We start from the raw sequence: 144,179 nt of genomic DNA on the forward strand, positions 1-144,179 counted from the left end.
TCGAATAGTCCTAATGGCGGCCTGGGACGTCAGAAGATGCAGGCACTGCCTGATGTTTTTATCGGCAGGAAGAAATACAACGATATAATTGCCACCAGCTAGCGGTGTGGTCTGCTCATTTTCAGATGACTAACACGCGGATGTATCACGAGAGACACAATGTCACAAAAGCAAAAAAAAAAAAGACCCCGCCCCCTCTGACCCCCATATTATACTACTACTATAAGTCCTCATAGCCCGAAGTGTCACCCCAGAAAAATACAGCTGAAAATGTTTCAGATAATATAGGCACAACATATACGCATAATATGCCCCAAAAAGATAAAAATGAGTACAATTTTAAACATATATGCATTGCGCATGCATAGACTGTCATTTTCATCCGGCAAAAATTCCCACGCAGTTGTTATTCTTGTATATACCCAGTAAAGCAGTACCATCTAAAGACACTTTAAAAGCTTCAAGTTTCTTGAGACTGCTCTTAAGAAAAATCGCAACCTCCCATCCTTTGGGGGAAAGTAGATCGCGTCACTTTCTCATCTTCAGCTTTGTACAGCTCACTGGAATTAATCATGGACGACTCTTTGTATGTGCGCGTATGTATGTGTGCGCTCTTTTTTTAAGCGAAAGCTTTACTGGCCGCGAACTTGCGATTTCGCCGTGGCCGTGCTCCGAGGAGGCACATGACGTCACACCGCGTTCCTCGTCACATCGCGTTCCTCGCCGTTGCGTTCGCCTCCGCTCGCTTCGCCAGCTGCGTCGCATTTCTGATAACATGTCCGAGGATTAAAAAAAAAAAAGAAAGAGCTCGCGTGCGCCGCAACCACAGTTGAGGTGGCAGTATGGACGGCGACAATTCTGACAAGCAGGAGGAGGCCTGGCATCGACATCGGAACGAGATGAAAAGGAAACGAATCACCCAAGAAACAGACAAACAGCGCGCCGAACGACGGGCTAAACGACGCACCATAGCTAGACAACTAGACTAACCTGGACTTGCAATTAAGATTAACCAAGGCCGACCATGCTATGCCTTAGCTTTCGCTACGTATATCCTGGCATAGCCGAGCTAAGCCACTGCCAATTTTTTCTCTCACTTCCTTTATGTTTGTGTGCTTCACTTTTCCGCTACCTCTCCAACGTTCTGTCTCCTCTTACCCTTTACCCATCGTAAGATAGCAAACCGGACGTTTGTCTTCCAGTGAACCGCCCTGCCTTTCGCATCTTATTTGTAATCTCTCTTGTAATCGCGCAGTTAAAGCAACTTGGTGCTCAAATTATGCTCTGTTACTAAGAACCCACCACCTGTATATGTAGTTTCGTTGTAGTATTTGCCATCGAATAGTACCCCTAAATGTGTTGACGCTAGACGAGCCGGGACCTCTGCGGGAAAATGCTGCCTGGTGCACCTACGTGTCCCACAGCTTCTGTACGGACAGGGAACTCACTCCGTGAGGAGGCGCACGTGCGTAATGAAAGCTTTAACCAATACGTCCACGTTAATGGAACCAAAGCTTTAATTAGGCGCTCCCTTTCATGTTGCAGTGAGCCGTATTTCTAAGCACAACACGTGCTGTCGTGGTATGTGGTGATTACTAAACGCTTCCGTGAATGCACGGCCCTGTCATCACCGGGACGTCCACGCGGAAGCCTTTGATCATGTATATGGGGTTTGTAATCACGAATGTTTGCTAATCACAGATGCGCTACCCGGAATAAATTAGAACGCATGTGTTTGTGTAAGACAAGCGAGATTTATCGCTGCACTTAGTTTTCGTCCGCTTTGACCGAGTTTTCTCGAAAGGGTGAAAGGAACGCATTTGGGTCCTGCTCACCTGCGTGGTAGTTCAGGGCAGTTCATTAGTAACCACGGTCAGCTAAGATCGATCCAACCATTCTGGTTTCCCTATTAGACGGTGCTCAAGCTGCAGCCATGCGCTGTGCCTGCATGCCGATTCCTATAGTCAGCTTCTGACAAAAACGTGCACTATACTTCGGAAGCCAAGAGTTTCGCGACGGCCGCCGCAGCGTGGAAGCAGATTGCGTCACTTTTTAAAAGACTCGCACTGTACAGAACTTGGGAATAATTACCTCACTCATCTTTAGCTTGAGAGTAGCACCACTACGTCTGATTAGACAAATCAATTATATTCTTTATCATTATGTGCTACCTGCTGTTTTTGATTTGAATGGCCGATAGCACCGCGTGCAATGCATGCGAGGTCGAGGAAACTATAGAGCATCTACTGTGCTACTGCCCATCTTTTGAAAATGAAAGACATGACCTCTGCACAGCTCTCAATCAGCTAGATAGAACACTGTTCACCTTGAACAAGATCTTGCGACCCCGGCCTCGCATATCGAAGCTACAAAAAGCCACAAAAGCGTTGCTACGATTTTTGAAACCTACCGGATTTAATCACCATCTGCGATCCAGACTGAGCGACCGAATGATATCTCCAGTAGACTTTCCCTTCTTCTTTTAATCTTTCCATCCTCCTTTTCCCTTTTCCAGTGTAGGGTAGCCAACCGGGCTCAGTCCTGGTTAACCTCCCTACCTTTCATTTATCATTTGCTCTCTCTCTCTCTCTGGAATCCTTTGGGAACTCTATCCAGTTGGTTGGTCGATCAGCCGGCAGTTGGTTGGTCTGTAACTTCTTTCGCTGCAACTGGAACCACTCTTTCCTCCACGGCGCAATAAGTAGAGAATCGGGCTGTAGCGCTGAGGGAGCGGGGTACGATACCAACCGTCGGACCAACTCGAGCAACTGGTATGTCCCACTGGTTACGGGTCGCTCTTTAATGAATTTCTTTAAAATTTATCCGGTGCAGTGCCCGTGCCACACGTATCCAGACGGTTTTGCAGGAACTAATACGCACACACGCCCGACGATCTAGCACCGCCCGACGTTGCGGCGGTGCTAGATCGCACAGCGTGTCCAGAGGGAACCGCGAGAGATGAGTCCGGCTGCAGTAAACGCCTCATACGTCATGTACTCTCCAGTCGTACGCATACTCGCACGACATTTGATACACCTCCTTATACCGTGCAATTTGGTCATCCGGCATGCGATACTCCCAACCTTCAGCCGCTTCCTATATCATACCCTTGACCAGTGGAAAGGAGCACTGCAAAACAAGCAGATAGATCTGCTGGCTGAGCAGGCCTTGCAGGCGCCGACTGCTGCTGCACCTCTGGAATGAGGAGTCAATATACTCGCCGACGGGTGGAGAAGCAAGGCTACCTTTCTCCGACCGATCCCTTATACTCCTTAAGGTGGCAATAAAGAGCCATGCAATAAAGAGCCAGCAATAAAGAGCCAGCAATACGATGCATCGCTACATTGCTTCATTGATAATCGCATTAACGTCGACACTCATCCTGAGATCACTGTTGCCGGGAATTTTTTTTTTAGTTCCAAATATTCTTTAAATCACGCCTGTAAGGCAGCGCTTTGCCGCCTTTTCAAGAGGCTTGCTGAAAGAAACGCAAATTACCTGCATGCGAAATCGCAACCATGCACTCAATTAAAAAGTTCAACAAATAACGTTACAAGTACGCACATTATGTAGCATAGTTCCTAATACTTGGACTACTTGAATGAGAGGCTCTACTGTGTAAGCGCTAATATGCTGACTTTTCTTACTTTATTCTCTTTTTGCTTACGTATAATGCAATTGGCGCTTTCTTGCAACAGCGAAATAATGTGAAATAGGCGGCTGGCAAAGCTGACATTTTGAATGCCGTCGAATTGTTCAATAGAGAGCTTATATCCCGGCTTACCGGATTACCGGAGGCGTAAACGTGAGTGGCCAGAGTGGCCCGTTGGGCGGCGCAACCTGGGGGCACAGAGCTCCACCAGAGAAACACAGAGCTATTGTTGCAGCAACCAAGTGCGCAACCACTTCGCTGCTGGCGTAAATTTTCAGCAGCGGGGTAATTATGAACACGTTGCCTTTTTAAATGCTTTTTTTTAGAATAACAATTATTGAGCATGAAAACATGTTTACAGTTAATTTTAGTAAGACGAAGCGTCCCAAGATGTCGGAACCAGCGTCCGATAACCCACTATTATACAAACGCCATTTGCATATAGCGAATCCCGGACGCACTAAAACTATCTAATGAGTCATAATGAACTGGTCTCAGAAATTTGACAGATATATCATCGCAGCCATGACAAGGAAAACAAGATAATCTTTCAATGACTTCGAAGACATTGCTACATCAACGGGAATGACTATGCAGTCGAAGCCGCCTGATCTACACACGAAAATGGTAAAGTTGTCTTGGTACCGCTTTCGGGAACAGACGCTGTGGCTGGGCTGCGATTGATGTCCCGTGAATGTACTTTGCCCCTTGTGTTCTTGATGCCAAACTATTAATTTGTAAACTTCATGCTTCTATTTTTTTCGAACTATCGAATTTTTGAAATTTTTTTTCACAAAATCCAGGCCTTAAATCGAAATTCCGGTTTCAACCGTCACTAGAATTTAACTTTCTCTTTGAAATGCAACAAGTTTCATTAAAATTGGTCCAGGGGTTTTCTCAAAAAAACGTTTTTGCGTTTTACATGTCTTTGAATAGGCCGCGTCGGAGTTGGGCCCGAGTTAAAGCCTCCTTTTAAGGCAATACTGTAGGGGATGGGCTGGGCAACGATGTAACTACGTTCAATAGACATACAAATAATGCAAAGACAAAAACTCTTCACTATTCTGCTTTGCTACAACGTAAAAAAAAGAACAAGAAAAAAGAGAAAGAAATAACAAAAAGTCTAGAAAATGTGAAAGAACCACGCGCTACAAATGCACTGGAAGGGTGGTCTAATGCAAGGAGCTCTGCGGAAGGTCATAAGTAAAAACAAGGGAAAGGCGCGAAAACCACATTTTTAGCAGGTTATTTCAGTCATGCATTGTGCGCGGAAATATGCAGGGTTAGAACCCTTGACTCTAGACACATATTGGAGCACTTTTAGGAGGTTGCGGGGTGACACCTAACTCGGTCTTTTAATGCACCTTTCTCTGGGAATTTCAGTTTTCTGAACGACAGACCCTGTAAAATGAAGAAAAGCATAAACATTTTTGTCTCATACCTAGGGGAGAATAGCCCAGGCTTCCTAATATTATTCTTACTGCCCGTCATCTCCGCGCTGGCAGCTTCTCGACGCTAGCGCAAAATATATCTCCGGTGATTTCTGTGGGTAGCCCTACGATTGTGACATCCTGATCGTGGGTGAAATGGCATGGCTCTTGCGACAGCAGGACCAGCGAAGGACGCGTGAAGCAGCAACAAAAACAGCAGCAGCAACAGCAGCAGCAACAGCAGCGAAAAACGCACAACCATCTCGTAAAACCAGCAACGCTCCCGCTATGCTCACGCAGTTCGCGCATGCGCCGAGAGAAGCGTTCAATTTGCGCTCGACCGCGTCCGCGTCCCGTAACGCTATTGCGCATCCTGTGCGGCTTCTCGCAAGCGGACCGCCCGCCACGCTGCATCGGCAAGGGGCGTCCCTAAACACCCGCCTCTAAAACAGAGCAGTGTTGCGAAAGCATCAGGTCAGGCTCCACGGCTCGGGGTAGTGCAACGGACGAGAACGCGAGAAAGAAAAACCAGACCACAAGCTGACTCGCCACGGTGGCTTAATAGCTATGGTGTTGAGATGCTGAGACCAAGGTCGAGGATGTGATTCCCGACAGCACCGACCACCCTTCAGTGACGTCGGAAGGCAAAAAAAAAAAGAAGAGAAAAGCACTCGTGTACCCTACTTCGTGCGCACGTCTAGGAGGAAGCTTTAACTCGAGGCCAACTCCAATTTCTCTATTAAAATACGCGAAAAAAATGCAGATATACTATCACGAGACAACCGCCAGAGCGGTTTTACAGAAATTTATTGCATCTGTAAACGAAGGCTAAGTCATAGGAAGCAGAGCTCTAACTTTCAGCCTAACGTTTTCTCAGATATTTCCCGAAAATTCTTAAGTTTACAAAACATTTCAAGTGCGAAGTTTACAAATCCGTTACTCTTCACCGAAAAAAAAATACTGCGGTTCTGTAAACAGTATTTCTTACAGCATCTAAAACAGACAAACTTGATATATGAATTGAAAGCTTGCATTAAATCGTTGCAATGTTTACCAGGTTATTGTGAAAGTCGTACTCCCAAATTAGGAGTATATTTCCGAGTGGTGTACAATTAAATTTGTCCGCTTTAGACGTTTTATTAGGTGTAGTGTACAGGATTGCGTTATCGTTCTTTTTCTTTATTGCAGATTTACATAGCTCGCTGTCCTCAGAAGCAGACGACGTCGTAGACAATGCGACATTTATATACGCAGACGTCGATGTCCTAACTTTCCAGACGACAATTCTCGCTCCTACAGCACTGCGCGTTTTTGCTGCGGCAGCGTGCGTCCATTCTTACCGTCTTGCGACGTCTCCGGAAGGTGTTTCGTACCGTGCCGTTCCACTCGGACGTCGCGGCACTTACCTACCTCGCCTTCTGCGTCTGCCTTCTGCTATCGCGCAACTCTCGCATCGCGAAGCAGTTATTCGCATACTTGCACACCCGCGCAGCGAGCGACGTCTCTTCTTGCTTTTCTCGCTCTATAGTCGGGAGTGCCCGCTCGGCGAATTGCGTCTTGATGTATGCGACTGCGTTGCTCGCTGCATTCATTTCGCAATGACCGCGTCGCGACGCTGCCGGGCCGAGTGGTACCCGGAACGCTCTTTCGAGCGCCCGCGCATAACTCGAGCCGGACAGAAGTGGCCCTGCCCTGTCAGGCACCAGCGCTCGCTTGTTTCTCTCCGGCGGACACTTTGGGAGTGTCTCTGCCGGACGTTTTCAGTAGCGACGTGCACGGCTCCGGCTGGTGTTCTTCATAACGTGCGAGAAGTTAGGGTCAAACGCGCAAAGGATAACGAGGTACCGGCTGCGTAACATAATCGCTCCACTCTGAGCAACAAAGAAAAGGTCGGAGAGTCGATGAAAGAATTTAAAGAAGAAAAGAAAACGGAGTAAATGAGAAAGAGAAAAAGTGAACGTGCGTGCTTTTCTTGGCCAGCCCCTCACTGGCTTCACCAGCTGACCTTAACTACGCGCTTGCTCACTGGAGTACAAGCCCCTCAAACGAAACTATTCAAACATGTTCATACAAAAATTAAGGAATACGACAAGTTCGCTTAGTGTTCATCCTTCACCGATACATATGATAATTGTTGTATATACACTTTATGTCTCGAATTCATGCGTCCTCTTCCTTTCGGAATATGCATAGCTATCATCATTGCCGCATGCACGACATCATCAAACCCTCTTAATATTCGTATTACGTGTTTACTTGTGTTAGTCTCACCAGAAGCTTTTGGTTGTTCACCATAAAAAATGTTTGGAAAGAAAATTAGACGGCACAATTAAATCTGGCAGGACATGAACCAGGTTAACCTGAAACAAGCTTCGCAATATTGAATGACCCGCCGCGGTTGCTCAGTGGCTATGGTGTTAGGCTGCTGAGCACGAGGTCGCGGGATCGAATCCCGGCCACGGCGGCCGCATTTCGATGGGGGCGAAATGCGAAAACACCCGTGTACTTAGATTTAGGTGCACGTTAAAGAACCCCAGGTGGTCTAAATTTCCGGAGTCCTCCACTACGGCGTGCCTCATAATCAGAAAGTGGTTTTGGCACGTAAAACCCCATAAAAAAATATTGAATGAAAAGTATTAAAAAAAAGTCACTTCGCTTTCTGCAGTACCCTCTCAAATCTCGTCCACGTCAGTTATCCTATGAAACAAGGGAGTCCTGCCTCCAATCGTCTTCGCCATATGAACTTACCGCTCCTTTTTGGATATTTCGAGCAGCAGCACCGTTTGTGGTTTACCAAGTCCTGAGATGTGAGGCGAATCAATTAGTATATATTTTGACGATTCTAGATTATTTTGCCTTAAAAAGCCCCAGTTTCTATACCTCTCTTTCTAATATAGAGAAATATGGTATTCCTATCTGGTACTCAAATAAATACCTACGCCTAAGGTCTGGATCGTGGGTCATTACAAACATTGCCATCCTTTCTTTGCCTCGGCATCCCATCTTCCGCTTCTGCGTCCGGTGTCTTCGGGACACAACACTGGTTGTCCTGATAGACAGACAGGTCTTTTAGAGCTATGTCATAGACTGCAGGAGATGCTATGGCTCAAATTTCTATATTAATTTTCTACTTTTTCCACATATAATATTCTCTTGTGTACTGTCTTTTATATGTGTGTGGGTTTAGGTATGCTTTTGCAATAGCGAGCTCTTAGGTAGCCAAACTTTTCATATTGCCGCAGTTATTACACATTAGAAAGGACCAAAGTCACAAATGAGTTTCTTCATAACAGCCATTCACCATTGACAGGTGGTCTTTACTAACGGCATGTGTAACACCGAGATCGACTGCGACACCTCTTCCTATCGAAGAGTAGCACAGGAACAATTTTTTTCCACCTGCAGGCGGTATCCCAATGGCTATGGCTTTTCGCAGCGGCGCTAAAGGTTGCGGGTTCAATCGCGGGGTGACCACATTGTGAAAGTGGCTAAATGTAAAAACGGTCATGTACTTAGAAAATTGGCTAGAGGTCTCTCGAAGGTCGCCCGCAACGGGAGCTAAAAGCATATGATGCTTAATACTACCGCGGGAGAAGGAGACTTGAGCTACGCCCACGCCAACTGCATTGCAATCCAGTTCTTCCAGAACAATGTGTATTTCCGTCCACACGCATTACACAGGTACACATTAAAGAATCCCGAGTGGTTAAAATTATTCCCGAGAGGATAAGTTATTTCCCCCATACTACAAACAAATTAAAAAAAAACTCTGCCCCCTCACTAGCTGATGCAGTACCTGGATAGTGCAAAGGCAAATCAAAGAAGAGCTTTAGCGAGTATTAAAACCTGAGAGTGCTTCTCTTTGGGGACTGCTACAGACGCAATCGACTTTCGACGTTCCTTCTCCGTTTGCATACAGGTTCCAAATTCCTTTTGCAACGCCGAGCACGCGGAAAATTCTCCGCGTTGAGCGTCGCAAAAACGGTTCACAGTTAATCTTATTTTCTAATACGAACCCATCTTTTTATGGCGTCCAAGCTCGCTGTAGAGAACCGTCATCAATAGTGTCAATCTGCATCGTTCAAATCGTCTTTGATCTCTCAGAACGCTTTCATACTCGCGGAAACATGCAGGATTACGTCGTAAAGTTTCGTATTCAATAAAGGCAACAAAACACATTTGTATTTGATTCTTGTACACGCGCTTCAAGCCTGATATATGCATTACCAACACGTCAAGAACAAAAGCTCACCAGGAGGGCAAAAACGCGATCATTCCAAGAAAATGTTCATAAACATATATTCGTAAGTATTCAACACTTCTTTAAATTTAGCGTTAACATCACTGTTGCTTTAATTAAATGTTGTTGTGCCTGAATGTTTATTTTTCTTGCTGCTTTATAGATAGATTACATATTTCTTTTTGAGGAAAGTTGTGAACATACTTGAATTTGGATTATTAGCACCGGCAATTGTTCCTGCGAGTTTATTATTTTTTTTAGAATTGCATTACGTAAACATAAGTCATTAAACGTTTCCTTCGTAGCGCCTATGTTTCTTTACATCTTCTCAGGCTATTAAAAAATTGCAGAGCAATATTAGTGCTCACAATCGGAAAGTGATGTTATTCACTGGCGCCGCTCCTTGTGGGTAGCGCAGTGGTACATGAGATGCCAGTATGTGGGCTGTGCACACTGTGTTACAGCGTTTAAAGGTGTGGCAGAACTGTTTAAGGTGTGCCAGAAAGGATAGATAACCGGTGGACCATTAGGGTGACAGAATGGGCGCCAAGAGAAGGGGAGCGCAGTCGAGGACGGCAGAAAACTAGGTGGGGTGATGCAATTAAGAAATTCGCGTGAGCTAGTTGGAGTCGTTTGGCGCAGGGCAGGAGTAATGGGAGATCGCCGGGAGAGGCCTTCGTCCTTCAGTGGACATAAAGTAGGCTGATGATGATGATAATGATGATGGTGGTGGTGATGATGATGAATCTACCCATATGTAATACAGTAAAAGCTCGTTAATCCAAACTGCAAGGGGAAACCGCTTCAATTCGAAATAACGAAAGTTCGAACTAACGAAAGGGAAGGAGAGCAACAGTACACTGCGATTTGGAAGCAGTAGGGCATGTCAGAAATTTGGCGTGTCACGGCACACGCCATCTTCAAGTCAAGGCTCTGGGTCCGACTGTGCCACATCAGCGATGTCCACCGAAACGAACGTTAGCCGAGGCTTAACAACATCACCATGAATCGCGACGGCCAATACCCCCTAAGCTGAAAACAGACGTGCACAACCGATGAAGACTGCCGAGACAAAGACGTTGAACATGTGAAGGTGGCGAAGGCCCCGATTCGTTGGTTCTTGATTGCAAGCGCAGCTGCAACGCACTTGATTCGATGTGTTTTGGTGCTTGCCGCGCCATCTCCGCACAACTTAGCAGCTGCACAAGATTTGCAAAGCCTCCGAGATTCGCAACAGACAAGAAGTTTCAGAGGTTACGTAGAGCGGAAAGGTGGCAGCCGCCGCTGCCTTCTGGCTGACCCCACGCCGGTTAAGATTTTTTCCGATTTTGCCTTCTCTCGCCGTTGTCTCCATTCCGGAGGCGATGTAGCCTTGTGTGTAGGCAGTAGGCGCGTTTCTCTGGCCGTGTGCCAGGCGAGCGTAGTTCGAATTATCCGTGAGGGAACCTTCTCGCGTTCGAATTAACGGACTTTTTTATACATAGACTTCTGTAGAGCTTGACCGGACCAAATCGTACAGCTCGAATTATCGATAAATTCGAATTATTGAAGTTCAAATTAACGAGCTTTCACTGTACGAGATAGGACATTTCCCATGGCATACTTGTCGCGTCGCACTCAACTGCGACTTGCTTTGCCGGATGGTAACGCGTAAGCCTGCGTTCCGTTCATATTCCAGGCTCAAACGGCGAGGACCCGAATTCCCCAATCCGAAGGCTCTTCGGTGCGCCCACGCATGCGCTCTGCACAGCCGTGAAGCTCGTAGAGTCGCAACGTGCGAGCGGCCAGCTCGGAAAATAATAAAGGAGCAGGTGCGTTCGTGTACCTGTCGCCGGAAACATATGCGAACACAGCACTATAGTCTTGGCGGCAATATGATGGATATTGGATCTGGGATGGAGGCTTCTACCGTACATAAGCAGATATGTAACAAATATGAGTACATATGTGCTTTATTTTCACATGAATGCGTAAGAGAACGCATTTCGGCGAAATCTGAAGTCTGTTTCTGGCGCGAAATTACGGTTACAAAAGCACCCTGTTTGCATCAAAGAAAAAAAAACAATAATAAATAGGACCCGAACCAAAAGAACTATAAGGCTGCAGGTAGGAAATTGGTCTTTGGAAAAATCGGTTCTAAATGGACGCTGAGAAATAAAAATGTCAACGGAGGTCTTTGTTGGGCACGCTTGAATAAGATTCGAGCTCGGTTTCATAACCTACCGTTATTAAAACGTGATCGGCGCAAAGGCAAGTGGTTGAACTGTTAAGGGGCTTTAATCCTCCGTAGGCCTTCACTGTGGTTTGTATGCCTCCATTTGACAAGACCGCAAAACACAGCTTTCGAAGTAGTCTTCAGTTTGGTTTCGTAACGCTTGAATGCGCGCGAAGACATCGTATATTCTACACTACCAAGCCATTTACGTAATTCAAATATGTATGTTAATTTTCCCCGTTCTATCTTTAAACGGTAGTTGATAAATCAAAGCAATACGCGTTAATGTACGAAAGTAAACAACGATGTTCAATTTCATCTCGTGGCCGGGTTCGCGGCTTTCACAAGATTGGCGTTGACTACGCCGTATGCTCCACTTTCACACTGCGCCGCTGGGTGAATCGGACGGGCATTCTTCATGCTATTGCAGCGCGTTTATTTAGGCTAAACCATACATATCGACGTAAAATAAGGGAAAGGTCACATTGTGATGCAAGAATGAAACCGTGTATTGGCCCAGAAAGGCTATTGAAGATCTAGATCAATAAAAAGCGCGGAAAAAAGCAGTGTGGCTGAGATAGTCGGAAAGGAGGTGCGTATGTATTAAGACGCAGAGCTCGAATTCACACAAAAAAATATAGTTTATGCTGGAAATGTTGGAGAGAGAGACTTTCGGCCACTCCCGATGTTGGACATATCATTAGCAAAGCCGGTCAGCCAATGGTAAAGAATACTTACGAATGCGAAGGTTTCGGAATTCGGCGTCAAGATCATGCATACCAAAGTCGTGCATAGCAAAGTCATGCATTTAGTCGCGTGTAGTATTTATTTATTTATTTATTTATTTATTTATTTATTTATTTATTTATTTATTTATTTATTTATTTATTTATTTATTTATTTATTTATTTATTTATTTATTTATTTATTTATTTATTTATTTCAAGGGGGCTACCTTACAGTATACAAGGTTGGCGTCCCACCTGTGGACGCCAATGAGCCTCTTACCGCGTAATCCCTATTTCCTTAAACAACATTTTAAAGGCACCAAATTCTAGGCCTGCCACATCTGCCCTCTTTCACGCATTTCCCACCACTTAAGAGAGAAAAGAGAGAAAGCAAGGGTAGGAAAGGCAGGGAGGTCAACCAGAACAGCATCCGGTTTGCTACCCTACACTGGGGGTGGGGGAAAGGGGGAATAGAAAGCGGAAAACTTTCACCATGAGTCAAGGCGAAGCCCAAAGTGCCCATAGTGGGAGCACTCATATGGCAGCATTTGAAACTTTCATCTGCATGGTGTAGTCGTGCACAAAACACACCGGCGAGATAAACAAAGGACGAAACGAATACTGTGTTTGACGTACGCTTTAAATATTATGCTTTGTTGCACGCCTGCGTAAGGAAATGTTGGGAAGTCTTTACCACCGAGAACGAGGACGTGAAACGAAAAAAGGATGAGCGCGCATGCTTTTGCGCGTGTTCTCTTCCATGTCCATACGCATGCGCGAGTGCACGAACTTGACGCATTCTTCCACGTCTCGTCTTGTGTTTTCGGCACTAAAGAAGTGAATGACTGCAACCTACGATTCGGTACGACACCACACGTTGTTACAGAACGGTCTGTCTTTGTAACATGTAGTGTATCATCCTATGCGGAGTTTCCCTCTCTCTCTCTCTCTCTGTTCCTTGCCTCCTCCATCTTTGGTGTTCTTTTTCTTCTTTAGAACGTTGCCTCCTCCTGTCGTTTTTCTGGTTTTCCTATACTTCTGTACAACGCTTCTTTCAGAAACGTGCTCCACTTACTTTTCTTTTTTCTTTCAATTCGCTTCCGCTCTTTCCATCGCCCTCCTTCGCCGCTTTCGTCCTTTCTTTCTCTCCTCTTCTCGCAGTCGACGCCGCTTTCGGCGCCGTGCGCCACCTCTTCGTTCACTACGAGGCACGGCAACTTTACTGCTGTTCCCTCGTTGACCCGCGAATATGCGTAACGAGCTCCCCGAGAACGCGATGGTCGCAGCAGCGGCTGCCCTCCTCCCCCTTGCCCTTCCTTTCCAATCCATCCCTTCACACTACGTGCTTCCCCGCCATCACCCCTTTCATGCCTCATTTGTTCGGCGGCTGCGTCTCGGCGGCAGACACGCATATGAGCTCGGAAGCAGTTGCGAGTCACGCAAAGCATCGCCTTCGTGGCCACCACTGCGCATGGAAGCACCGTAGCATTTACAGCTAAAGGTCACGACCTCGGATGGTGTCGGGCTGTGCGCATTAGGCGGCCACAAGGAGAGCATCCAAAATTGCTCCACTCTGGCGGAACAAAACTGGAGGTCGAGTGACCGAGAGAATGAAGTTACTGAATTCAAAGGCCGTAAGCCCTACATTTTGCCGAAGTAATTTGGTGCATTGGAGCGAGAGCTACTTGGCTGCCTAGAGCGATAGAAGGATCAGCGTACCGGCAAGTATTTATGATTCTAAAAGGAAAAAAAAGCAGGGAGATCCCATGCCCTGTGGGAATCAATACCAAGTTAACGAAACGACCGTGAAAGCACCAAGACGTAAGCGGCTGTTTCATGACGTAGATGACACGTATGTCATGACATTCATGCCATAATCTATCAAAAATGTTCATCATAGATTATTCTCTTAATATGCCAATTTTGCTGCAATACCAAGATGTAGGCGCTTGTTTCATGACCTACATGACACGCATCTCATGACGTTGACTTCATGACCTATCATTTATGTTGGTCACACATACTAATCAAACTATGCCGATTGCTGAACATAAGTTAACGAAGCAACCATTAGATCACTAAGACGTAGGTGGCTGTGTCACGACCTACATGACACTCATGTAATGATACTAATGTCATCACCTATCATTTATGTTCGTCATACACTCTAGTCATACTATGCCAATTTCGGTACATACCATGTTAACGAAACGACCATGACAGCACCAATACATAGGCGGCTAGATAGATAGATATGGTCAAAGTGGCAAATGTGCGCCAAGAAATGCTTCTCATTTAAAAAGACAGAAATCGCTGACTCATATTTATTTATTTATTTATTTATTTGATACTGTCAACCCCGTTGTTGGGGTCATTACAGGGAGGGTGATGTGTCAAGAATACATGATACATAATTTTTCTTTCTATGTAACATACAAATGCACTGGCGCTCTTGGAAGTTAACAAAAGCAAATAACAGTAGTTATACAAAGAAAAGTCAACGAAAGTGCTCGCAGCAACAATTTAGTATACATTCTCGTAAAAGAAAGTATCCAACGCATTTTCAAATTCGGCAGAGCCCTCGTTGCTCACAACTGCATCAGGCAATCTGTTCCACATTTCAATTGTGTCAGGAAAAAAGGAGAAACGAAAAGCATCAGTACGTGTTAAATAAGGTTGAATAGCTCTGCTATTGTTTAGACGATCGCATCTCCGTCCTGGGGGTTGTAGATATAGATCCTTGTTTATTTTCGTTCGCCCACTCATGATTTTAAAAAGAAACTTTAGCCTATGCTTACTTCTGCGTTCCTCCAGAGGCTCTAGTTCACACGATTTTAACAAGGCTGTAACAGACTCCATGCGTCGGTATTTACCGCATATGAAACGGACTGCCAATCTTTGTATTCTTTCTATTTTTGCTTTCAGGACTTTCTGATGAGGGGACCACACAACACAAGCGTACTCCAAGACTGGTCGTACAAAAGTTTTGTAGGCTGTTAATTTCACGTCCCGTGTAGCGCATTCCAGTTTTTTCTTTAAAAAGTATAGTTTTTGGTTTGCCTTAGAACATATATTATCAACGTGTGAGTGCCATTGCAATGTGTGCATAATACTGACTCCTAAGTATTTGAAAGAAGCTGCATTATTCAGAGGATGGTTTCCGATGTGGTATATGAAGGAAAATTTGCTCCTGCTTGAGCGAATATGCGTAAATGTTGTTTTGCTATAGTTTATTTCCATGTCCCATGTTAAACACCACTCGTCTAATGCCTGTAAGCATCTATTTAGATTAATTTGGTCATCTTCGCAACCTATTGGCGAATAAATCAAACAATCATCAGCAAAAAGTTTCATTTTAACAGGCGGTTCGACTAGTGCACCGATATCATTAACAAACAACAAAAAAAGTATTGGTCCCAAAACGGAACCTTGGGGAACCCCAGAGTACACACGCAATGGATTTGAAATGCAATCCTCAATCCTTACGGACTGTTGACGCATAGATAAATAGGCCTCTATCCATTGTATTACTTCTTTACCTATTCCTATTTTATCGAGCTTATCTCACGGTAACCGCCTCAGTGGCTGAGTGGCTACTGTGTCGAGCAACTAAACACGTGGTCATGGGTGGTCGCATTCCGATCTAGGCGGAATGAAAAAACGTCCGCGTCCCGTAATTTGATGCACATTACAAACCCCGAATGCTGAAAATTTATCTAGAGCCTTGATATCGCGGTCAGTGATTCGCTCTTCAGAATAAACGACGAACCTCTTTTTTAAAAACACTGGCGAACTTTTATAGGAAACTGATGTAGGCTTTCTGGAAATAAAGCTGCGGAGCAGACCGAAATGGTTTGGTCTGGGGAGGAAATGGGTTATCACAACCACCGGGTGGATCTCAGGCGGAGCCAATGGCTAATAACGTCAAAGATTGCCTTGTGCGTTCTTTGGTTTCGTCCTCATCAAAAATTCTAGTTGTGCTTTAATTCACAGGTGGTTCCACTCCGCAACAGCAGGAATTCGTTTTCCAACTGCGAAGCTTTCTTTCAGAGAAACTCGTGTATATGCTTTCAGTGTAGCTTTGTGCCGCTTTCAAATGAAGCACGGTCATCTCTGCCATAAAACCTACTCCTCCTTGCAGATTTCAACGAAACTCATTTACTTGTTGGTTTTTCTCTTGCGCCAACAGGTCGAGCATGCCCACTCACCGGTCATCAACAGTCCAGAATGCTAGCTGAGCTCTGCGCCGAAAAGCCAGCCTAGCGTCCCCTGTGTATTCAACGCGAGGTGCGTGTTTTTCTTGCCTATCGTATTTTAGCTTAGCCTTCACTTTCATACTATGTCGTTCTTAGTATATATATCCCTTCTTTATGAACACCCTTAACATTCTTGGTCAAGTACCACGTAGGCTCCTATAGCATTAGTTCCTGACAATCTATGGGAACACTGTAACCATACTACTGCCAATTATCACCAAGCTCAGTGCTTCCCTGGAAATAGAAGTGGGTCAAATGCTTCTTTCTGTTCCTTCCAGACATAGAACAGCTGTGTCCCAAGACCGGTACCCATTTGCTAACATTTAACGCCACAAACGCAATTTCGTTCTTGACCGTACATTGTAGAGCGGTTCGCCTGTGTCCTTAAGCTACTTGGTAATGTGTACCTGTGTTCGTATGTAAAAAGCTATTCGCAGTTTGGTACCTGCACACTCGCTAGGCGCTACGTTAGGAGACGTGAAAACGGCCGTATGTCTTAGAGAGAAAGGGTAAAGTGGAGTGGGGGGATGTTGAGTTGCGTTGAGTTTATTTTCACCACATAGATACACGCGAGAACGTACATGAGCCAAGTGATAGTGGGATAAAAGCTGCGTTCTGGTGGCTTGACTAGCCGTGCTAACCCATAAAAACAAAACAGTAGAGGGCGGCGCTACAGCAATGTTAACGTAGTACCTCCCACGACATAGGCAATATGCCCAAAGTTACACTTCAATATGCACAAAAAATAACGAAATGAAAAAAAAACCCTACAGAAAAAGAAACAGTAGACTCAACAATTAACACGGCATTTTCAATATGCTATTTTCTGACAATACACGTGTATTTTTGTCGGTTAGTTTACAAATTGTATGTTACGTTTGAAAGAGAAGAACGATGACATTGAAAACCCTCGTTCTGAGGCCTCTGGTTGCGCGAAATTTTCACGGTGAGCCATACTTACCTTTTTTTACCTTAAGCCATTTCCTCAAATAGGCCTAGAGCCATCATTTAAATATATTATTACCTCGTTCTGTATGGTTGACCTCCCTAATTTTTGCTATTCTTGAACGCCCCCTCTCTCTCTCTCTCTCTCTCTCTCTTTCTCTCTCTCTCTCTCCCCTTCACGGTACTGCGATCGGGAGATTGGAAGAATGCTTAACGTCGTAGCTTATGAGCCAAAAATAAATGGATGAACTCTCTCGTCGCACACGCCAGACGGTTCGACAGAACTGAATCGAAATCCGGGGGAAAAGCGTTGCGACATGAAAGTTACTGCCCGACATCGACTGAGTGACCAGGAGTTGCATAGTGACCAGTAAAGGCAGAAAGCGTCACTCAGATATTTGCCGTCTTATCGTGTAGATTTATGTCCCAGGCGGTAGTAGTTTCACAACTTCGGGAACTGTCACTTCGCTCTTGCAGAGATATATATGTGTGCCGGTGTTGCGAAACTTGCGAAACATTCTGCGTAAGGATAGACTGGGGGATTCAGGTAGGGAGAACGGAGTGCCAAGGGGAATCGCTTTGAATGGTACAGGTGCGCAAGCTAGGTCGATTTCGTCCGGCGCAGTGCTTTTGCTCTGCTTTGCTTTCTTTTGGCGCTGCTCTTTTCATCCTTCTGTTTTTCCTTATGCGTCTCCCAGTGCAGGGTAACCAAATGTATGCTTATCATCTGGTTAACCTCTGTACCTCTTCCATGTCATTTGCCACCATTATACATTGGGTAAATAAGCAACCAAAAGCGTGAGTAAGAATTCTTACTTGGTCACAAGAAAAAAAAATTTGTCAATAAATAAGGCAAAAACATAAAAAAAAGCTCTTGCTTGATTCGGTAAAGCGTGCTTTACGGCAGTCGAACTCTATGTGCTGCAAACATACATTTTTGGTACTGGCTTCCTTCAAGGTTGTTTCGTAAACGCCCAGCTCATCCCAAACATTTCGATGTTGAATGATATTGGAATGTTCGCCGGCTTGCAATAGCAAGGCTACAAGGTAGTAATGAACGTTGTCACATTTTGTTTTTATTAGAGTAACACTTCTAGCGTGAGCGCTAGCTTTTAGGCAGGAATGGTTGATACAGAGCACTAACAGCAGACGATCAAGATCGTCCGTACCATTCACATTGCAGAAATTTCCACCATAGAAATGTCTTTAGAATGGGACGAAACTATTCCTGCCATTTCGTCGTTAACGCTGAACCAGCCACACGACTTGCAAGTAGCAACGTATTGCGCTGTTGGTGCTACAACCTTCCTTTGTGAATGCAGCTCCAAAGAAAGGCGGGCAGTTTCAGTGCCGTGAAGGACGAATTTTTGGCGATCTCTGCATATCATTCTGTTTGCTTGCAGTCCCCCAGTAAGCAACTACGCAGTAAATATAAGGTCCCGGGTGGAACTTTCTATTTGCGCGGTGTCTAGTCTTCATATATATACACGCTTTTGCGAGAACAGCCGAAAAGCAAGAAGAGGAGGCTAGAGAGGGGTGGCGCTAGCCGCCATGGGACCCAGCCTACCTAATAACTGCCGGTAACAGCAATGCTCGAGCGCAACTTTTGCACTGCACCAGATGCCGGCCACTTCGCTATATATAAAAGCCGTACGAGCGGTAGTGAGCTAATCCGTTTTACTGCTCTTCCCGAAACGTTCGGGCAAAGCCGACGAAAATGAGCGCAATTAGCTCAGCGCTAGCGCATAGTTTAGTAGTGCGCCCCATCCAGCACTCACTCTCGTCACTAGAGTCCACATGGGTCATCATTACTTCTATAACTCAGGGCTGCGTGAGAACCTGAGGAGTCTGTTAGGCCCACCAACGCCACTGTGCGCGGACGCTAAAGGTCGGTGCCCTCGGTGAGTTCTTTAGGCTTGTAGCGCAGCTCAGAAGAGAACAAAAGAGATAGGTGGAAGGGGTAATGGAAAGTAACGGAGAACAGAGTGAGCGCTAACTTCCAAGTGACGGTTTATTTTGTGGCACAGAAGGCTAGTTATACACTCAGCGAACCACGTAACATGAAGAGATTACACAAAACCAAGCAACAAATACAAAAGTAACTATGTGAAAGCATATTCAGACAGCCTGTGCCGGCAGTCTGAGATACGCCATTTCGTATTGGCGTACCTTTCCCTTTCACTTTATATATGCGTGCATATATATAATGAACGACAAGAAAGGGGGTTTATTGATTCACTTTCATTTCCATTAATTTATCATTTATTTAATTCAATTAGAAAGTACAAGCATTTTTTCCTGTGCTGTCCTTAGTTTCCTTGCTCGTTGGCTTCTTATGCTATGTTTAATATAGGGCCCCTCGCTTAACACCCTTTCTTCTCGTTTATTACATAACGAGGGTCTAGAATCCGGCAACACTGACGCCTTCAGGTAGCACGTGAGGGTTTACTTACCAGTTGCCTTCACCCAAAAAGATCGCGTACTCGTGACGCCTGCGGCAGAAAGGGTGCTCCACATGAGCCGCCGAGGTTTGTGAGTGTTGGCGCCGCTGACTAACACTCCCAGGGTTGGTTATAGTAGCAACGCATCAATGCCCTGGAAAGTGGATGGGAGAACGGCGCCGCGGTAGCTCAATTGGTAGAAGCATCGCACGCGTAATGCGAATACGTGAGATCGTTCCCCACCCGGAGCAAGTTGTTCTTTAATCCACTTTCATTTCCATTAATTTATCATTTCTTTAATTCAATTAGTATGTACAAGTAATTTACCATGTGCTGCACTTGGTGTCAGTGCTCGTTGGCTTCTTATGATATATATATATATATATATATATATATATATATATATATATATATATATATATATATATATATATATATATATATATATATATATAAATATATATATATATATGTATATATATATATGTATATATGTATATATATATATATATATATATGTATATATATATATATATATATATATATATATATATATATATATATATATATATATATATATATATATATATATATATATATATATATATATATATATATATATATATATAAATATATATATATATATGTATATATATATATGTATATATGTATATATATATATATATATATATATATATATATATATATATATATATATATATATATATATATATATATATATATATATATATATATATATATAACTGGCTTTCTTAACAGGTGACTTATGTCTCCCTCTATGCGTATACTTATATTTAACCAGCCCGCATGAGCAACATTTTAACCGGAAAGGCTTACCAAAATAAAGCGGTCATCAAAGTCAGAAACGCTAGGAATAACACACTAATGTTTCGGTTCCACCTCGTTATTGTTTCCGCACGCGGAACAAAAAAAAAAGAAGAAGAGCCCGATGTACGAGCACCCAGATTAAATGCGGCTGTATATACATTCTCCTGGGCATTCGAAGTCGTGTAATTACGCCTCGGGACACCCAGAATGTTCCGCGGATTAAGCGGCTGCACGTACGGCGTTCTTCTATGCCGGTGTGGCATAAGTTCCTTCCTTACGACCGAGCAATCACCTTGCACAGCCATCGCTTGTTTCCTTGCATTCCCCAACAGCGCAGCAAACGTTCGCGTAATTACCGCGACCGACCGGCTATGAGACCTTGACAAGCACTACGAGGCGCTGATGACGCGCAACAAACGAGCTAAGTCTTTTTCCTTCCGTTAAGGGAGCCCAGCGGTATCGCATCACAGTTGTCATAGAGAGCATAGAGAAGCGGCGGATCTAAGTCTTCATTAATAACTCCGACCCCCCGGCAGCATCCCTTCTTAGCCTCTCCGAGCTCCCAGAGCTCTTCGGTAACGCCCCCTCCAGCGCTCGTTGTAATCGTGTGTCGGAGGGTTGCGTTCTGACCAGCTACACCCCAGTCGCTAAGTAACAAGTGACACGTCGTCTGCAGACTGAGAGCACAAGACAACATGAGTTCCGGAGGAATCAATCGTTTATGGTAGTCTGCCCCTGGCAACCAATGCGGTCCGTGAGTTCCCCACTAAGCTCTTTTCTGGGCTGTGTTTTCTGTCTAGTCAATGTATAGGCGATCATCTGCTTCCTGATGAGCTCTTCGCCGCTGCTTTTTGATCATTTCCCCTGCTTAATCTGCTAGGGTACGTGGATTACTGAGGCACGCAATAAAAAAAACGACCTTATACCTCTCCCAGTCAGTTTCACAAGATGTAGACACTTAATTATTTGTTCATTCGCGGTTGTTCTCGCATACATTTATGTCCAATCGATAGTCTTCTGGTGAGCAAGTCATTGCGTTCTGGTCGTCTGTGTCATCCGCCAAAGGTCAATGGGCTTGTGGATCTCGACAAAAGAACAGGCAGCATTTCACCCCACCTCACGAATGTAGCAGTGTTGGCCATCCCTCTAACGACATGTGGATGTCTTCGTAGCGCACTTAATCCATGACGCCTTCCATCGAGTCTTCGCACAATGACACTAGCCTTCCAGGGGATCCCGCTTAATGACGTCTGATTGGGTGAGGAGGAATGAAAAGGAGAGGGGCTGCATGCTGGGGAGGCTCTGGTTGTCAGCGCAAGCTGCTGTTGATGGCACGAGCTCTTTAGACACCCCAGCACGTGCGCCTGTCTCGTGATGCGCACGCACTGCTGTCGGAGCTCTTTGCGTCCTTGTTTATCGTGCGTGGAGCTGGCATTGTTTGGCCGATCGATCGAGGGGATGGTGTAGAGCTTAATTGTGCGCTCGTTAACGGTTTCGTAACAAACAAGCGTTATCACCCCTCCTAGTCCATGCTATGCACAGGCGATTTGCCGCTATGTATATCGCAGTGCGGCACCCATCTCGTAGCGTTCTTCCTTTTTTTTTGTGGTAGCTTCTGTTTCGAGGCATTGCATTCATTTTCCACGTTAATTAATCATTCAGCCTTGTTTGCTCCTCTCGCTGCTATCGGTCCTCTTTCATCCCATCAGACGTCATTTTCGCTGGGTGGTGCCTACATTGAAAGCGCCTCAAAGGAACTGGGCACGTGGCATGTATGTGAACACGTGCATAGCTTTAGCGCTGTATATTTTTTTCGCCTCAGGGATTGTCAGCCTTGCGTAACTGTTTTGTTCCTCCATGTTTCTGCTCGCGCACTTTCTCAAGTGTTGGTACACTTGGAACAAACCTCGTCAAGTTTGGTGCCACTGCACCAAATTTGGCGAGGTTCGTTGCATTTTAAAAAAAAAAGCCTAAAGTGCAGTGACTGTTGGTTTCAAATTTTTGATATAGGTCATCAATTTTTTTATTAAAAATTGGCAAAAATCAAAACTTTTCAAAAAACGATACTATGAAGTTTGCACCTCCGGATCTCGGCAATGAAAAATGGTATCACAGGTATGCGAATTGCATCTCATAGCACATTTAAAGCGGACAAAGTAGATATCTTACATATGAATCTCAAAAAAATTTAGTGATGTATAAATATACCTTTTGCGAAACCCTTGTACACAAGGCTAACAAATTCACGTAATATATAAATTGGCAGATAGAATTTGTCCGCTTTAAATTATCTAATGGATGCCGTTTACAGAATAGCTATATCTACTCTTGACTGCGAGCTATTAATTTGTAAATTTCGTGCTTCTATCTTTGTCGAACTTTCGAGTTTTCGAAAATTCTTTCAATAAAATTAGGCCCCCTAAATCGAAATTCCGCTTCCAATTGTCACTAGAATTTAACCTTCTCTTTCATATGGAGCAAATTTCATTAAAGTTGGTCCAGGAGTTATTTCAGAAAAGCGTTCTTGCGTTTTGCATGTATCTGAATAGCCGCGTCGGAGTTTGGCTCGAGCTAAAGCTTCCTCTTAAGCCGTAAACGATGCGTTCAGTCGTAAGCCGCAAGCGATGCGATGCACATGAGTGCACGCGCGTGCGTCGTGTGTGCGTGTAAGCGTATGTGTTCGCTTGCGCGCGTGCTTCAATATAAAAATATACGCTGTCGCTACTCGTTGCTATCTTAAGTTCATGGCTAACTATACCTTCTCCGTGCATCTCGTTTCTATTCAACCCACACATCGCGCTGTTTTATAACACCAAAATGCAGTTAAAGAACTCGAAAGCGCTCAGTCAATTTTTAGATCGACTTGAGTGTGGGCCACATTCCAACGCTTACGAAGCAAGTCTGCTGTGCATTCGGAAACTCAGCACAATAGCGCGTGCGCGAAGCTGCAACTGACTCTGCATATGCAGAGGGCCGAGGGCGCCTCGGAGTTTGCGCTTCGCAATTTCTCGAGTTCCTGGAGGAATGTCGGGAGGACCTACTCTCGTCTTGACTCCATCGCAGTTTAATTTATATAGGGCTCGAATACAATGCGATAGGGAGTTTGAGGCACAGGAAAGTTTTGTTTGTGGTGGTCTGACGAAGAACAATGAAGTACGCGCTGGCACCAGTATTGACGCGGCGAAACATTAAGGAACTGCTTAGAACCGAGCTAAATATTTGCTGTGGCGAAAGTTCCATTAAACGCAATTTACATGCAATATATATTCTGGTCCTATCGTCACGACGACTGTTTCAAATTCCTCGCTCTTCTTGGTCACCTTATCAACGATATAAGAATTTTGGCTATCTGCAATACGAACAGCACTGTTTTGACAACTGTTTCTTTATTTTCTCTGTCTTCCTTTCTTCGTTAGGCGAGAACAGTTTTGCCACGCAAATACCTCTATAGTGCCATATGGTTCAACACGGCACTGCAGGTGTCGCCACCATCGTTGCTTCACCCGTTTAACTATCCCTAGCATTGCGTTATCTGGACGACTGTTACGAGCTCACGTTCGGACCGTGGCACGAAAGGCTTCTACATTGACGCCGTTGATCGAGAAGAACGAATTTAACTAGTTGTTCTTTATAGTCAACTATTTCCCCACACCAGCGCTCTCTTTATTTATTCTCATGATGATGAAAACCACGCTGCTTAACAATGACGCAAGAGACCTGTTTTCGACGTTCAGTTGTCCCGAATTGCGAGGCTGTAAGATGATTCTCGTTACTTCATAACCTGAAAACCGCGAATGGCATCGGCATTCTGACTGAAACACCTCTTACGCAAAGGCACTTGCGATTCTAACAAGGCGTAAATTTGACCGAGCTCCGAGCCATAACAACTGAGAGCTTCTTTCTCTTCATCGTTTTCGTTTACTTTCTTGTCTCGTAAACGCACACGAGGTCATAAAACATGCACTTAGTTTTGGTCTAACAGCATTTCAAGTAAGAAACCGAGTGTAGTAGTGTTCTTCCCAGACGAGCCGCGCTCTTCTGAAAGTTCGCGAAATTGCTCTTAGAAACAGTTTCGTGCAAGAAATTGCTGAAAAGATGAAGAAACTCAAACGCACTCTTTTGTTATTTGCTGCAGCCCGGGTACATTAGCCTCAGCATGTGACGGGACTGTTGTTGTCGCTGTCCTAATAACGTCTGGCACGATGAGATGGGAAAACTGGAGCTGACGTGACTTAACGTCATGACTGGAGAAGCTCCTCGTGCGCAGTGGAGCCATTCTTTCATGTTTTCATTTTTATTTGCAACATTTCTTCTTTTTCCTGCATGACAGGAACTCCAAAGCGTAGAGGACTAAAGGTGATCAAGGCACATGAACGGGGTCCGAATCACTATTATGATGAAGACTTGCTCTGTAAAGCACTTTAATGGTACTTAAAGTGGCGACATTGTCAATTTATCAACACAATGTGATTACCACTTCTCTTTGTGTAGTTACAATTCACTGAATGCCTTTCAACGAATTTCCTTGATACAAATATTTCATTTGCGCAATTAAAGGAGGTCGATGCTCAAAGCATGCTAACGTAGAGGCTATAGCAGCACTGGTTTTATGATATATGGGCAGACATGCGGTGAAATGTATAATCATGCTACTTTCTCTCACCCAAATACTATCTTTTCCCCTCTGCTTTCCAGTTACCACCCTAGAAACTTCTGCTTAAGCAATACGGAATAAAACTATGTGAACACCAGAACACCAGAGCATTTCAGTGCATACTTTGGAGACGGATACTTTGAAACTGGTGTAAGTTGAAAATTCCTACAAATGATGCAGTAGTACGAGAAAGCTTACGTGACAAAATGTTTCGCAAGAAATGCAAATTTCGCTATTTATATAATGAAGCACTGTGTTTGCCGCAAAAACCGCTTTACTTTCTTTTTTTTTTCGCGGATATGGTGTTCCATACCCTTTTGCGGACAGCTGTATAAGTGACGAGCTCTGACCAGGTTAATTTCATCCCCGGAAACATGTTTTCCGAGTAAAACTCTTGCTTGGGCTAGTTGGTTGATGCTTGAATGATTAAAGAGCAAGGCGCAATAGACCAGGACAGAAGAAGAACACAAATGACAGTACCGGGAGCCTTACTCGAGACTGACAAGCTGAGACAGCGATCAAGTTGACCCACAAATTGGCAGGATCGGTGTTCGTACCAATCTTGCCATTTTGTGCATCAACTTGATCACCGTCTCAGCTTGCCAGTGGCGCCGGTTCCGTCATGTGTGTTCTTCTTCTGTCCTGGTCTATTGTGCCTTGCCCTTTACTCATTCAAGCATGTTTCCTAAATTTGATGAATGATGAATTGATGAAAGTTAGTTCATCAAAAATGTGCAACTGATTATCGATAGCGTCCCGGTGTACCAGCGACGGTCGCACTGTTTTCACCGCAAGTACGCACCGGCTTATATTGCCTGCTGCCTACTGTAACTCTTCAGTTTACCATGATAAGACACGACACCATCCCCGTGTGCTAGGACAGCAGCCAAGCTAGCATCTACAGCTTCTGTTTAAAGTTGGTCTCTTTTTATGCGAAGCATATTACGAGAGCACAACTCAACTCCTCAGTCGCGGCGGTGTTGCCTTCAATGACCTTTGACCCTATGCCATACCACGTGACACCGTGACGTCACACGAAAGAGGAGAAACGGGGCTCCAACTCGCGCCGTAGCTTGCGGCGTCACGGCGGTATATAAGCAGCTGCGCTTGCCTCTGCTATACATTTTCTAGGTGGCTTTGATCGCACGCGGTGAGCGTCGAGCAACGCAGCGTTCGGCGCGACAACGAAATTTCTAGGTGGCTTTGGCTCAACTCTTGCCAGATGGGCTGGGTGGGAATCGAACCAGGGTCTCCGGAGTGTGAGACGGAGACGCTACCACTGAGCCACGAGTACGATGCTTCAAAGCGGTACAAAAGCGCCTCTAGTGAATGCGGTGTTGCCTTAGAAACGAGCTGTTCTCGTGCGTCGCTTGCTCAGGCGCACATTTCGTTGCCGCGCCGAACGCTGCGTTGCCCGACGCTCACCGCGTCCAATGCGGGGCGCATAGTCGCTGCGCCGTAGCCCATTGTCTTACACCCCTTGGCGGGTCGACGGGAACGCTGTCGCGTTCCACTCTTGAAGGCGAAGCAGAGTAACGCATGAGTTGTTTCTTCGTCTAGACGAACCAAATATAGCCAAGCAACAGCAGTTCACCAGGCTAAACAGTGGTTCAACAACTAAAATAAAGGCTAGTATGCTTCGCATCCTGGGCTTAACCTTAGCTAAGCCACAGCCATTTTTTATCTTTCGTCCCCAATACCTTTTTGTGGCTTGTTATTTTAAACCACCAATGTCTGTGAGATTGTGGATAAGAGAACTGAAAGTGGGGCTAGTTCGTCTTGGTTCATCTTCAAACAACTTTTTCTGCGCAAGAAACGACATGGATGACAAAGAAATGTTGGGCGCTTTCTGTGCGTGCCTCTCTGTCGCCCTTGCAGTTTCTTGCGCTGAACAATGTCATTTGAAGGTGAATGTCCACGAGGTGGCAGAAGAGTATATGGAAACTTAAATAAACATCTATAGTGGGACAAGACAGCCTATAAGATACCTACGTTATCTCCTGAGACTGTTCTAAACTAGTCTGATACGACAGCGACGACATCCTGAAAATTGCAAAACGATCTTTCAATAACACAATAATGAACTTTACCAGTTGTTTTGACTAGAGGAAGCAAGAGAAATGTTCCACGAAAGGAACGTCTAAAGCCTGCACCCAACAAATTACGGGATTATGGACAGTCTAACCGATTGCATCTTGTTCGTGACAATAAACGAAGCGGAGAGAGCGAATTGCGAAGTCACTACGAAAAAAGGAATCAAAATTAAAAAACGGACAGGGTATAAGCACTGAATAACGGCAACTGCAGAGTTTGCTTTCGTTCTTTAACATTCACACTTCCCGATTCCACACTTTTATTCAGCTTTTGTCGTTTTTTTATAGCATGGGTCTTACCATAACTCAGACTGTTTGTTGACCACCTTTTCTTTTCCTCCTGCTGTAGCCTTCACGTTGATTTCATTGTTACATTTATTAACCACCGATGCGACTGGAATGTGTTGTCAGTTCTTTTTCTAGAACAGAACTATATTTAGAATGATGTTTAGAATTATATTTAGAATGAACTCCAGCTGTATACACGCTGTATGGTAATAACGGGGTTACAAAGGACACGTTTAGTGTAGTGTAAACTCAGCAGTTTTGCCTAGTTTACGTGATACACGATCGTACTAATTACTGAGTGCATCTAACGCATTCTAGCTATCACCCTTGCTAGTTAGTAATTAAGTCTTATTTTGCAGTTTACCGTTCAAAGCAACGCTTGTTTAGAGCCATGAAATGGGGATTCTTTCTTATCCGCCGTAGGCTATTTAATATGCACCACTGCCTAAGTACAAGAGCGTTCCCACATCACACTTCCATCAGAATGCGGCTGTCACGGGAGAAATCGATTATCAGCAGAGCGCCATAGCTGTTGAACTTTTATGATTTAGTTTTCGACATACCTCGGATCAAAAATAATTATGTCTGCTGCATTCTATTGCAGATGAAGGCGCAGCTGTAGACATGGTGCCGAGATGTTGGTCGATTAAACTGTTTGTTGCCATTTTAATATAGCCATGCGGGTAAACCGGGCGAAAACAATTTTTTTGCTAGAAAACTACCATCACGGGTAAAGAAAAAAAGCTCGCTTGAACTCCGTCGAAGGACCGATAGTTTTCATGGAAAGTAATTTCATCAGCCTTAGAGAAATTTGAATCCCACTAGAGAATAAACATTGCACAACGCGAAGGTTGCCTGCATTTTCCAATGGCCAAAATGGCTTCGCGTATAAAATATTTATCCATTTGCATCTGTATGCACGGCTCATAGAGTGGCGTGCATCAATAATCTCATCGACCGTGCTTGCTTTCTTAATCCACAAATCCTCTTACATGCGCAAGCGTTTTTTTTCTGAAATTGCACCGATAGCGAAACAAAATACATTGGCAGATAAGTTGCAAACTTATTCGATTTTTATTTTATTATTTCGCGATGCGGAGCACTCAAAATGAAATAACACGGTAATGTCAAGCAACGAGCAATCCTTGCTGCTGTTCTTACACCGTATTGCTGATATAGCGCGGTACGGCATGTTTCTGTGGAATCGAGACAGGATATTGAATTGGTATTTCTTTTAGACCGCAATTGGTCTTCGTTATATATGTGCCTGATATGGAAGTTTCAAGAGGGCTTACTTGTAATGTCCTAGACATCTACAGATTCTCCTGACCGAGTGCGACCTTACAAACTGCGTTACGTCGTTTTTCTTTTGTCCCTTACTAGCTATAATCAAGGATATGTTGCTTCCTGTAGGTCTCGCATGTATCACTTATTCTCTGACATAGTTACTGTACTCCACACGATGATCCTAATAGAAGCTATATATGACCAGACAAAAATAGCGAAACACCAATTCTAAATTCACACGCAAAACAAAGGTTTGTGGGAGTTGAGGAAATATAAATGTTCCTGGGCAGCTGCAAATTGGGTCTCTCTCGTGTGGCACATTCCAAACACATAACACATGACCACAAGGGGCACAAGCTTAGCACATAAGCTTAGCAAGCTTAGCAAACATAAGAGCGAGAAGAAAAGTACCATAACCAGATTTAGTACGCTTTTCGAACTCTTGCATAGAAAGGCAGAGAGGTTGCAGCGAGAATACAGCCAAGAATTGAACCTACGACCTCGAGCTCACCAGCGGAGCCCCATAGCCACTGAAGACCCCGCAGCAGGTTACCCTGAAAATTTTTCTTCGTTAAAAACAGTTATCTTCAGCAGAGATATTAAGTGGAACGCCTGAAATTTAGGCGACATGACACGCGGCTTGCATCATGATGATATATATATATATATATACTACGACACATAGGGTTCTACTAGTACACATAAATACCCAAGAAAGTGGATGGGGAAACAGCGCCGCGGTAGCTCAATTGGTAGAGCATCGCACGCGACATGCGAAGGTTGTGGGTTCGGTTCCCACCTGCGGCAAGTTGTTTTTTCATCCACTTTATTTTCCATTATTTATCGTTTCTTTATTTCATTTATTAAGCACAAGTAATTTCCCCTATGTTGTCCTTGGTGTCAGTGTTTGTTGGCTTCTTATGATATGACTATATATATATATATATATATATATATATATATACACAACAGCAGCGGCCTCTTCAACATAACTTGCGTGTTTGCTTCTATCATATTGCTAACAAGAGCCGGAACACCGGTTTGGGAATGCAATGAAAATGTCCTGATATCGTGTGGCATGTAGCGCAGCCGCTCGCTCACGCTATACACTCGCGACTAGCTCAACGACAAAGCCACGTGAAGTTGGCGCATCGCCAGTGTTTGCCGGCAAGAAGAAGAAAATCGTATTGCCACTCTGTTGTTGCCACTCGGCCAACTCCAGCTGCTCCGGTTGCCGCCTAAACGGTCGCGAATACATCGAGTTACGTCCACTCGACATCTCTTCTGCTTCGACGTGCCAGGCAGGATCGATTTATCGCGCGCGACCGCACAACGCGCCAACCTTCATGGGCGCCACCTTGAGCCACTCATGCGCGATAAAAGCGTGTACGCCCGGGGCGTTTTCATCCCGCTATACACGACACGGCTAAAACCATGCAGAGTTGTGGGAGCTATCCACACAATAGTCGCACTCAGTCAATCCACTTCCGGATGACTGCGCGTGAAGACATGTTTGAAAACGAGTGCTCGCTGTTAGTAAGTCTGACAAAGTGGAAAGTGTGGCCACTAATGAGGCTGCTATCTCGAAATGGTAGGAATCGCAAACAACTAAACAAGAGATAGATATAGACAGACCTAGCGAAAGATAACTAAAACCGCTCACAACGCGCACTATGTGCTCAGAATATGACACAAACATTGCATATACAGCACGTAATGTAAAGCCAGCGTACGGTCTTTGAAAAGAAATCGTAGCATCGCTGTCAAACGTAATACTCTGTTTACAAGAAAGCACGAAAAAGTCACTGACGTGGAAAAGTCACCATGGCAATAAAGTAACGCAAGTTATGCAGATACCACGTACTATGGGAATCAATAGCAAGGGAAGCATTTTGCAGCGCAATTTGTAGTTCTACAAAGTGCTGCCCGATGGACGACCGCTTTTGCATAGGTCAAAATATTGTGTCTGTGTGACGCAAACCTGTACGAGGAAAGGTTACAGCCCCTTTCGTTGCGACTTGGGTCAATCCCGAAGGCGGTGTAGCTTAAAATTGCTAGTATCCACAAGGGAAGAATACAAGAAACAGGCACGCTCTCAGTTTTATAAGCTAAGTTTTTGCTATATGCGACATCAAACAGGCGAATGAAAGTGGTAGTATTGATATTGCCGAATCTTTAAAAAGTTTAATTCAGGGTTTGTACATGTGAATACTCCGATATCATTATGAGGCACGCAATAGTGGGGGACTACGGAATGATTTTGACCATCTGGGGTTTACTAACACGCAACATGCACCCAGTGTACTGTTCACGTTTATTTTTCATTCCGGCCCCATGGGAATGCACGCCTCCGCTGCTGGGATCCAACCCACCACCTACAGCTCAGTAGCGTCACACCGCATTCGCCAGTCTGTGGTCGTGTGGAAACTGCCGATTGCGGACGTGCTGTACACTTTTCAGAGAGTTAGGCTACATTGGCACAAGTATGCGTGCGATCGTGGCCTAATATAATAATAATAATAATAAAATTGTTGAGATCCCACGCACTCTGAGAATCGACGTTATGCGAAGCATTTTGTGGGCAACTGCCTCGCTGGCATCTTTGGGGATCGTCACGGAGTTACCAGACGGATTAGCGGGTCTACGTGAAGCAAGAAATTGCACGATGTTGTGCGAGAGCGTCGATGTGAAGACAGATAAGGAACAGCAAGACGACCGCGACGGGTGGTAGTAAGACGGCCTCAGGGTATGACAATAGTTGTGCTTTTTTTTCCAGTGAAGAAACGTTATAGCCTGTTTCGTTACCCCCTGGGCTGATTCCGAAGTCGACAGGATCACGTACAACAATGTCTCACAGACATCGTCTTCGCCCCGTTATCTGCTGCCAGAAAAGAACTAGGGAATAGTGGGCCAGTCTCACAGTCGCTGCGGTCTGCACATCTCCGCAGGTGCCGCACGGGCAGGATGGCTCGCACGCGCGTCATCTAGGCTATGCTATGTGACGTAACGTTCCAGCACTGCATTACGCATATAAGGCTCCCTTACGCCTTAGCTTTGGGGCACTTCAATCAGGCCCTTTACAGAGACGATAATGGGCCCGTGGCCTCGTGAATCTGCTATGTGCAAGGCCATGAAGCCGCTGGTGCGTTTTTTGAAATGCACCAGCCTGTATGACCACCCGAGACTAACAAAGCGATTATTGCTTCTCTGTGTAAATGTGCAAAGTGTGAACTTCTCTCTTCCTTCCACTTTCTCGATCCCCGTTTCCCCTTCCCCAGTGCAGGGTAGCCTACCGGGCTCAGCCTGGGTAACCTCCCGGCCCCTTTCCTTGATGGACCCCGCCCCCCCTTTCTCTCGCTCTCTCTCTTACTCTATCTCTTACGCCAATGACGCCAAAGACGCTGGAACGAAATAGGCACATTTAGAGCATTTGATTAAGCGCTTTACGAAAGATTCGCTTCACATAGATTCAGAGATTCGTTGAAACATCGTAGTTTCATAGTTTATTTATTTATTTATTTATTTATTTATTTATTTATTTATTTATTTATTTATTTATTTATTTATTTATTTATTTATTTATTTATTTATTGCGTCCACCCTTGAGATTCACCCGCAGAAATTACTTCTGGACTGCTCAGGGGATTGCGTACTGCACGGTATTGGTGCGGCATAGTTCGGAAACGCTACCACTAGCACGTCCCCCACGCTCCGATCACTCCGTTCGCTGAGGGCGTTGTTGACGTCCCCCTGGCAAGGTGGCGTCATTGCCTTCAGTCTGGCGGTTCGGCGCTTTCGTTCCTTTTGTGCCTGCAGATCACGAGGGAAAGCGAATTGGCGTTTCACGGCTCGCCCAATGCAACTGAAAGCGCCTTTACGCAATGAAACTTCCCTCGAGCCTGGAGCACACGTTGAAGAACGCTGCTGTTTGGTTTTCTTGCTTGTTTTTTTATTACCATGGTGCGTTAATACTTGTATTTACTTGCACCATACTTGTATTTACGAGTACCATACTTGATACTTGTATGGTACTTGTATTTTTATTACTTTTAAAGCCTATGTGGGAAAGCTTTCTCTTGCGTTGCCACGATAGCTGCGTGCATTCTGTGCTTTACTTCGCGTTTAAAAAACTGCGGCGCGTGACTTTCCGCTTGCACCAGCGTTTCTGATATATATATATATATATATATAAACGAACGGACGGATGTCTGATTTTCCCTTTATTCATTACTTCTCTCCACCTTGCGGGTGTAGGGGTTGGAGGCCGGGACTTCGGGACGAAAACCCACAAACTTGGGAGGGATTTATTCTACATTCTATGTACAGGGAGGTGAGCGTCAAGTATCAGACGTAATGACATTACGGGCCAGCAGCAACTCGGACGCTGCGGCCCGCGGCAAGAAGTTCGAGAGAGGTGAATCAGGGAATCAGGGCATGTCCCAGCATCCTCAGGTCTCTCTGTAAGGCTTCTTATAAGCCCTTCGAGCACTGCAAGTCACGTCATGTTTGACCAATGGGAGAGTCCACTCCGATGACGCCACTTGCAGCCAATGGTAGGCGCCCGTGTCGCGTGGCACACCTGTCGGGGCTCTCTGCGGTCTTGCCACGCAGACTGGCAATCCACTTGTAGGCTGGAGAAGGAGCGGGGGGGGGGGCGCTCGTGCACCTGCTTCATTGTCGGATGCCCACCTGCTAATCCCGTGACTCGGATCCGCAGCGGTGGCGAATGCCTTCTTCAAAGGCGAAGGGGGACGATTTAGCTCCATTGTCCCAGGGCCCCTTCTAATCCCGGCGGGACACGACCTGGGGGTCGCAAACTTGTTTGCACGTGTCGTCTCTGGAATGCGCTTTCCTGCTTTTGCATTCCTCAATTAGCTGTGCTGCAATCCGATGTGGTCTGGGGAACTCGAAGTGATCGCAGGAACCAGCTCCATACCTAACAGCTCGTCCTCGCCCCGGTTGTTCTGAATGGCCGGTGAAATCAATTCGCTGGCCATGAGGAACGCTGAAAGAAGCTGCAGGGTACTGGGGTCGAGCCTCGTTTGACGAACTTCGGGATCCTTGGCCCTGGAGAACAGACGTCAAACAAACAAAACAGCACAGCGCTGCACCACGCGTAAGCGCAGGCTCTTCACCCCTGACTCGCCAGACTATTACTGAGTCAAAATCAACCCTGATCTTTTATTTCCCCAATTTCGACAAAACAGTTCCAACCACCCTTCCAAACCGCTATCCATTTCTCCCCGAATGCCGACAAGACCAGAGTACTATTGTTGTTGCAAAACAAAAGGGTCGTTGACGATGCAAACAACAAATGAAAACAGCCGAACATAACTTAAGTGGCCTAACCACACGAACAGCATGTTTCCAATCTATCGCAGTGGCGTACTTATCGCACGTAATGGTGCCACTGAACAATCTGGTCAACCTCACAAGTACGTAATCACAAGCGCACTAGCCTTGTGGTCACTAAACCAAACGCGTACTTGCGTTGTAGGCAAACTTTTCACTTACGCTTACTCACGTTTCTTCCCTGAAAGTCCTACAGGACACGTGACGTAAACGAACAATTAAACTTGCGGGACTTATACACTCCGCAGAACCCTTAAAATGATGCGTCTCTTAATAACTCGTTCCACGCACGTTCACTAAAGAAGTCAGAATACGGCTGCCCTCCACACACACTAGCAACCCAGTCATAAATCTGCTTCCTTCCGTCCGCACAGGACACGCGTTAATGGAACTAAGAACGCCTCTCAGGGCAACTCATGCACTCACTGAAAATCTACGCGCTTAACCTTAGAAAATTCAAAACTTAAAAAGAAAGAAGGTTAAATAACACACGCGCTTTACCATAGGCCTTTCGACGATAACCTTGACCTTCAGGTTACTCACACACACAAAAAAAAGCCTATCTACTTATTAATGAGCATCTCGCGAGACTACATGTTTACTTAAAACGCATCTTTCAAATCTCGGAGCTTCTCAAACAAATCATAAGCAGAGCTCATACCTTACACCTTGAAAGAAAGCCTAGTCTCAAATCGCGAAAACTTTCCGATGCTCAAAATAAAATACAAAACAACACGTTTTCCTACTACGGAAGCTCTCTTGGCCTCTCATTCCAAACGCTTACGTCTGACTCATACTTTGAGTTGTACCCGGGGAGGCCGCAGTTTCAAAGCTACTCTGGCTACGGAGGAACAACAAAAGGGCTGATTCACTATCAGCTCCCCCAAGACGTTACGGTCTCCTGCCAATTTGCGTCCCCGCGCCCCGCTTTCAACACGAACTCGATTGACCGCGTCGCTACTCCCCACCTGGTCTCGTCCTGCCACCTTGCGTTTCTTCGAACTGCACGCTGAGCTGTGAAAAGAACTACGGAACGACGAGGAGCTTAACTGCCTCGTGCCCTTTGTCCGCGTCCGTGCAGAACATTCTTCGCGGTCCCCCTTTGACCTGTGGCTCGACCATTTTGGATGCGTCAACATCGTCCTAGACGACCGCACCTTCTTCCTCGCGCCCTGCCCTTTTTGGTTTCTCGCCATCTTTGGCGGCGCTACATTAATTACCGACTTTCGGTCTCTACCGCGCTTCTTTTTACGGCGCTTTCTCTTTGCACTCGTTTTCATGTCGCCTCGTGCCTCGTGCTGGCCGGTACACATTTCGTCGGCCCGGATCGGCCTCTTACCCGCACAGTCTGAGTGATTTACATTTAAATCTACTCTCACTTTGCCTCGACTGGCGGACAGCTCAACCAACTCTGGCACAATGCAGCAGGCTTTACTCGAGTAAGACAACTCGCACTCTTGCGAACTGCCCTCTACTACATTGCCCAGCTCACGCTGTGCATCGGCACACAGCCCGTCGGTATCGCTCGCTGTCTCACGCGCACAGTCCGAATGATTATTAACTGAACCATCCCTCTCTAGGCTATCTAGACTGGCGGAGAGCCGCACCGATCCCTGAACAATGCAGTTGTATTCTCTTGAGCTACGCAGCTCGCAATCCTGAGAATTACCCTCAACTGCACCGCTCAGCTCGCACTTCACTTCTGCACGCAGATCTGGCTCTACATGGGTGCTCGCGTCTGTCGCGTCGACAGTACCCTTTTCTTCGCTAGCAACCTCGCTAACATTACCAGCGACGCACACACGCGGTAACTGTGCCAATTTGTTCGCAGCTGGCCTAGCTGTCTCCACAGTCATCTGTTGGCACAGCACCTCGTCGCTCTCACTCTGGCCTTTAACGGCCTCTATTGCCACTAAGGCATCGTTAGCAGCTAGCCTTTTCCCTTCACTTATGACTCTGCAGCTAATCTCACAGGCACTGCTCTTCTCGTCGGCTTCTGGCGAAAGTCCGCTAGACACTTCCTCATTCTTTCGCTCTGTGCTACCTACAGAATTCTCAGCAAGCCGTTGTCTCTGTGCCAATAACTGATCACAATGCTGTATCTCTTTGATCAGTGCTGCCTTCTCTCTCTCATACTTTTCCTCTCGCTCACGTTCGCGTGCCTTCTCACGTTCGTGACGCTGACACCTAAGAGTAAGTTCTTGAAGCTCCTGCTTCCGTTCATTCTCGCGTTCTTCACGCTGACGCTCACTCCTAAGCTCACGACGCTCTCGCAAACGTACACGACGCTCTCGCTCCCGTGGCTCCTGTATCACTTCCCAAGCAAGCTCAATGCTTTTGTCATCGTTGCCACTATCTTCAATCGCCTTTATGATAGCTGGCGTTTTCATCCGTTCGTCCGCCTCAACTCCCAAATCGTCGCACACCAACAACAAGTCCAACCTCGTCAACCTTCTAAGATCCATGGCAGCTGCCCCGACAGGTGGTTAAAACTGTTTTCCTTAATTAATTTGTGCAAACACACAATGCAACAAACTCCCGATTCCCAGAACTATCAAAATTGAACACACAACCTTTGAGTCTGGCGAATCATAAGGAAAAAAAACCACGCGCTCACTTACGGTTGCAGCACCCTGCCATCCGGTTCGTTCGTCCGCTGTTGCCGGTTCCTTCCGGACTCCCTGGGTCGAAGGCTCGCTCCTTCTTCGATACTCCCAGTCTCTTCGGACCTCTTTCGACGAAGGCTCTCTCTTCTTCGCTCTTCCCGGTTCCTTACGATCTCTCTGGACGAAGGTTGATCTGTAGCGCTGCCACCAGCTGATGCATTCGGAGGCGATCCTACCGCTGCCAACCAGATGTAGGGGTTGGAGGACGGGACTTCGGGATGGAAACCCCTAAACTTGGGAGGATTTTTTCTACATATTATACAGGGAGGTGAGCGTCAAGTATCAGACGTAATGACATTACGGGCCAGCAGCAACTCGGACGCTGCGGCCCGCGGCAAGAAGTTCGAGAGAGGTGAATCAGGGAATCAGGGCATGTCCCAGCATCCTCAGGTCTCTCTGTAAGGCTTCTTATAAGCCCTTCGAGCACTGCAAGTCACGTCATGTTTGACCAATGGGAGAGTCCACTCCGATGACGCCACTTGCAGCCAATGGTAGGCGCCCGTGTCGCGTGGCACACCTGTCGGGGCTCTCTGCGGTCTTGCCACGCAGACTGGCAATCCACTTGTAGGCTGGAGAAGGAGCGGGGGGGGGCGCTCGTGCACCTGCTTCATTGTCGGATGCCCACCTGCTAATCCCGTGACTCGGATCCGCAGCGGTGGCGAATGCCTTCTTCAAAGGCGAAGGGGGACGATTTAGCTCCATTGTCCCAGGGCCCCTTCTAATCCCGGCGGGACACGACCTGGGGGTCGCAAACTTGTTTGCACGTGTCGTCTCTGGAATGCGCTTTCCTGCTTTTGCATTCCTCAATTAGCTGTGCTGCAATCCGATGTGGTCTGGGGAACTCGAAGTGATCGCAGGAACCAGCTCCATACCTAACACGGGTTTCCGCAGAACTACTACGTCAAACTCTTGCCTTTGCTTCGTGTTGTCGACAAATTCGACTTCGCCCCGCCATCTGCCAGCCGCCTGGTTAGCTCAGATGGTAGAGCGGCTGCCCCGGAAAGGCGGCGGTCCCGGGTTCGAGTCCCGGACCAGGACGAATTTTTCTTCAACTCTGAGGCTTTCCTTTCGGGGAACCCGTCTGGGTTTCCTTTGTAGCAATTGCTACGGATGGATGGTTGCCTGATTTTCCCTTTATTTAAAGGCAGGGGTGCCAAGCAGTCAAGAGTCCGGTTGGTTACCCTGCATTGGGGGTCGATAACGTACGATAAACTTACTATGCTAGGAAGCAGCGATCTTCTATTGGCCACTGTGTTACGACTGGTACTCACTCTTGCCGACGTTTCGGGGTTGATGTCCTTTCTTTGGGGGTTAGCGATGGTACGCTGACGGCTGTGTTTCCTTTTTGAGAGCCCAGCTTTTAGGTATCCGTTCCTGCATTGAGCGTCGGCGTGCCTTGCCGTCGTACCTCGGCGCAACCGAACGAACGAGCACGGCGAAAAATGAAAGTGAACAGCGGGAGATAAAAGAAGAGCGCGCGAGGAAGAAAGTGGAGGAGGAGCGGAGAAAAAACGGCCTGCGCATTCGTTGAGTTTCTGGCGGCCGTAGCATCCGTAGCCGCATGAGCGATTTCATCTGCGCTTAAGAGGGGGTGCCAGGGTGCTGTGAGGTGGGAAGGACAACGCTCATCGGCGGCGTCAGCTGCTGAGGTCAGTCCGCGGCACAAGCGTGTTTGATGGGAATCATTGCTCCTGCAAGGGGAGGTGGCGAGCGGCTACGGGTATGGCTCGATGTGACTCTCCCTTGAGTGCTGTCACCGCTGACACGGGTGGCACGATTTCACTTTGAAGAAAGGCCGCCCTCGTTGTTGGTGGAAAGAAAGCGTGACATGAGAAGTGCCGTGCCGCACAAGAAGGGCTCTGCGGCGACGATGGCTTCAATATGGCGCAAGAGTAGCGGGCGTCGTCTGTGTGGAAACAAAGCACGCTACTCGCAGCGTTCTCTTCCTAATATAAACCGCGTAGCCTATATAATCACAATACAAAATATTGACAGGAGAAATGAAAACACGTGCAGAGCTTCACCCAAATTTCGCATTAGGGAGTATCGTAATCCTCCGTGAATTTTTTTTTTTTTTCCTCGAGGAGAGTCGCGCGTCATGAAGGGCCGACAACACAGGCGGTCACAGCGTGACAGTGGTCCGTGGACTCGGCCACACAGACCGCTTGATCCATTCCTTAATATGCCAGGCACTATGTTTGGAGCCCACCACTGCACGCGTCTTCCATAAAGCATTCCACATTATGCATTACCAATGCAGCGCAGTGCGTTCAGCGATAACCCAATTGCACTTCCGACAGCCGATTGCACAGTGGCACGGCAGAAGTGGTAATCGCTTCGCATTAACGTGCTCTCGTTTGAGGCAACGTGCAGTGCGCCGCCGCAATGGTCATCTCGTTCCGCGAGAGCAAACTCTACTCCACCAAAAAGGGTCTATAGACCACCCGCCGCTGTTTGTTGAGGTGGTATTGCGTTGCGCTGCTGAGGTCGATTTCGCGAGTGCAGTACACCGGCACACTGCGCTCGCATTCCGCTGCCGCCAGAATGCAAAAACTCTAGGGGGTGGTGCATTGGGCGCACGTTGAACACCAGATGTTATAAATTGATTCTCCACTACGGCGTGTCCAGCATTCAAATCGTGGTTTTGGCACGCAGGACTCCGGAATTGTTTTTATTTTAATGCCAGCCACGAAGGCCCTGCTGTTATAGGGGTGCCAGTCAAGGCTAGCGTGGCATTCTTAGGCTTTTCTGGCACTAATCTGGGCTTGAGTTGTTCGTTTATTTATTTTTTATTTTATTTAGGAATACTGTAGCCCTCACTTGAGGGCCATTACAGGAGAGGAAAAGAATAAAACATTTACATTTCAACATTGACAATACAACATTATACATCATTGTCAAACACAAATTACAGGCAGGATGAACAAATATACACAGAATAACAGTAAGCATGTTCAAGTCTCAATGATCTCGTTGATTGTAATACAAGTCTAATAGACTACAAAATTCGTTAACATTTTGTGCTGTAACAGTGCAATCCGGAAGGCCATTCCATATAGTAATAGACGAAGGAAAGAACGAGTGTTCGAAACCATCAAGGCGTGTTTTATAAGGTTGTACACTAGCACTGTGGTTTAAACGCGCACTGTGTTTTAAAGGGGGGCGAATGTATGTTTCTTTGTTTATTCTTATTTGATTTCTGGTTATCTGGAAAAATAATTTCATTCGTTGTTTTTCTCGTCGTGTTTCTAGCAGTTCCAAGTCACAGCATTTCAACATGTGTGTTACAGAATCGGCTCTCCGATAACGCGAACAAATAAAACGTACCGCGGTTCTCTGAATTTTTTCGAGTTTATCTCGCAAGTAGAATTGGTGAGGGCTCCAAACTGGGGAGGCGTACTCCAAAACCGGGCGAACAAATGTTTTGTACGCAATGAGCTTCAAATGTGTTGGTGCATGCTGCAACTTTTTTCTCAAGAAGAACAGTTTCCTGTAAGCCCTAGAGCAGACCTCCTCCACTTGGAGGCGCCAGCACAAGTCATGGTTAATGATCACCCCTAAGTACCTGAAGCTACGTACATTCAACAAAGAGTTATCACCAATTTTATAGTCAAAGGAAGGCACAGTTTTCTTTCTTGTTATATGAGCAAACGTCGATTTCGAATAATTTATTTCCATTCCCCATTTTATGCACCAGTCATGTAAACCTTGGAGACACCGATTAATTTTCCTTTGGTCGGTTGTATCTGCCACAGTTGTATAAAGCAAACAATCGTCGGCGAAAAGTTTCATTTTAACAGGTGATTCCAGAACACTTGAAATATCATTGATGTAAATCAAGAACAATAGCGGCCCCAATACCGACCCTTGTGGAACCCCAGACAATACTTCTAGTGGATTAGACATGATGTTTTCAATCCGGACGGATTGTACACGACCTCTCAAATAGGATGCAATCCAGTTCACAATGTCTGGAGCAATACCTGCGTTCTGGATTTTAAAAAGCAATTTACCATGCGGTACCTTATCAAAGGCCTTTGCGAAATCTATGCAGATGACGTCAATTTGTTCGCAGGCATCCAAAGCTAGATAAAAATCATGAACCGTCTCAATGAGTTGCGATATAGTGGATAATCCGCTTCGAAATCCATGTTGTGACGAAAAGAAAAAGTTATTGGCTTCAAGAAAAAGAACGATATGCTTTGCTACTGCATGCTCTATAAGCTTACAAGTCACAGAAGTAAGCGATATGGGACGATAGTTGCTAACTTGATTTCGACTGCCGGATTTAAAAACCGGAATCACAACACCGCTACGCCAATCTTGAGGTAGTGAACTGGTTTCCAAGGATTTTCTAAAGATTATGGTTAAGTAGAATGACATCCATTCGGCATATCGCCGTAAAAATTCACTTGGGATCCCGTCTGGCCCGCTTGCTTTCTTGGCATCAAGCGTAAGCAATTGCTGAAATATGCCAGCCTGAGTGATTTCTAGTGGGCGCATTGCGCAGGCGCCCAATTCACTGCGCTCATTGTTTCCTTGCTCTGTTCTCGTCTTCGTAAATACTGATTGGAAAAATACGTTGAAGCAGTCTGCTATTTGCGTTTTTTCCGTGATCATTTGAAATCCGCTTTTTATCTGGTGTATCTCTTCTTTTTTATCCCTTAAGTGCATCCAAAACTTCTCTCACAAAGCAGGAAGAGGTAATATGGCGAAAACTGCAGACAGGTACCTTCCCAAACCCGTATATTCTGCACAAATGGCATCCTGAGGTGCACTCTCCAAAATGTAAAAACTGTGAAGGCATAGCAACGCTAAATCACATGCTTTGGGCTTGCCCAGCACTAAACGGCCTACATGGAAACAGAGAGTCATGGGAATCCTCCCTCCATAGCCAGGAAGAGCAAGCCCAAAACCAGGCCATCCGTCAAGCCCAGGCCGCCGCCGGAAGTCAACTGATTCCGGCCGACGTCTAGGGGGGAGGTAGACGGTGATAGGGAGAGCTGCGTCTCACCCGATCACCCATACTCTCTGACGGGTGTAAATAAAGTGCTATCTCTCTCTCTCTCTCTCTGTGGCGAAGATCTTAGGAACCCAGGAAGCGTTATGTTAAAGTACTTTTCCTTAGATTCCCGTAACGCTAATTTTAGTTGAGCACGCAAATTGGACACCTGGGCTGGGTTTTGTTTATTTTTGTGTAATCGTTTTATTCTGCGTTTTAAGTGTATTATGTCCCGAGTTATCCATGGGCTATGCTGCTTTGTTTTTTTCATGCGGGTAGGAATAAATTTATCTACGCTAAATTTATTAGTATTTTTTGTTAATGTTGATTTTGTAGTCATTTTCATCGTTATTTATTTATTTATTTATTTATTTATTTATTTATTTATTTATTTATTTATTTATTTATTTATTATACATACTTTCAGGGCCTAGTAGGCACGACAGAAAGGAGTGGTAAAAGTATACAATAATTGCAGTACATGGCAGAAATAGGAAATCAAACTATAAGGCACTTTGAGTGGCGATCTTGAAGCTAGTGGCGTCACAAATTGAGAGAGAGAGAGAGAAAATTATAAATGAAAGGTAGGGAGGTTAACCAGGACTGAGCCCGGTTGGCTACCCTACACTGGGGAAAGGGAAAGGGGGACAGAAAGATGAAAAGAAGAGAAAGTCCACTGGAGATATCAGTCGGTCACTCAGTCCGGATAACAGGCGCTGATTCAATCCGGTCGCTTTCAAATATCGCAGCAGAGCTTTTGTGGCCTTTTGTAGCTGTGATATGCGAGGCCATGATCCCAAGATCTTCTTCAAGGTGAACGGCTTTCCATCCAGCTGATTGAGAGCTGTGCAGAGGAGTTGCCTTTCATTTTCGTAAGATGGGCAGTAGCACAGTAGGTGTTCTATGGTTTCCTCGACACCGCAGGCATTGCACTCGGCGCTATCAGCCATTCCAATCAGAAATGCATAAGCATTTGTGAATGCGACTCCCAAACGTAAGCGGCACAGCACTGTTTCCTCATTTCGCGGAAGACCTGGTAACAGCTGCAGTTGCATAGAGGGATCGAGGGAATGCAAGCGATGGTGAGTGAATTCAGATGTGTGCCACTTCTCCAATGTCAAAGAGTGCGCTAGCTTGCTTAAGTGTTGGGCTGCGTCGGTCCGCGATAGAGGTATTGAAACAAGGGTTGCTCCTTCGTGTGCTTTTCTAGCAGCTTCGTCAGCGAGGTCGTTGTCGGAGATACCGCAATGACCAGGCAGCCACTGAAACACGACGTCGTGTCCTTTCGTGATTATGTGGTGGTGCATTTCTCGTATCTCCGACAGGAGTTGTTCTTTGTGGAGACTTGAAGGGGGTTCCATTAAATAGATGTTCTTGGCAAAAAGAAAGAACGGCACAAGTTAGTTCGATCCGAATACACTAAATGACTAACAAAAATGTTCTCCGTGGTTCATAATTGGTTTATGTGGTGATGGCAACTTTTACGCAATATTTATAATTATGTTCTGTACTTGCAGTGTATTACATGAGTTGTGTATTTTGGCTGCTCAAAATACCTGACTTTATATATGCGTACGTGTACTGAACTCATGCACAAAACTCAAAACTTTGGGATTCATGTACTGTTGGACTGTATAATTTTATTCATCCAGTGTTCTACAGAGTGTCATATTTTGTGTCACTATTCTCCCTTTTTACGCAAATTTGTTTTCATTGCCAAGTGGCAAGGAGTAGCCAGTGCCACCATAAAGGCGCCAGCCTCTGCTAATATTCATCTCAATAGAAAAAATGGCACTTCAATTTTATGTCGATGGTCGAAGCGAGATGAGATGTAACTTGGTGCGGTGAAAAAATTTTTTCTAAGAGAAGGGTTGAAGTAATATATTCTATGAAAAAGACAGAGACGAAAGTACTTGCGACATAACCAAAGGTCAGGTAGATCTAGTGTTCTTTTCATGGACGTGATGCTAGAATGACGAAAATAATTTGAAAGAATGAAACGAGCGGCGTGGTTCTAGCCTTCTAACACATTTAAAAATCTAACATATCATCCGAAATTTCGAGCGTTAGATATAACAGGGCTGGCACAGTTAGCATCGACTAAACATTTCCTCTCTCTCATTCGCTCTCATCTGTACACGAACAAGCGCTTCCCCATTATGAATAGGTTATTTTCTTAAAACGAGCTCAGAATTGTTTCTTCTTTGCTATGTGTTGTTTTCTTACGTTGAAAAAATAAGTGGTTTAACCGGCCATATTTGGCACATGGAGGCTTGAACTCAATATTTCTTTTTATTTTCGTCTTTTCTTTCATGTAAGTATTTGCGTACATATATGTATATCCCTCTCATTCAAACAATAATTACTTCGTAATCTATAAACTTGTTTTTCGATATTGACAGCACGGAAATTAAATAATTCAGGAAGGATCGAAAATTGCGTGCGTATTCGTTTCATGCGGCTGGCTGGCACAGTCTCCAAAGCTCATTAATCTTGTGTGTCCGAAGTTGCGCTACCTCTTTATTTATTTTTTTCTGATTACCTCCAATGTATCTCCCCTCTTACTTTTTGTAGCAGAACCCCTCTTCTCGCAATTTTTTTTTTGTTTAGTGTCCAGTGCACTTTCTCGATAATTAAGTACGTTTATTTTCCTTTCATTTTCTTTTTTTCATTGACCACCACCGTCGTTAATGAAGCGACATCTGGCCACAATATTAGAACGCCTGAACCACAATTATTCTTTTCTCTCATATGAAAATCCGCAGAAAACATTCGCGCTGGTCGTCTAATTGACGCGCCATTAATTGTCCATACAAGTCTTTTTTTCTGCACGAGCAATTTTATACTTTCCTTTCCCTTTACTTAGCCAGATGTTTTATCAAATACTCTTTTTATGCATGGGAAAATACTATCCCTCTCTATTACTTTTATTAGCAGGTATGTTTCTAATAGCATCTCCGCCAAATATACATACATGCATGACATGATTTTGTCTAATACAGTTCTGTGGCACCAAAACACGAACGTTTCCTTTTCCGTGAACGTCAAGGACTCTACACTGAAACAAAGTTTTGAAAAAATTTCCGCACATATCATATTCCCTTCATTAATCATCACTAGTAAAGGTTGCCCATCAATTTCATTACGCTCAAACAACTCGCTAACTATAGCCATGTTTGCCCATGTTAAGGCTTCTGCTAATCGGCCACTGTTGGTCCCATCAGGTCTTTCTGTGAACCCTTTTTGCCTCGCTGCAAACAGGGCGTGCGGTTTTTTAGGATATCATAACAGGTTCAGGAAGCATCGTCTACGCACACGTGATAGGATTGTTGCGATGTAGTTTCAAACGCACTGCGATGGAACCAAGTGGCTGTGAACCACTGAACCAAGTGAACGCAAGTGGCTGTCTCTTGGCGCATTGAGGTACGTTGTCACTCAGCAGTGGAACTATTCTCGTTAGACTTGGTTTGCGCGCCCAAGCTTCGTCTCTGCCCTTAACTGGGTCATGCGCTGCCAGAAAACGTATCAGCATTCGCTAGGCCTTCGTCCCAGCTTGGCGAAAGGGCATGCTTTGTTTCTATTGCCTAACCGTGTGAAAAACGAGAGCAAGAAGCACCACCTGCGCACCGCATAAGGCTTGTACCCATTGGCACCGTTCGCTGGCACCTTTTCGCTGGCAAAATTACGCCCCGTTGGATTCCTGGGAGATTTACGCGACGTTCGTAAGTACGTACGGAAGACAGCGACAGCTGTTAAAATATTCATTGTGCCTCCCCCCCCCCTCCCCACACCTTCCCCGCGAATCACCCTAACTCTGCTATATGCTTAAACAAGCCGTAACAGCTGCCCCTACTTTCAGTAAATATTGCTGTCCACAGCACTCCATCCTGTTTTCTGGAGGTTTCGCACATTGTTGTGCCATTCCCATGGCTCGGCCATGTGAACGAGCCTTTGCATTACGATGAGCACGCTCCTCAGAGATCCGCTTGGAGAAACGGTGCTCTGAAACCAGAGATTTTTCTTTTGAAAAGCTCGCTGTTTGCTCAGATGTGCATTTAGTTAACTTCGTAGATGTCTTCTTCGAGTGTAAATTGTGGTGATGGCTTACCAAACATGTCGTCCACCAGAAACAAATCAAGTTATTACTGATTATTTTATTGGTTCAGTTTGGCAGCTCATACAATGAACTCCCAAGTAGCCTACTTTACTAGACTGTGCAACAACAGATAGTAAATGTCCGCTATAGAGGCTGAAGCATTACACTATTGAACAGCACACAGAGTCTTCAGGCACTTGAACTGTTTGACCCCGGACGCAGGGACGGGAATGGTAAAGGACACCCGAGCCTGTATTCTCCATAGAGAATACGGGCTATCTATCTCGAGTGAAGGATGACTCGAGACCCACGGGGTCGGTCTGCTCCCTCGGACGCGTCCGTTCCAAAGAGGCTCCTTGCGCTTAAAGGTAGAGCGGGAGTCTGAATCGGCTCTGCCGGTGAGGCATCTCTGATGGGAAAATATACCACCCAATTCTCTCCGTGAGGTTGTTGTGTTCGTTCTAACAATAATCCTGCACGCTGTGTACATTGACAATGAATGGGGAAGGCCTATGAAGACTTGTTAAAACCAGTGCAACTCGCTATGATGTAGCCTATGGAGTAAAAGAAATCCTACGAAAATCAAATTTTTTTATCAGCACGCGTCGCACGATCCGTCACTACATTGCACGAGCACCCCCCCCCCCCCCCAACCTAATCCAGTGGCTTTCTAGAGACGAATAACTCTGCAGAAGCGTTCCGCTATTCGGTTACATTGACAATCATCTTTGCTGATTTCTGCATATTCCAGTCACAAATTTAACAAATAAACACCTGTAAAGGGTGCACCGCCGCAACTAAAGGCATACTGAGGTAAAGACGCCATACGACACACTTTGAGAAATGGAGTGAATTCGCTTGGACAATACAAGCGTGGCCTTCGTGAGGCAATGGCGTCTGGAAGGCTGCTTCAGCGGTGCCCACACGAAGAGAGAACTACTGGCAGAGTAGAAAAAGTAAATGGTATAGGCGTAAGCAACATTTAATTATAGCATCATTTGAACCACCATGTACGTTGACCTTGTCTTCTGCACCATCGACACTTGGTTGATCCTTTTATTTATATATCATATGTACCAGCTAGCGTTAGCCAAACTGTTGAAAAAGAAATAATATTTAAAAAGCACAGCGCAAGATACGACTTTACGAGATCCGTTGTTGTGTCATCATACTTCTGGCAACCGAACAAAGTGGGATTTGTAATTACATTTTTAGGCCTCTTTTTTAAACAATATTTTTTTCTAATCAACAGCTCGGCTAACATTAGGTGGGGCACCCTACACATTAAAGTGACACGCCACACATAGTTTTCCGATTTCTATTCCGTGCCCAGACTGAACAGAGAGAGAGAGAGAGAAATGAGGTGGGAAAAGCGGGGAGGTTTACCGGAAGAGATCCTGGTTACCTCCCTTGAAAGAATATGTGATACGACGGCACTGGCTTGCACGCTACTGCACAATTTATTGTAGGACATAGCACGGGAGCTCGTGTCAGCCCAAGCCAGTGACTGCCGAAGTAAGGCGAGGCACCAGTGGGCACCTTTAATTGATATCATTTGCGCGAGAACTTAGGCGCCTTCGACTCTTATCACCTTCAACGGCCCGACCGTATGACAGCAAAATCACAGCCCGAAGACCCTTTGCTCGTCAACCGGGGTGGGGGCAGGAAGCTTTAAACGAGTTCTCCGGAGTGAAACTGTAGCGGTTAAACCACGTACAGACAATTTGTAGGGACGCGTCGACAAATGAAACACGTTCAAAAATTAAATAAAGAACGCTTAAAAGAGCAGGCTATGTGCGACACCTCACCCTTTCGTTATTTCCGCCTACCGCGATACGAAACCGGAGAAATGCCGAGCTGAAAAAGAAACGCAGTGGATTTTCGGACAGGAAGGAAAAATTTTAAATCAAACGTGGCGTTTAATTTTCTGCGTAGCGTATACGAACGATGACAGCTGCAGTTCTTTCCACTCATTTCTCTTGCTTTCGTACTGCAAGCGTTTTCGCTGATTGCACGAAAAGCGCGGACGTGAAACCGCGGTGACATATATTGTCTCTTAATGGAAAGCGAGCTAATAAAGTAGTTTGAACGACCACCCAAAAAAATATTGAAACGAAAGAAAGAAAGAAAATGAATGGCGTAGAAGCGGGTTATCATTTCCGCTTATTTTTTTTTAAATTATTCTTGAAAAGGCGCAGAGGCTCACAAAATTTTTCTGATGCTTTCTTAGAAAGGGGGCACGGTGGTTTAGCTCGCTTTGTTCTGTGTGTCTCGTTTTCTTTCTTTTTTTCCTTTTTCTTATGGGCTTTTGCGTCAAAGTTGGTATTTACAGAATAGGAGTTTTAGCTCGGTTACTCGTATCGATATGTCTCTCATTGTTTTCGAGGTGTGGCTCAGCAAATTGGACAGCAATGGCTTTGCGACGCACAAAGTAAGCTTACGCGCAGTGCAGCCCATGGCAGATCTTTCAATTTTGTTTGTAACCCTTCAATCTGTGTTTCTCACGCGAGTCTCGCAAGAAAATTCACCCATTAAGAGTGCAACAAGGAGTCACTCACAAGAATCTTATCTGCACACGTTATATAAATGCCATGCTCTGTCTGCATTGAAACAAAGAAAAACATGCTTGCAAGCCAACCTCAAACACTCAATTCCGCGAAGTTTCTATAGCCCTGTAGAACCTGTATATGAAGCCAACAGAGAAAGGCGCCAAATTGTACAAAGGTGGTAAAGACTACAAGTATTTTGACGTGAGCTACAAATGATTTCAGGTGTCATGTCGTCAAGTTTGCTCCTATACTACATCACCTAAGTGATATGTTCTATCCTGTTATCCTGCGACAAAGCACTTGCAATGCCATTGAAATAATTTCAGGCGCGCCCTTCCGTTTCGAAATCCCAGTATAGTTGGCCACGTTATACCAAACCGAATTTTGAAAATGAATACATTTAGTGTTTTTTACATTTATTGTTCAGATGCAAACACGTAATATTTATATATATATATATATATATATATATATATATATACACACACACCCTGCGATCAACAACCGCAGGGTTCGGGCCATCGAGCGACCGCCATCTACCCTGTATAGTTGTGATAACGCTACCCAGCTTTCTACAGAGAATGCGTATCAAGCAAAAGAAAGCCCCCTGTGTAGTCTCTAGTGGCGCCCCGTAACCTGCTACATTTTTATGGCCACCTTTAATTTTGATAAAGTTCCGAGCACGCGGTAATGGCATCCATTTGTTTCCGCCATTTCCCTTGCTGTGTTTTTATGTTAAGGTAAAGCAATGAAGGGGGCTAGTTGGTGAACGTTCATGGTTATATTGCGCTCAGTTTTACACAGACGATATTAAGGAACGACAGTACGTGGGCGGACGTAGCGCAATTTTTTTTTTTAGTTTTTGTGGAGCGGAGAAGAGAACTTGAACGTCATGGCGTTGGGCTGTCTTTTTTATGCTATGTGACAAGCCTATGTTGCGCTACGTCAGCCCACGTCCTGTCGTTACTTAATATCGTCTGTGTAAAACTGAGCGCAATATAACCATGAATGTGAAGGTAGCTCACGCCAGAAAACTGCCCTTGCCAGGGAAAGCACACCCGAGGAACGTGCGCGCTGAGCGGGTTAACAAGCGAGAAAATAGGTGCGAGAACAGAAAATACGGCACAACTGCGACGCCTCTTGGTCTGTCTTTATTGTTATATGGACTCTAGCCGCTGTGCTGGAAAATTATAGGCCCTATTTTAATGGCCAGAAGTCGTTCCCAACCGCAGATAACTCCCATTGTAATAAATTCAGAAAATCTTAAATCTTGCTGCTGCTGCGCAACATTAAGGTGGAAACATGAGAAGTTATAACTGCCATTGTAATCAATTCGAGAAATTTGATATGTTGGTGCTACTGTGCCAACTCTAGTATGTCCGATGTATTTTCTATGTTATTTTTAATTGGGAAACATGGGAAGTTTGGCTACGTCAGAGCTCGGTATACCGCAAATTTTAAATTCTTTATTCTCCTTATTCTTTTATTTGTTTGTTTGTTTTGTTTGTTTATGAAAAAGAGTAGCTGACGAGGGTTTCAATGAAGCAAGTCCTAGTGCACCCACCATGGTGGCGTATAGTGGAGTTGGCGTTAAGTCCGAGCTCGCGGTATCCAATGCCGGCCACGGCAGCCGCATTTCAACAAGGGTGAAATGCGAGAACGTCCGTGTCCCGTGCATTGGGTGTTTGTTAAAGAGCCCCACGTGATCCAAATTACTCTGGAGTCCCCCTGTTTGGAGTGCCTCATAAACATACGCTGGTTTAGGCGCGTAAAACATCAGAAAGCTTCCAAGACGTAATATTCCAAATTTTTACTCGGTTAGGCCGCTAGGAGGTTCTCTTTTTCTTTCTTTTTTTTTTCTTTTTGCAACGAGAGCTTTCGACGATCCTCGAAATCAAACTTCCTAATGAAGCAGTAATGTAAGCGCTTGAGTTCTGATATCAATAACAAGTAGCGGTAGAAAGGCAGGCCGTCAATAACTTTAATAACAGGAAATACGTCCTTAGTGTGTGTATGAGCTGTGCAAATCAAATTGCGCATTACCTGTCAAACATTTGTAAAACGAACGCAGATACTGAACGCAAAACTTGACATCACAACAACACTCCCGGAAGCTCGTACTGAAATACGAATAACTTAAGATGCAAGGGTCAGCATTGGTGGTTGGACGGGAAATTTTACGTCAAGACTTGGGTTCCACGGAAATTTTATAGCATCTCACCTTTATTGCATAATACCCCTTACTGAATAACAGGAATCGATGTGACTAGCCAAGCATCTAGAAGCATTTATTCACCATTATTGAATGGTCACAGCCTTCACAGAATAGTTCCTATGTCGTACTGGCCACGTTGAAAATGTTCCCCCTCCCCAAGTGTAAGCTAGCCAACTGCACATGTCCTTGGTTATCCTCCCTACCTTTTCCTCTTCGTTTCTTTCTCTCTCTCATTGAGAATGTCACAACGTCGACGATTGCCGCAAACGCTTCTTTTAGAGCACCGCTAAACGCTGTGAACCACGATTCAGTTTGGCGTACGATTTAATAAGGCTTGATCTGGGGCCAGTGAGCCCAAAGGAACTTTTAGATTCATGGCCAACATCAGTACACTGCACTGGCTCACTAACTGTGGTGTTGTGCTGCTGAGCACGAGGCCGCAGCTTCGATTCCCTGCTGGAGCCCTTGCATTCCGAGGGGACGAAATGAAGAGACGCTCGCGTATCGTGCATTAGGTTCATGTTAAAGAAACCCAAGGGATCACAATTATTTCCTGTTCCCTCCATCACGGCACCTATCATAACTTCCTTCTTGCGTGTCGACGTCGAACCCGATGAATAAATCATTAAATTAATATATTTTTTTAAAATTTACTCGTGGGCAATGCGTTTTGTGTGATATTGGTGCCTTGTAAATCAGGAAGTCGATAACTACACTTTCAGGCGACCAGAGCGGTTTACAGCAGACGACAGAAATTAGTCTATAAGAGTTAGCGCCTAGACGTCACCAAAACATACATGCCGAAATCAAGTGATATCCTAATTATTGGAGTTTCACGAGCTTCCTTGGCTTCGTAAAAAGCACCTTGCCACTAGAAAATACTCACAAACAGAGCATAAGACCAGACCTGGGCATTTGAGGATCAGAGATTAAAGTTTGCCGACACTAAAGCACTTTGGAGGGCGCGCTAATGAGCGGCGACGTGTTTGCTTTCTATTCTACGCTCGTGCAAGTGGGGCGTAGAGATTTCCTTTAATAGAAACACTCGCACGCTTTTATCCTGTTTCTTTCTTTAGCAGCTTGTGTAGTCAGCAGTCGTGCTTACAATATGAAAGTTACGTCTTGAGGCATCTAATAAAAACAGCAAACAAAGACAGAAGAAATTACTTGAAGAAGAGCAGGGAGCTCATAGTTGACTGCTGTCGAGTGTCGTTCGCTCCCTAAATCCGTACAGCATCGTGAAACCTACGAGGCGTGCAATAAATTGCCAACGTTCATGTTGCTGTTTATTAGCAGTGGAAAAATGGGAAGCTAGGCCGCATTTGATCCTGCTGTACCAAGACACACGTAAGAAATCAGCGCTACCCTTTCCCGCATATCTCATGTAACACGTACACACATGCCACCGACACACATACAAACTTATCCTTAAGAACGGGAAATCGAAACGAAGCAACAGAGCTGAACGAAATCGTGTCTGATCTGTAACTTTATACCCACAACGCAACTGTTAACAAGCTTTTATTTTTATGTAGAATAATTGGAAGTTGCATTTGATGCTGCGGCAGCGTTATACAAGAACTGCGAGCGCCTATTAGCGAGGAAAAAACACTCAGTTGTTACAACAAAGAGAGCACCAGGTTGCGTGGCCTTTGGGTCGACGAGCGTTGAAGTGGGGGTGGCAGTAGTCGTGGTAGTGGAAGATTGTAGCAACAAGCGGGTTTGTCCTGCGGATCGAGGCTGGTGATCTGTTTGCGTCACTTACAGTGTAACTCGAGTGTGCCTCTAGACCAAGGTAAGTACACCTGGTAGCGAAACTTCCATAGAAGCCCATACGTTCAAAACATGGCGGTTCATCAGCGGTTCATGGGGCTGAGCGCCATTGGTGTGACGAGGGAACACTTTCGGCGAACGGAAAAATAGTAGGACGCCATATCCGCTAAAACAGAAGTGGCATCATTTTGTTCTCGAAGGCGTGAAATTTGTTTTGGTGGCCTGCCATTAGAGCTGTAATGCAAATGCCCCGCCATTCGGCTTGGTGGGCTTTTCGAGCTTTCAGCGTCGAAAGCGATGCAGGAAGAGGCCAGCCGCATGGTTGTCGAAATCGCACTTCTGCGCAGAACATACTCTCTTTCAAAGCCGACGAAATCTTTAGGTGTAGAGTGCTGGTCCTATCGTTGGACGTCAAGCCCGTCGGCCACCGCAGTCAGACGAAAACAACCAAACAATTATTAGTGGTCGTAACTCACTACTTTTGTCTGAACAAGTTAAGAAACGATGAAGCTAACTGCGTCATCGAATTTAGACAAATGTCTACAAGCAAAACAGCACAACGTGTGAGGGGGGCGTATTGTAACAGGTAAACTTTGCAATTGCCACTTTCTCCACACTCCAAGAGCTGCATTGCATTGCAAGTGACAGCATCCTCAACTCAGTCGGTTGCTACGTAACGCACGGCTGAGAACCACCGCGCCGGCTCTATTTTGAATGCAACCTGCGATGAGTACACAGTCTAGGTGAACGAAGGGCTGTTAGCGTCGTGTGTGCTGCGCTCGTTTAGTTCACGTTGAAGTGAGAGGCAGCACGTAGGACAATTCGCTCGCTGCTGCTACCGCTTTACAGTGCTTGACGGTGCTTTGACAGTGAGTCCGAGCTTATCGAGATGTGTGTACTTCCTGTGCGCACGTGACACCATGCTTGTTAATCTAGTTAGTAAGCGAATGTTTACGAGTTTATACGGCGGAAGAAACTACTATAGTTACTTCTTATAGCTGTCTACTAATTTTCTATCGCAATCTATGCTACGCTTTTCGGCCCATTACTGGCATTTTTTTTTCCTTCACAAGCCCCCCTTCTGCACTGTTTTTCTCACTGCTCTCAAAACTGTCTCAAGCTCTGTTTCAGTGGATCCGCAACCTCCGTATGACGCATGTGGTGCTCTACCAAGTGTTCTAACCCAATGGAGGACCCCTCCACCCAGTTCCTCTCAACACTTGTGTAGACGTATTTATTACGCAGCCCTGATGGTGTTTTCCGGTGCCATTTGAGCTAAGAATGCCACGGCGTGAGTCCGCGTGAACGTTCGTTAGATCCATAAAGTTGCCAACCAAAATTACTCGAGGGAATTAACTATGGCGCCGCAATCATCCAGCTACGACAGGAACGATAAATCGTGCGTGTATTTGTCTAATCTTCGGACTTGTGGCTTCAGCTGTTATTGTATCGTTAAATACGACTCTTCATCTTCACGAATTTCCAAAAAATTGCAGCTTTCTAAACAGATCAAGGTTATTATATTTCATTTCGGTGCACTTGTATATGCATATAGCAAATTGTAACACTTATAACACAATATTTTGTTGAATATAATACTTCTGCCTAGTAACAAAGCTGTTTGAAGTCAGAAGAACAAATTTTAGACACATGAATTTAGCAACCATCATTGCCATGCTGGCTAAACCACTGCGCTTCCAGCTTCTGCAGACACAATAATCGGAGTTACCTGGACTACTTTTTGTAGGAAACTCCGTGGTTTAATCATGGCCTCCCAATATGCACCGGCGCAATTTCAAAAGTGCTCGATTGCGGTCTCGGAGGCCACATTTTTATTCTAGGTATGCATGCTCTCTCTCTTTCTCTCTCTCTCACGCACTATTTCTCTTTCACCTTTCTGTTTGTCGCTCCGTCTCATTGCGTTACGTCGCGGCGTTTTTTAACCAATACTTGACAAACGATGAAACAAACGAACGAACGAACGAAGGAACTAACGATCACAATCGGGCCCATTTTGTACCACATGAAGGTGCTGTTCTCAACATTCACGAATCCGTCAAATTCTATTAATTTCAAATTCGGCGCGCCTCACAGATTCGGTTCCACTGCACGCAATTAGGGGTGTCGCGAGACTGCATCGGCTTTCTTTGAAGGCATCTCGCCGCCATTCAAGTGTATCCGATGTGCCGGCGCCATAGCGTCGGTGGGACGCGTTCCGCTCCTTTTCATATAAGCTGCGTCGTAGCCTTGGCCGTCGACTGCGTTGTGTAACCGCCGCGTGCCGACGCAGCGTAGCGTGCTCTGGCTTTCCAGCGCGGAGGGCGCCTGCTATAACGGCGCCCGGCAGCCCACGGTCGCAAACAGGCCGCGCAAACGGGCTTTCATGCTTTTCGGGAACGGCTCTCAAAAGATTATATATAAGCTAGCGGCCTTTTTAACGTTGCGCTGGGCATTTTAATAACATCCATTTTCCTTAGTCATATCTCAATTTCATTTTATAACTGCCAGCCGACACCGCATTGCGGCAGATATGCAAATGATACACACTCTCCTTTCAGCAAACTCTCCTACAACCTCCCCCCTCCCCCCCCCCCCTACGCTTATTCCCCGCACATCCAACTCGCCTTTAGCAAGCGGTTATACAGCATCTGCTAACAGGAAAAGCCACTGAAGATTAAGCACCCCGAATGGGTAACAAGAAAACTAAACCAGCATGCGTGTTAAAGCGGATTCACTAAACCACACTAGTTTGGTTTTCTTCTTTGCTCACTGCCTCTACTCCCAGCCCCTTTCTTTTTTTTTCATGTTTGTTTCGAAGTGAACAGCAACCCTTGGGGTGGCGGAGTGAATTATAGAGTAATATGAATGAGGACGGAAAACTAGTCGCACACTAGATCATCTCGTGTTCCTTCTTTGCTCTATTATGTGTTTTTTAACAGTTGTAGTCACGCTCTCTGTTAGGGAAGCTGGTAAGGTTGGCACAAAAATATCTCCGAGCTTAAAGGCCCTAATTACAAGCTCAGTGCAATGTCTTTCTTTTAGTTTTTGTAACTAATTATTGCTAGTTTAGCCACTGTCACATAAGAGAAACACTAAAAAGAAAGTATGATTCAGCTTACGTTCATTTGACGTAGAAACATTGGTTACATTGGGAGAAAATGAAGATAAATTTTTGTTTCTTTTTCGACTTTCCCTACGAAAGAACGCCCGTACGTGAGTATGACGCCACCCATAGGGCGATGCGAAGACCCAAAGGAGAAGCGGCATCGAATCAAGCAACATTCGCGCCGTCAATCACTATTTCGGTAAAAGACGTCGCCGCCACTCCTTTGTAGAGAAAATCCACTTTTCTCCGCATGCCTAAGCCTTCGAGCGAAATGCCAGTGACCAGGCAGTGTCGAAGCCCGGCAACTTTATCCTCCCTCTCCGCAAACAACTATATTTCCGCACGAAGGAAGTTGTTTTATTGCAGCAACCCACCGGCGGTGACTTAGCGGCTATGGTAATGCGCTGCTACGCACGAGGTCGCGGAGGCCGCATTTAGATGAGGGATAAATGCAAAAACGCCCATGGCCCGTGCACTGGGGGCACGTTAAAGGTGAAAATTAATCCGGAGCACCCCTACTGCACCCGTGTCTTATAAATCAAATTGTTGTTTTGGCACGCGTGAAATCCCGGAATTCAATTTATTGTGGCAAGAATGGTGGGGATGCTCGAGATGCATTTGTCGTTGGCGCCGAAGCCGCCTCCGTCGTTCTCTCACCGTATCGAGGCGCATGCGTGGTCCGAGCACGGAAGGTGGCTATTCAGCGTCCCGCGACGCGCAGTGCGTTTGAGTCTACAAAAATAGGACAAAACCCAATTGGACGTACCGTCATGCTCCGCACAGTCGGCTCTGCCGAAGCCAGGGTGGTGCTCTGTACAGCTTCGGCTGCTGCAGCGTAGGCGCTGTGCGCGCACGCATTGGCGTTCTTGCTGAACGGCTGCGTGAGTACCACACTGCTGCGCATGCACGGGTGTGCGAGCAGAGCGGACACCTAAACGTCAGGCTCATTTCTTCCTTTCTCGTTTGGCGGTGACGAACGCCAATGGCTTCCCTTCGATATGATCCCGTGCACCAACCGAGGGGCGACGCTTGTAGCACCATTTGCCGCTCTCTTATCTCGTCCGCATTCTGTGACGCCCTTCTTTCTCTTCCCCTTCTCCCTTCCCCCAGTGTAGGGTAGCCAACCAGACTATTGACTGGTTAACCTGCCTGCCTTCCTGAATTCTACTCTCTCTCTCTCTCTCTGCAGCGAAATGCTAAAGTTTGCTGTCGTTTTGAGTAATTCGTCTTATAGGGTCGAACTACTGCCATATATTTTCGTCCACACATTCCTCCTTTACCTTTTTTCGGCTGCGCATCTCTATTAGAACCACAAGTAGTTTCCCTTAATCTATACCCAGACTCTCCTTGGCTTTATTTGTTTGTTTTGGCTGCATACGGCTGGATATGACAGCACAACGAGCCCAGAGTTTCTCCACACGTCCCTCCCCCCTCCGCTTTCCCTTTGTCATTGAAATTTTAACGCCTTTTACTGATGCATCTCTTGGAAGATTTCCGCTATCAATGTGCTTCGTAAAATTTCGAAGAACAAGGGCTGTGCGAATATTCTAAATTCCAAATACGAGTCGCGCATTATCTACTATTCAATTCACATATGATTCGAGATTTCACTATTTTGAAATTATGGAATAGTCGCTTCTGTAAGAAATAGAAGCAATAACAACAGTTATTGGAGTCTCGAGGAAGACAGAGCGATTGATTTTGCTGCAAGAGGGTTGCCGGGCTTCGAACAGGCACCAGTTTCTGAGCCAACGAACAGGGCGAATGGCATCTGCTCAATACTTTCTTGTCATTCGATAAGAATTGCTCCTTCTTACGCAGCCAGCGTACGAATTTCCCGTCTAGCGATTTAGGCACAATGCAGATTTGTTTTTTTATTTTTACAGCCTCACCATGTTAGCATTCCTCTAAAACAATCTGCGGCGTTGTAGTATAACAGCCCTTTTTTTGTCATTAACGAATACAGCTCTTACGTGCATCTCATGACGTGTTTTTCCCTTCTTTTGTTACTCTCATTGTCATGGTGCACCGGATAAATGAAAGCAGTTGTTTCTCATTTACCTGTTCTGCAGTTCGCCGAATACGTAGTCGTGAAATGCATTACCTGTTTGTATGAAATGTTGTAAGTAAGCCTCATGTTTTGCCTAATGGACTTCGCACATACTTTATATTTCCCTTTGCTTGTAAATGAGAAAACATTGGGCATTCTATTCAATAATTGATGTCGGTTGTTATACTCGTATATTTGTGTTCCATTCAAATCGAAAATTTGCCTATTAAGACGCCCCTACTAATACCAAGTGAATGTAGGCGCGAACAAGGAAAACAAAATGAAGAAATACAGAGAGTGATAGAAAGAAATACCAACAATAACACTTTTACTTAAACGCATGCTCGTTGGAAGCTTGAAATATAATAGACTTCGAACTTAAATATTGCTATATTTCTGCCTCTCTAATCATATACGAATATGATACCGAATTCACCCGTATTGATTATAGATTTCGTAGTAACTCTAAGAAAACTCATGAAAAACAGAATAAGTCTTTCCAAAGAATAGCGATAAAAATACGCATGCGGGAGAAGCACTCGACCCATTTTTGTTCCGTCGACGCCTTAATATTTCTTGCCCTCCCCCCCCCCCCCCCTCCCACCGGCTGTTCAGAATACGGAGCCACTCCTTCCGAAATGAAATTTGTTCATTCATCCGTTTACGCTATTTCTTGTAGTACGTCCTAGCAACAAGACGGAATCACTGCCGCTTACATGGAATTATATCTGCAAATGCGTTTCCCGGCATATTACGTTTGACCCACACGTAATAATAATGATGTCGACTTCTTATGATATGACTAGTAAAAAATCGGGCCCCTCGGTTAATCCCTTTCCTTCTCGTTTATTACATAACGAGGGTCTTGAATCCGGCAACATTGATGCCTTCAGGTAGCATGTGTGGGCTTAATGACCAGTCTCCTTCACCCAAAAAGATCACGTTCTCGTGATGCCTGCGGCAGGAAGGAAGTTCCACGTCCGCCGCCAAGATCTGTGAGTGGTGGCGCTGGCTAACACTCTCAGCGTTCTACTAGGAACCATAAATACCCAAGAAAATGGATGGGGAAAAGGCGCCGCGGTAGCTCAATTGGTAGAGCATCGCACGTGAAATGCGAAAGGTTGTGGGTTCGGTCCTCACCTGTGGCAAGTTGTTTTTTCATCCACTTTCACTTCCATTCATTTATTTATCGTTTCATTCTTTCATTCATTAAGCACTAGTAATTTCCCCCATGTTGGCCTGGGCGTCAGTGTTTGTTGGCTGCTTACGATATGACTAATAAAAATATCGGGCCTCTTGGTTAATCCCCTTCCTTCTCGCTAATATATATATATATATATATATATATATATATATATATATATATATATATATATATATATATATATATATATATATATATATATATATATATATATATATATGTTAATGGCTGACTGAGCTTCCTTTTACGTGTACTACGAGTGAGTAATGTTGTGAGGAAATCGTTAAACACCTTAGGAAATCCATTCACGTTCCCCATATTGTATTCTAGCATGGGGTAGTACAAAACGCTTTCTCTGCCGCCGTGGTTGCTCATTGGCTATGATGTTGGGCTGCTGAGCACAAGGTCGCGGTATTGAATCCCGGCCACGGCGGCCGCATTTCGATGGGGGGAGAAATGCGAAAACACTCGTGTACTTAGATTTAGGTGCACGCTAAAGGACCCTATGTGGTCGAAATTTTCGGAGTCCTCCACTACGGCGTGTCTCATAATCAGAAAGTGGTTTTGACATGTAAAACTTCATAATTTAATTTTTACACCGTTTTCAGGAACAAAGCTCGTGGACAGACTTATAAGGGTTACAGAATTGTTTAGACCAATAATATTATAGTTCAACGGTTTGCCTGAACAGAGCCAAATAATTGGCGAGCGCAACATAGCAAAACACATTAACACCTACCTCAATAGGAATAGCATAGCATACAGAACCCGGCATACTTTTTAGCGCAGAGTTGATCTTGTCCCCCCAAAAGCAGAAACAAAAACAATCCCAACAAAAGCCAAATGTGAGCACACTGAAAGCAGGGGCAAAAGCAATCTGCTTAAAAACCTATGATGGCGGACGTCGTCATTGATGTTGAAATAAAGCAGAAGCGCACTGGGTGATGCCACTGTTCTTGTCACCATCATCGAGGTTCCCCAGCCCATATCTTGGCTCAATGGTGCCTTCAGGGGGAGATCAGCCATCTTGTGAGGCCACCAAATACTGCGAAAACGTGTAGTTTCAGTGTTTCGCATATCCGTCATTGCTCTTCTGCACACGCGAGAGCATCTCGGTAGGGGCCAATTCATATACGGGCGACTTTTGAGAAGTGCTGGCCTTAATTTTGCAAGCCGGTCACGCAACGGACCCCCGACAACATCATAATGCAAGCTCCGGGTCACGATTCTCACGCTCTGTAAACTTGTCGCAAGCCCTCCGGTTTGCATACCTTCTTCAAGTATACGCAGCACTAGCGAATGTAGGCTATAAAAGCTAGCGTCACACGAAAAGGATCTGCGAGCGATTCCTCTCCTTAGCTCGCCAAAAAGCACTGCGCATAGCGCTTGGAGCAGACGAAAGAAAATGTCATGTCCGGACGTTACAGTGGCGCTTTTTATTTAACGACCTGATCTTGCTCAAGTGGTAAAAACTTCTTAGGGTCGCACCTCTGCTTCCCTCTCCTTTTTGTCTTCTGCGTAAATGCGTTAGTTCCCGAAGCAGAGTAAAGCCTAACCATGCTCGCAAGTTAATGCGCCAAAATTTTGCTGTAGTTAGGTAAATAAGGAAGGAAAGAGGGGAGAAGGAAAGGCAGGGAGGTTAAGCCGTTTCGCTCAACCAGTTTGCTACCCTACACATGGAATCGGAATGGAAGGGGGATGAAGGATGGGGAGCAGAGACAGAGCGCATAGCACAGCACACACATCGTCAGTTACAGTCCGTCACTCTTGCGCGGTACGTGACGTGGTTAGGTAAGGTGTATCCATCATAAACTGACATTAAAGTGTGGAAATAAGTGTAACATTCGATAATTCGGAACGAGCGAGATGGAGAGATTCGAGAATATCGAAGCCCAAGAAGTTTGAAACGACAGGTTTATTTTAGTTGTTAATGGCATTTTCAGTCACTGAGAGGTAATTTCTTTGTTATGTTGTCGCGTCTCTCCTGCTTGAGAAAGTTTATAGCCTGTAGGTACTTAAATTAATGAAAAAAAAGGACGAGTAAGATGAGGAGGAGGAAAATGACTACCGTATCCCACAATACTCGAAGAACGCTCATACTGTAGTTTTTAATACAACTAACACTGGCGTTATCGAGGGACAGTATTATGAAACGACCCACTTCGGCGATACTATCGCCTCGGTGATAGATGGCGTCAGGCGCGCGCTACTTGTTGCTTTAGCAAATAGGTCCGTCATCGGATTTTGCTCGACCAGCCAATCAGCACGCGCCTAACGGTGAGCAATCGCCGAGACGATAGTATCGCCGAAGTGGATCGTTTCGGTATATGGCCCGAGTGCTATATGTCGTATATTGCAAAATTATTTTTGAAACGCGAGTTCAACCAATGCACCTCTCGGAAAATGGCACTTGGGAAAGCAAAATTTAGGTTGCCAGTGCACTACATTAATCCGGATGACAAGTCCGCCAGTTTAGAGATAATAATAATAATCATCATCATCATAATCATCATCATCATAGAAAGGGTACAGTACGCCTGTACTAATTCAATAAGGATAATATTTATTCATTTTCCGAATGTGAGCGTAAGGGCCTGACCAAAACGAAGCCTTTCGTCAACTGACACTGGCATCAACACTGTCGCGACATTGCACTATCGCGCATGCTGTGAATTACGTCGATGGACTACTGAAAAAAAAAAGGTGCTTTGAACACTGTGCTTAAGAGCGTCTGTCCTGTCCACTTCTTTTCTTCCCGCCTGTATTTCCGCTCAGCGTCACCACTAAATTATATACGTCTAGCTTGAATCGAAGCATGTATGCGACGAAACCTTCTTCCGTACCTAAGAGTCATTCACTCAGCTGAACGGTTTTACTGCAATAACTGAAACTCGAACTCTTTTGTTTCTTTATCAACGGAATGTTTGTTTTTCGACGAAAAGTACCGCTAACTGTAGTCAACGAACAGCATTTGGAAGTTTCGACTTCCTAAACAGTGAGATAAGCAGAACATTCCGTAAGGTCTTTATTTTACTTTGAAATGACGAAAACTCGTTTTCGTATATCTTCGATTAAGAAAAAAAGACACAACACAAAAGCAAGCGAATTAAAAAAAAAAAGCTGGTCGCACACTATTATATTTATCTGCCTTCTTCAAGGGTACAGCGCGATCAATATTCCCAACATCGCTTAGGCGGTGGCCCAATCACGACGGTTAAGCGCTTACTGCGTATTCCCACGAGAAAATTGGAACTGGGAATGAACTAAAGCTGCCCCTTAAGCCGGGTAACTCTTAAAACGATCTTGCAGGCTTCATTTGCACCAGCGCTAGAGCAAGATAACTCGGCGCAGAAGCCGTTTCGAATTCCTCGAGGCAATTTGCGAACCGTTTCCGGTGTGCCGTAATTGAGCGCGTATAACCGCATCGGGACCAACCTAGCTGAGGTACTTTAATCGTCTTAGAGTGGTCTTACATTCATAGCTTCATTCCGTACCATTGCCTCACCTCGGCTTTGGACTTGTTATTTTTAACCGTCAACCACTACGGAAGGCAGCCGCAAATATACCGCCTATTCCCGCATACAAGCAACCACACAAAGCGCAGCAACACATACAGGTTGTCGGAACGATGTATCCACACAGTGTGAATAAGAAAAAAAAAAGAAAGAGAGAAGCTATAGACGCAAATTTGTTGCTTCCAGTTATTCGTTCTAATAACCAATTCTTCGTTAATTTATTACATACCATCTGTTCAGCTAGCATAATTAGGCTGACCTTTTCCTGAATATCAATTGTAAAGCTCATGAGCAGATTAAGTAAATCATACACAAATTTTCTTTCTTTTTTTTGTTTGTTGACGAGCGAACATTGAAAAATGCAAGGTGGATGCGGTGTGACGTGATTACTTTAGGTACCCTATTTTTTCCTCGTTTCTAATCTTTTATTCGGAAATTGTGGCAAACGAAAACTACGAACAAACTACGCAAGGTTTAGCTCGTCAGAAACACCCTGGTATATATAGCTACTCACCCAAAAAGTCTCTAATCGACATCTCCGGCATTAATTAGGCGTTTAATGCACTAGGCACGGGATAGTTAGTTTTGTTTTCCAGCCACTCACGATAGAGCACATACTTGCTCCAGGAGTACACCGTTGTCATCAACACGGAAAAGAATACGAACCACCGCGGTGGCTTTGTGGTTACGGCATTGAACTGCTAAGCACGAGGTCATGAGGTCAAATGCCGTCCACGACGACTGCATTATGATGAGGGCGAAATATATAAAAAAAGAACGACCGCGTACCGTGCACAAAGTTCATGCTAAAAAACCCCAGGTGGACAAAAATTATCGCGGAGTCCTCCAGTACGATATGTCTCATAATTAAATCATAGTTTTGCCCCGTAAAACCTCAGATGTTTTTGTTTTGTGTTGAAGCATAGATGGCTACATTCCCGTAGAGCAGTATTTCATTTTTTTTTTTTACTGCAATGTGCCTTTAGTTTTACGTACAGCAGAATACACACATAAAGCTTGATATTCTGGGCCGATACAAACTGATAAAGCAAACCAGATCTTTGTACGCCCGAACTGTACTCTTCTTATTTTTTTCACTTTCTCTTCATTTTTATCTGATTACTTTAGGAAAACATGGCTGCCGATAAGCAAGACGTCGGTGTTGGCTTGTAAAGCACGGGGACGTTTCTGCGATGTTGTTAATACGCTACGGCAGGGCTACTGGTAAACCTGTTCATGAACTTGTTGCGGAGTGCGACAGCCGTCCACAATCAGATATTTAATGACTGGAGTGACGTTGTTTTCTTTTTCATCTTTGCTTTTTACTTGAATTGCGTGTAGGATCATACGGGGGCGCAAAACACGCCTTCTAGACCTAAAAACGTTGTTTTCGAGGACCAAAAAGCAATGCATTACATGAAGCACGTAAAATAAAAAGTCACAAAATAACAAATTCTCAGGGGCTCAGTTTATGGTTAGTTACAACCACATAAACTAACTAAACACATTAAGCCAACCGACAATGTAGACAAGAAAAACAGAGCCAACTACGTGCTTTTTTTTTAAATTGAAAACAAACGAATAATAAGGAAATGAGAAAATAAAAGAGGACAAAAAGTAGTCTTGCCAACGGTGGGACACAAACCGACACGCTCCTCATTGAATGTGTGGTGCTCCACAAACTGAGCTATGGTAACGGCTGTCTTACAATACATTTTCTTGTGTTTGCGTACGCGTATTAGATATCGTCATGAGAGTCCACCACTCACGGCCATGACGCCTTGTGTCGAACATTTCAATCCCAGGCATCATGCATTACGGGACCATAGTAGCAGCCAACTGGTCAATAAAGTGGCCTCTTATGCTACATCATGGCATTAACACCAACAAAGTCGATACCCTCAATACGCGCTGTATACCGACGATGCGGACGGCATGACACATTAATATATAAGACAAGATAATAACCGCCTTAAAAGACAAGACAGGACTGACATTTGAAAGCTAATACTTATTAGTTTAATGTGCATACTTTTCTCGTAGTAGAGGCAGTAAGAGTGCAGACTTTACGTTAGTGGTAAGAGCATTCTACTTTCTCATGTCAGGAAGTTCCGCTAACCGGAATAGCTTAAGTAACATTTAATTTAGATGAAGAAAACCAATGTGGCATTGATATCCTTAGAGTGGGGAGAGATGCGGTAGCAAAGGCGGTGGGACAACAAAGGTGGTGGAAGGTTGGCTACTCTGGATCCAGGGAAAGGAGAAACCGAAAAAAATACACGTATAAAATATTGACAAGGCGCCCCCCTCCACTCGCCCCACCCAAAAGAAAGGCAGATACGCACGCACAAACGGACTATCATCAAGCAGCTACGGGCGGTCGCGCGATTAGTGGAAAGGACTACACGATCCCTGCACAAATAATGTAGAGCTCTAAACTCTGGATGACGCTAACGTGCGCCGTAATACGGTATACCCGGGCGGATAAGCCGGCCTCGTCGAGCTTCTTCCTCGTGCTTCATCCGGGTGTCGCACTGGCCGGAGGCGATTCCTAATCCTCGCTTCCGCCGCATCCTCTCAGTCCGGCAGAAGCGGTCATCCATGCGGCTGCACTGGCATCTGCAGCGCTCGTCGGGGACATCACTTCGTGATGGTCAGAATCATCTCCAAGTCACTGGTACTCGAGCACTTAATCTTTTCTTATTCCTTCTTCGTTTATTCTCTATCTCTTTCTTCTCTTTCTTTTCCGAGATCCTCCTCGCTTCCTATCTCTGCGTGTTATGTGCGTCCTAGCGGCTTCGTTTTCCCGATTCGGTTCTGCTTACACGAAGCGACGTTTCCGCTCCAATGTACTGTGATCTCTCCCTCATTATTGCTGTAAGTCTCGCAACTGGTCACGATACCATGAGATAATGGCCTCCGAGAAAAGCGAACAAGCGGGGGGGGGGGGGTGGAGGGGGGAGGAAGGAGCGGGTGCGTGACTTTCTCTCCGAACACGAAGCAGTGTCGTGTGAAGAAGAAACAAAGTGAAGAAGTATGACAACAAAACGAATTCGCTTGAAATGCGATCTAATGGAGCAAAAGTCAGAAAATAAAGAAAAAAAGGACCGGAAGGTAGGCCTATATATCGCAATTGTGCTAGACAAACTAGGCCAGTCAGTCGTTTTAGGGTTGATTTCTTTCGCGCTACATTATGCTCCTCGAAAGTGTTCAAGGCGTTATAACAAATAGAGGCATCCCAGTTTATCACTTTCTCTTTGCTTTCTTCATGTTGCCTCTGTACATCTTCGGATGCCCGCCCCGAAATTTGTTTCCTGTCCATCTTACTTTTTTGATTTATCCATATTATATTTGTGTTCGTTTCTCCCTTATGATCAACTGAAATTCGGTTTATTCCTTACAGATTGATCATGGTGTGCTAGGCGTCAAGCAGAACACCACCGCAAGAGGAAATGCCATTAACTGTCCTGTTCTATTCGTGTTCTGCTTGGCTCCTAAGATGCCACAATGATTCCTTTCTTCTTTCATCCATTCCTTTTTCCGTCCTTCATTGCTTTTTTGACTCATCCCAATCCTTCTTTCCTTTATTCATTTATTCCTTCCTTCACCTGATTATTCTTCCATTCATCCTTTCTTCCTTCATTCAGTCCTCCTTTCTGTTATTAATTTCTAACCTTTATTTTATTTCTTAATTTGGAGCGTACTGGCTTCATCCGGGAGGCTCCTGCTCACCCTTTCTTGGACCTATCGTGCAGCTGTTGCACAAATCTGGTTGAGTTCGTAGCAGCAATGATAGAACATGTACTAACAACGCTAAAGGGAAAAGGCACAACAAATACGCGAGTTTGAAGCCGTTGGCTGTGGACGCACTGTTGATATATGCCGCATTTCGTTCATTCCTTTTTGGTATATTTCTTTTCTATATATTTGCTTCTACCTTTAGCAATGGGCGCTTTTGACTACCGAGCGGCACACCGAGGGGCCAGTCAACAACTTGGAATACGAGCCCCGAGTTAATAAGGTCATGGTGGGGATACAAAAAAAAAAAAGCCATTGGGTGCCGTAAAACAACCCGACAGCCCGCGCACTCGCACTGAGCAGAGGCCGTGAGGCTCGTAAAAGTTAATAGCGAGTCCTTTTCGCGCGTTCCTTTCAACCTCCCTTCTGAGAAACAGGTGCCTGCCACGCTTTTGTTGTCTGACGGTGATCCCGCCCGTGCCACGCACTAGCAGCACCCGTTGCTCACAGCTTTGTATTGTCCCCTCGCTGCCGTTGTGTGGCGCCACTAGCGTTTTCCCGACAGCGCCACCAGGAGGAGGAAGGAATCTCGAGTGGACAGGAAAAGGGGGAGGGGATAAGAATGAAAAGAAGCAAGAACTCTGCGGACATCATCGTATCGTAATACATAGAAATTGTATTATACATTATTAGCACTATTATGTGATTTATACTCGTCTAATTCCTTAAAGTGGCTCTCAGTGTTTCTTTTCTTTCTTTTTCTTGAAATATTCGCGAAATCCTTATGGTCCTGCGCAACTTGCATGCGATCTTTTGCAGTCCTTCTCCTTGAGTAGTCATTCTACAATGGAAGCCCCCGAGAGAAAAGGAGGGTGTAACATCATTTATTAGCAAAAGTGCGGTGACCATAAACTTCTCTTGTTCTGCCTGCCACAGCTCGTAGTACGGCAGCATGGCTCGCGTTGTCCCTCGAACTCATTCGTGCTCGACGGGTTCCTTGTACCTCTGCACCCTTCTCTACTTTACTGGACAGCGAGGTTTCCTGGCGGCACTCACTATATCTTTGTCGGTGCCGTACTGACGAAAGCTGGAAAGTTCTGTTGGGCTAGGTGGTTTGACGTGGCGCTAATTTGCGACGCAAAAACGGGACGATCCCTATAGACAAGGCAAGACAAAGATAGAGCACTGTGCGTAATATATTTTATAATCAGAGACAGAAATCCTCTCTGTAAAATCTTCCCTGTCTCAGAAAGGGAAATGTTTTCCCTACCAACCTTTACGGCGTACATCAAAATCGAAAAAAAAGCACAGTAGTCCCATATATACAGTAATAACATGCACTCTATGGGAATCCCTTCTGAAAGCCTGCGTGCTTGTATGATTGAGATGAAGGGGAACCGAAGTGCCCGATTTTTTGCTAGTGGCAACCGTATATTGAGTCTATCTACTCCCTCTATCTGTCTTATCTAACTTTCCGGTCTCCCAGAGTACGGTGACCAACCAGACGCAGTTCTGGTTAACATCCGTGCCTTCTTTCTTTATTTTCCTTCTCATCCTCCTCGAACAGTGAATGAAACGAGGAAAAGCATAGGGGAAAATGCTTGTTGATTTTATTTCAAGTTTATAGGTAATAGGGAACTGAACGTGTTCCCATATATCGTACAGGGTATGCCCCCACATGATATACGGGAATATACGGCGTACTATATGGAATAACTATACGTTCATCTAGGGTTATTCTACAGGGGCTTATTCGTTGTTTTTTTTTCGATAGGAATATTGTTTGTCCATGAAATAGATCTAAGTTTCTTTTGTGACAGTGCGAAACGGACGCAACTCTGACGCACTTATCACCAAGTCCGGTCATTTCTCTTGCCTCTATTATCTCTCGAGTAAACATATGGCAATTTCTAGCAGCACTTTCGCTTCTTTTTCAAATCTCAGGGTGCTTTCCCACTACCTGCAATGCAAGAAGTCTCGAGAAAGCTTTCGGGACAGCATCGTTATACTCTTTAGGTCGCTCACTGAGGCCCCTGCCAGTTCGACTTGCGTAGTCCTTAGCCACAGGAAAGTGGGACAGCATAAAAAGAAATAAATCTCTTCTCTTGTGATTGTATCGCTTTTTTTTGCGTTGGAACAAAGCATGCAAAATGTTCTCGGTGCATGGTGCCTGCTTTCTCACAATTTCCGTGACGTCACGTGGCGTCACTTATTCACTTCCCATTACACCAGGCTCGCATAAGCTAGGGTATTTCTCAGCGGTAGCCTGTAAGGTATATTGGCCTTTCCCTCATTGAACCACCCTACTTCGGACGTGACCATTAGTTCTTCCGTAGGTCACGCTGTAAGGCTAACTACCTTGTTCAATGCCAGCAGCTGCTTCGGGTATCCGTTGGACAATGTGTAATGGTTTCTCCAACGCTCCTAGCAGAGCCGTAAAGCACCAACCAACAACAAATAATTAAGGGTAAAGGCAGACAAATTCAGGCTGCTACATGAAAACAGATATGCTGCCGTAGAATAGAGAAATGACGATATAGAGCTAATGAGTGAAACTGTAACTAGGTTGACTTCAGAGGCAGCAATAGAAGTGGGAGGCAAGGCACCAAGGCAAACAGTAGGCAAGCTCTCCCAAGTAACAAAGTACCTAACAAAGAAACGACAAAAAAATGAAATTGTCCAACTCAAGAGATAGGATAGAATTCATGGAACTGTCAAAACTGACCAACAACGCGAAAATAAGGGATATTCGAAATTATAACGTGAGAAAGACTGAAGAAGCCGTAAAAAATGGACGCAGCCTGAAATCGGTGGAAAAGAATCTTGGCATAGGACAAACCAAGATGTATGCACTGAAAGATAAGCAGGGTGATATCATCAGCAATCTAGAAGATATAGTAAAAGCAGCGGAATAGTTTTATACTGACCTGCACAGTACCCAAAGGAGTCAGGATACCTCAATTATAAACAGTAATCAACAGGGTACAGGAACTCCTCCTATAGCTAGCGATGAAGCCAGAAGGGCCTTGCAAGAGATGAAACGAGAAAGAGCGGCAGAAGATAGAATAACAGTCCGTTTAAGCAAAGATGGAGGAGAAATAATGCTTGAAAAACTGGCGGCTCTTTATACGAAGTGTCTATCGACTGCAAGGGCCCCAGAAAACTGGAAGAATGCAAACATTATACTATACCACAAAAAGGAAGGCATTAAAGAATTGAAAATATTAAGTCCATTCGCTTACTCCCAGTATTATATAAAATATTTACCAAAATTATCTCCAATAGAATAAGGGCAACACTGGACTTTAGTAAACCAAGGGAACAGGCTGGCTTCAGGAACGGTACTCTATAATGGATCACATCCATCTCATCAATCAGGTAATCGAGAAATACACAGAGTACAATAAGCCTCTCTATATGGTTTTCATAGGTTACGAAAAGGCATTTGACTCAGTAGAGATGCCAGCAGTCATAGAGGCATTACGTAATCAAGGAGTACAGAATGCTTACGTAAATACCTTGGAAAATATCTACAGGGGTTCTACAGCTACCTTAATTCTACACAAGAAAAGCAGGAAAGATGCCTATAAAGAAAGGGGTCAGACAGGGAGACACAATCTCTCCAATGATATTCACTGAGTACTTAGAAGTATTCAAGCTATTGAACTGGGAAGGCTTAGGAGTAATGATCGACGGCGAATATTTCAGCAATCTTCGGTTCACCGATGACATTATTCTATTCAGCAACAATGCAGACGACTTACAAAAATGATAAAGAACTTTAACAGAGAGAGCGTAAGGGTGGGGTTGAAGATTAATATGCAGAAGACAAAGATAATGATAAATAGTTGCACTAGAAGCATAGCGCGGGCAGGACGAACGACCAAGACTAGACAGGACAAGCGCTACCAACCAGCCCAAGCCTATACCCTTCTGAAGATAATGATAAATAGCCGGGCAAACGAACAAGAGTTCAGGATCGCCAGTAGGCCTCTAGAGTCTGTGAAGGAGTACGTTTACCTAGGTCAATTAATCACAGGGAACCCTGATTATGAGAAGTAAATTCGCAGAAGAATAAAAATGGGTTGGATCGCATACAACAGACATTGCCAGCGCCTGAATGGAAGCTTACCATTATAATTAAAAAGGAAGGTGTACAATCAGTGAATTTTACAAGTGCTGATATATGGGGCAGAAACTTTGAGTCTGATAAAGAAGCTTGATAACAAGTTAAGCACCGCGCAAAGAGCGATGGAACGAAGATTGCTAGGCATAACTTTAAGAAACAGAAACAGAGCGGTTTGGATCAGTGAGCAAACTGGTATAGGTGAGAATCTAATTGACATCAAGAGGAAAAATGGAGCTGAGCAGGTAATGTAACACGCCGGTTAGATAACCGTTGGACCATTAGGTTTGCATTAGAGAGAGAGAGAGAGCAAGGACAGGAAGAAAACGAGCACCCGGTTTGCTAAGCTACACTGGTGGTGTTGGAAGGAGAATAGAAAGAAGAGGGAGATAGGGAGTACTGAGCGTGTATGGGGGAACGCACAGGGACACTGTAAATGGTCTCTTAAGCCGCTGCACTTCAAGTTGTGCACGAGTGCACAAATCGCGTTTCGTGCCAGTGACGGTGTACGCCGCATTAGAAGAGATCGCATAACACTGCACGTGGCACCTGACTTATAGGTGTTTGTTGCTACTTTTACCTCCATTGCTGTTACCTGTAAACACTGGACAAAAATATCAGCCGCACCTATGTTACGTTTATCTAAAAGTAAGAGTATGTCAGCTACTTTTAGGTTTGACAGCGTACGCATTTCGAAACGTTATCGTGTGTTGCCGTGCTCCTGAATCTGTGCGGGCGTACTAATCATGCCACGTACGCGCTTCGTTCGACGTCATTCTGGAAAAGCCATTTACAGAAGGCTATAGCGGTGCTCAAACTCGGTGCCGCCCGTTAACTGCGAAAGCTGTTTCCCGGTCAGGCACACAACTCCAAATAAGGTTAACGTAGCAACGAGGCAATCACGCCGGCAAGTCCCAGTAACGATCCATAAAATCGAGTCGTTACAAAAGCCATACCAGTGATCAACTGAACGTGTGCTTCGGTTGCCCTTCGCGTTCAGAGCGTCCGGCGCCTCTATAGGAATTTGTGGAGCGAGCGAACTAGAGTCTGAGAATGGTGGCGTCTGTGCGCATATTTCGGAGGTGACAGCGGGCACTGCGCTAACATAACACAGCCCGCTTCGTCTAAAAAACCACAGGTGACGTTGATTTGAGAGTACAGCCTTATAAAGCAGCAGCTAGATAGCATAAGTAAATTATACATATATTCAAGATATCTCTCAGGTGTTCATGAGAGATATAATATCTCTCAGAAATGTCACGCGGATGTTGACGTATACTCACCGAATGTATGACTTCAATAATTCTGTCACATTGCAGTTACTCAAATAAAGAAGGACCTGTGAGTTTCGTGTTTTCGTCTTTTATTTGAGTTCAGTTCGCAGCTTATTGCAACCGCCACAGCCCGGTGTCGAACCAGTAACCTCGTGCTCGGCAGCAGCCTTTCATAGAGTCGCTGAGTCACGAATGGGTGGCTGATTGAGTGGATGTTTTTCATTAATTCGCTCATTCACAAAACCAGCGAACGATGCCCTCAGGACATGACTGTCCCCCGACCCAAAATAGGCCAGGCCTGATCGGCTTCGATGCTCAGTATCTTCTAACTCCGATATTGTACATTTTAAAGGGTTATTTTTATTTGACCCTTCCCCGCCACCTAGGCACGTAGTTCTCGCACCGATGCTAAACTACAGCCCCAGAGATCCACGGCTCCAGACTGCTCAAAGTGACACCAAAAAAGGAAAACTAAATGGGTTTAGACTCATTCAGCACTCTTCCAAAACTCTATTTTCGCTAATTCCGCGGTAATGAGTTGTTTCTTACAAAGAAACTGAATGTCAAAATTATTTTTTCTTAGTTTCACGCATGGGCGTGATAGCCGGTTCGTCAATGTGACGTCACTAACTTCAATTTATTTTTTTTTCTAATTTCAGCCCTTGTGGTTGAGTAAAAGTTTTCGACAATCGCTGAGTTCAGCCTTTGTCTCCATTAGAATAAACCGCAGTCCATACTCGTCGATTCCTGACGTCACATGAGGAATTTGACATCATGTCAAATTCCTGACGTCACGGTGAGTTGGTGTGAAAACTTAAAGATGACGCCACTACTGGTCTTTCGTTACAGCGTCTATTCTGACTTATCGAGATTCTTCGCAAAATATGAGTGGCGCTTCCAACATTATGGAATGATAACTTACTAATACATCTCAACTAGTTTTCTTTTTTCAGTGTTCCTTTAATGCAAAGCATTCAATAGATTTTCCAGTCAATTGGTGACTGTGATCTGCCTGGCCTCGTTTGCGGCATCTTCAATTTAAAAAAAAATGTGCCTGCTGTCTATAGCTATATACTAAGGCCTATATTTGACGGACCAACTTTATAAGGAGCACCTTTACTGCCGTTCACTGCACTAGCCGTCTAATAAGCACTTTCTGGCGTCCTGCGTTCTGTAGACATCGCAGGCACTTTTTCGTCATCTCTGCCTCCCCACAGGCCTCCATTTGCTTGTACTTATTGTATAGTGTTCGTCTATGTGGCCCGCCTCGTAGGTCCGGATGTAGGCTTAGCCGCCTGTTAGCCGCCTAACATGTGTCTCCCCTCCCCCTCCCCCCCCCCTAGAGTTTTTCTCCACACGTGCGTCAGGCGGTGTGCGCTCGGCTTATGGAAAACAAATCGCGCTTCTATAAACGAATTCCGAGTCAGCACTCACTCTCTGTCGAGTCTGGGGGGCGGGTAGAGTGGCATCCTGGCGGGATCTGGATCAATAAACCTAACAATAAGCGAAAAAAGGGAGAGAGAGAAACGCCCGAGGACGCTCTAATCTGGGCAATGCAGGCGCGCCGGTCGGCTCGCTTTATTTAGAATTTTTTTGGCTCTCCTGTCTCTGAAGCGCGATCGCGTGTGAACAGTGCGGTGAGCCGCTGTGTGCTGCCGGAGTCGGAGAGATGCGCACCGACGAGAAATGACCGCACGTCGTGGGCCCGGCAAAAAAAAAGGGGGGGGGGGGGCGCGAAAAAACAGCGGCGAGACGATGCAGGATTCGCTGCCGAAAATGTTTTGGCGGCAGCCAGAGCAGCGCAGCGCTGTAGAACCTGCGCATTGTTCCCTCGCAGTATTGAATGTGGCCTAGCTCGCACACATCGATACACATTGAGTGCTCGCCTTAGGACTACGCACTCGAACAGTCGTCTGCTGTCGTTAGGTCAGGAATAGCGAGCAGACGAAAGGATTGTGTACAAATCATGCATGGACTACGCAACAAAAAGAAAACGTTTGAATCTAGAGACCAAGGGGGAAGTGTGAGGCAACGCATACCTGAGATGGATCGCTTAAGAAAGCTACGGTGGATTATACAGCAATACTCAGACGTTGTGCATGGAAGAGCTAACGTCGGCTTACTTTACCGTATTGCTAAACACCTCCATCTTATTTGGGATGGAAGGTGTCCCATGGAAAGGGGACTAATCGGCGAAGCGGAGAATGTGATAGGCAACGCTTCCTTCATATTGGCAAGCAGTTCAGCTGAGCATGAAATGGCTAACTTGTTGAATTTTTCATATGTCGTAAATGCACAACGAAAAGACAGCATTACACGTTTTGTTCAGCCCGCTAAAATTACCTAGTATATAAATTGTTTCTACTGAGTCACTGCATGCATTTACTCGAGCAGATTGTGGAGTGAACAGAAATGATAAGCCACGGCAAGTCACAAGCACGACACAAGCAGCGCTGTAAAGCCAGAGAGAAGGTCATAAATAATGTAGAGAAAGAAATATTTAAATGCTGCCGGTAAACCAATGGGCGGATGCGTGCCGTGCGCAGTGCAGCCTTCTCGCCGGCTACCGGTAACCATGAGCAGGCGATGAAACAGCCGAGCCTGCTAGATACCGAAATACTTTGAGAGCCTATCGTTTTTAACGTTACCGGTCTTGAAATATAGGTGACAAAAAAAAGAAGCGGTTCTTGCTAAAAATTGCTGTTGGAATTATGTCTCGGGCACGCAAGGCCTTTTGCATCGTGTAGAAAAGAAAGAGCCATTCGCCGCATTTCTTAAACGACACAAATATTTATTTAGGTTCGATGAAAAGACTTCAGTAGGAAGGCGATCGTTAGAATGCCTATACCTTCAGCCTACGAGCCTATGGAGTAGAGAACCACCTGAAGGAGCACCATAAACTATTGAAGATGAGTAGTTGAATATCGCAGCATCCACGCAGAAGTAAGCGTAGCCGTAGGTAGTCAACCCTGAAGCCTCAGTTTTTAATGTGTCTGGAAAACGCGAATGAATCTCTCTCTGGTGGATACCTTAGCAAAACAGTGGGAAGCCTGGTAGTGAAAAGATGACGAAAAGGGGGGCGCACAACAAAAGACCTTTCTTAATGCAATGACATAGCTTAGAATATCAAGATACCTAAATGAAATATTTCTTGTTGAAATGAATAATAGGAGAGGTTGGCGCCTTATGTCGGTACCGTCTACTCCTTGTCACTTGGCAAAAGAAACAAATATGCGCAAAAAGGGAGAATAATGTCGTAAAATATGCTACTTAGTCGAACACCAGATGAATAAAAACTATACGGTCCAACAGTACACATGGACTTCAAAGTGTTGTGCATGTGTTCAGTACACATACACGTATATAAAGCCAGATATCTTTAATAGCCAAAACACACATGTAATTACACTGCAAGCACAGGTATCAATTATATTACCTTATTACACAAAACCACCGATTTTCGACAACATGAAGCACTAGGGTAAAATGTAAGATGTCACCTCCATCACAACTGGAGGCTCCTTATTACAATGCAATGCCCAAATATCCACTCACCCATCCATCATACGAAAGTGGTAGCGCGCAAGCACAAACCGCATATTTAAGTGACAACATTCTACCCACTAGCTGGGATCCTAGTCATGTTATATGTATTATGTGCGTAGCTGAACAGAGGCCAATTACCATAACATATCTACTACATACAAAATAAATGGGTTATTTATGCCAGCGCTCTATGCATCTCAGCTTATTTCTACTTTGATCATCAATTGCAACGCATTAACCGACTACGTTGCAGCAGGAGGATTAAAAATTCTTCAGCGGTAGCCTACTAAGCGAGCAGGATAGTACGTGTTGCTGATGCCCTCAGGACCTTTTAAGGCAGACGCCATCTAGATTATTTGAAGTATCGGTTTAGTGGAGGTCTGGGAAGAAATAAACGCATTTTTAATGTGGTCGACGGCACATCTTTCTTTAGATGTCTTCTAAACGTAGCGAGAAGAGGTCAGGTGCAATGATTGTGCAGCTTTTAATGGTAAAGCTGATTTTACTGGTACGAAGATACCTATGAAATATTCGGCATTTAACGGATTACTGCATACATGCAAACAACATAACACCTAAAGTGCACTCTTGTGTTTCAGGCAGGTTGCTAAATTGTACAAAGACGGAGTTAGCAACGAAGACAGAGAAGGCAAAACATACGTGTTCTAGACCAGTAATATCGTCTACTTAAGACGTTATCGCTTCGTTTATAAATGTATAATGTTTCCTAATAGTATGTTTCGTAACAATTGCACTTTTATTATTGGCTGTTTGAAAAAGGAATTAGCCACATTGCACCGTACATTTCATCATCTCAAGGATGATAATATGTCAATAATATATGAATAATATACGAAATTAGCGAATAATAAACATGAACAAGGTACTGAAAGAGACTGAATAGATTTATACCGTGGGATCTATTTTATTGGAGACGTTTTCTAAGTAGAATTCAGCCGGCATGATAACGTTTTCATCACTATTCGTTCTTTCCGCGCTGCGGTCACAGATGATCCAGTAGCCGTCGTAGTCGATTCACTAATTAACTAACATATGTTTAATTAGGCTATTAATTATTCATTTAACACAAACGTTGCAATGGTAGTATTGCAAGAGGACGCCGCAGGAAATGAGAACAGCTTACGCGGTTTTAAAGACGTCATCTGTCGGTGATTTATTCGCGAGCTAAAATTCGTCTTTTGTCGTTACGACATTGAACGCAGAAAGAGCGCTGAAAGCACAGCTCACGTTTTCTTGACACCATCGCGACGAAGAGCAGCTCGTTCTAATGGCCTGCTGAGGCATGCAATTAGTGGTCGCGTCTTTGTAGTGCAAGCGACAGCAAGTCATCGAGACGGGATCTTCGCGAGATAAGATGACGACAGGCACGCCCGGGGGGTCAACCCGCTGACGGAAAGAAACGAAACGAGGCGGGAAGCATCACGTGGGCAGTTCTTCGGGCGCACTGCGTGCGTCCACTTTCGGTATCGGAGAAACAAAAGGCGAATTTTCGCCCATGAATATGGTAGCAAAGGATTTTTTTTTTTACAACCGCGTCAGTCGACGTTGCCTCTTACGGCGTCCTCCTCCAATACTGTCATTACAGCGTTGGGCAAGAAGCTGTAATTAATAAGTTAAAATATTGATCTGAGTTGATTATCGAACGGGCTGCGACGACTACTCATCCATCTGGCATCCGCTGTGCTGAAAGAACGAATACTCAAGAACGCATCATCGCGTCCGTTAAATCTTTTCTTTTTAAATCTGCTTCGATTAAAATAGATCGCAGCGTATAATCGACATATAAACATATAACCGTTTTAACCACTATGTACGGCGACCCTGTCGGCCTTATCGTTCACACTTGGCTGATTTTTCCTTGAGTAAAGAATGTGGGATTTTGAAATGGCCGGATCTGACGTAGCCTACGTTCCCTTGCTTCTACACCTAAATAAGAATAAAAAAAGACATTTTCCTTTTTAACTGTTTCAGAAAACTAACTTTGTTGTTTTCGTTGACGCTGTGTGGTGAGTGCGTGCAAAGTGCATATGCCAATGAGGGGGCGTGCCATGGTCCCCAAGTCAATTAGATCAAATCCAATTTAAATAACTTTAGCGGGATCTGGGAAGAACGAAGCGTGCTCGCTAACAGACCCTTTCTTTCGCCCCATCTTTCAGTTCTTTCACTTTATATTTTTCTGTAGTGCAGGGTAGCAAACCGGACACGCTTATGGTCAACCTCCCAGCCTTTTCTTTCTTCGCTATCTCTCATAAATGAGTGGAGCTCATTACGCAGTATTGACAGGGGGCGCGGGTTGGCTATCCACGCTTTACACCGTTTTAGAGCAGTTGCTAGCATCCCACCGTTGCTAAGAACATATGCAAACGCAGTTCTGCATCGCGTCAAGAATTCCCGGCCTAACTTAGCGTTTAGCACAGCTTAAAACGACCGGACCACGTCGTTACGTATGGAGCGATAAACCCGACGCTTCCAAGTGCATTATTTTAAAGAAAACGTACCACACCGCTCTGTCGCAGCGCTGAATGCGTCAGGAAAAAAGAAGGCACCCGAAAATAAGTCGCCACGTTTTCACATTCGAAGAGTAAGAGATGCAACAAAACTAAAATGATGGCATGGATTCTTCATAACGCAGAAACTTTATAGGCGTTCTACCTAACTCTATTAGGACTTGAAGGTGAAGGCCCAGCGAGGCGCACCACTCCGCGCTTCCGGTACATCATATTACCGTTCGCTCGCGCCTGTATTTGGTGCATATTCACGCGTCGCATATCGTAGTACTCGAAAGAGGCCCGTAATGTAAACGAACGGAGGGAGAAAAGAAAAGACGCCAGACAATAACCTGCCTACTTCATAGCGGCACGGGCACAACACGCGAGGAGCGGCGACGGCGGCCCGTTGCTCCCTGAGGAGGCATTTGCCCGGCTATGGGAAACACGGTCGTCTCTTGGAGAGGGGCCGCCTGTGTGCCCCCTAGCGGCTTCTGGGCGTGGAGGCAGGCTCACGCCGTGCGGGTTCGTAAACACTAGAGCCGATGGACTGTTTCTGCAAAAGAGGGAATCTTGCGTTGCTCGATATATCCGGCTTCTTATTCCACGACTCGTGGTATATAGTCGGCGATTTGGCTGCGGTGCGGGGGAGTTTCGATGGTATTCCTTTATGGAGGGCGCGCCTTGTTTTGTGCCGGCGCGGGATTCGTCTATTCAGCCGAGATTACCGCAGTATATGTTAGAGCCTCGATTGTCTGCTGCCGCGAGAATGAACAGTGGTTTCTTCCCAGTCGCTCGTACTGTGCAGTGTTGTAGAGGCTATAGCTGACGCCTGCCAATCAGGAGTGGAACCCTGCGCATACGCAATGAACCCTGCGCAATGAGCTTAAGCGTGGGTAATTGGCGCATATCGCGTAATCGCGCAAGACGTGAGTCAATGCATAGAGTCTTCGCGTACGACAACTACCATGGGTAATAACTATCATATGTACAGTCTTTAGAGAGTTTCACCTTGTCCGTAAACGCATTATGGTTTGCGAAGTACCGAGTTACCGGACAGATCTACGGCAGCAAGAACGCTGGTAGCGATACCTTGTGGCGCAGACGTTAACTTGAAACCATTGAAAGAGAATGATGAAGCCATCTAATACGCGCTGCTTAACTGATGGCGTAAAGCGTCGGTAGCTGCGTAATCTTCAACATGTCGTGCTCTTATGAGTTTCTTCCTACGAGAACACACTCATTCAATACGAAGCGTTTCAAAAACATTGTAGTTGGAGAAATAGTCACTAGCTGTCGCTACCAGCTTATAAAACCCCTGAAACTTTGTAAAGTAAACTTTGTAAATCCTCTTCCACCTTCGCTCCTGCTAGTTTCTCCTATCTTTCGCGCTACCTTTTCGACCACTACTATGCTTCAGCATAGCAGACAAGCTTTCGCACAGTAAATGCATGCATAGCAAGGCGGGCACTCACGTTGGCTTTCTAGCTCCGAGTTACTTCGTGCTAAGCCCTCATTAACCGGAATAATTTGCACCGTCCTCTCCAGGTGATTTCGCGGCGCGTATCAGCTATGACGTACAAAGGCTGGCAGAGGGCGTGAACAATCGATGCTCTGAATGTACGGTAGAGTACTACAAGCCCCAGTGCTAGCCTTCAAGCGTACTTCTCAGTCTTCTAAGCACGCGCAAAGGCTCGGAGATGGGCGCTCGTGTTATTATGTCTCTCATGCCCCTCAACGTCGACGATGAAATACGCGAGGCCGATTCTCGAGCCGGAGCTCTACGTTAATCGAAAATGAATCAGTTTTTTAGCATTCGTTCGCTACGCTCCAGCGTGGTTAGAGCACTTCAATCAATCTCAAACAAAAGCATAGCGACCTTAAGGTGACTAATTATTTTTTAGGCCTTTAAGATTAGAGGCTCCATTTATGTTTCTTTCAGGTTTCATTTCATCATGCGTTAGCTCGTCCGTTCACGAAGTGACACACTTGCCGTCGCAAAACCGAGTTGCACCACCAGTAATATAGAGGTGCATGCATCGAGGACGGTTGCACTCACTCTGAAATAACATTTGCCAGAACTGACTTTAGGGTAGTTATGACCGAGCGAACGACTAAAGCGAGTCAATGACTGAACAGTCGACGACTCAACGAGTCAGCGAACGAGCTAGTGACCGCATGTTTTCGTTGCGAGTGCTTCACCGTTGCATCTAAATCTTGGCAGAGTTTACAGCTCACGCGAATGAGCACGTACGTTGCAAAGACCTATGACGCTGTTGTTCGGCGAAGCTCGGTTTCGGGAAAGCAGGCACGATTTAAATCGGTGCCTGTGCATCCCAGATCCACCGGCCTACTACCAAAGACGAACATCAACCAAGGAGGCAAACAAAGCTGTTCGCTCTAAAGAAGCTTAGTAAGTAACCAAGCAAAAGTATGGAGTTGCTTTCTTAAGATGTGTTTTCACGCTCGAGTATCAAATTTTGTCAAAAGAACTGTGCCGAATATCAAACATTCCTAATCAAGTTTTCGCAGGCAACCTCGCGTGCCCCCGAATTCTACCCTCTTGGCGTACCTACCGATTCTACCCTCTTGGCGTACCACCACAAAATACGACCACGCAGTGCTTATATCAACAAAGTTCACACATCGCGTAGGAATTGTGTTAAACCGTGCACACAGATGGAAGCATGCTTTGTGAATTCTGTCATATCTACTACGTTATGGCCCGCAGCAAATTATGCAAGCCTCGACAGATGCTATATATTATGGAAATCTCGCAACTTACTTCGCATAGCCGTGTGATGGATGTCGGCCTGAAGTTCTCGCTCCCAATTCCTCGAAACCACGCCTTTCTTAACCCGTCCCGCTTGGCGGACGGTATCGCGAAGAGCTTTTTCGCCTTAGCTGAATATATTTCGACATCTGAAAGCACAACAGCTCATTGTGATGCAAACCGCCGCGAAGTGACGTCACACTTGCCATAAAGCTTAGTTCAGGGCGCTTGCAAACAACAAACCCAACGCACGCGGAATACAAGCAAAGTGCCTCGGGCGGCCAGTCGCGCGGTAATTTTGCGTGTATTCGCGCTTCTTTCACTCTCGCAAAAAACACTTTCATGTAGCACCTATTGAGCAACAGAAGGTGTATCCAGAGTTTTTCATGTTGCTCTGCAATTTTCTCATAGACGGTTTTCTTCAAATTATATTTGAGAAGTTGGTTAATTCATGAAGACTGCGTAACAAGCCGGTATGAAAAGAAAGACAATCTGGGTATCTCCAAGCGGCGGCAAAAAACGTTACTTTGGTTCTGTACAGCTACGTGGTATATGCATATTTTTAAATCTCCGAGCATGATAGTTGGGACGCCCTTGTACAGTGAAAGCAGCTCTCATACTTTCCACAAGGGCTATACCTGGGCGAAGATTATTCAGCGACACTCAACATCACTTGAAGGTCGCTGCCACAGACAGTGCAATCTGCCGCGGCCGTAGACAGAGAATGAGGCGAGGTCACAATAATATCGTGGTCTGAAATAATCCGTAAGCCGGCCTTGGCTCTGTAGAACTGCTGCCTTGGAGCAGATCGCCTTGTTCAAATCTTGGCGCCAAAAAGAGAAGAGAGAGGGACCAGTGATTCATTATATGGGTGCTTGCAGAACACTTTGTTTTGCTAAAATGAGGTACGAACCATACGAAACTCTAGAAAAGTATTGCCGATGTCACAGCGCCATAATGTAGCTTTTTTTTTCAGCCAAGCAGTATTGGTTTTATTTATTTTATTTTTATGCAGGCCTTCGTCGGGCCCATGCAGGAGCGGTTACAACATGGAATACAGTACAAAAAAAGAGAAGAAATTGAAATTACTGCATATAAAACAAAGAGCACTAGCACACACAAAAATGGACATACCCAATAAACACATACACTCTGTTTAAATGAGTGGTTCGTGAAGCAGGAGAAACCATGTTTACCCTAAGTATGCATCGACAAAGGCTGGATATGAAATACAGTTAACTTCACCATTCGAATTCCAGATTCTCAATACTGTCAATAAATGCGTTGGCAGATGGGCAGTTTACGGCTCTAGAGGGTAGTATGTTCCAATGGGAAATGGCGTGTGGGAATAAAGAGTACATACGAGGCAGATGCCTGATGAAGTCATCAAAAATTTGGAGGACGCTGAAGCTTCACCTTTGAGAGCGGAACGCAATAACATTTGAAGATCCCTGAGTATTTCTCACGCTTCCCGGCAACTGCAGCTTATGTAACCGGGAAACGCTGGTGGCGAACGCTATGAACGAAGGCGAGATTTGTGGTTCTTTTTTTTTTATCGAGTTCAAGGAATTTAGGGAAGACACACCACTCCTACTAAGACCGACCTTGAACGGCAGCTCGAAAACGCTATTGCGTTAAAAGGGTTTTGTGTTTCCGCATAAGAGAATTATGTTTTCTCGTATGTTCAAATTACAATCCCATGCTATCATGCCTGTACCTGGTGTGTAAGTCGTACCTTACGAGTTTTCTACGTATTTTACTTTGAGAAATTCAGTTAGTGCAGTGGTTTCCTTGCGCCACATGGAGGGCCTGCGCAGTTGGGTATGCTTAGTTCAAAAGTTCAACGCCGGACGCCGATGCAGAATTATCTGGGACACGCGACCTTTAACGCTATCGCGTTAATAGTGGCTTGATGGGGTCAATTCCGTTCCTGCAATTGCTACCGCTGCCCCACCAAGCCCAGCCAGAAAAAAAGAATGCACGCAACCCTCTGGCTTACCTTTCTGTATGAGCAGCATCAACTTACCTACACAGCGTAGGCATATATTTCTGTATGCTGACGTAACAATAACAACGATGATGCCAGGTTTTTTGGAATTTCGACATTAATCGTAGCAACAGATTGAGACATTTTACAAGTGCTTCTCAATATTTGTACTTGCTATATGTTGTTTAATCGGCGAAAATCGTGTGATGGAGTTTCTAAACCTTCGCAAAATTTGTTTGCCTATTTCTTGCATATCTTTTTGCCTATTGCCTATTGCCTTTTGCCTTTTTGCCTATTTCTTGCATATCTTGCAAGCGGAATTTGCGAACCATTTCTTGGACTGCAGTGGATAGAATGGCACGAAGACAACGAATTTTGTTTCTCCCAAAGGACGCACTTCGCATGTGAAGGACAATTTGTCCCCAGCGTGGCAACCGTGCTCGGAACCCACTGCCGGAACTAGACGGCGTCTTTCAACGCCAATCAACTCTATTCAACATCAATTACACATGTATGGAGTGCAATAAGATGTCGAAATGTATTATTGTCGGGGGCCTCTACTCCATACAAAATACAAACACTAGTAGTCAGCGTTTCCTATTTGAAATAAGTAAGTACTTCAATCGAAGCAAAAACTCAGTGAATACAGTCTGTGCTTTGCAATAACATACACGAAGCACTCTTGGTTTTCTCAATTGCGCGACAATTCCGACTCTTCGGCTTGACGTTCCCGTATTTTTCTGGTTTAATTACTTTATTTTGTTAACAGTATATAACGACATGGTGGTGCTTGTAGGTGTCGCGGACTACTCCTCTTCTCGGAACGGTAATTCTGCAACCAATGATTGTTTCGTGCAATTCTATCACCTATATACACTAAGTGCGCATGTTTAGGCTTTATTTTATTTTTAAACTTCAAGTTTATAAGAGACATTACATCGTTCACTATTTGCTTTTTCGTTTCTCATATATTTATTCATATATATAGCACTTTTATTTTGAGTAAGCTTAATCGTTGCTGGTTTCTGAGACCATAGAACAGAAATATAGAGGGGTAGGAAGCACGTACTTCCGTCCTCTCTGACTTCTAATGAAGCTAAATCGCTGTATATATTCAGAACTTTATGTATATGTAAATAAATAGAAGTGCTGAGACGAGGCTATGAGAAGAAAGTAGTATCTTAGCTTTCATTTATTACTTCGTTTTCAAAAACTCATTATCTACCATCTAGGTACCTTGATTGCAGTACCCCTATTCCCATATATTCTTTGAAATATTTTACATTTTTCTTCGTCATCTTATTTTGAACTACCCGGTTCTTGGCGTGTACCCATAGTAGATATGTGCCACTAACTACTAGGCTCTATATTTTGCGTCTACCCTCGCCAGGACCAAAGCCACTCTGCATTATGACAGTGTACTGGTACACAAGTATGCTTTACTCTTTACACTAGTACACTTCTAGTACACTGCAGCTTTACTGCTGCCGCTACTGCTGCTTGTACTGAAGATAATTATGTGCCTTCAGAACGTTGCCGGTACTCCCAGTTGGGGATGGCCTAAGCCTCGGGTGGTTGAACGCAAAGATTGTGTTTTTATAGAAAAATAAACTTGAAAAGCTCAAAGTGCGAATAAAAGAGTTTTGTAACTGAAAAGTGTGACCAGATGAATTAGGAGTTAAGCTTATGAGAAATACAAAGAAAACTTATACCAGAATTTAGAATGGAAGAACTTTTGTTAATTAGGAATAGTAATAAAAGTAGGAATTAGCATGACGTACGTTTCGTTGCTCTTGCTTGAGACACTTGGTCTTTCTCGACCTATAGGCGCCAACACAGAAACAGAGATTACTAAAAATGCAGGAGCATCACTTCTAAAGTTCGGGTACAGAACAAATGTTCCAGACCGTTTGCAAAGCATAACTGTTCTTGGACAGCTGGTAAGGAGATCCCTCTTGAGTGCTGCATTCCAAGCTCAACACTCGTGAAGACAGAAGCAAGAGTCACGGAAACGCGGAGATTTCAGCAACCACGGAAACAAGAACCTAGCACTTCAGACAAGGAGAAAAAAAAAAATAAACGCTTAAGGTTTTTGGTTCAGCGCTGTGAGCGTCCATTCTTCTTGTCCACGTCTGATGCACCGGGAATGTGGTAACAAGTTAAAATGCCAAATAGCAGCTGTAAATAATCATGATCAGGCGCAGCAACTATTCTTATTCCTAATTCATGCAGCAACTGTGCATTCTTAGTACTCTGGAATACAAATAAAGTAACCATTACAATTTTTGAGTCAGCTTTAATTGCATGATGAGTATCTTGTGCCAAAAGTTTTTATTTATTTGTTTGATGGTTTGTTTGTTCGTTCGTTCGTTTGTTTGTTTGTTTGTTTGTTTGTTTGTTTGTTTGTTTGTTTGTTTGTTTGTTTGTTTGTTTGTTTGTTTGTTTGTTTGTTTGCTTGTCGAGATGTTGGCACACGAATTGGGGGCCGGCTATTCCATACCTCATGAAGAGTTAGTGTTTTAAAGATAAGGCGGGATATACTCTGATGGACTTGTTAACATGTCAATGCATGCTGCAGATATGAAATAAACGTACCTCACACACATATACTATACGTAAACAGCATACTTATATACTACATGTGTGAATATCATGCAGTCATCTGCATACCAATATAAACAGCCCAACACCACGAAAAGAAACTCTAAATGCAACTTTGCAAGAAAATGCATGCTACAAACAAATCATACATGCTACCACACAACATATCAAGCAACAGCCGTACATACAAATGAAGTATCAGTTTCTGCTCGGGAATGCTTCCTTGCATGGGCACCTAGCAGTCTCTACTGTATAGTGGCGAAACATTAGGTTTCACAACGCACTCGCAACTCCTAGGCTAAGAAACAAACAATTGAATTACGGCCAGTCTGAACAAAACGAAAGAGAAGGCGGACTACAAAGGATGGCGTGTAAATGTGGACAAAAGAGTAATACGAAGCACGCTCAATAGTCACAGGCAAGAGCTAAGCAATCAGAAAGGAAATGCAAAAGAGAGCCTATTTTTCTTGCGTGAGTTGAACAGCAATATCGGCATGTCTGGAATACTTTTACGGCGCGAAATATCCCGGAGGCAATTCGTATGGAACCTCACGTAGCCGCTTGAACGGCAGAAGGGTCTTTCTGCAGTTCTTTCTTTCCTTTTGGCTGCGTTTGCTTTCGCATGCTCCTGGAATTTCTGAGCTGCCGAACATTAATGGAGAAAAAAAATTGGTCCCAAACTAAAATATAAAACACAGGAATAAAAAATATACTCTGTTCTTTTTCGCAAAAGTACCGTGCAGCAGTCGAGGACGCTACGGTCCATTACGAGCTGTAGTCAGGGACATAAAGGTCACGTATCCAGCTATACAAGGCACCATGCGTCATAAAGTGATCTCCTCTTTGACGAGCTATATAAATTCTGCTTATAGAATTTATTTATAAAGTCTATACAAAGCTTATCAGCCCCGATCAAGAGATCTTCTATCAAGTTTCAATCAAGTTTCTATCAAGATCTTCTATCAAGTTTACATAGACCCTGTCTACAGGCATCCCGTGTGCGTACAGGCTTGCACAACTTACCGACTACTCTATATAAACTTTTTTTGCCCTCAATTAGTCTGGAGATCTATGAACCACAGACACACTGAAACTAGTCGAGTTCCTAAAGACTTTCGCCTTGAGCAATTCTATATACGTTGCACTTATAAAAAAGGCAAATGTATGTGAAGGCAGGGCAGGTTATGTAAGTCTGTGGTACTTTACAGGCTGCCTCTAAAGATGCTTTTTGCGCACAACTAAGTCAGATCAGTTTACCACACAAGCATAGAAGCCAACCGAAAATCAATAGACTTCACATATATAAATGTTAATACCTAAGGGTCTAGCTGATGCCTATAGGAAAGCTACAGACTGCTTCCTTTGATGTCCGTGTGAACTCTCCACTTTCTCTCCTTATCTTCATCTTCGTCAGCATCATCATCATCACCACCCTGGTTACGCCCACTGCAGGGCAAAAGCCCCTCCCATACTTCTCCAACTACCCCGGTCATGTACCTGTCCAACTACCCCGGTCATGTCTTAATCGTTATTCAATTGTCCCTCTCTCTCAGTACAAGGTAGCCAACCGGGCTCAGTAAACTCCCTGCCTTTCATTTAGCCTTTCTCTCTCCTCTTCATTTCTCTCTCTCTCTCTCTCTCTCTCTCTCTCTCTCTCCCTCTCTCCTTTACTGATTTCACTCTGTATTATAAGGGTCGATACCTGATTGCAACAGAGTGCCAGCTCTAGCCGCCCTGCAGTGCACACTTCTATCAGGACAGAACATAGCTTCGTTTTCTTCAAATAGCACGAAAATGAAGGAAATCATTGCCCGGAGCGACGATCTATCGCTATAGTACGCGTTTTGCTGCTCGAGCTAGCTCCCATTTCCTCCTTTCAACGCTGCCATATAGAAGAGAAACAAGACACGAAGAATCGGTGATGGCAGGAGTGGCTCGATTTCCGGGCTATGTTATGGTCAGACAATGTCCGTCCGAAACTTAAAGAAACTATTCCGCGTAAGAACGGAATGTTTTACTTCTAATTCCGTTCGTACCCGCTTCGGTCGACCGGTCAAGGCTCTCGGCACGCGCTTTCTTTAACGTCAGTGACGTCACCTTCGTCTGCGGCGACTCCTTTAACGCCGCTCGGCGCGCTTTGAGTCATGGGCGTTGGGCAATGTTCTTCTGTCCTCTGTGCATTTATAAGACGCTTCTGTTATTGTTAAGCGTCCCCCTGATTCTCCCGTCGCTCCTTCCGTTCCGCAACTTGGGCATCGGGCACCGTAATTTCCTGTCTCAAATGAGCTGTCGGTGTCTGGCAACGCTAACGAGGCCGAGAAAGTCACCGGCCGTCTCCCTTTCTTGTCGTCTCCTTTGATTCTACAACTGCGCAGCAATGCCGCAAGGTGGCGATCGCGGAGGCAGCTTAGGATCTGCCGAAACGAAACGGCTGTTGGCAACTCGCTGAGGCCCCCTACATATCCAAAGGACAGGCATTGACCTCTCGTTAACTGAACCACTTGCCTGCATGGACTTTCTGTAAAAAAAAAAATTGTTCGGTTTAACGCATTCCGAAGCTGGACACTCGGCTATCAAAGCAGCCGTTGCGTAGGGACTCCGGACTACATTGGTGAGCCAGCACTCTACATAGCGCTCGCCCAAAGTAAACTGCATGAGTGCTTCTGCATTCCTAAGTATAGGGAGCTTGACATCCACGTATAGTCTGCAGGAACAGTGCACGTATTTTTAAGATACAAAATCTTGAGTAGCCATTGACTTCTTTTATTGCAGTTATATGGACACTACCGGCGAATATTCGGCGTGGCTAACGGCGTGACCTTCCTTATAAAGTCCAAGTGTGATAATATCGCGCCGCGCGCGGCGTATGCTTTGGGTGACAGAAAAAGTTTCCGAGGAGGAGAAGGAGGAAAAAAGTTATTTAAAGCCAACACTAAGGCCCAGTAACGCAGAGCGCTTGCTCCACTAAGGCCCGTTGTTGATCCGCCAAGTCCGAGTGAAGCCAAGCACTCCAGGAAGGAGGGGAAGGGGAAGAAAAATAGGGAGAGGTAATGGCAGTGTTACATGATTAGAGAATGTGTTCTGTATCTGTGCTTATCTCTGGACAGTTAGGGTAGTGATATATGCTACGCCAACCGAAGTTGTAGAGCATTAGTGGCGTGAGATGAACGTTCGTTTAAACTTTGCAAAGGACATGTGCTTGTTCCGTGTTGAGTGAAGGATGAGGTTTGGGCTTGCGAGGCTTAGCCGAGAAGTATGGTGGCTTTATGCGCACCGCCTTTCCTCGCGCTCAATGCAGGGAGTAACGTGATCAAGACCGCGCCAGGGAAGGAGCGCGTCCCCTCCTCTAGTCCGGCCCTGGCTGGGCGTGGCTGTCCGAGTGGCTGAGCACATAAGCGGCATGCGCTCGGTGTCTTAGAGTTCATTCGCGGCGGATGCAAAGTCTAAGCATGAACCAAGATTGCCGGTGGAGTCGTGTGAGCTGTTTTCCTACCGCACTTAGCGTTTAATGTCACGTAAGGTAAGTTTTGGACCCGCGGTGAAGCAAGCGCCAGCACGAATCGCTGGCTCCACGCTGTGCTCGCGGTCACCGAGTGAGATCTGTTCATGTTTGTCTGCGCGCGCATTGTACCACGCTTGGTACTTTAATTAGTTAGCGAATATTTAATGGAATTTATATAGCTGATCAAACTACGAGCCTTAGACGTCGTGTAATTTTTCAATACGCGTAAGTTGCTATCGTTCTCAATGCTTGGCTATCGGCCGAAAGAGCAGCTTTATTCAGATCCACAAAGTGAATTTGTTGTAAGGGGCGCGAAGAGCACGCCTAACTAAAGCTTTGGTTCGCCAAGGCCCGCAATAGAACATTCCCAACACTTCACCGTTTCAGCAAGACGGGCCACACGCACCTTCTTCGTCGTCGTCGTCGTCGTCGTCTAATTTCGCGAAGCACGCAAACAATCGTTTCGCGAGACTCAGTGCCCTGCCTGTTTCTGTTTTTACCTCCGCGTGTCCACTGCCTGAAGTGTGTTTCGTGTAGGCTAACCGCGATCAATAACGGCAGCCTAATACCGAGAACGTGTCCCGCTCTGCCAGGCCCTGTCGCGCGTAGTGTTCGCCACATACGGTAATGGTAACAGCATATGCATGCCTCTTTCTGGGCCTGAATGCAAGTCCCGACGCTCAACATCACAGCCAATCAGCGGATGGCAGAAACATGCATAAATACTCTCTGATCGTTGCACGAGCACGCTAGCTTTCGTAGAAGGCTTGCATGCTGTGCTTGTTGGGACCTAGTGACATCACCAACGAGAAAACGACCATCGAGGGTCAAAATTCTATATTTCGAATACGTATTCAATACTGCCGTTTGTATTTCAGAATTATTCTAGAATTTGGATGTCTAATTTCTTGTTGCTTTTGGTTAAGGTTGAATATGTGGAAATGCTATGGTCATTGACGAATGCGTGCCGAGAAAGTAGGTCACACCATATATACAGTGTGTTTCATTTCTGCGTTAACAATTTTGTTTGTGTCACCTATGGCAGATAGCATGATCCTAGTCCTTGTGCTGTATTGCTCTAAGAGCTGAAGAAAAGGTTTAGAATTGTGTGGCTTTACGTGCCAAAACCACAATATGATTACGAGACACCCCGTGATGGGGGACTCTAGATTAATTTTGGCCGCATGCTATTCTTTAACGTGCACTCAAAGAGTGGCACACGTCATTTTTACATTTCGCACCCATAGAAAAGCAGCAGCCACGGCCGGTATATATCGTTTTTACTGACCGCTTAAAGTACGTACTGCCATAAGACAATCAGAAACAAGTGTAATGAACATTCAATTGTTGATGACCTATGCATATTGTCTAGTTGTACGGACGTCCGAAAAACACTACATGTATTGAGGTAAATAGTTTTTCAACCCCTGTGTTCTTCTTCTGTTGTATTCGGAACTAGAGAAATATATCGGTTATTTGGTTGAATTTCAAATAACCCACTGTACTCGCATTCTTACTTACAAGTGACGTTTACTTTAAAGTATGCGTTCAGCACACCAGCCAGTGCAAATCACCTTTAAAAGGTTAGCCTACAGCATCGCCAAATCAGCCAGCACTCGTTGTCCGACAACAGCAACGAATTCACAATAGGATTCACAAATACATGTGCAAGCTGCTTTCAAGTTGACCTCTCACTGCAAATTACAGCCATATAAACTGAAAATATCTACATCTTGTTATAGATTACTCTATAGTGACAAAAACTGTAAAAAAATAATGTGCAATGCATATTAACAAACGTGCTTATGAGTTCTTTTTTTTATAAGCGCCTTGTTTCACTTTACAGTGTAGCATAATGAAAATTTCCTAAATGAAAGAAGGGGAAGCGAGTGACTCGAACACAACCATATGAAGCCGACAGACAATGATGTGCTTTCCTAGGCATCGTTAACTGTGAGCTCCATATGAATATTGAACTACAGAACTTTAGTATCACGTGTTACTGCATCATAATGTTTAAAAATATATCGTACGATGAGGAGCTCAGAGTGTACAATTATAGAGCACGTCTCGAACAGTGTCAGGTTCCCTTCAATGATGCTTTCCGCCCACATCGGTAGCTCATAAACCACGTGTTGGCAGAATTTGCTCAACTGAAACCGCGAATGTCTCTAACCCGCAGGTTAAACGAGGTGGTCGACTCCAGCCGGCTGTCCCGGCAGCAGTGAGTAGGGTTGGCGTCCCGACGCCGGTGCTGCGGTGGGCGATGACCGAGGACAGCGAGTACCGCATTCGCCTGGTGACGCTGGGATCCGGAGGCGTCGGCAAGAGCTCCATCGTCAAGCGCTTCCTGTTCAACACGTACTCGGACCGCTACAAGCCTACGGTCGAGGACCTCTTCTGCAAGGAGTTCGACCTCGAGTCGATGACGCTCAAGGTGGGAGATCGAACCTTCTCGGATAATTCGATCTCTCCAAATTAATTTGATACGGCCAGGTGGGCATGATCTGGACACCGCAGACTGCAGACAAGATAATATATACTTAAGAAAGAGAATTGTTGGGTTTAATGTCCGGAAACTGCACGGTGAATCATGAGGGACGCCGTAGTGTGGACCTATCGTTTAATTTTGGTCACCTCCAGAATCGACTAGCGTTACAAACTCCACTGAAACCCTACAGAGGGCCCGTATTGTGCATTGTTGTCAGGATGCGTCCACTGATTCACCACCTTTGATTATACTGCCTCTGGAGTAGTCCCAATTTACTTAGCTAGAAACCCGTCTATGCAAATTGGGGGAAGACGGAACGAAAGCTTCAATCCAAAAGAGCGCGTCTGTTGTGATGACCAAAAGAGTAGTGAAGCTCTAACAAATCTTTACAAATTTTAGTTTGGCCAATAGTGAGCTCACCGACGCGACAGCTGGCGCAGTGGTGCTATGCATCGGTAAGACTTGCACAGTTTTCCACAGCATCGGCCGGAATAAACATTCGCAGATGAACACAAGCAATCTCCTCTTGAGAAGAATTTAGAGTCGGCTGTACGCTTCGCGAACTCATGCGCCTTTCTGCATGCATTAATTTTCTTGAATTGAATGAGTACACCACTTGCCTTTTAACCATACGTTATTTTGCCTACTTTCTGTATTCCCCGCTGTCCCACCATACAGAAGATAGCGTAATAAAGTGTAATTTATGGAGCATCTATTTATTGAAAGGTATTACAGGAAAGCTGGCTTCACATGTAAAAAAGGATAACTAAAGCATTCATCGAGCGCCCAGCTTGTCCCCCTTACTACCCTTGATTACGAAATCTGCCAGCCTAACACGTCCCCGTAACTGCTGTTCGCCTATCATTGTCGTCGGCCGAATCAACTGCACTGCAGAGATATGAGTGTTCTCGCATTCGCGGCTGCTTTCACGTTCATGACTAATTTGAATTCTGTAACAACGCAAACAATATTAGCAATGAACCAATATGGTTGTGCTTATTCAATGCCGTTTTTGTTGAAACACCGGTGAATGTTTTATGTACTTTGAACAGCACCGCGTACTTTTGTTTCGCTTCATGCTGATGAGCGAGTTGAAACACCATTGCATGCGGCTCGCTCAGGTGGACATCCTGGACACCGCTGGCGATCATCAGTTTCCGGCCATGCGTCGGCTGTCGATCGCCAACGGCCACGCCTTCCTTCTTGTCTACAGCATCGACTCGATCGCATCGTTCGAGCTCGTCAAGCAGTGCTTCCAGGAGGTTAGGGAGCACAAGCCGGACTACCAGGTACGAATGCAGCCTGCATGCCGGTGGACGGGCAAGGCTTCCGCAGAAGCCATTCAAGGAGTTTCGCCGTCGCTTAGGCAGACTGTGGCAGTTCCCTCTTTCCTCCTTTTGTGCTTACCATAGCAAGCTACTTATTTTGGATAATTCATTCATTCATTAAGTCCATGATTGATTGATTGACTTATTTATTTATTTATTTATTTATTTATTTATTTATTTATTTATTTATTTATTTATTTATTTATTTATTGATCGACTGATTGATTGATTGATTTGACTTCATGCTGAGCGAGGTGAAACATCATTGCCTCGATTTATTGGACGACTGACTGACGAATGAAATTTCAAACGTAAGGAACTACTTTATCACCGCCTTCTCGAAAAAAACATGAATTGTTTAATGATTGCATGAGGTCAGTCAGATCTGAGGTTCATAAGGTTTATTAAAGTTGTGGAAATAAAGCACATTTCGAAAACATGCTTAAAGTCAATATAGAACCAAAATAGCCGCCTCCTTCTACTTCTACACTCGCTACAGTTGCTCTACTTGTGTAGAATATACAAAAACACTCAGTACATATAAAGAACAAAAACCTTAGAAACCTGTGCTTATTGTTCAAGTTCGTGAAGCTAGTTATGTGAAGGCTCTTACGCATCATATGTGCCTCCAAGATGTGTAACCACACAAAAAAATTTTGCTTGCTATAGTCTTTTCATCGTGTGTGCACGAGTTCGTATCGTCTCTTCTGAAGCATTTCGTAGGTCATATGCCTGATCACGCAAATATCAAACGCTGAAAAAAGACGAGGTGTGCATGGAAATATTAGAGGCCCGTGTGGTCCTTCGCCTAGAGCCAGCTACATGGCGCCACAATAACGGGCTATCGCAAACACCGAAGCTTCAAGTATATGCTCAAAATCCACGCACTGCCTGCGCAAGTTCGTTAACGGTCACGTTAACGTTATGTTAAGGAAGGGAATTAAGTTAAGGAAGGGAACGTTTACGGAACAATAACGTTCCCTTCCCTGGTAAACGATAAACAACAGGAGATATCCTCTGGTGAAGCTCCCTGACAGAACACCCAAAAAATTAACTGCCGATTACGATACTCCCTTATGCGAAATTTGAGCCAGCGCTATGCGCATTCTCATTTCGCGATATATTGGCTGGCGCGGACTCGTGCGGCACGTTGCAAGTGGAAGCGATGTGCGGCGCGACTGCCTCGCTAACCTGGGGATCGCGAGAGACAGCGCGTGGGTGGCGCGTGAGCGCGATTCACAGCAGCCGCCGCCGACAGACCTTCCGGACAACGCGCGCTACTCTGGCGCCATCTCGGAGCCATCGTCGCCACAGTACGCTTTTCTCCTCACCCTTTAGCCATACCCTGCTCCGTTTTCCGCCTCATGTTTCCGCTGCACTCTCCTCTCCGCTTGCCTCCTCGCGTCTTTCATCCGCCGCTGCGCTCCGCGTTCGCTTTCATCTTTCGATGTGCTCGTTCGCTCGGTTACGCTGCCGCCGCCGCTTACGCTCGCCGCAAGAACGGGCGCCTAAGAAGTGCGCTCTAAAACACGCAAAGACAGGAATGAGTTATTCTTGCTTTATAAAATTCATTGCGAAAACTTCGCGCAGTCTTCGCGTGGAGTGATTGACGAGGACAAATCCCGCGTGTTTCTGCATTGCCGATTATACGCCCAGAAAAGGCAACAGCTGCACTTCAAACTTTGGGTTCTGAACAGTAATCTATCGACCATTCGAACAATACTCAAACTACAGCAAGTTAGTGGTCTTGAAAGAGCAGCTTTCAGCGTGATGAAACACTTTTTTTAGAAGTACCGAGATGTGCTAGAAAAACTAAAGGTGATTTTGTAAAGTCACTCGTCTTCGTTGTTGTGCTTTGTCTGTTTCTTTATTTTCACCTTTTTATCGGTGAGCGTTTACGCGTCCTAAGGTGTTCTTTTTACTATAATCTTTATATGCTTATATTAAAGCAAATATCATATTTATTTTGTATAGACAAGAAATCAACTAGCCAGAGGCGTACTGCTTCCAACCTCACCAGTAAGACCTAATTTAAGCATGTTTACCTTATGAAGGAAAGCCTTATGGTTAGCTAGGCTGAACCCACGTGGCAATCCTGCATTGGAGAAGAGGGAAAGTGAACTGAAATTGGGGAGAGAATTTCGCAGTGTATAGGCAGGTTCATATCATGAAAAGCAGCAGCAGATTTATGAAATTGCTCATCGCAAACGCACGAGGCCATGGTCCCAGTACCTTCTGTAAAGAAACGTAGATCCTTTATATACACAAAGACAGAAGAGAAAGGCAGAGAAATTATTAGATGGGCTCGCTACCCAACATGGGAGCGAGGGAGAATGGGGCCATAGAAAAAGAAAGGGAACGATCTTCTAGGAACATAAATAGCGGACATGACTAGAAAATGCATAAAATAAGTATAGCAAGACGCTTGCTGAATATCAATAATCATGCAAACATACCTAGCCAGCTAGGAACTGTTTCCTGGAAATGACATGGCGCCCACCCACTCATAGCAGTGAAATAAAAAGGAAGAATAACGACATGCCACATAACACACAGGGCATGAGCACTATAGACGATAGTGTTGACAAAAAAAAAAAGGGGTGAGGAAAAAGAAATTTCAGTAATCCCGCTGACCTATGAATATTTTACGAATCTAGAGGGATTATCTCTCAGGTTAAAAATTTGGGATTTCATCCCAAACACGCAATTTAAAGATGTTTATTTACGTTTCGTCACTGTTTTTTTACGCATTCCGTTTTAACGGTGACCCCCGGCCAATCATTCATATTTACCATCTGGCGTAGTGCCACTTCACCGCATAGGTTTAGAATTCCCGCTGCTTCAGCCAGCCGCGTGACACATGAGTTGACGTCAGTAGACTACACCGCGGAGGTCATGGAAGAAAGAAAGCCGCGAACGAGGAGGCCCCATATCACCGGTTTAAAACTGCGCGAGCCCAAAGTAAGACCCTGGATTATTCTTCGGTCTCGGACCGCCGCCGGCGTGTGCGGTATACCGCGTAACGAGTTCCGTCGGCGTGACGTTTGGTCAACAAGACAGTTCCAGTTTACAGAGTCGCTCGCTGCTGGCTGCCTTGGTGTCGGCGAAACCGAGCCGTCGTATCACCTGTCACCCTGTCTCACCGAAACTGCGCACTGTTCTGCAAGCTACGTGACTGGCGAGACCGAACGAATCCCGTTCTATTGACTCTGCAGACAGGGTCAAGTGGCCTGTGCTCTCGCCGCAATTCTCGGCGGGGTATGGACGGTGCCGTGCAGCGTTGCTGACCTTCTTTTATTAACACAACTAGAAACTAATCCACAGATGCTCAAAGCGTCACATACAAGAAACCACTGTCATCCAAAGCAATGCATCGCGAAGCAATGAGAGCATTTCAAAGTTTCTTTGAGGACAATTTTATGCGCGATAAATTCTGCCGGCACACCGCCGTGTGTAATTGTTTCATTCATGCGCCTGCGTGCAATATGTTGGTCACCACAGGCATCAATCCGCGGACTTTATTTAAAGTGAAACTTTTCTTGTAGCAGCATCCACACGTGTCGCTACATTTTATTATACCATAAGAATCGAGCTAACAAAGACACCACGGACAATGTAGGGGAAATTACTTGCACTTACTAATGTTTTTGTTGACTTCTTACGGTAGGGTTAAAGAAAATCGGGCTTCTCGGTAACGGTGACATTTTCTACTTTAAACACAAGACCACATTGCAAGAAAAACCATAAAACACAATAAGAGAAAACAGTAAGTTAATCGAGTCCTGCGGTGTAGGTCAGCTTCGAGAAATCAACAGCGCTGTTTTTTGCTTTTCTTTTTTTTTACACGCACAAGAAAAGCGTATATAACTAGCCCGAGAACAGGCGTCGTAAAGCAGCTGTCGTCCCCGTCGCTGCGGAGAGATGAACTTCAGCCGACCACAATGATCTCCTCCTCCGAACGCCGCGCCGAGCGACGACTCTTAATGCGCCGTATCTCGCCCTCGGGGCCGAACGAGATTGCGCGTCTCAGAGACGAAGGCTCTCCGCGAATTCGATCGTAATTGCCGTTCGTATACGCTCTGTCCGGCGACGCCTCCTCGACGTCGAGAACCGCGAAGTGTGAGCGAGGGCGCGAGTGAGCGTGCTAGCGACCGCGTCGAGTCCGACTTCAAACTTTCTTCGTCCGATCGGGGTCACTCGGAGTGGGCAGCTCGGATGTAGAAAAGTACGCGCTGTCTCGCTAATACGGTGCAGTGTGGAGGTGCCTACAACGAGTTGCAGGAGTGCGCACGGTGTGGCCAGCAGTGGTAATCACTCTTTTTTTTTCATTCGTGGCAGTTATTGCAGGGCACAGGTGAATTTTACCGTTAGCCTAAACAGACAAAAGAACTAATGACAATCTCTTTTACTTGCACTACGGCACACACGAATACAGGCTCCATAGCGGTTCCTCTTCATCATTGAGCCGTGCTACTCAGGCAACGGTCAAGCTTTACTGAAAACCATTAAAATGGTGGCAAGTATAAACGCCTTACCTATACAGGATACCATTCTGGGCTAACTTCAGCTTGATCATATACATCCTTCTGTTGGACAATCCTTTGACTGAATTTTGTTGCTGAATGATCCGTTTTCTATGCGGGTGAAGCACGCCGTGGTATAGATTCAGGGCTATGGCTAGCATAGGAAACCTCTTGTTAGCACCTAATAAGGTTTGATGATGTAAGAGCACAAATGAAGGCGTCTAGCAAAGGCATTTTGCCAAAAGCAACTTTGAAGTTTCGACCATTGCTTGGGATAGAATCATACCGCTAGCGTTTTGAATTAAGTTATTTCATGCTTCCGCTGATGTACGAGCTTTCTTTTCTTTACTTCATCTTGATTTTCCATATGCCACTCCTAACTTTTTTCTGTGCCCATCCCTATGTGCTCATTACCAAAATTTTGTTGTTTCAGCTTTTCCGGACTGAGAAAGTCGCCCACCTAGGGCGAAGAAAGAACACGTTCCTCTGCTTCGCACAATAAACGTTTATTACTCCTCCTTACCTTTCCCGGTATCGTATAAGCAATATAACAGATTCAGGATGCTCAGTCGAGCTACTATACGAAGTATTCTATGAGCCCATGTGTCTCTTTACTGTGTTCTAAACGTTATCAAGGAGATATATGAACGTCAAGCCCACTCTCCTTCAAAACACTCATAAAACCACGTCAGCCTACGTCTGTGCAAGCCTTGAACCGTTGTTTGCGCCATCTTCTTTTGACGAGAGCAGATGGCGACGTCGCCGATGAAGAATACAGACAGCACTTTGAATAGTCGGTGCACTGTTCTACGACCCGGGGTCTATAGGCACCCTCAGGAGGCACGTCATGCGTGTCTGCTTTTGCAACGCCTCGTTGGAATACTGCACTGCGTTGCGTACATGTCTGAACAATGTCGAAGTCGAAACATGGCGTTCGGAACACTCAGTGCACGGTTTGTTGAGAGGCTGAAGCAAGTGGCAGCTGCCGCATTGGTGCACGGTTTTAGAGCCGCGAAGTTTAGATGCGCGAAATCCCTTCATTCCGGCGGGCGTAGCGTGTGCTGACTTTGGAAGGATTTTCGAGTCGAGGGGCGTGACTGACAAAGGGAAAAGGGCAGGGAGGTAGCGGAAATCAGCATATTGATTGGAGCCAGATGCCGCGCCAGGAGACGAGTACGACAACGTCGTCGCCGTACGCGGTCCCAATCACCAAGGAATTTTTCATTTCTTTGTGTTTTCCTACACCCTAATATAATATAAACGCTGCCTTATTACAGCCATGCAATGCCGTGAAACTTGCTCTCAGCACTTGGACGATCACTTGCGCTGCGAACATTATCACCGCACATTTACAGCGCTAAGCATGACGAAACAGAAACAAAAAATGCACAGGAATGGTGCTGGATATAGACGGGTTTCATAATATCAGTAACGAACCCGGCTAGCTTTCAGCAACAGTAAAAGCTGCGAATATTCAGCACAAGAGCTTATTTTTGTCTACATAGTCGGTGAGCCGTGATGTAAAGAAATCGATATCTGCGTTGCTGGCCGAATTGAAAGACAATGCTTGCGATCAGGGTTGCGCGGGCCGCATAGTATTCACCCAGGTAACCTTAAGCGAAACTAAAGAGAAAAATTTACTTCAGCTGTAATAATAAATTATGATTTCATAATACAAAAGAAAAAAAAAGCCACGCACGGGGGCGAAAACGGGCATAGTAGTTCTACCTTTGATTTCGCGTCCTTTTGAAACATCGCAAAACTAGCAGCGCAGCCCTCAAGGGGTCTGTAGATTTGAAGTCTGAACGACGGTGCTTCTTAAGATGCGCAATTAATACTTCACCCATTCTAAATAACACTACGCTGTGTTGCGCAAAAGCTGGACTGGTTGATCTTTACGCGAACGTGAATGCAAAATACTGAACGTGGCGTGGACTCGTTTTCAGTTCCACGCCCCAACTAGGACGATTTCGTGCGATATTTCTGTAGTTCGTTGTTCATTTGGCAATAAGATGTTTAAAGACTGGCAGCGAACATTGCCAATAATTTCCATATCATCAAATCCATCAGTCTGAAGATGATAACTGACAGGAGAATGTAGACAGTCCTTGGTCTTGCCGTTTCTTCTCTTTGTGTTTGTCTCTCGCACAATTTTATCATGCACAGCGCTTACTGGTGGTCTTTATGAAGATTCGTCACGACAACTCTTCTTCTTTACTTTACTTCTTTACTCCGTTTTCAGTGTGCATGTTTGTCTGGCCCTAGCGTTTTTGATGCAAACTTGTTACACTGTGTACGTGCGCCTCTTCAATGACAAAATGAATCCTTTAAAATTTATCCGGTTCTGGGCAGACTCGAACCCGCACCACAAATATTCAGACACATATTACTGCAAGCAGAGCGCCAGGGACACTTGCGGGGTTCGCTTGCTGTACCCGTCCGCAGCCGCGCAGAAACACAGACCCTAAAAGTCCATTCGAATAAGAGCGTTCAGTTACCCAACTCGAGCGCCGCGTTGCCGGCCAGACAACAATCCCTGAGGCGCGCAGGCCTCACCTTTTATGCGCGTGGGCTAATACTTATAGCCAGTACACCATGCGTCCATGGGCGGCGCCCCACAAACTGAAATTAAGGAATCACGCGCTAGGCGCAAACTTCGCGGTGGAGTCACTAGATGTCGTAGTCCGTCTCGGGGAAACCGTGGGAGAGGATCTTGGCTTCAGTAAACGCTTCGTACACGACTCGTATCGGCAGGGTTACCACAGCGTGCGGCTGCATTGCTTTAGCGCTAATCGAATTACCATCGACAGTCGTCCTAAGATGCTTTCTGCCCCGATCCTTTTCTTATCGGTCCCCAGGAGGTGCCCATAATCGTGGCGGGCAACAAGATCGACCTTCCGGCGGATCGTCGCCAAGTGGGCAAGGAAGACGTGGCCGAGTGGCTCTTCTGCGACCTGCCCCGGCTGCGCGCAAAGTTCGTCGAGTGCTCGGCCAAGGAGAACACCAACATCCGAGAGCTTTTCCGGGGATACCTGCAGCTGGCGCGCATCCCGCAACATCCGGGCTCCGAGGCCGCGCCCCACCACCTCGCGCACGCCACGGTGGCGGCCACGGCCGCGGCGGGGCTGCAGCGTCGCTGCAGTGCCAGGGTCTCGGGTCCTCGTGCCAGGGGTCTGGCGTCGTTCTCTTCGTCGCTACAGGTGAGGGTTTCAGTGTCGCCACTTGCTGACCCGAACAAAGTAAATGATAGCACTTTATTACCTCTCTGTCGCAATGCGAGATGGTATGTGTGCAGGCTAGTGTATATACAGGCCTCGAGGAGACGCTCTGGATAACTTTTGTGTTAGTGCGCATGTTAGTGCGCATGCACGTGGTATTGCGGTTCTATATTTATCTCACTTTTTTTTCTCATCGGTCACAATTTCACCTGTATGCCAGACCTGTCGCTAGGCTAACCTCTCCGGATGTCATTAAGCTTTCTTTCTCTCTCTCTCTCTGCCGGGGAAATCAAATGACGGAAACAAAGTAGGAAGCCAGAGAGAGAGAAAACAAGGGTAAGAAAGGCAGGGAGGTCAACCAGAACAGCATCCGGTTTGCTACCCTACACTGGGGGTGGGGGAAAGGGGAATAGAAAGCGGAAGAAAGGGAGAGAGTAAACACTGAGTACGTGTGGGAAGGACACCAAACACAAGGACACTATAAACGGTCTGTTAAGCCCGTGCACTTCAAGTACTGCACTAGTGCACGAATCGCTTTTCGAGCTAGTGACGGGTGTGGCCACGGTCCGAGTATCTTTGACTCGGTGAAAGGTCTCGAGTCCAGTCTGCGTAAAGTTGCCCGCAGAGAGAGGCGTTGGACATCGTAGCGAGGGCAGGTACACAATAGGTGCTCGATGGTCTCCTCACACCCACAGGAGTCGCACATCGGGCTCTCGGCCATTCCCATACGGTAGGAATATGCGTTCGTAAACGCCACTCCCAGCCACAAGCGACACAACAAGGTTGCTTCGCCGCGGGAAAGGCTAGATGGTAGTTGTAGCCGTAGCGTGGGGTCCAGTTGACGTAATCTGCAATTGAAGCCACTTGAAATCCAGAGATCTTGGGACTTCTTGCGCGCAAGTTGGCGAAGTTCTCTGGCAGCGTCCGACCTCGCCAAAGGTGTTGGACGCGTCTTGGTATCCTCGTGGGCACACCGGGCAGCCTTGTCAGCTAGGTTGTTGCCGACGATGCCACAGTGAGCAGGGATCCACTGAAATATAATGTGGTGTCCTCTTTCCAGAGCATGATGGTGCAGTTCCCTGATATCATATGTCATTTGCTCGTAAGTTCTGGGACGTAATGCGGACTTGATGCTGTGAAGGGCTGCCTTAGAGTCACAAAATACGACCCATTTCTCTGTTGGCTCTTCGGTGATGTACATCATAGCGGCATGGAGAGCTGCAAGTTCTGCCGATGTAGATGTAGTCGTGTGCGACAATTTGAATTTAGCTGTGACGTTCTTGGCTGGAACGACGAATGCGGCAGTTGAGCTGGTAGGTGAGGTCGAACCATCAGTATATATATGTATGCGGTCATCATACGTCTGGTGCATTAACAGGAGCGTAAGCTGCTTCAGAGCCGGCGATGGATGATTGGACTTTTTCGTAAGTCCAGGAATAGCAAAATTCACTTGAGGTGGTCGCAGGCACCACAGGGGAGAGGAAGGCTTCGCCGCCGGTGTAAAAGATGCCGGTATGTACTCTTGATGAGCGCTAATCACTCGTGAAAAGGTCGCTTGAGGTCTATCTGCTGGTAGGGAGGCCAAATGATGGTCGGGGATCCTTGACAGATGGCGAATGTGCGCTCTGAGAGAGTCGACAGCTACATGAGTCTGGATTGTATGGTCTCCTGCGATGGCGATTGTTGCTGCGGTTGAAGTGCACCGAGGCAGCCCTAAACACGTGCGTAGGGCTTGACCTTGTATGCTCTCCAAGGCGCGAAAGTTCGTCTTGCATGCACTTGACAATACTGGTAGGCTGTAGCGTAGGAGTCCGAGAAACAAAACCCTGTACAGTTGCAACATAGAATGGACTGGTGTACCCCAGTTTTTCCCGCATAGAAATTTGAAGACCTGAGCAATGGCGACTAGCTTCTTCTTCAGATAGACGCAGTGAGGGCTCCACGAGAGGTTGCGGTCAATGATGACGCCCAGAAAGCGATGCGTCTTAACATAGGATACAGCTTGACCATCGATGGTAACAGGATAGAATGACATTTGTTTCCGCGTAAAACCAAGTAACGCGCACTTTTCAGTAGACACACTGAGGCCTTGTTCTCGGAGGTAAGAAGCCGTCATGGTTGCCGCCCGCTGAAGCCTGGCTCTTAGCTGAGGGCGAGTCACTGCAGAGGCCCAGATGCAAATGTCGTCGGCGTATATTGAGACATGTACTGTCTGCGGTAGGTAATCCGCTAGTCCTACCAGGATGAGGTTGAACAAAATAGGGCTCAACACTCCACCCTGCGGCACACCACGGCAGATGTAATGGTCTGAAGTTGGGCCGTCTTCGGTCTGTAAGAAAAAACGCCTCTCAGTCAAATAGTCCCGAATCCATTTATACATCCGGCCACCAACTCCAACAGCCTCTAGTGAGTTTAGTATGGCCTCATGGGCGACGTTGTCGTATGCTCCTTTTATATCCAGAAAAAGTGCCGCAGATAGGCGCTTGAGGCTTTTTTGATTTTGGACCCATGTTATGATGTCAATGACGTTGTCGATGGACGTGCGACCTCGACGAAAGCCTGTCATGGCGTCCGGATAGATGTTGAATCGTTCTAGGTACCATTCCAATCGAGCAAGAATCATTCTTTCCATCACTTTGCCGACGCAGCTCGAAAGCGCAATCGGACGATATGATGAGATCTCAAGCGGAGACTTTCCAGGTTTCAGAATGGGGATCAAGCGGCTCGATTTCCATCCTTTAGGAACGGCGCCATTCTGCCAAGACTCATTGTAGTAGTTGAGCAGCTCATCACGTGCGTCATGTCCAAGGTGGCATAGGGCAGCATACGTGATGCCATCAGGTCCTGGTGACGAAGAACGCCTGCAGGTCGCCAACGCAGCATCGAGCTCTTCGAGTGAAAATAGCACGTTTATTTCTGGTACACGTGCCTCAGGGATGTCATTCAATGCTGCGTCAGTAATGATGGCCACGGACCCAGCAACCCGTGCACAGAATTCTTCAGCCACTTGAAGTTCCGAGCGGAGTTGGTAGAGGGCCAGAGCAGCGAAGGGCTTCCTTTGATGCGGAGATGAGCGAAGACCCCTAACCGAAGCCAGAAATGCGTAGCAAAGATTCAAGGCGTCACTGCGTGAGGAAGGTAAAGGAAGAATGACGAACTGCGATAGATGCTGGTTGCTCTATGTGCACATTATTTGACCACGACGAACCGCAAAACACATGACCAAAGAAAAAACGAGATCTTTGGCCCTGTGTTTTGCCCTTCATCATCATCAAATGTGCTTCAACAACTGGCCCAAAAGAATACCTTTCTAGAGGTTGACATTATGTAGTTGCATGCTGAAGTGATTTTACAGTTATGTAGTACGGTAAATAGCATAAGTTTCACAAATTAGTATTCTATTTATTCACTTTAGGGCATATGTTTCTGTGTGGAATTGAAGCAGAGAAGTAGTGAATTCATGAGTATTCTGCGTTTATCCATCAACAAAAGGCGCTGTACGGTACAGGTGCATCAGTGTTTAAGTTAGCTTTGGCTAGCAATGCATGAACGAGGTTTATCGAAAAATAATAATGAAATGTCAACACATTTCGTGGCACATCTCAAGGATGGCTATCTCAAGATTAAAAGCCATTGCTTCCCTCAGAGCTTCTGGTAATTAGACACAACTTCATTACTGCCTTATTTCAATCCCGCTATAACCACGTGCTGTTAAACGCACTTCATTTAAAAGCAAGTCCGCATAAGTGTGATAATTGCCATATTGAATATTGAGACATTACGTAAAACTTTCCAAGCAATTCGTGTGAAGAAAGAGTCTAGCACTATATAAAACTCACGACTTTCAAGAGATATGTTCCGGGGAAAATAACTCACACGCGACATTACATCTCCTAGGAAGCCGACTGCCATTGTATTCATCGCCTTGGCCAACAGAGAAACTCACGCAAACCGCTTCGGTTCTTGTCGCAGGCGTCGCCTTCGTCTGCCGTCCCGGACAGGTCGCCCGAGGTGCAAGCCGCAGCCAAAGCCAAGCCCAGAAGCCGCTCGCTTATCCGTAGGACAAGCAAGAAAGCGTCCAAGCTGAAGGAACACGGCGTGGACGACTGCACCGTCTCGTGACGTGTTCCGCGCACGAACAAAGCCAAAGCCACGGCCGGCTGCTCACTGCCGACGCCGTTGGTGAACAGGCTTGCCCGTAGGGTCGGAGACGCAGGCATGAGTGTACAGCATTGGGAGCGCATGGTCTTAGAGCGTTGCCGGAAGTCGATGAGCACAGAAGAACGACAGAACTGGAGCGAAGGGAACAGATGTAGCTCACCCGACGATTAACACATCAAGAAAGAGAGTCAGGACCCCATCAAACATGCGCTCTTCAAACTATATTCATAGCTTTTGCTCAGAAGAATAGCAAAAGTTTGCCGCCTATTTTATCGAGTTATATGAGACTCTAATTATTACAGATTCATTGAGAGGTAGATGCTATCGTGAGACAAGAAATATTTTCAGCAGTTCTCAACAACAATAAATACAAAACAGGAAATGTTTCTTACGTTTGACGAACCCTCAAATACTGAGCACTTTATTGCTCAAAAATTACACTAAACTGACTTAAACGACTCAATTTAGTGTATTCCTGGTATTAAGCAGAGGAGTCAGTTGGAAGAAGTTAGAGATTCTTACTCTCTCGTTTTTTTCTATAACTTAGTTTCTATTGCAAGACATTGATTACCAATTCACATTGACTAACAATTTACCAAGAGACTATTAACGCGACAGGTTTTTTCTAATATGCTTGTTAAGTGATGCGAACATTTTTAGTGCGTCGAGTGCATTGTATTTTCACAGTGATACAGCAGACACAAAAGGAAGAAAATATATCCTTCTTTTCTCCACGAGTACTTGAGGCACCTTAAGGACGCACGGTGTATCAGGCAATGGCTGAACACGTTTTCAGCGACAGTGTTGTCGGCAAAATGTCCTGTCGTCTTGGATTAAACGAATACCAATGAGCGTGGTTCCACAGAGACGTAGTAAAAAGGAAAAGAAATTATTTATTAATTTTGCTCGGGAATTTCAAGCACACAGTCTTACAAAACTTTCTCTCTTAAATTTCGTACTTGCATCACGTGTGCAGCACCGATTCTATGTAGTTAGCTGTTACCCGTACCATGATTAAGGTGTACAGATTAACTATTGTGCTCTTGTACTTCACAGCAGAGCATTCACTCATTTTAACATTGACTCAATACGCATGACAGTGCTTCAAGGAAAGGTAAAGCCACTTAGGACTATTTTGTTAACTCGCGTTACCACAATTAAGATGTATCCTAACAACCTCATTTTGGTGGTGAGGTTGCTGAAGAGTCTTCTGGCATATGTTAATTAGAAATAAATGCATACTTATACGACAAAAGTACTAAAGTAGGTCATTATAGCGAGGATATAAGCCGGATAAATATTTACAAGTTAGAAAAAGCATTCAATAAGTTTGAAGTAGATGCAATCGTCAACTAGATGCCTGCCAGGAATGGCCAAACACGAGACTGTGTGGGTAGAAACTAAGCAACCAAAAATATTATATGACAAATGTGGCTTTGGTAATTGTTGGTTACGCTAGTGCCGCTTATAATTCGACGACTGTAGTTCAGTCATCTGAGCGTGCATTGCTTGAAATTGCGCAGTTAACGAAAATGTGCAGCAGCCACTGAGCTCACATTCCATAAAAATTCAGTCGATTCGTGAAAAAGCTGGTCGGCCTTCCTCTGATGAGAGCGCATGCTGCTCTGGATTATCAGGATGGTTTAACAACCAGGACCTAAGGATTCTGCGCCAGTCGTTTCAAATGGACCAAGGGAAGAGTTTATTTCTGTCGCGCTGTCTAGGCACCCCCATAGGTGCCAGTGTGTAGAACGTAGCTGCTTAGGCAGTAGGAAAATCGGTGCAACCTTACCGGCATATCATGGGACGTTGTTCTGTATTAGCGCTCCACAACCGTAAAAGGAGGAGACGAGTGTTGTGTAATATGAACCATTCGCAGCTGAAGCTTCGGAGGCGAAGTTTCGTTCACCTTTTACATGGATTCCTATTGTAACAAGTGAAACGTCCTAACGGGAATGACGTTTATGAAATGTCGATACAGGGTGTCACTCCTATAGTCATTTCAATGTGAAACGTTTGTTAAAGCAGAGTAAGATCACTGTATTGCCATGCTACTTCAGAATGTCGGATTGTACCGTCCTGGCCTCACAAGGTGTGCAGTGGGCACGTCTGTCGCATGTGCCGCTCTGGAACTGCCGCAAAGCTAGTATCAGGACCTTAGCTTTAAACAAATCGATAATTCTTTCTTTTTTTCCTATAGGTACTATATTGGAACGTGTCGTGCAAACAGTGCACTTCGAATCAATTGTCCTCAGCTATTCTTGTTCGAATTACGCCGCACTTTGAAAACAAAGGCACGAAAGATCCCGTTTCGGCTAATGTCATTTACACAATGTGCTCGTCGCAACACAATACTTGATAGAGACGCAGAAAAAAAGAATGCAGCGGGAAGCACAAACATGAACTTTTAATTCCTATAAAGTAATACATTGAATCATTCTCCCACTTTTATTATTTCCATTCTCCCTCTCCCTTATCTTCAGCGTAGGGTAGCAAATCGGACGCTCGTCTGGTTGACCTTCATGACTTTCCTGTCCTTGCTTTCTCTCTCTTGTTCCTCCCACGAAGGCGTGGCGTTTGGAATAGCTTGAGAAACGTGACCAACGCAGAAATGCCTCGCTTATCTTTACTGTGTTTCGCGCGATCAGTTGCGTTCTTTTGTTCCACATTTCATAAAAACTCCTAAGAGCGTTGAGCGTCACAGTAAGGGGACGATAGTTGTATTTCTGGCTCTCTGCGTGGTGCTGCGCTTCTGGTATGACTTACAAGTTATTAGTGATGCACTCTACTCGTTGCAGAGATCACCTTTGCTAAATGAGTCTGTCGGGCTTGTAAACAAATAATGACGCTTTGTTGTTCCAAGCCGTGTGCTAGGTCTATTGCAACCATAGCGCTCCAAAGCAGTGTCTATAGAGTGGTGCAAAAGTTTTCGCCCTTCAAACATCTCGTCCTTTCATGACTCTGTAGGACAGCCATCACATCACTTTATGTAAGCCTGCATCCCACGCTGTGTGACTTCTGTACTTTTGCCAAAAGTCAAACACAATTTCAATTTCCCGAAAAAAAAAGCGATCACAGTGACCAACACCTTAGGTGCATCAGTCATTCATTATAACAAGCAAGAGGCATCTGGTGTTCGTTATAAGAAATTAAAATTCATACTATCGTAACAAACGGAATGTGAGGACTGTCTTATACTTTTTCTGCTAAACAGATTCAGGGGACAGCGCACTCAAACTCGATATTTTCCTACACTTCTAACGACTTAAAAGAAAGAAAGACACGGAATATGGATATGCATTTAAACAAAAGAAGTTTGAAAATACCTGTGCAAGCTAGCTGTTCCAACAACCTAGACGTGCCGGAGCAAATATTATGACCTTTCAAGAAATAACAGCACAAACGTACGAGAACATACCTACGAGCCAGGTGGATTAACCAACAGTCGTAGCATTCACGACGCATGCCATGTGCTCCGTACCACTACTAGCATAGTCCACAAACATAGCTACAAACGCTCCACAGTGGTCAAAGATTTAGTGAGCTTTGTCCAGTTATGCTTTATCGTCTAGCTAAAGCGAGTTAGTTACAAAGCGGCACGTGCGGAGACTGCCAACTGCACTGGGGCTATTTATGACCAGTGGGAAGTTCCAGGGACGACATGAAAGAATGGTTTGATGTACTGACAAGTTGCGAAGAGTTGGACGTACGACACGTCCGTGTTTTTTCATGTAATATAGTCGATATGTACAGAATTTTTATGGACGTTGTTTAACTCAACATATCTTGTACATTTCAAATATATACATATATACCATACCGGAGGAGGAAAATGTATCAGTGAGTCGTATAGCTTTGGCTCGTTTCCTCTAGTAGTGTGCGTATGCATGGGATTGTTCTACTTGTCTGCTGCTATAGCGCTATCTATCGGTGAACGTTAATGTTTTGGTGGCTGTTACGAAGACATCGAACTCAATTTTTGCTTCATACTTTTATTATTGTGCTTGCGGAATGCGAAAGTGACGTAGCGGAGTTTCAACTACTGTTTGTTTCTTTGTATGTTTGGCAAGATACCTTCGGGAAGTCTATTGGGCCGCCACAGGAAACTTGAGAAACTAGCTAACATGACACTGAATTTACTGCCGCACAATTACTTCAACACAATGAAAATCATACCGTAATGCGCGGGAATGAACCATCTAATGTGTGCAAGCGTCGCTACACCACGAATTCGTCACAAAATGGCGATATGGAGCAGTCACGACGCATACTGTGTTGCTGTGTCTTGTTTACCGCTCATGTCTCGGGTTTTTTTTTTCCTTTTTTTATCCTTCTTTCTTTCTCACCTATTGCATCCCCTTTCCCTTCCCCCAGAACAGGGTAGCCAACCGGAGATAATCTCTGGTTAACCTCCCTGTCTTTCCTTTGCCTTTCTCTCTCTCTCTCTCTCGGGTACCTTCATTGCACTCAAGGTGTGTGTACGTGGTAAGCATTTTCACACCCTACGGTTGTAAAATTGCCAGAAACGCAAGGCAGACTCAGCGTGAGCAAAGGGGTAGGGTAGCTGATTAATACTAGAAGTATATTGTTTCCTATAAAAATTTTGAATGTTTGAAAAAGCAGCCCCGCAAAAAGAAATTAATCCGTAACCAAAAAATATTCGGCAATTAAATATAATTCATACAAAATGTTTATTCGTAAAAACGGTTCTATCATCAAGATGTCTCGTTTGACAGAAAAACTTGCATCAGCCAACGTATGTATTTCAGTGGTTCAAGCGTCGAAGGAAGTACGTTAGATATGATGGAAGCGTGTCCTAAAGATCCTTATGGATCTTCAGGACCATAAAGATTCATAACGATCCTTAACGATCCTTATAGAACATGCTTGCAGGTTCATGTCCTTCTAGGATTATATGCTAAGTGGTATATACACGTCCTTATAGGGCTATAGTTTATGTAACCTTCGTGTATTAGAATGCATGAAGGGCGCAAAATCGGATGTGGATTAAAACAACACCCAACGAGTGTTTACAACTGATATGAGTGTTAATATGCTCACTGTGTACATGGCACTGCCAACGGGTGTGGCGCTTGTGTTGGACAGAAAAATGTTCATCTTTCAGATTTAGTTCGGGACAACTGGGAGAGCGTTCAGTACCCAAATAAGGATGGCGTATACTTCACTGTGATTTCTGCTCGTGTTTATTCCCTGTATGGTTGTCCTTGTGAGCCCCACTCTGCATATCTCCAACTTTACTCGGTGTGTGATTAGTCACGCCGTTCGTGTCTCCACGTTATGGATGGCGCCTCGTGTACCTGTCGCGGACTACATACGCTTTGCGTGAAACGTGTAGTCTGGGCTAACATGGAAATCCACTCTTAATAGAGAGATTTAGCAGAGCGTTTGCTTGCGCTCCGCTCCGCACACGTTTCACGGGCACCGGTGGCTGCATAGAATGCATTGATTCCGCTTATCTAACAAGCGCGTCTCCCAGAGACGCCACTGACGTGCTCTCAGCTTGGCGGTAAAACGATTACGAACGCATCTACACGCCCCCTGACGCACCGCTAAATCAGGTTCCTAGCGGAACGTGGTCAGCGTCAGTGTTCCCGGTAGCGTTTTGTTGAGCGCCTGCGTGCCAATTGTTGTGATAGGCCGATCTGAGCGGATCGGACCGTAAACGCTCTGCCAAAACTCTCTAATAAACGCAACGTAGTGCCGCAAAACGAGCGACGGAAAGGGTTTAGCGAATATGTGTGCGACGCTGTAATGTCTGGCCGGTGGCAAAGGAGCGTTACCTTTGGGATCAGCATTGACGGTCTGGCCCACAGAGGTCAATGCATGCAGTTATATCAATTATCAGTTACGTTTCAGCGTCCATGAGATCCTTCCAAGGAAGTGATCTTTTTAATCTCACTTATCATCATGACGTCACATACAAGAGCGTTTCCTACGACTTCACTTATCTTTGGAACGTTTCTTTAAATTTGCTAGTTGTAGCAAAACTACAGCGCCGTGACTATAGCATCGGTTTTATGCGGCGACCAGGCTCATAAGTCCTATTATTGTTAGCTGTGATGGCGCTCCACAAGTGACCTCAAGCCAGTGATTTCTGTCGCGAGTAGTCTCATTAAGGAACTCTTTCAGTGTTTCTTTCCCGATTTCACCTAAGCTCAACAGCACTTAGCGCATTCAACCAGCCAACGATATTTTGTCTGGCTATCTCGGTTTCTCTAAATGGGCAAACATGGAAAGAGCACGTGCTTGTACTTTTACCACCTCTCTAGAGAATTTGCGATATCAAGGCATTCTTAACCAATGTCTACCACGGGGCGGTCACTTTCTTAAGCTGCCCTCGTACTGCGACGTGACTAAGATCGTTTCCTTGAAAAATAACCAAGGTAGAATCCGTTTCGCCAAAGCCTAATAAGCTATAATACTAACGTACAGAAATTCGATGCTTATATTTCGCAACTCGCCATAACTCAGCTGAAAATGACGGATCACGCTAGGAGGTCTCCATGACTTTCTTTCCGCAGCATAATTAAAATGTTTTTCCATCCACAACATTTATTACACACACAATGTTAAAGCGAAAATGCATAAATCATGCTCCTTTTTTCTTCCGAGGTACAGAGAAAGCCTTTGTCGGACCTTTTTCCGACGCTACGCGGGACCAGAAATTTAACGATAGGCAGTCACTTCGGTTGACATCTCCCGGAGCTAAGAGTGTATGCAAGCTGTTGCTAAATGGTCGGCTCATGCACTTTTTAATCAGAGAAGAAAGCTTTGAAAAGAAAATGCGCCTAGATTTTATTGAAATCGCACTCTCTGCAAAATGAAGCACAACGCACTTTTTTGTGCGTGTGTTTTCTTTCGAAAGCTTATGATGCTTCTTAGTTTTAAAATAACACTGAGAGGACGTAATAAAACAAGGTCTAGGTTTGGGCCAACTTCTGCTTAAGTTTCCGAAGAGCGGACATATATTCCCAGTGCGCTAGCACTGAACTAATTTTATTAAAATTTGATGCATTTAAAATGTATATCATAGTAACTTTAGACACTTCGAAGGTTGAACAATACCCATAGCGCTAAATGAAATGAAGATTTCCCAGTTTCACAATTACTGAAATTTATCATTCGGTAACTCAGCAACAGAAACAGGTATCACTAATCTGTTAACCACATTTTATATAGCGATTAAAGCGGTTGCTTTTCAACTATTATACAAGGGGTTTCAAAGTGACCATTTTGTATATTCTCAAGTTCTTCAATGACCACGTCACCGACGTAACAAATGAATTAATTGAAAGCGCGATGTTCAATTCTGACAATGCCGCTCTAATCCTCTTTATCATTCAATTCACAAAACTGGAATAGTTTTAATCATTTTTGAACAATTACATAGTTGCACCTTGCCATTTAGTTATTCTTTCTTCATTTGTTTGTTCATGTTAATTGTAAAAATCATAGCGTTCAACTTCTACAGCCTCTTGTCCAACCCCTACTCCAACCGATACTCCACCTCCCCTGCACCCCCTATTTTTTATAACCATTTTGCGCTAAGTGGCCACAGATCTTATGGTCTGAGATTCTTTAGTATGAATCGACTAGCCCATCAACACGTACGTATTACTGAGTTACATTCCTTCTACATTGCACTCTTTTAAGAACGTTTACGATAGCCGCTCACCTTGTCCCTTCCACATCTTATTACCATTTTGCACTAAGTGGCCATAAGTTTTATGATATTAAATTGTTCAAAAACATTTTGATGACCTAAATAATAAATGTATGACAATCACTGGCTACAACTTCAAGGTTTTCTTTAAAATAGCAACTCATTATTTTCAGATGAATCGAGAGATGGCGTACTAATTCTTCATTTCATGTGCATTTTATTAGGAAATCTGAGGCTCACCAAAGTGTAGCGCTTCCTCTAATCAGGGCAATTTGAATCTTCCAAGTTAAGTTGCGGATCGAGCTTATGAAATAGCCAACAGGCGATATTTGCGTCAAGCGGATTCGTGTGGTATATGCCAGGATACAAAGCATATTCGAGAGAAGGCTAGCCCACCACATTCGAACAGCCAGTGCTCACTTTCGAATACCGGTTTAAATTAACACATCTTGCTATCGTGCAACCACACGTATGTTAGCTAGATGCTTTTTTTTTCAAGGAAAATCACATTCCATGAAAACATTTGTGAAACTCGAACTTCTAAAATAGGGTGTATTTTTTTATATTTACAACCTTGGTAAAAATATGTTGTGTATAATTATGTTGTTCACCGTGTTTGTTATTACCGTACCTTGATCTTGTCTGTGTTTTTGCTGTTGTTTATCTACCAATTTGTTTTCTCGCTCAACTGTGGCAGACTCAAACATATCCTTCGAAATGATTGCGCCACTTCAAAAACACATTTCTTGCCGACTGCATTGAACCACGCTTACTGCTTGTTGAATTTCAAGTGAGTGTTTCTGCATCGCAGTCGTGCATCCACAATATGTTTAAACTACTGAACGAAATGCCTCAGTATGCTGCCAGAGTTTTGACAATAGCGATTTCTCGTTGCTAAGCGCCTAAAAAAACACAATCGTCTTGTCCAAACGCCGATGCTACACCGAGGTGTTTCGTTCGGTGGTTCTCTTGCAAACCTTGCAGAAGGCATCTACTACCTAAATACATATTGTATTGAGTACTTCTTGTGTTTGGTGTAGTATTGGTTTAATCACAACACGATGGTGTGGAAATCAAGTGGTCATACTATAAATTTCATTTCAGCTGGTGATGCCTTGCCTTCTACTCGACGAACGTTGCTGTGTTTGTATTATTCCTCATTACTTTCCTAGTATTATTAGTGTTAATGCATATTGTGCTCACGCGGCCCTACAAACTTTCATATGTCGTCCTGTGAAAGATTATGGATGAACAATTAGGAGCTATTACTTGGTCTTACATCACGGCGCTAAGCAGACCCAGATAGAAAAGTTCTTGCATGTAAAATTTTTGTGCGGCAGTTCTTGTTCAACTTTTCTTACTTTTCTAACGGCAACACACGATTGTTTAGCAAACATATCTTGTCAACATTGCCCAGGCTCCACGCGCTTACAGTGCGACGGAACCTTAGGCATAACTTGTGTCACCAAACATAACAATGTAACTCCGTCTTTTGAGCTAAATCTGGTTATAAGAAGCAGAAACATGTAATCAACCTTCAAATGTGACTGTAATTTGACAGTCAACTGTTTTGTGGGTGTGCTACATATCACTGGAGGCTGCAGGAGGACATGTCACTACAGCGAGTTCAGCTTACTTACAGATATACAACGCTATACCATGATACAGGGAGATCGGAAAAGTGGATACAGACCATATGGATTAAAAGTAATTAAATGAGCAAATACCAAGGTTAAGAACTTCCTGCTCAAATTAATCATATCACATTTGTCGTAGCGCGCCATCTAAATAATGTTTCAATAGTTGTGCCACATACCTCCTTATTGGTCTCGACTCTCCTTAACAGAATGTTCAGAATTTTTGTGAATTTGAAAGTTTTTATGCAATTACCGTTAAGTAAATTCTCGGTAGTTTGCTTTAAAAGAAAGTTGTAGCTCGGTGCCAACTGCGACTCCACTGTTAATAAAATGTCCAGTAAATACTGCAATTAATAGTGAGACAGCTGCTGAACCAGCTTGATTAACGGTCGTTGCAGCGGAGAGAGAAGGTTAAATCCTTCCGACTGTTGAAAAACTAATTTTGGTTTAAGGTGTCAGTATCCTTCAATCAAAAACTGTCGGAAACAACATAATATTTTTTGATCAACACACAATCTACACGCGACTCCGTAACTCTGAAAAAGTAGTTATTAGAGTTCTGTAATCTGCGCCTCTTAAATCGTCTAAAACAGATAAATATAACGCGTTGTTATACAGCTTATGTAAAGCTATTACAATTTTTACGCAAGTTTTGAAAAAGTCACATTCACAAATGATTGGTGTATTTCAGAGTGGTGTATAATACACTGATAATGTTGCCTTTAGATTTTCTGATATAAGCAGTTTTCATATTTGTGATGCCGTCTTTTATTGTTTACTTTCACAGCTGTAAGCTGCAAGCCCCTTTTTATTTTTTCATTTGTCAATTTTCGGCAATTTTTGTGAACAGAACGAAAGATGTTGATGGCCTGAAGCAATAAGTACTCCCCGCAGTCCGTATATTCTAAATCGTTTCTCTAGAATTGAACAAACATCATCAATATAGGTACAGTATAAATCGCTGAACAACACAATTTCGATGCCCCTGAGTACTTTGTGCAACTTCCGAGGTAAAAGCTTCCTCCTAATGGTGCGGAGATAAGATAACTTGTGGGAAGGTTGGTTTGCAGGTAGCGTGAAAGAATGTTTTGCTTTAAGCTAAGGTAGAGAAAAAAAAACGATAAAGTGGTCGGCTTGGAAATACATTAAATAAAGTACCGGCTGTTTTTTGTGAAGACTACACGTGGCACAAACTCCGTTGCGCCGCCAAGACTGTGTTCGTGTGAACAATAAATGTGCTGCGAATCAAACCACTTCCCTTCTCTTCCTTTCTGTCCCAGCGGTCATCGTGTTCTAGGGCTGAGCACGAGACCGCGGGTCCGACTCCTGGTCGCGGAGGCTGCATATCACTAGACCGACTGAAAAACTATTCGTTCCGTTTAGAGCGACACTTTCTGTCACTGTGAGGCACCCTCAACTGGCTACGATTAAAGAACCTGGATCTTCAAGCAGCAGCGAAACGCTTCTATCTCGCTGCCGAGCTAATGCGATTGGACGAAAACTTCAGCGCGCGCCCTGGTGTGGGCCAAGAGCAGCTGGCAAGCCACGTCGTGGCGCATGCAGTTGTTTTCGGTTCGCAACCAGTCTGCGAATACCTCCACACATAGCTTCCACAACGGCAAAGGTACGTAGATCGGCACTTGTCGACCCGCCTCCGCTTGTCAAACAAAGGGAAAGGGAAAGCTAGGAGCGAAGGGCTTTGTAAGTGGCATCGAACTAGCAGGTTTTCCGCCTAATGAAACACGGCAGCTTAACGTACCTTGTGCATCAGGCACCCGATATTTAAATATTTCTCTCTTGGCACAAACCACGATGCACTGCTGGCAGTTGTCGCTACTTTAACATCCGGGGGCATCAGTTACGAGAAGGGAGCCTCGATACGAAGTTACCCTTGCCGAGGCACAGTTTAAACGCCGACATTCAAGAAGCGCTGAGGTTCGAAGCGGAAAACTGATCAGCAGAGGAGATAAGCAAGACTTGATTAGATTATGTGGGGCCAAAAACAGAAAACAGATGGGGACGGGATCGTTGCAAGCACAGGTAATTTTGCAGCATAAAGCACAGATAGTTAGGATGCTAGATTATGATATGACAATGGCATAACTAGTTCATACAGGCTGGGTAACTCGTTGTCGCTAGCCAGATGCTAAGGGGAGATTATCATCGACCGTAATCTTCAGCAGCAACCATTGACATAGTGTCCATTAACAACAAGCCTTTCGGGTTGTATAGCGGTTCATTTATGCTGAACACAAGAATAACGACAGGGACGATGGGTATGACCACGATAGAACGAAGTGGCACTGATGGACAAAGACAAACAAGATTGAGATGGAGATTGGCGGGTAAGTACCTGGTCTCTGCGAGAAAGGGGGCGATGGGAGCCGTCGATGTATGTCGAAGACGCTATGGAAGGTTATACTCCAAAACAAAATATATCACAGATAGCAAATAACTGCTGTAGATATAGAGACTTCAGAGAGGGCAAACTTCGGATTACATCAACATCAATGCATTTTGGACCGACACTGCCATCGTGAACCTGAGCTAATATCACGAGACATGCTGCGGCGGAGGTTCCTTAACCCGATACTTGGGCGCAGCTTTTTCCACGCCAACAGCAATTGTCGTCACTGGTTTAAACGTGCGCACGGCACTGCGATGCAAGCTGCAAAAAAGTGCCCTGTGAGTCATTAGCGGTTTTAACGCTCTCGTTTCGTCAATGACGTCGTCATGTTTACATTGAAGCGAAAATACACGCCAGGCATACTCTGTTCCACAACTTGATGGTGTTATTGGAACCTTCTCCTCCTGCCCTGCATGCCGCTGGGACTGCTCTTTAAGGCAATGAGCAAAGTCGTGGTGTCTTCTTGGAACTTCTACTGTAGTTTTCAGTTTCGCAAGATTTCATGCGCAGTGTCGGCAGAATTACATCACTCGTCTGCTACGCTTCACGTCTTGCGCAAGCTTCATTTGCTCTGCAGTCTCTCAAAGCACTAAAATACTCGCCCCCATTCGCGAAAAGCCACATACCGCATTTAGTCGTAAAAGACCCTCTCGTGTATAATCCGCCCTCATGCGTGATATCGGTACCCCGCCTCCTTTCCAGGTAAAAGATTTGAAGAAAGAGACTTTTACCAATGTTACCTACTACAATACATACGTCCGCAGAACCATCACATCTTGGAGCATGCTCCGTAGGAAGCTACGAGTAAGTTGTGTGCAGAGCGATCGCGAATAAATATACACGTGTTCATTGGTGCTCAACCTCAATAAGTACCGCAATGTACCGTATAAACTCCAAGTGCGATACGATCCTATCGGGCCCCACGTGCCGTATGCCGTGAATGTGAAGGAAAGCGCGCCAGGGTAATAAGCCTACAAGAAGGGTGCATTGATGCGCGCAGTCTTGCCGTGCCTGTAATGTTGAAGGCCACGTGATCGAGCACGCTCCAGGGAGGAGAGCGTGCGTCTCCTCCTCTATCCCGGTCGTGGAGGCGCAGGGCTGTCCGCGCGGCTGAGCGCGTGCGCGGCCCGTGCGCCGTGTCAAGGACGCAATGTGCGGCGGGTGCCAAGACCAGGGGCGAACGGCCTCGTGGCTTCACGCACGCTGCGTTCTCGCGCGCCTAGTGCTGGAGGCGACGTAATCTCGAGTTTCCGAGACGCGTTTAAGTGAGAGGCGGCATTAAGCGCTCGCTCCTCGCTGCCGGTGCTTTTTATCCCGTCAGCGCTGTGAAAGTGAGTGTTCACGTACATCGATTGAGATCTGTTCATGTTTTCGTGTGTGAGCGTGACACCGTGCTTGTTAAGTTACAGGCACGTATCAAGGATATTTTTTCGGGAGGGAGGGAAGTGGCGCTCCCCCCTTGGATACGAGCCTACTAAGTTAATTAGTATTCGAAGGTTTACTACAATTTAGACAGCCTATAAAACTACGAACCTCGATTCGTGTAAACTAATTTGCTATCACTGTCAATGCCTCGCTCTTAGGGCGAAACGGCAATTTTTTTTCTGCACACCATTCAGGACGTCATCCGAGGTTTTTAGCGAGTAGTCACAAACCGGACTCGCAACCGCATCCTGCACAAGATTCCAAAAACAAGTGCGCGTATTACTCGTATAAATGCGGCATCGTAGCGCAAGACATTAAGCAACGCAACGCTTTAGCGGATGCGTAGGACAAGAAAAATAACTGAACGAACCCGCCCCAATCCCTTCCCTCTCCTCAGTCTTCATTTACAAGATTAAAGTTCCTTGGGTCTTTTTCTTTTCCCTCAGGCCGGCCTAAACCTCAACGAACAATTGCGTCATCGCTTCAGACACGTCTTCGCTTTGAAGACACATGCATAATTCACACGCCTCTGTGTCGAGCATAAGACGACACTCTTGTTACCAAGCGAAGCCTCGCAGCCTAAGTACACGTACCGCAACTGCGTCGCGGAAAGTCTAGCGGGTGAGACTTTTGGCAGCAGCGATGTCTCAACACGTGCGGCTGACGCTAACGAGCACGAGTCGGCACGAACGCTTCGACCTTCGCGGGGGCCACCCTTATTTTGGGACCTCATTAGCGAGCCTGACGGCGTCGCGTAAAACTCGATGGTACGTCGCCAAATCACGCTCTTCTCGATCCCACCGGTGAACGCGCGGGTTTTAAAGAAAACTGCCACGCGATACGCTCAGAGGTCTCAAGCAGCGCAATCCCAGTTGATGCCCACGTGCAGATGCGAAGAAGCATTTCTCCCATCGCCTGAGATCCTTCTGCATCGCGCTGCTAGGCGGCATCCTCCTCTCCTATATTATTGTACATTTAGCGGCTTTGTACATCCGAGTGCATCATTTCTAAAAGCTGGTCCATTGTCAGGGACAATTGCTTTGACCTGCTTGGCCATATCTCTGTTCCACAACTTGATGCTTGATGACGCTATTGGAACCTTCTCCTCCTGCCCTGCATGCCGCTGAGACTGTGCTCTATTCGATGTCCAATATAGAAGATTGTGTATTTTGCACCCCTTTCTATATTTTTGTTCTTTTGTGAAGCAAGGTATACAGTCGTGAAGAGCTTTTCTTAGTGTTTTGCGATGACCATTGAGCTGTCACAGGATCTGAAGGTCGCTTTGCAGATTTGCAATGGATGGCACATTATCACATTCTGAAATATCATGCTTATTCGTACTCCAGTGAAATCTGTGTTTTATCTTCCAGTATGTCATGCAGAATCCGTCACGGACACAGGTTTCCGGTATTTTTTGTTTTTGTTTTCTGTACTCACGTCAGGCGCGTGCGGCAATGTATCTTTGAAAATCAACCCTTCCGTGCCGTACCACTACATATAGGTGACATACGTGTCGTTGTCTTGATCCTGAATTAACACTCTTGACAAGGCGCCTCCATCTGCTAGGCTGTCTACTGGCTTGTGAGCGACACTGAAAGCAAACCACTGCATTTTTCTCACCCACTTGGCCAGTCTTCATTGCGGTTCTGAAAGGTTAAGAATGTACGATTGGAATCGGTTGGCGCAGGACAGGGGCAATTGGAGATCGTAGGGATTGGATTGGAGCCAACTTTATGCCAGCAGTTGGGCGCTCGCGCGCCCCTACGAGGGCCTACGTCATCTACGAAGTCACCGTTACTCGGCGGGGGTCTCCGCTCATCGTTGCCGGCTCGCTGGGTCCCTGCCTTTCGAGCGCCACGAGGACCTGCTGGACAGTCCAGAGCTGTTCGTCTTGGTCGTAGCTCTTCTCGGCTGCCTCGATCCGCGGTGGGATCGTTCTTGATTTTGCTTCTGGATTTTTAACGCAGTCCCACAAGATGTGCGTGTAATCTCCTGTCTCCCTCTGGCAGACTCTGCACTTATCGGTGGGATATGTCTCGGGGTACATGCGATGCATCAGTCCCGGGCTCGGTAGCGATCCCGTCTGGTGCTGCTGTCTCAGTAGTACCGCTCGACTCAGCCTCGGGCGCGGGGGTGGGAGAGTCCTGCAACCAGGCGGTAGGCCATCGTGATTTCGTTGTAGTCCGTCATGCGGTCCTTGGTTTCGAACCACGCCGGATGGTCTTTCGCCGGGGCGCGGTTGGTTAGCGCTCGCGCAGCGGCGTGTGCCGTCTCATTGTGGTTCTCACTGCGTTCCGACGTGCTGCGCGCGTGCGCCGGGAATCACTTGAGTCTTACTTTTCTGTCTTTTAGTTTGGCCGCTCCCCGTACGCGCTCCGCCGCCCTGCAGATTTGGCCTTTGGCGAAGTTTCACACCGCCTGTGTCGAGTCACTCAGCACCGCGTGGCAGTCGGCGATGGCCAGGGCGATGGCTACCTCCTCCGCTTCTTCCGCTCCGGCGCTTCCCACGCTCGCTGCCGTCCTTGTGGCACCGGTTGACACCTCTATGACGACCGCTGCGAAGGCGTTCCGTTGGTATTCGGCCGCGTCCTGCCGGTTGCACTTACAGACATGTCTCGTCCAGCTCTTACATGAACTCGAGTACTAATCGCGAGAGGCTAGCAATGTTGACAGCGACGGGTTCCCTGTAACAGGGCTCTGTGCTCACCCATTCGCGGGCACTGGTCAGAGGCGTCGCCTCGCTGGCTCGCGGCTAAACGTGCAGCCAGGTCTTGTCGTCGAGATTGGACATGAAGTCGACATAAATGAAGCCGAAGTACTCGAGCGAGCCCTCCTTTGAACTCTTTTGCTTCCCTACGTTCCTCATGACCGCTTCGACCGACTTCTTGCGATTCTTGCACCCGACCGGAGGACAAGGTCAGCAGGGACACGGCGTCCCTAAAATCGGAGGGGCGGGGTTCACAGGAATCGCCGCCATTCATCCAAACGGCGAGTTCGAACAGTCACGTGTTCTATAATCTGAAGGCCGGTCCGCACTGCGGCGCTCGAGTGCGTTAGATGTGAAAAAGAAAAAGATCAGGAGGAAAATCTGTACGATAACGCGAAGGGGATCGCCTTGCTATTTGACGCTCGAGCTGGCTGCCTGAGGACAAAAACACACTGGGGCAAATATATCGGCCACACTATGAGGCATGTGTGTGCTGGAAAAAAAAATTGACATTCACTTTAGCATATGCCAAAGATGATGAAGGCGAAAGGCTACGCACTCAAGATACATCTAATAAATTATTTGACATTCTCATTCGAATGCGTTGTAGTTCTTATTACTTGTTTTCTCCTACCAAATGTCGGTTCGAGTGCCTTAACTGAAGCTACTTTAATTTACTCTGCCTTAATCAACTTTGCCCTAATTAACACCGATGGTCGTGGGTTTGACTCCCACCAAACGTCGAGAGTTTGACTCCCGCCAAAGGTAGTGGCTTCGAGTGCCTCATTTAGCTACATAGTAATTAACTGTGTCTTTTTTGTCATTATTAGCAGCATCAATATTTCAGCAACGTGAAAGGGGCGATGTGGAAGAAGACGACGACGAAGGCGCGAGCTGTGGCTTGAGCGCTCCTAATTTATTGAACTCCCAACGCGACCTTGAAACAGAGATCTAAGGAGAGAGATATCTAAGGCTTTCGCCTTAGATCTTTCGCCACAACGTAATGGAATGCTAAGATAGCCTCCCAGCGAGACCCGCAGGGAGTGTCGATCTTTCAGAAGCGTTGGGATCCAAAGAATATTCGACCGATTCAAAGAAGATGGAAGGATTAACTGGTCACCAGTCGACATAATTAAGAGACGATTACAGTAGGGATGGAAAAACAGGAAACAGATTTATATAAGCGCAGTCATTGCAAACGTAGGTAATGGTGCAATATAGTGATAGAGGCTTTAAATACGAAAGCAAACATCGATATCAGATAGGCAAAAGGCTAGATAGTGATATGTGCATGTAATAAAATCAGATTAATTCAAGCAGGTTAGATGGCTATTGCCCCCACCGTTGCAAACACTTATCTCTACTAGAGGGAGCAATGTTAGTGGAAGACAGTGGTTGCAAACTGAGTGCCAATATACATCACCAACTTGATCATCATCATGTGTTTCTGAGTCTGTTCCGCTTTCGTCGCTAGCCCTCCGTGATTGGTCAAAATTTTTCGGGCCGCACGCATTTCCGCCGCAATGTCATTAAGGCTGAAAGCTTGCCAGGTTGTCAGTATGACACGCGTTTCCAATGCCACGGGAGACGAATACGACCATGAACTGCCTCCAGCATCCGCCTGATTACATGCTCCTCAATCCGCGGTGCTACGCACTGCGTAGGATTTGCCATGAAGTCGGCGCTTAAAGGGAGGAATGGTAAGGTGCGAATTCTGCAAGTAACGAGAAAAAAAAATTTGTGAAACGAGGTATATATATTCTTATTCGCGCATGTTTTCTGCACCTTTAGCGCTGTAACTGGGTTCGATAATGCCTGTACAGCCGCCCTGATTTTTAATAATATAGCGCGAGCGTCGACTGAACTGCTGGTGAGCGCCTTATAACGGCGATAAGCGTGCAACAAGGCGAGTGCAACAAGGCAACAAGGCTCGTGCGCGAACTCTCGCCTTGTTGCACGCTTATCGCCGTTATAAGCAGTTCAGTCGACGCTCGCGCTATATTATTAAAAATCAGGGCGGCTGTACGTCACGGGCGGCGTCTGGAAACTGCCGAAATCCGACCCGTTGAAGTGCCGGTCGTGCACTGATTACGCATGCTTGCGTCGAACGAAAGCGACAATGCGTCGCTACAGCCGGAGATTGTCCCGTCATGACCGCGTTCCGGTGCGGCTGCCCGCTGGTTGCTTTGGCACCTGCTGTTCGGAGCCGCCGGCGAAAACAAATTTTCGCCCGAGGACACGTTTTATGTTCCGAATGTTCAAGTCGAATGCCATTTTTCGCCTACCAGGTAAATTTGCGTTTGATGTTCGAGCGATGGAGTGGCTGAGAAACTGGCTAGGCGTAGTACAAGCGACAGTGATGACTGGACCGAATGACCTCATTCGGCCTTCTGCAAGTGCGTGAGTTCGTGCACCGTTTTCTTGCTCACAATTTTGCTTAGCTCTAACCGCCACTTGCCTTAATTATTCGTCAGCTATGCGTTCGTTATTCTTTTTTAACGTGCTGCCATTGCTCATCTTGTCATCACCTGCTGCTCGTCTTTGCCAGCTGTGGAATGGTTCGCGAATTACCATGCCTTGCCTTGATTTCCGGGATTTGTGCCATAAGTATAGGCCTTGAAAGTTTTAATCTCTACTAACCGGTAACGGGTTCCATCCGAGCCGTGGCGGTCAGGTGGCATGTGAGAACGCTTGTGTGCCGCGCGTTGGGTGCATGTTAAAAAAACACAGGCTGTCCAATTTATCCACAGGCCCCCAATATGGCGTGCTTCGTAATCGTATTGTGGTTTTGGCTGCGAAACCCCAGTATTTAGTTGCTTATCAACTTTAAAGTTGTATTCCACAGAACTTCATTTAGCTAAATGCCGCTTGCACTGCGTACGTCAGTGCTTCGGTTGCAATGCTTGCCGTTCATTTAGCCGCCACTTGCATTTATCAGCTATACAGCATGGCCCATGGGTTTTTAGGTGAATTGCCTTAGTTTCCCCACTTTACCTCAACGCCTTTCGTAATAAGCTTTAAACTACTCTCACCTTTTTTCTTGCCTTGCTCTTAATTTTGTTTATAGGCCAAACCGCCGCTTAGTAAGCTTTTATCAACTAAATATATGTGGCTTATCACAGATCGCTTAAATTTTCCTGATTTGCGTTTCCTAATTACAAGATCACCGTAAGTCCTTACGTATTGCAGCAGATTAGATAGATTTAGCAGTGCCGTACTACGTACCATAAATTTGAGCGCGACATTTACTGGTACACCCTTGCAATTTTTTAACAATAACGCGCGAGCGCCGACCACACGACGTGTCAGTGGCCTTGCAGCGGTGAGGGGCACTCCTGAAGCGAACAGTGCAGCAGTACACATTCGAACTAGAGTTCGCCTTGCACGACCGCACGTAAGGTTGCCAATCCCACCGTCCCTGGCCACTACAAGGCCGCGGACACGTCTTACCGTCGACGCTCACGTGCTATTGTTAAAAAAATTGCAAGGGTGTACATGGACCACGGCTGCGCATTAGTATCTTCGCGCATTACCGACGCTGTAAACGTGCCTGTCTCTTCCACGGTTGCGTAAACGCAGTTGATAATCTTTTGGCGGGAAAATTGTCGAAGCCTCACGGTTTGTGTCATCACGCTTTCCGGCCAGTGTGTGCTTAGTGGGCAACAGCTACACACGAGGCTTTATGCGCTTCATGCGTCTGTCGGCGCTCCCCCACTATCGGAAAGGTATGCAGCTATTCGATAGCAACGTTCCGTTCACGTGTCGCGTGAAAATCTCAAGTTTTATGGCGAGGCTGTTAGCCTCTGGCTGGTCGGGATATCTCGCGGCTCATCCTCGCGGAAGAGAAATGCCTGTATCGATTGAAGCTGAAAGTGCATGCACGCTTTGGTGGCACGCACGCGACCTACGACACAACATTCGTTTCAATAAAGAACAAGCACGAAACAAGCATTCAAACCACATATGGACAGCAGCGCCTGATAGCAGCGCCAAACTCGTAGCACTCCCCGCATACGTGTCGTGGTAAAAACTACTGTTGCGAAAGCGCCCGCGTCGACGGCAGCTTGCGCCGTGGGGAGTGACGTCACTAGCCTTTAATGTATAAAAGAACCAGCCTCGCAACTGACTTCATTGTTATTGCAACACCACTATGGGCAGGCAACGCGTTGTTAAGACTTCCGAGGAGCGGGAAAAAGAAAGGAAACCGAAATTGTAACGACTTGTTGGAAATAAAGTTCTCATTCTGATTCAATGCGGCCAGCGGCGGCTTGCCGCCAAAATTACCATTACTACCATTAGTGTAGAGCATTGCATACTCTACTCAGCAATTGTAGTGGAGGTTTTCAACAGTTTCGCTGGACATCCACTTTCGCAATGCCGGGATGGAGAGTCAGTTTCTTTTTTTTTTTTTCGTGGGAAGCATGGGTTGCTTCGTGCAAAGGTTGTTGCTTCGTGCTGCGTTTATGCAACCCATTGCGCTTCGTGCAATGGGTTGCTTCGTGCTGCCTTTATGCCGAGTTTCGTCTACGTTTCGGAATTACGCAGTTCACAGTGAAGTTATAAATTTTTCCGAATCCCATTCTACGAAGCGGTGGTACTTGCGCACGTCACTACTTCATGAAAGGATAATGATAAATCGCTCCACCTTCAAAAGATGCGTTCATTGTCTGCGTCAATAAATAATAATAATGATGACGATGATACCTATATATGCATTGATGCGTCGACTGAGGTAAAATACAGCGCAGCTTCTCTGCACGTCCTTCTTCAGAGAAGGGCTGATGAATATTTTGTTTTCCGTTCCTCATTGCCTTCACTCAGTTTACGCAGATATAAATTATGCAATAATACCAGCATAACATGGCCCGAGTCGGTCAACAATCGACTCTGGCAACGTACAGGTGCCCCAGAAAGTTAACGAGACGCGCGAAACATATCTACGTGCGCTAGCGGTGACAGCGCGCAATGCAAAGCATGCGCGAAAGAAATCTGCGGCGACCGTGCAATCTGCTTTTGACCAATTCCTCGTCGACGGCTCTGGTCATTGAGCATTCGTTCAAATGGTCGGCGCTAGAGGTGGTTCTTTCGCTCACAGCAACCCTTTATCGACGGTAACGGCTCTAAAAGGAGCGTTTACTTTTCTTTTTGTACAAACGAGTAAAAGGTAATAATAAGCCACCCGTAGTCGAAGCCGTGGCGGCTATACCGCGCTCAGGGCTGACTGAATCGTTGCACCGCCACCATGGCGTCCCCGGCTAAGGAGGGAGATGGTCCGTCTCCGTAAAGGGCGATCGTCCCACGCCTCCAGAAACGAAACCTCTGGCTTCGGCGCGCGCGTGAAGCATGGTTTTTTCGAGTGTTGCAATAGGTAATATAGCTGATCTTTGCCAATTTTGTGGAAATACGTATATTATTCATGCTGGCAGAAAGGCTTTTTTACACGACGTTCTTTTCGCGGCTCGAATACAGTGATTCTCATAGTTAATGTGCCATCTGAGAAGCATTAAGACAATACGATAACCTTGAATGTTCTCGGAATACTGCTCAACTGAAAAAAACCACACGACGCGCAGGGAATTTCGAATGCCATAACTATTAAAGGGACGAAAGCTTTGTTTCAACTTGCAAACCAGTTTCAAAAGAGCCTCGGGTGACACCTGGTACCTGAAGTCTGAAGGGTTCAGTGCGTTCTGGATTAATTCAATTCAAAAATGAAAACTAAACACGAAAAAAAGAGGCACAGTTTACTTGTGCTCTTTGCACCGCAAACGTTGCACGGTCGCGCTTCAGCAGTTATATATTGAAAAAAGTAGATTTCGTAGGAATTAGACGAAAAAGGGAATGGCAGAAAATGGCATTTTTCAATGGTTTTTTTTTTCCGGAGGACACTAAATATCCGTAGATTTCGAAGCTTTATCACATTCATTAATCATTTTTTTAAAAGTTAGAGCTAATCGTAAATCAGTCACTGTGGCAACACTGCGCCTAATGCTAACTATAGCTTGATTCGGATTCGGCCTCGCTGCTACCCGCCCTCCATTCATGCCGGACCGAAACTTACCTGACGAAACAAATAATGAGCGCGACGCCTTTCGTCAGAAGTATAACGGTGGCCATTCACTCAGGTCGTTGTCGCCAATCGACCTCTGAAGAACGTTGTGCACGAGAACAGTTAAGTACATTGGGTGAGCTGCCGTACAACGAACGATCGACAGAGATGAATACCCTCGAGGAGGTACAGCAGACCCGAAGAAGACGACAGCGATCAAAAGCCACCTCGAATAGCATACGGTCTCGTGTGAGAAAGAAAAAAAAGACATATAAAGGCGCAGCCGGTGAGGTATACCCACAAATGCTGGTTAGAAAAAGAGAAAGAGTTGGAGAAGAACAACACATTTCGCTGGCGCCATTTACAGTTTTGATCGGTTTATTTACCTTCTTCGACTACTTGTCTCATTTATTTTTTTTTATTAGTGCATTGCCCACTGGTCTCGGTCGTTCATAGCCTATCCCCCAGAATGGTTTTGTGACCTTATACAATAAATCGTAGTCGTCATCTACATGCAGTCCTAACGCCAGACCATTATTATTATTTTTATACCCGATTTTCCTGTGATTATATTTTTTCTCTCCAAGCACAAAACGTCTACTTCTAAGCTCCAATGTTCAAATTGTTAACTCCCTTATTATTTTTTGCACCTGGTTGAACCACCCGATTCATGGCCAATCCCCCACTGTGGGTATGTGCCACTGCCACACAGCACAACAACAACGACCTGCAACAGACGTTCGGTGAGCCGTCCACCTCGTTATTTGCTCGTCGACTGCGCATTTCCTGCATCTTAGTGCACCGATTTCAGTAGTGAACCTTTTCGTTTTTGTGGAGTCATTGTCCTTTGTCCTTAAGCTAATGCGCGCAGCTGTTTAACTGTGCAGCTTTTAAATGTTGCGTGCCATTATTGCTTCTCGTATTGTCGAAATGTAAGTGCGCACCTGCTTTAACAAATGTTGTCAATCTCCTGCAATGCGCCGAGTTACGGACTCGATAGCAGAACGCCCTTTTTTAAGCGAAACAAACCTGCTCCACGCCCCGAGGCACGCAGGCCGTTATATTGGCGCTGTGGACCACTGCACAACGCAGTGCGTCCTAAAACCGGGATGCTGCAGCATTCCCTACAAACTCCCAAGTCGCACCTGCTGTTGCACGCGAGCGTTAAGCCACGTGAATGCTTAAACGCTGTGAAAGGAACTTCAGTAAAACTTCATTTGGGCCTAGTTCGTACATAATGCCCAGTGCGGTGCGGTGGTATACAGTGGCCCAGTGGTACAGTGCCAGTGTTTGTCGTATCTTCCTTTTGTGTTTCGTCTTAGGTGTTTGCGCTGTTAGGTTGTTTGCGCTGTAGGTCTAGGAATAACATCCATTTGAAGAAAGATTAAACATGGTCAGGAAGAAACAGGCCAACTTAGACGCTGTAAGCGTAAAAGCAGGTGAATTCAGGCTGATGCTCGCAAACTTGGAGTTTGACAGAGAATCTCGGAAACAAGTTAAGGACCGCGCAAATAGCCATGGAACAAAATATGTTACGCGTAACGTTAAGAAAGTGCAAGAGACCGGGTGGTATCAGAGAAGAAACGGAGATAACCAATATTCTAGTTGACATTAAGAATAAAGCATGCAGCTGGGCAGGCCGTGTAATGCGTAGGGAAGACAACCGGCAGGCCATTGGAGTTACAAAATGGGTCCCAAGAGAATAAAAGAGCGATGACGGCAGACGACTAGGTGGGATGACGAAGCGAGGAAATTTGTATCCGCAAGTTGGAATCAATTAGCGCAAAACATGGATAATTAGAGATCGCAGGGACAGAGGCCTTCGTCCTGCAGTGGACATAATGATATGACGATGATGATGATATTGAATTCTGAAAGAGCCAAAAACGACTTTGCAAATTCCGAGACCTACTATAAGGGCAGAAAAGCCCAAATATAAAAATACTTTGACATTCATGACGTTATAACGGCGCAGAGTTCCGGAAATTGAATTTTGACGTTCATCTTTTATTAAACAACATCCTGCGAATTTCATGAAAAATTGTTTTGAATAAATGCTTTACCAATATAAATTGATTCAGTGTTACTTGTTAGTGTCTCTTTAATAAAGTTTTTTTTCTGAAAATCGTCTGTCTGAATATGTCCGAAATATCCTCTGTACTCCACTTTCTCTTCATCTACCTCTTGTTCCAGTTCCCGGCTGGTCACAGCTTTTCCTCATTTTCGGTTCCGGTGCGATGCTCCCGCGGCAACCCTTCTACCGTCCCTTGCGGCAGTTGCCACTTGCTCTACGTCTGCTGACACATTTCCCGGGCATGCGCTTCTTGGGCACGAAGTACTCGGCGCAAAGCCAAAGTGAACCCTCTTCGGCGCTTGTACTCATCTGCTTCGCTCCGAACAAAGGGACCTCCTCTCTGGGTGATTCCAAGGCCATCGTATTAATAAACGGCCAGTTCCACTACGGCGTGCCATTAGCGATGGTCAACATTTCGCCGCTTCTCAGCCGCACCGTGGAGAACACATTTAGCGTTGGCAACAAGCTCATCCCACTGACTGTGGCAGTGCGTGTCGTCGTAGCTGCGAGGGTGGCCGAGGACGAGATGCTGTGCTCGCTGGACGAGAACGCACCGTACGCCATCAGGCGGGAGGACACGGCAGCGCTTGTGAAGGCCTGCTTCGCCGATGCCGACGAGACGATTGTGGATAATTTGCAGGTGGGTCTGTATCGCACGCATTTGTAATGTGCTGCGGAAGTGTTGCGTCAACACTAAATCATAATTCTTCAATATGGCTAAACTGATAGCTCATTTTAAATCGTTCTTTGTCACACCCTTGGTATCCTTCTGAAAGTAGCATGAAGCTACATAGAAACCCCATATGGGTCTCTGGCTTACCTCGGTGCAGTTATTGGAACGGTTAATGTCAGCAACTCTGGGATAATCGTCCAAACAGAGCCACTGCTCTGATTAATCTTCCGGTTTTCTTATTTATGTTGGTAAATATTCACTCGCCTTACGTACATATCGGCTAAAGTAGCCTGGATAATCAGCTATACAAAGATTTACATAGACATGCTTCAGAAATAAGAGCTATGAAAAACATGTCTCTTTAATACAGGTGCGCGAACAATATCCGGTTTTCTATAACGACCTGGAAAACATATAAAAGTCAGGAAAGTTTTCCGCATCTCGAAAAGACTGAATTATCACGGAAATTTAGTTGAACACGAGGAAAGTCGGGGAAGTTTGCCAAGTAAACTGCTCAAGTAGCAAATTCCTGTAGGCTGGTTAGCCCGCAAAGCTTTTAGGCTCCTTGCGCCACCCCTCCATTCACCTTTCCTAACCGATCATTTTACTGAATTGCATATCAAAAGGTTCGATTCGTAACTTAGGTCCATCACTGGAAAAACAGCGCAATAACACAAAGGGCCTGCCTTGCTTTGGAGCATCTATTATGTCGTGCGAAGCATATTGATATCAGCAGGAACAAAACCTTACATGTCGTGTACACGCCAACGACGAACTGAGCAGTTCATATTGTGAAGCATACTTCTCCGAGTCACCCTAGTCCTTGTCGTGTATCTCGGCGCTTTCATGGGCTGATCCCGAAGATAGCACAGTCTAAATATGTGCCATTGGGTATATTTGGGCCACAGAATTTGTGCTGCTATTCAACGAGCTTCTTAGACGCCAACCTGTGAATGGCCACTAAATGTGTGCCAATTGTTGTGGGCACAGGGGCCTCTGGTTATTCGTTGCTCTTCAATGAACATTTTTGGCGTCAACTTTGGTCAGTGGACATCGCAACACACCTACGTTGTGGCATCTGTGCAATGCTTCGCATTCTGTAGATGTGAACTCGAGTTCAGTCTGCGTTCAATTTTCTTTTTTTTTTTGCAGTTGATCTTATGTCGCATGGTGGCCCATAGTGACCAATAAACGCACACTGGTGTTGCACCCAGCCTTCATTCATGTAACAAATTTAGTGGTTTAGGCTGTCGCACACGGGATGCGAAAGCATTCGGAGAGAACGCAGACAGAGGAAGTGGCTGCACATAGCAGGCAGCTAAAGCTGCACCAATGCACTTTGCTACAATATTAAAAGCCTGTTGTAATAACATCTGTATTGCCAACTATATGACTGGAATATGGCATAAACATAACCAGCGGTTACGAGAACATGTGCTTCGCAACTGACGCGCAAGTTGATCAAAAGTTCCACATTTTTGAATAAACACCGCATGCGCCAAGAATCTCTAATTTAAGCGTGAAGCGCGTAGTAGGAAATTGTGAGTCTAATAAATGCTACACGTTCTGCACTCCTGCAACGATTTCATAATAAAATTGCGCGTGCATTGAGTGAAGGTAAGCTGCGTATCACCGATACTGGGCAGAGGGTAAAACAACTATGGAAAGGTTTCCTTGCTTAAAATTCGTGTTACAATTAAACTTGCACGAACAAATTATCAGGAACATTATCATTGTTCTTTTTGTTTAGATTCATCACAACTATTTCATTTATCACCGAACGTATGGCGAAATTGCAATTTCTGTTATTCCAAGGTAATCTTTTCTGTGGTTTGTGTTCGCTGAATGGCAGAAAATTTTGGCCGATTATTTACGTTTAAAGAATTTCCGAACAGACGAGGCCAACCTCGGTGCTTCCTGCATGACGGTGGCTGAGGTTCAAGGTAGACGGCGCACTTTTTTTGATTGCAGCTAGTCGCGCCTGCTGCTAAGGCGTAGGAAAATTTCGCGCAGCTGCAGTGCATGCGCGGCTCGGAAGGGGCTCGGCTGACTTCAGCAGTACGCGAATACCGTGAGTGCCGCGCCCTGTGGGCTACGGGATGGCCCAGGAAGTGAGAGGCGGTCAATGCGTGGCCGAGCGGCACCGAATAGTTGGGGAAATAGGGCAACGCTCGTGACGACGTATTGTGAATTTGTGCGTAACCTAAATGCGCAGAACCTTTATTTCTGTGACCATGCTGCACGCTTCTATCGTAAATGTGAGAACAGCGGCACAGTAGTCTTTTGTCTTCTCCTCACGAGCGGACTGAAGTACACACGCCTGCGCGTTCTCACGTGACTCCCGTCCTGTTATCTACGTGCGGCAACAGAACGCGGCTACAGGATACCAGAGAGCCAGATGGAACGCTAGTGGCGCGGACTTGCAATGCAGACTTCAACCAGAGGGCATTAGTCTATTGCGCTCGCAAACTACGTGCAACTTAGCTGGTGGCGCAGAGGCGTCGGCAGCGACAGAACCGTGATTATATAAAGGCTCTTTCGAATTGAGAAGCAGAAAACAATAACGTTTTTGACACTTTGCGTATCAACAAACCACCGTAAAGTGCCGCTACCATTGCTGTTCTGCCTGTGCCTCTGTCTATACTTGAGTATATGTCTACGGTGTTCTTGTACTTCGTAAGCTCGTAAACTGCAATACGTACATGGACAGGCTAAAACTACTGCTGGCGTCGTCTCTGGTTCCGCAGTTGTCCCTGGTCTGCCCGCTCGCCAAGAGGAAGATTCGGGTCCCATGCCGTGGTGCCCGTTGCCGGCACGTGCAGTGCTTCGATGCCTACGCCTACCTTGCCCTCAATGAAGGCACACTGTATCCGTCCTGGAGCTGCCCCGTCTGCAACGACCAGGTCCACCTGGAGGACATGCGTGTGGACCTGTTCACGCTGGACGTGCTCCGCGAGGTTGACGAACAGTGCGCTGCTATGACCCTTCAACCCGATGGCAGCTGGGTGCCGGTGACAGACTGCGGCGACCATAGCTTCATCACGATTGAAGACAGTCTCGTAGAGGAGACCAAAGGGACGCTACGCGATATATCCCTCATTGACTTGACGCTCGATTCGGACTAGGGCCAGGGACTGACGCTGGCTTGGTTGTCTGAACGACCAGTACGTGTCAGATGTCGGCATGATTTCGTCTTCTGCTCATGGTACGCCGGCAAGAAAACGAAACGGTGTGCCAGAAGTGGGTTTCGAGGCGCCTCCATTTTCGCCAATAATTTTGACTTATTTAGTTGCGCCACCTGTCTGTAAGTGGCTATGAAAATTACAAGCGGTCAAAGAAACCGCGAAAGATCATGCAGCTTCGTGAACGTACGCGGTACAAGCTGGAACCAGCAACTATCGGCTTTCATCAGTAATATTACCTAGGCTTAGAATGTTTTACGTAATGTATACGATTGTGTACTTTTAGTGTATTTAGGTTTTTATTACATTGTATTATTATATAACGGGAAAATATATCCGTGCTCTAAAACCAGACGATTTCCTCCATCAGTCTTTATGGGCTCCTGATTTATTTCAGATTATCTGGCAACCCGACTAAGTTTTTTTACTCTTTTTTTTTGTAAAACTTTGTTACTGTTCAGGGTTAACAATTTCAGGCACCTAAGAGCCAGATGCTTTGACCGCAGTTTTCCTTCTCCATGGTCTCCTCTCCATCGCCAGCGGTTTCCATCACGAGCCCTGGAAGCTGTCTTTACGCCCTGCCAGTAATAGCACAAGCCCACCCAGCATGGTACTCTTAAACGAAACACCAAACCAATATTTTAGCAGACATAGAACCTCAGTTTTGATTCAACACTTGTGTAATTTTTTTTTGCCGCTGAGTGCGTACGAAACCGCAGCAATTCTCCCCATGAAGTTTAAATGCTAATTGCGTTCGCTTTACAAGTGAATTATTTTTCACATCCAAAAATGGATGACAGAGTGGTTATAAGCATGCGTGAACGCGTATAAGCAGGCTACACGGTTGTAAATGAAGGCGGCGCTTAGTTACGTTCAAATCACTTCATAGCCTCAGTCGTGTCTTGCTCCAAAAAGCAAAAAACAAAAACAAAAAAGAAACAAGAAAAGCCGTACAGCTAGCTTTTACAGTCTAGTGGGATGTGAAAGGAGGGTAAGGGTGTTGCCGACACCGCAGAATGCAACACTTTGATTCTTACTTTCTGGCAAGAGGCTTTTGCTCCAATGCATTTTTTTTTTTGCTTTGCAAGAAACTCGCACTTGATTGCAGAGCGTTATTGCGGCCACAGGTCTTCCTGTGCATAACAGAAGGGCTGCGCACTACGATCACAGCGACATATATAGGAACGTCACCATTAAAGTATGTGCTCTGCTGTGTAGGTTCGGCGCGCCGCGGTACGTCCCTCTGATTCCGTATGGGAGTAGATTGAGAAAGGCGCACCGCTTGCGAACGCTGCTCGAGGCGGAGGGAGAGAGTCCCTGCGTTGGCAGCTGGTCACGCTCGCCTCTATCCTGGAGGCACGGTAACAGGACTGTTCCGTTCTTCTATCTCCTCCGATAATGAACCGATCTCAAAAATGTTATCAATAAGACGCTTCTCAGGCAGTGCTTTGCAGCTTCCGGCGTATAACCGAAGCTTGCAACTGGGACCAATGGCCCCTCACCGTGCCCCATTACAAAGTTGGTTATACACTGGAAGCGGTAAAACGCCGTAAGCGTTTTGCAGATACAAAATTTGAGATCGGTTCATTATCGGAGGAGATAGACGAAATTAATTCTTCTGCAAAAAAATTGAAGGCTTATCAAGATTAAGCCCAGTGGATGCTTCGCATCCACTGGGCTTAATCTTAGCGTATCCTTAGCGTATCCTTAGCGTTTGGAGGCATCTTGACCGCATACACGCCCGGCGCAAAGACGCTGGCGTGGTTGCGGGCACAGAGACTGACGCGACGGCGGGCGCGCGCCGCTTCATCCCTGGCGTGACGTCACATATCACGTGATGCAGCGATGGTGGCGCCGCCGCCGCGTCGGGCGCGACGGCGCGAACCGAAGCGTGGAGGCCTCCGCCGGGCGCCGTCCGACGGCGCGATATGAGGCCCCATCTGCAGCCGGTGTGACGTCATCACGTGACGTCACATCATGTGATCTCACTTCAGGGTCAATGGTGGCCACCGCCGGGAGGCGACTGACGGTGCGATATGAGGCCCCATCTGTAGCCGGTGTGACGGCATCACGTGACGTCATGTCACGTGACCAATTTGAAGGTCACTTGAAGGTCAATGGTGGCCACCGCCGGGAGGCGACCGACGGCGCGATATGAGGCCCAATCTGCAGCCTGTGTGACGTCATCACGTGACGTCATGTCATGTGACCCCACTTCAGGGTCAATGGTGGCCACCGGCGGGCGTCGCGCGAAGGCCCGAAACCTACGTTAATATGCTTCGCATAATAATCAAAATTATTCTGCGTGTACGCCAAGCTTAACATCGATATATTCTGCTGAAATCAATTCCGATTTCTTCATTAAGATGCAACGCCGAAGTGCAGTGTGGCATCTACGTAAATACCAACACTCAAAGGGTCCCTGAAACAGTTTTTATCTTGCACCTAGGCACAGAGTATCTTTCAAAGAGTCCTTTCTGAAAATCTGCTCCATTGTGCTATAGAAACACAGGTACGAGGGAATAAACATTACCCTTCTCTCAAGCAACGCCGTTCACCATCAACTTGTACACCGTGCGACCGTGTCTATGTCGCGCCTCGTTTCAAGAAGGGACGCAAGTGTTATCCCCCTCCTCTTCACTTCAACTGAATTTGTTGCCGCGTCTATTTCTTTAAAAAAAGGAATCCTGGAGTTATACGAGCCAAAGTCACAATTTAATTACGAGGCACGCCATAGTGACGGGCTCCGCATTAATTTTCGAAATCTGGAGATCTTTATCGTGCGTAGAATGCACGGTACACAAGCGGTTTTGCATTTCAGCCCAGCCTAAACGCAGCCGCCACGGTCGCCATTCTATCTCGCGCCCTCGGGCTCGGTAGCGCAAAGCCCGCGTCCCTTTCCTGCACAGTTTTTGTCCTTATGCCTGGGCTGCGTGGAACCAAATTTGTAGACGAACCACATGCGGCCTGCGGATGCAGACTTGGTGGTAATAACGCGCAGTGCTCACTGGCGTTTTTTTTTTTTTTTTGATGCTACAGTAACCGAAAATAGATGGATGGAGCCGCGAGCGTTCACCGCATTGTTGCAAGCCTCTGTGCAGTGATAAAAATGAGGTGGGTTTCGGTAGCTGCATAGAGTTTCTCACTATAACACCTAGAGGGTAATCTGGCGCCACCGTCTACGGGAGTTTCTTAAGGGGGCACCGTGCCGTCATGGGAATGACGGTATATGTGTCTGCGAGGCTCGTGTTGGCTGGTGTTGTCAGAGGCTTCGTCTAAAACGTGGATATGGCTGCGCAAATAACGCATTGTCAAAGTCAAATCTTCATAAAATGTTTCCATTCACGCATATTACATCTTTACTCACCCACGATGCATGACCAAGCGAAGAAAAGCAAGAACAGACGACCAACTGTTTCAAAGCGAGCGCGAACCTTGTCGTCTGTCCTCCAACTTTAGCGGCCCGCTGATACTTCTTATGTAACATGTAGTCGTACACACAATAACAAGTTCTCATAGTTAAATAAAACATGTTTTCGCGTAATAATAAAGCTAAAACAGCTTTTCACGTGCTGTTTTAGTAGAAAGTGAATCATTGTGACAGACGGAACGGTACTTGCCAAGCGCTTCTTTAAGCTGTCCTGTCTCTACGAGAACGATGCCAATCCGAATCCACAATATACCGGCATTCCCATGCATACCACAGCGCAGCAGCGCCAGATTTCCCTCTAGGTAATGTAGTGAGAAACTCTATGGGTAGCTGCTTCGGGTATTAGTTTGGGTTGATAATCAACCGGCAAGATGAACAATATCGAATGCGTACGCTTACAATTGTCTCTATATTACGCTCGTAGTATTGCACTGTAGCCGTCAGCGAAAAACAAAACAAAACGCTACCACTACCTTGTAGACGTAATAAAATGGGCTGCATATAACGTTTCCACTACTCTAGAATCTAAAAAGAAAATTAAAGATTACGGTAAATAAAGCACATCTATACGGCATACCCAATGGCATACCCCAACACTGCTGTTTCAATGGTTGCGACAATCCAGGATATTAACTTTGACCGCCTTACGTTCCGACCATATTTGCCCAACCTCGACCCCAGTGACCTTCGCGTGTTTTGAAGGCTGAAATAAGCATTTCTAAAGAGATGCAAATTATGGCGCACAAGTGTTTACAGTAAAGAACATATGAAGATCACGAGGAATTGACGCCCTTCCAAATCACCGGAGTACCTGCATTGTATGCCGACAGAGAAGTTGGTCGAAAGAAATTATACTTCGATAAATGTTCGCGACTTCCTCAATTTGCCTCATAATAGATGGCGTTTTCCTTTCAATGGCCTTCGTATATATATGCCCCAACTTCCCCTTTAATGTATTCTGTTTAGAGTTTAAATAAAGCGGCGCTTCATTAAATATAGTGCATTATATTCATATCGGCGCACTGCCTGCGTACGAAACAGCACTTAAGCTTCAGTTTGTTTCGATAAGGGACTCGATGACCGCGTAGAGCCGAAGGTGCACCTCTCGGCAAAGTCCTCGTTTGCAGCATCGCTGAACCTCTGGTGCTCCCGGGTGTCGCTAATTCCACCGCCAGGGGGTGACGTGCCCGCAGGCGCCGGACACGCATTAGTGACGCGTGGAAGAGAGCGTAGAGAGTCGGATTAGTGACCTGGGCGGATTAGCGAAAAGAGTTTTCGCTATTCATAATTCAAAAGCGAGTGAAGTGGTGTCCGGGCGCGCCCTGATCGACGCGTTTTCGTCCATAAAAAGCGACACTGGCGTTCGAGGCATGTAGAAGATCCGAACCGAAGGGGTTTAGTGTCAAACATTACCTCGGGAGCTTCTATCTAAACACATTAGAACCAAGAATCATTTCTGAACGGCATCTACTGAACTAATTTTGATTGAACTTTCAGTATACATTGATGTCTGCACGCAATAAAATTGGTTGTTAGTCAGCGTCGTGTTTGTGTCATCTTGTCTTGGTCCTGTCTTTGTACTGTTATACTTCATGTTCCGAAATGTACCAAGCATTACTATTTAACATGCTTCTGCGATGAATATTGAGTGTAGTGCATTTAAAGTAGGGATTCTATTACTGCAACCGTTGAAGGCAGAATTGCATTTCTTTTTATTTGCGCCGTCCTGCAATTGAATTGCGGGAATCGACTTTATTTTTTAGAAACGTAAGATGTGCGTATCCAACGCACATGTTGGAATCTGTGTGAGCCGACGCTTCTTGAAGCGGTAAATTAAATGTTACAAATCGAAATGTGGTGCAAACAATTCTACTTTTGAAAATAAGTGGGGATATTCAATATTTTTATTGGAAATTTAGTTAACTTCGCTATTTGATTCGTATTCAATTTGGGGACTATCTAATATTGTAAACAATACTTTCTTCTAATACCGTAAGTAGTGACAACAGTTGTTGCGATTTACTGGAAAAAAAACCAGTGCCAGTGGTAGGCCTTCAGATTGATTCTGTTGCGTCAGAATCGTGGTCATACGTTGCACAGACGCTGCGGGAGCCCAAGTCAAAAAGAAAAGAAAGCTCGCTCAGACTCATTCACAGAATATACTACTTGCTCGAGACTAAATATGACTCAGACTCACAAAAAATTCCATTCAGCCGAGCTCACTCGGACTAAGACTCATCACAGTTCTACTCAGCCTGGCTCACTCTGTTTCAGACCCAGCAAATTTTTATTTAGCCGGGCTAACTGAGATTCAGCCTTAAGGGTTGGTATAAGTCTGAGTTAGTCTGAGTGAGTTGTTAGTCTGAGTGAGTGCACCTATGCTTGTGGACACGGAGTCACAGTGCGCTTCATAAGAACGCAGTACGCAGGCACAGAAGTTCTTCTTGTTCGCCTCCTTGGGCTCGGGTTTTCGCTGCCCTTTGCCGCACCAGTCGTAAAACGTGCAATAATTTCCATACTCGAAAGTTCCTTTCAGCCCGTGACGCTCTAGAACGAATAAAGGACGATGTGTCGTTACTGCAAGAACTGCGGCGACGGATGTGCACTCAACTACGCCGAGAAAAGAGCACCAGTGATGATAACGCCACGCATTATCATCTCTGCAGTGCTGGAGCTAAAAGCAGACGTTTTGCAAATTGAAGGCGCGTTCCGGCGGGCTCGTATCTGTCGCAAGCTCACTGGCTCCAAAATGAGCGAAGTGAGCCGACTCGTCGAAAACCTCGCTATAGAATAATGAACTAACGGTCTTATACTTCTCTGAACAATACACGAACAGCGTCTGACGCATTAGCTCGATGCCGGGGTCTCCTCGGCATAAAGAATGTTTCGCTTGCAGGTTGGACAAATGCCATCTCAAAGTCTTGAACACCATGACTATCATGCAGCTGAATTTCATGAGGGTTCTTCCCAGCTTCGATCACATTGTTTGCCGCCAATTTGATTTCTTTCTATGGTGAATATTTATATTTTCCATCTATATAATATTACGAACCCGTTAAAAAGAAGTAATGTCGAGAGTGAATTCTGCTTACCCTTCACAACAATGAAACTTTGGCGGTTGCCGAACTAGCGGTTGTTAAACAAAGGAAAGCACGTACGTCTTGCGAGAATATAAGGGACCGCTCGAAATCGGGCCACTACATGTAGCAGTTGTTAGAGGAGCATTAGCTGTTGAATGAATCATTCAAATAGTTAAAACTTGATAAACTTATACTTTGGTAGATTGAAATCTACGCTTGCGTTTCGAAAGACTCCGTACGCAATGCATGGTTTCAGATTATTCTTCATCAGGTATAAGACTATCCAGCGTGAGCCGAAATAAGAGCGCCGAATCAGACTCGTAGTTCGCTCCCGTCGGCGGGTTACCGCCGTGGTAGGGAATCGAACCGGCAACTTCGTGCTGCAAGAGTGCCGCAGCCACTAAGCCTACGTGACGGCAGGGTTCTAACGAGGAGTGAAGATGGCGACCAAGATATGTACACATCATGTTAGGGAGTTTCTACTATAACGGCTCACCATCTTTTAGACTCTGCAGCATAGCTTCTAAAATACGGCAGTTGGATTCCTGCAATGTGTGATTCAACAGGACAGCTGGGAAAAAGCTGTCCTGCTGTTCTTCCTTCCCTCGCCTCCTTCCTATCTTCCATTTCTGTGTTGCTGTCACCTCCCTGCTGAAATAAAAGCAGGCGTTGTGCCCCTTCCGGTGGCACTTGCCAGCCTGCTCCTTTCCTTTTTGTCTTAATTGTATATATGTGTTCTACTACTACTACTACTACTACTACTACTACTACTACTACTACTACTACTACTACTACTACTACTACTACTACTACTACTACTAATAATAATAATAATAATAATAATAAAAAGCAGGAAGGAGAATGCCGAGGGCGCTTCAGGAATAGAGTATTCGAACCCCTGAAATAAAGCTTCCTTTCTAGTAAGAGGTGTGTATTGAAAATGTCCTTGCTTATAGTACTGCGTGACGTGATACCTTGCAGTCCGCATACTTTTCGGCCGTGTCTGCGAAGAACTCGATATAGCAGACAGAGGATCATGTGGTAGACACGATCAAGCGAAACGCATTTCTTCGGCTCGAGCGCGGCCTTGGATGAAAGAAATGAAAACGGATACTGTAGGTGCGGGGAAGAGTCCTTGGCTTGCCGTCAACATGCCTTGCTAGCCGTATTCGGCGAAACTCAATATCGGAACGGCTGCGTCGTGCTCCGTGTTCCCGGTCTGAGAAAACCGTTCAGAAAGGCATCACGGAAACTCGATGCTTCTCTGCGCAAAGAATAAGCTTGCAGAAAAAGTGTCTTAGCAGGGGCCTAATAGCACCTTGTGGGTTTTGTTCCTCAGGCGTTTTGGTCGGGGCATGGGCCATTGACGAACGTTGCGTTGCGCAGTAAATACATGGTTCTAGCCTTGCGTGACACGTGACACGCTTTGCGCATGCACATGTATACTTTGGACTACCGTTGCGGCTACCGTCGGTAACGGTGATTGCCGAGGCAGCGCCCAGAGGGACCAGACCATTCAATTCCATCCTAATTTGTCCTTGGTACGTGCTCTTTCTTCGGACAGCAAGAAAGAAATGGTGAAATCCGGCATTGCTTAACTTCATCTCTCGCCGAGAAGACAATGCTTTGTTATTGTTTTGATCTGCTGTTTGTTTGTTTTGAGGCTGAGAGGCCTACAGGAAGGTCACGGAGCTGGGAAAGAGGTTTAATTTCGATATAGCAGACGGCGACACAGTGTTAGCGTTCGTGATGGGTTGGCGATAAAGTAACTATAAAACCTGAATTATTTGCTGCATAATTAATTTAGCAATGCGTTTCAGCACGTTACGTGATGACGGTATGCTAAAAGAGTGATCTCTAGGCATACCTGCGTGGTGCAGCGCCGAGGTGGCGCATGCAAGGCGGGCTTAACGTATCCCGTATCGCGGTAACGCACCATGTGTCACGCCAAGCTAAAACTCTCTAATCTGGGTTACTTGTCTAGGCGCATGTACTCGGCTGCCGTACGAGCCAATGCTGAGCTCGTAAGAGGGAAGTAAAATGATTAAGCAGCAAGTTTGCATGACGCAAACGGCAACTTCCGTGCACATTTTAAGTGCGAAAGCCTCGCTCTCTTCACACCCTCACCGAAAAAGATTATCCTGAAGATAAGCGAGAAAGGAATTACCGACAGAGGTGTAAGACGCACGTGCCCACTTTCGCACACACCGGAATTTCAAAAATATGCACTCTTAAAAGAAATGCCGTTGTCGTCATTACTTTGTTGACACACTATTTGCTACCTGGTACGACTTCGGTTGGTAGCGGCAGAGCTAGTAACATTACTGACTAAACAGGGCAGTCACTGCTACTGACGGGTCCCAGCTAACAATTCCAAATGCATTTATCACCACTGGATACATAGTTTATAGCCTACAACGCGTATGCCGGACGAGCTCTGGCATATTCCAGAGTGGGTGGCGCATCGTTCAGTGGGTAAAGCAGAGGGATGCATCGTTCAGAAGAGAGAGAGAGAGCAAATGATAAATGAAAGGTAGGGAGGTTAACCAGGACTGAGCCCGGTTGGCTACCCTACACTGGGGAAAGAGAAATGGGGACGGAAAGATTAAAGAAAGAAGAGAAAGTCCACCGGGGCTAATCGGTGGGCAATATTCTGTGATTCAAAGGCGGCCTTACAATGTCTTCTGTCATCTCTTCGTCGCGGGTCCTGTGAACAACTCGTATCGGAGATACGAGAACTTCACCATCACATGATTGCTAAAGGGCACGACGTCGTGTTTCAGTGGCTGCTTGGCCATTGCGGTATCTCCGGCAACGACCTCGCTGACGACGCTGCTAAGAAAGCACATGAAGGAGCAACCCTTGTTTCTATACCTTTATCGCGTACTGACGCAGCCCATCGTTCAGAAAAAATACATGAATATTGCCACGTGGTGGTGATGTTGAAGAACACAGTAGCAATAGTGTGAAAGACAAAACTAACTTTTATTGGGCGAAGCTGTGCTCACAAAAACAGGCTACACTTATAGCACAACGATAGCGGTGAACACGGTCGGTGATGGTCAAAAATTTGATGAGCGGGTCAAGCGCGTCGGCTGTTATACAGCAGTCGTTGAAGGTTCCAGACTCATCGTTGGGACCCGCATGCCTTCCACAAAGTTCTACATCATTCGCGTCAGGCGATGAAATCAGATAACATAAGGTTCGGCGACAACAGACAGCGGATAGAAGTATCGATAACTTTCCAGAAGCTTCGGATACATGCAGGCACGTCCCGCGCTGTGCGATAACATTTTTAAGGCGGCGAAACGTGGTCGCCCGATAAAGATAAGCACACGTGTCAATATTGCCACCACACTGCGAGCACTACGGCGACGACGACATTGCCATTTTCAGCAAGAAAAGACTATCCGCCATCGTGGCCCTTTTGCTGTTCTCTGCAAAAGTTCGTAGATATCTTTCCATTCACATTTTTATTACACGTAGTGACATTATACAGAGAAGAACTAACAGCAATTGACTAGACAAGTAAAACAGTGTATGTGTTAGCTTAACATATCCGACGACTTCTGGTACAACGTTCACGATGTTCCAGGCTATCATGCAGTGTACACAATCTTGTAAGCGTTCATCCATGACCGGGCCTACCCCTTTTGTAAGACTTCCCTTTCCTTAGGAGCTCGTCTATGTCCTTTTGTTGCAGGACGCTCAAAGGCTATGTTCACGTCCCAACCACACAGCGCGTCTCTCTATATTTTCGTTTTCTTGCTTGCGAATATTCCGCGCGATAACGGGTGTCTCTTAATTCACCTAGAGCAACAAACTACAACACAAAAACGGCTGCACGCTTTGGTGGCGAAGATGACAGTCTCGTACCAATTTTCATGAGAGCTGGTGAGTTGTACGGAGGCAGTAAAGAAAATGAGAAAGATTGGTGCTCTCACGCCTGGGGGCATGTGAGGAAAGAATGGGGGGGTGCGGTTTTTCTGAAAGATATTGTTGGCACTTTCAGGCGCACTTGCGTTCAATTCCATTAGACTCACGACATCGCGTTTTCTTTGGTTGTTTTGTTTCTGCAAGCGACCGCGAGTGACCTTCGGGATAACGTGGTGCGTAACGGGGTACGAACAAGGAAAAAAAAGGTGCAGTGAATGAGGGGAAATATGCGTCGAACAAATTGAAGTTTCGAAAGCGGGTAGCGAGTTTCTTGCGTTGAGCAAGTTTTGAGCAGGGTGAAAGAACCTAGTGAAACCCTCGCAGGCATGATGTGAACTACAAAAGAATAAAAAAAAGAAGGAGTATAACATGATGTCAATTCCGTGGAATCACGCTTGTGACATGCACTTGCGCAATAACGTGCTGTATTAACACCAGCGCAGTGCGTTTCTACTGAGGGAATTAAATACTTGGCGTATTATTTTTACTAGTTCTTGCGTGCACCATACAGAATTTTGCAGTAGATACCACCGGCTCATCTTAGGGCTCTGTACATACAAGGGTGGTGCCATGATCGAGACATGTAACTGGTATAATCTGCAAGCTTAACTTTAAAGAATGAAAAAAAAAACTGTGAATGTACTTGTGTTCACACTAACAAAATTGTGCAATGGAAATGAAATTTAAAAAAAAAATATCCTCTTATATCTCATCTGTCCTTGCGAATAGATATAATGATGAATGCCGCTCGCAAATATGAACTCCGAATAACGACGAAAATGTATTACGACAACTCCCGGTGCTGCTACTAGAGACAGCGACATTTGATACTCATGGTATGCAACGCAAAGAAAAAGACGGGGACAAGCAAAAAGGTAGAGACACCTTAGTTGGGGACTGCGAAATTATTTTAGCCAACCAGGGCTGCTTACTACGTAACTAAATTAGAGAATACGAGCGTTCTCTCTCTTTCTTTTTTTTTTGCATTTCGCTCCATAGAAATGCGGCCGCTTTGGCTGGGACTCGAACCCGTGCCATCGCACTCAGCATTACTGCATTCTACTGGCATAAGGTTCTCCTTCCTCTTCGGGTACCGGTGTTTTCAACGATACTCCAACAAAGCAGATCGTAACCTATCCGAGCGAGGCTCCACATGCGCTGTTTGTATTGCGATTTGCAAACGGTTTTCGCTTTTATCCAATATGCTCCCATGCTCTGTCTTTTTCACGGCAGCATAAATTGCGCCAAATAACAGTAATTTAAACTGCAAAATAGATAACTAAATAAGGAAAGTAATATATATATATATATATAATATATATATATATATATATATATATATATATATATTCAGAAAGTGGTTTTGGCACGTAAAACCCCATATATTATTATATATATATATATATATATATATATATATATATATATATATATATATATATCAACAGGAATAAGGTGTTTTTCCGGACATGGTCGTCTGCGACAGGCCGCGCATATAGTTTTGTTCGTTACAT

General features: G+C 45.5%; 2 protein-coding genes across 9 annotated transcripts; both read left to right on the forward strand.

Moving 5' to 3' along the window:
* Positions 1–16,464: 16,464 nt before the first annotated feature.
* Positions 16,465–105,004, forward strand: LOC135921879 (GTP-binding protein Di-Ras2). Of its 3 annotated transcripts, none has more exons than XM_065456281.2 (5): positions 16,465–16,552; positions 90,843–91,097; positions 92,273–92,440; positions 99,861–100,202; positions 104,193–105,004. In XM_065456281.2, the coding sequence occupies exons 2-5, from the start codon at positions 90,927–90,929 to the stop codon at positions 104,340–104,342; spliced, it is 831 nt and encodes a 276-aa protein (XP_065312353.1). In that variant the 5' UTR covers positions 16,465–16,552; positions 90,843–90,926; the 3' UTR covers positions 104,343–105,004. The 3 variants fall into 3 exon arrangements, with proteins under 3 accessions (XP_065312353.1, XP_070380525.1, XP_070380527.1); XM_070524424.1 differs by lacking the exon at positions 16,465–16,552 and adding an exon at positions 17,410–17,467; XM_070524426.1 differs by lacking the exon at positions 16,465–16,552 and adding an exon at positions 82,447–82,605.
* A 16,783-nt stretch (positions 105,005–121,787) lies between these two features.
* On the forward strand, positions 121,788–132,571 carry LOC135921877 (E3 SUMO-protein ligase PIAS4-A-like). Of its 6 annotated transcripts, none has more exons than XM_065456276.2 (4): positions 122,338–122,529; positions 127,003–127,033; positions 128,484–129,004; positions 131,785–132,571. In XM_065456276.2, exons 1-4 carry the CDS (start codon positions 122,392–122,394, stop codon positions 132,160–132,162), a joined length of 1,068 nt encoding a protein of 355 aa, XP_065312348.2. In that variant the 5' UTR covers positions 122,338–122,391; the 3' UTR covers positions 132,163–132,571. The 6 variants fall into 6 exon arrangements, with proteins under 6 accessions (XP_065312350.2, XP_070380523.1, XP_065312348.2 ...); XM_070524423.1 differs by lacking the exon at positions 122,338–122,529 and adding an exon at positions 122,582–122,637; XM_065456278.2 differs by lacking the exons at positions 122,338–122,529; positions 127,003–127,033 and adding an exon at positions 121,788–121,941.
* The last annotated feature ends 11,608 nt before the right edge of the window (positions 132,572–144,179 follow it).

The sequence above is a fragment of the Dermacentor albipictus genome, chromosome 8 (genome assembly GCF_038994185.2).
Source record: "Dermacentor albipictus isolate Rhodes 1998 colony chromosome 8, USDA_Dalb.pri_finalv2, whole genome shotgun sequence".
Taxonomy (NCBI): domain Eukaryota; kingdom Metazoa; phylum Arthropoda; class Arachnida; order Ixodida; family Ixodidae; genus Dermacentor; species Dermacentor albipictus.

Coding starts and splice junctions, on each gene's coding strand:
- LOC135921877 (XM_070524422.1), top strand. CDS start 122,361: ATGCGTCGCTACAGCCGGAGATTGTCCCGTCATGACCGCGTTCCGGTG. Junction 122,530..128,483: donor TGCCATTTTTCGCCTACCAG/GTAAATTTGCGT, acceptor CTCTTGTTCCAG/TTCCCGGCTGGTCACAGCTT. Junction 129,005..131,784: donor CGATTGTGGATAATTTGCAG/GTGGGTCTGTAT, acceptor CTGGTTCCGCAG/TTGTCCCTGGTCTGCCCGCT.
- LOC135921879 (XM_065456281.2), top strand. CDS start 90,927: ATGACCGAGGACAGCGAGTACCGCATTCGCCTGGTGACGCTGGGATCC. Junction 92,441..99,860: donor AGCACAAGCCGGACTACCAG/GTACGAATGCAG, acceptor ATCGGTCCCCAG/GAGGTGCCCATAATCGTGGC. Junction 100,203..104,192: donor CGTTCTCTTCGTCGCTACAG/GTGAGGGTTTCA, acceptor TTCTTGTCGCAG/GCGTCGCCTTCGTCTGCCGT.